At 44.6% G+C, this 141,399-nt stretch overlaps 9 protein-coding genes and 1 long non-coding RNA gene across 20 annotated transcripts in view; 6 read left to right on the forward strand and 4 right to left on the reverse strand.

The window, feature by feature from the left end:
• The window catches only part of p3h1 (prolyl 3-hydroxylase 1), a 7,979-nt gene extending 1,693 nt beyond the window's left edge, over window positions 1-6,286 (reverse strand). Inside the window, exons 1-13 of one of the 2 annotated variants that reach the window (XM_029775235.1) lie at window positions 5,816-6,286; window positions 3,926-4,078; window positions 3,404-3,593; window positions 3,176-3,307; window positions 2,908-3,047; window positions 2,629-2,718; window positions 2,443-2,495; window positions 1,826-1,947; window positions 1,563-1,690; window positions 1,224-1,319; window positions 555-705; window positions 288-405; window positions 47-122 (exon numbers count right to left, since the gene is read on the reverse strand). In XM_029775235.1, the coding sequence (XP_029631095.1) occupies window positions 47-122; window positions 288-405; window positions 555-705; window positions 1,224-1,319; window positions 1,563-1,690; window positions 1,826-1,947; window positions 2,443-2,495; window positions 2,629-2,718; window positions 2,908-3,047; window positions 3,176-3,307; window positions 3,404-3,593; window positions 3,926-4,078; window positions 5,816-6,280 (1,914 nt within the window). In that variant the 5' untranslated portion in view covers window positions 6,281-6,286. Of the gene's footprint in view, window positions 1-46; window positions 123-287; window positions 406-554; window positions 706-1,223; window positions 1,320-1,562; window positions 1,691-1,825; window positions 1,948-2,442; window positions 2,496-2,628; window positions 2,719-2,907; window positions 3,048-3,175; window positions 3,308-3,403; window positions 3,594-3,925; window positions 4,079-5,313; window positions 5,396-5,815 lie in introns of those variants that run through there. The other variant, XM_029775236.1, reaches the window with a different exon arrangement.
• Window positions 6,287-18,188: 11,902 nt separating this feature from the next.
• Window positions 18,189-22,294, forward strand: c14h1orf50 (chromosome 14 C1orf50 homolog). Its single transcript, XM_029775246.1, has 5 exons — window positions 18,189-18,364; window positions 18,955-19,070; window positions 20,631-20,717; window positions 20,835-20,966; window positions 21,525-22,294. Exons 1-5 carry the CDS (start codon window positions 18,316-18,318, stop codon window positions 21,708-21,710), a joined length of 570 nt encoding a protein of 189 aa, XP_029631106.1. The 5' UTR covers window positions 18,189-18,315; the 3' UTR covers window positions 21,711-22,294.
• A 34-nt stretch (window positions 22,295-22,328) lies between these two features.
• ap5b1 (adaptor related protein complex 5 subunit beta 1) lies at window positions 22,329-45,785 on the reverse strand. 3 transcript variants are annotated; one of them, XM_029775243.1, is made up of 4 exons: window positions 45,766-45,785; window positions 25,625-25,780; window positions 24,650-25,453; window positions 22,329-24,495 (listed from the first exon to the last, which is right to left on the reverse strand). In XM_029775243.1, exons 2-4 carry the CDS (start codon window positions 25,760-25,762, stop codon window positions 22,543-22,545), a joined length of 2,895 nt encoding a protein of 964 aa, XP_029631103.1. In that variant the 5' UTR covers window positions 25,763-25,780; window positions 45,766-45,785; the 3' UTR covers window positions 22,329-22,542. The 3 variants fall into 3 exon arrangements, with proteins under 3 accessions (XP_029631103.1, XP_029631101.1, XP_029631100.1); XM_029775241.1 differs by lacking the exon at window positions 45,766-45,785 and adding an exon at window positions 26,032-26,090; XM_029775240.1 differs by lacking the exon at window positions 45,766-45,785 and adding an exon at window positions 25,969-26,086.
• On the forward strand, window positions 32,147-44,225 carry necap2 (NECAP endocytosis associated 2). Its single transcript, XM_029775245.1, has 8 exons — window positions 32,147-32,309; window positions 39,234-39,334; window positions 41,118-41,222; window positions 41,369-41,450; window positions 41,558-41,666; window positions 41,763-41,904; window positions 42,032-42,116; window positions 43,116-44,225. The coding sequence occupies exons 1-8, from the start codon at window positions 32,209-32,211 to the stop codon at window positions 43,153-43,155; spliced, it is 765 nt and encodes a 254-aa protein (XP_029631105.1). The 5' UTR covers window positions 32,147-32,208; the 3' UTR covers window positions 43,156-44,225.
• Window positions 44,835-89,209, forward strand: LOC115207767 (rootletin). Of its 3 annotated transcripts, none has more exons than XM_029775239.1 (38): window positions 44,835-44,994; window positions 50,326-50,452; window positions 51,125-51,270; window positions 52,542-52,733; window positions 53,093-53,176; window positions 53,301-53,401; window positions 53,497-53,662; window positions 53,775-53,881; window positions 53,985-54,212; window positions 56,919-57,009; window positions 57,116-57,202; window positions 57,329-57,541; window positions 57,784-57,983; window positions 58,181-58,363; window positions 58,551-58,695; window positions 58,858-59,004; window positions 60,746-60,976; window positions 61,166-61,359; window positions 61,454-61,581; window positions 62,918-63,087; window positions 63,329-63,508; window positions 70,186-70,320; window positions 70,413-70,556; window positions 70,644-70,882; window positions 71,021-71,180; window positions 71,380-71,547; window positions 71,721-72,162; window positions 72,258-72,424; window positions 72,646-72,766; window positions 72,944-73,107; window positions 73,985-74,200; window positions 74,376-74,600; window positions 74,758-74,907; window positions 75,126-75,326; window positions 78,237-78,368; window positions 85,269-85,310; window positions 87,766-87,939; window positions 88,027-89,209. In XM_029775239.1, the coding sequence occupies exons 3-38, from the start codon at window positions 51,136-51,138 to the stop codon at window positions 88,111-88,113; spliced, it is 5,949 nt and encodes a 1,982-aa protein (XP_029631099.1). In that variant the 5' UTR covers window positions 44,835-44,994; window positions 50,326-50,452; window positions 51,125-51,135; the 3' UTR covers window positions 88,114-89,209. The 3 variants fall into 3 exon arrangements, with proteins under 3 accessions (XP_029631099.1, XP_029631097.1, XP_029631098.1); XM_029775237.1 differs by lacking the exon at window positions 44,835-44,994 and adding an exon at window positions 48,983-49,617; XM_029775238.1 differs by lacking the exons at window positions 44,835-44,994; window positions 85,269-85,310 and adding an exon at window positions 48,985-49,617.
• Window positions 89,210-89,275: 66 nt separating this feature from the next.
• On the reverse strand, window positions 89,276-94,410 carry LOC115207773 (microfibrillar-associated protein 2). Of its 3 annotated transcripts, XM_029775249.1 has the most exons (10): window positions 94,306-94,366; window positions 93,918-93,928; window positions 91,914-91,974; window positions 91,713-91,763; window positions 91,170-91,196; window positions 90,856-90,939; window positions 90,684-90,719; window positions 90,480-90,567; window positions 90,297-90,370; window positions 89,276-90,174 (listed from the first exon to the last, which is right to left on the reverse strand). In XM_029775249.1, exons 3-10 carry the CDS (start codon window positions 91,942-91,944, stop codon window positions 90,071-90,073), a joined length of 495 nt encoding a protein of 164 aa, XP_029631109.1. In that variant the 5' UTR covers window positions 91,945-91,974; window positions 93,918-93,928; window positions 94,306-94,366; the 3' UTR covers window positions 89,276-90,070. The 3 variants fall into 3 exon arrangements, with proteins under 3 accessions (XP_029631109.1, XP_029631107.1, XP_029631108.1); XM_029775247.1 differs by lacking the exon at window positions 93,918-93,928 and having other exon boundaries at window positions 94,306-94,410; XM_029775248.1 differs by lacking the exon at window positions 93,918-93,928 and having other exon boundaries at window positions 91,914-91,993; window positions 94,306-94,399.
• A 440-nt stretch (window positions 94,411-94,850) lies between these two features.
• On the reverse strand, window positions 94,851-102,219 carry LOC115207770 (succinate dehydrogenase [ubiquinone] iron-sulfur subunit, mitochondrial). The gene is made up of 8 exons (XM_029775244.1): window positions 102,090-102,219; window positions 99,261-99,394; window positions 97,207-97,292; window positions 96,434-96,570; window positions 96,194-96,310; window positions 95,961-96,062; window positions 95,699-95,821; window positions 94,851-95,574 (listed from the first exon to the last, which is right to left on the reverse strand). Exons 1-8 carry the CDS (start codon window positions 102,159-102,161, stop codon window positions 95,494-95,496), a joined length of 852 nt encoding a protein of 283 aa, XP_029631104.1. The 5' UTR covers window positions 102,162-102,219; the 3' UTR covers window positions 94,851-95,493.
• Window positions 101,659-116,733, forward strand: LOC115207774 (uncharacterized). 4 transcript variants are annotated; one of them, XR_003881056.1, is made up of 6 exons: window positions 101,659-101,837; window positions 113,159-113,190; window positions 113,646-113,715; window positions 113,907-114,074; window positions 116,407-116,480; window positions 116,682-116,733. It is a non-coding gene; the product is annotated as an uncharacterized LOC115207774 (long non-coding RNA). The 4 variants fall into 4 exon arrangements; XR_003881055.1 differs by lacking the exon at window positions 101,659-101,837 and adding an exon at window positions 102,942-102,958; XR_003881053.1 differs by lacking the exon at window positions 101,659-101,837 and having other exon boundaries at window positions 109,623-113,190.
• Window positions 116,734-134,168: 17,435 nt separating this feature from the next.
• On the forward strand, window positions 134,169-136,460 carry LOC115207776 (39S ribosomal protein L20, mitochondrial). Its single transcript, XM_029775250.1, has 4 exons — window positions 134,169-134,390; window positions 135,125-135,235; window positions 135,417-135,494; window positions 135,927-136,460. Exons 1-4 carry the CDS (start codon window positions 134,304-134,306, stop codon window positions 136,098-136,100), a joined length of 450 nt encoding a protein of 149 aa, XP_029631110.1. The 5' UTR covers window positions 134,169-134,303; the 3' UTR covers window positions 136,101-136,460.
• Window positions 136,461-137,079: 619 nt separating this feature from the next.
• The window catches only part of LOC115207777 (ATPase family AAA domain-containing protein 3), an 11,924-nt gene continuing 7,604 nt past the window's right edge, over window positions 137,080-141,399 (forward strand). The window contains exons 1-6 of the mRNA XM_029775251.1: window positions 137,080-137,370; window positions 138,597-138,673; window positions 138,791-138,892; window positions 139,236-139,295; window positions 139,412-139,481; window positions 139,611-139,776. Of these exons, the coding sequence (XP_029631111.1) occupies window positions 137,181-137,370; window positions 138,597-138,673; window positions 138,791-138,892; window positions 139,236-139,295; window positions 139,412-139,481; window positions 139,611-139,776 (665 nt within the window). The 5' untranslated portion in view covers window positions 137,080-137,180. The remainder of the gene's footprint in view (window positions 137,371-138,596; window positions 138,674-138,790; window positions 138,893-139,235; window positions 139,296-139,411; window positions 139,482-139,610; window positions 139,777-141,399) is intronic.

Consider the following 141,399-nt stretch of genomic DNA (forward strand, 5'->3'; position numbering starts at 1 on the left):
TTTTTACGCTGCATCCCTCAATCCTTCATCATTGATTGAAACTTACTGTGACAGTTTTGGCATCCAGTTCAGTGAAAATGAAATCTCCCCCTTCAAAGTCATCATTTAGATAGAGGATGGCGCTAAAACACAACATGAACAAGAGAAGGGTCTTAAAGACAGTGGTGCATGATGATACTTGCTGCTGATACCTATGTTATAAGCACATGCAGTGTGTGTGTGTGTGTGTGTGTGTGTGTGTGTGTGTGTGTGTGTGTGTGTGTGTGTGTGTGTGTGTGTGTGTGTACCTGTAGTCTCTGTGTGTGTATGCGGGTGGTTCTTTGATGCACTTGTTGAGCTCAGAGACCAGAAGGCAGTTGTCTGCATGAACCGGGTGACTCAGGTCGTCACGGTCATCCTGCTTCTCTGTACAGACAGAGGAATGGAAACATATCTTACTGTATGTCTATACACTCATACAGGCAGGTGGTTAATGTGGGGTTAAATGCCCCATCTTGGATTCGATATACACAACAACACTGTCCCATGAGGGCCGCCGTAGTGGAGTTCCTCACCGTCGATGGCGGAGCGGCAGACCAGGTGGGAGTAGGAGAAGTAGAGAGGAGAGTCCAGACGGAAGTACGACTCGAGGACCCTACGGACCTTCTCACTCATGTCGAAAAACAGACGGGCACTCTTCAGGGGCACAGTTCCCTCCTGTCCAAACTGTAGAACAGGACAATATCATCAGAAATAGGTGCTTTCTTATAGACAACTCACTGGTAACTGTACATGGATGCCATTAGGCTGAGGCTTTAGAAAGGTTGGAGATAAAGCTGAGGCTAGGAGATGAAACTAGTTGGGGGTTGGGTTTGGGTGAAGTTGACCGTCCTGGGTTAGGGTCAGTGTTGGCAGTGCTGGGTTAGGGTCAGTGTTGGCAGTGCTGGGTTAGGGTCAGTGTTGGCAGTGCTGGGTTAGGGTCAGTGTTGGCAGTGCTGGGTTAGGGTCAGTGTTGGCAGTGCTGGGTTAGGGTCAGTGTTGGCAGTGCTGGGTTAGGGTCAGTGTTGGCAGTGCTGAGTTAGGGTCAGTGTTGGCAGTGCTGGGTTAGGGTCAGTGTTGGCAGTGCTGGGTTAGGGTCAGTGTTGGCAGTGCTGGGTTAGGGTCAGTGTTGGCAGTGCTGGGCTGGTGGTGGTTGGGTTATGGTTGGGTTATCAGGGCTTTAGTGTATAGGGTCAGTGATGTACCTTAATAGCCTTGAGGACTGTGATTCCTTGGAAGCTCTCGCTGGGGGAGTGTGGGGAGGGAAGGCCTCGGTACCCATCCCCTTTCAGCGCAGCCGCCTGACAGACAAACACACACACACACACACACACACACACACACACACACACACACACACACACACACACACAGCATCAACACACACAATGACAGAAGCATGCACACAGTTTTAACACACAGACCATCAGAAGCTCAACCTCCATCAACACACAGTCAACATACACACACACACACACACACACACACCACACACACACACAATAACACACAGACAGATAGCCCTGACCATGGCTTCCACTCACATTGGAGAGGCGGGTGAGCTCTCTGCACTCGCCCTCCGAGATGAATCCATCCAGTAGAACCCTCTGAGACCCATTCAGCTGCTTAGACGACATGGTAATCTTGATGTCATCAAACAACAGAGGACCACCTGGAAGGGAGACAGGGGGAATGAATATAGAGAGTGTACAGTCAGAGTGTGCTAGACAGTCCACTGACATTCCCAAACTTCATGCTGTGACCCTCCAAAAACCTATGGACAAATAATGCTATCAGGAAATCTTACCTTCTCGTACGATCTTGGCAATATCAGTCGACTCCTTGTTCTTTTCCTCCACCAGAGTTTCAATCTCCTTCATCAGATTCCCAATCTCCTCAGTGATCCTTGCTGCAGTCTCCCTGTCTGCCCTGCAGAGGGCACCAAAGAAGAGGTTACAAGATAAAAACGTTTTTATTTATTTAACGTTTAACTAGGCAAGTCAGTTAAGAACAAATTCTTATTTTACAATGACGTCCTAACCCGGCCAAACCCTCCCCTAGCCCAGACAACGCTGGGCCAGTTGTGCGCCGCCCTATGGGATTTCCGATCACGGCCGGTTGTGATACAGCCCGGGATCAAACCAGGGTCTGTAGTGACACCTCTAGCACTGAGATGCAGTGCCTTAGACCGCTGCGCCACTCGGGAGCCCAAACATAATGGGGAGCAGATCCTAGTCTGATATTGAGAGCATGCATGTACTAGTGGAGGCTGGTGCACAGGATAATTGTAATGACTTGAATGGAATGAATGGAACAGCATGTTTGATACATTTCCATTCATTACATTCCAGCCATTAAAATGAGCCATTCTTCCAATTTCTCCCTCCAGCAGCCTCTTCTAGTCTGTACGTGTGTTTCTCTTACTTCTGCTTCTCTCTCAGTTTGAGGGGCATGATGTCTGCAGGGGTCCAGGAATCCTGCAAAGGAAGGGGCAGGATGTGAGATCACACATGCTAAAACCCACCTGACAGCGGTCCCCTATCAGGGTGATAATGTCTTGCCGGTAGAAACAGTGAGACACAAGAGAAGATAAGAGACATGTTAACCTACTGGATCAACAAAGGTGATTCCAAACACTTCAAAAGCAAAGTAGAGCAGCTCCTTCTCCAACAGGGACTGCTGAATGTGCTGTTTTACCACCTGGGAGGGAGGAGAGATGGAGAGAAGTGGGTTGGAGGCATGAGGGATAGGTAGGAAGGTGCAGGTTGTATGTGTGTGTGTGTGTGTGTGTGTGTGTGTGTGTGTGTGTGTGTGTGTGTGTGTGTGTGTGTGTGTGTGTGTGTGTGTGTGTGTGTGTGTGTGTGTGTGTGTGTGTGTGTGTGTGTGTACCTGTCTAGCAGGTATGGCTGCAGCCTTGTCCTCTCCCAGCACAGCGGAGTAGTAGGCCAGGTTCTGATTCATTACCTCCTCTTCTGGGTGGAACAGCAGGTAGGTCTTAGCACACTCTATGGCCTGCTCATACTTTTCACCTGGGGGGGGGAGAGAAAGAGAGACATCAAACAGACAGACGAGCAGAGGACACCTTGATTTGTGAAAGAAAATCATCCTGATTCTAAAAAGGCATGTAGGTGCAGAGTGAATAGGGACTGAGACTCACTGTTGTAGTAGGAGAACTGTAGGTAGTTGAAGTGGGAAGGGAGGAAATCCTCAAATGGCTTGTCCTTTCCTGCGGTGGAGGCTAGCTCCACAGAACAGCTCTGCTTGCAGTTCAGAATCTGCATGTAGTGGTCTGACAGTGACATGGGCAAACACAAGAGTACAAGGTTTAAGCTTTTATCCAAAATGTTAGCATGGGGTTCTTTTGGGATTTAGTCTGTCTTAACACCTGTCATGGACTGGAAGAGGTCAGCACTGTACTCCATGTAGTTGTATCCGTCGTAGTCGTAAGCTCCTTCGCAGAGCGCCCGGCACTCCTGGTCTGCGCTGAAGTACTCTTCCACCGCTGCCTCAAAGTGGTCGATGGCCAGACCGAACGAGTCTGAGCTGTAGTACCGCTTCCCTGCAAGGAACTCTGCCTGGGAGATAGAGTAGAGAGCAAAGCAGGGAGTCAGCAGCCCGGCCACATTCCAATTCAACCTGTTGACCCTACCCAACCTGGTGCCAATAAGGTCCCTTGCCCCTTCCCCTGTCCCATATGCTTGGCAGTTCCAAGTAGGCAAATTGGTAAGTGGTTTCAGCCTGACTATGTGCAGTTCCAACTGTTGTAAATGGTATATATCTGGTCCATTGTTCCTGGGATAACTGATACATTGTCACTAGAATAGCTGGTGCATAGTTACTGTTATAACAGGTGCATTGTCACTGGGATAATGGGTGCATTACTTGGGATTAGTGGTGTCAGTCTCACCATGTGCGGCCAGGCCTCCAGGTCTTTAAAGTCTTCCTCCTGTACTCCGGACATCATCCTGTAGTAGTCCAGGTTCTGCCTCATCTCCATGTGGTCTGGGTTGGCCAGGAAAAACGTGTTGGCCGCTGCCACAGCCTTATCCAGCTTATTGATCTACATAGGGAAGAGAGATATTTAGTGAACAAATCAATAATACAGCATACTGTATCTGTTGAATAAACCTTATACACATTGTGACTCCAAAGGCTTCCCTAAATGCTCCACTTCTCAGAAGTATTTTACAAACCCCCTGGAATGGTGTAAGAAATGTGTGAGCTGCAATCACCAACATGCTGTTTTAGGTAACTAGTCAATTTCCTATTTAATATAGTAAGTAGTCTTCAATCAGGGGTCATATGTCTCTTTTATAGTTGTTGGTTTAACTTAAAGGCCCAGTGCAGTCAAAAAATTCAAGAATTCTGGGAGTTCCCATAGAATGCCAGCAAAGAAATCCTGCATTTACATGTTGTTTATGAGTGCATTTCACACATTTACATTACATTTAAGTCATTTAGCAGACGCTCTTATCCAGAGCGACTTTACTTTTGGATTATAATTGTAAATTAAGGCTTGTATGAATGTCCTGCTTAACATAATGTTTGTGTCATCATCACAAATCAACTGCATTATACATAAAAACATAAGAGCGAACTTTGTCTTCAACCAGTAAAATGGCTCTTCGCTAGCTTTTGCTACAGCCAATGACGTTAGCAGTCTAGCTAACAATTGCTGCGTCCAAAATAGATATTTTGCAAAGATGACAACCAAATATAATCTTAGCGACTGTTCAAGCAATAACACCAACATGTAAGCGTATAAGAACGCAAAAGGTGTTTTTGTTTAGAAGTAATAATTATGTTAACCTAGGCTGTTAAATGGGGGCAGATGGGATGGCAGTCTTTCTGCATCCTTGATTTGCACACATCCGTACCTGACAAAGTCAGTAAGTGGTGTACAGAAGAAAACTCCTATAACAGCGAGACCCCACTCAGAACACTCAGTCACAATTATTCCTTGAGAAATTGCTCTTTGCTAAGAAGCTATTTTTTTTTATTTTTGTTTACCATTTTAATGGATAACATTCACAGTAAGGTATTTAATTGTTACCCAGAAATGATTTAATATTGAGTTAAAAACGACTGCATTGAAGCCATTATGTAAGCCATAAGGCCTACATCTTTTTTTCCATATCTATTGACATTCGTAAATAGGCTATGAATATGACCTTTGACATTCAGGAACATCTTATAGGCTACATGTATTTACTTAATATATAGGGCTAACTACTCTCATTACAACGTAATAACCATTTTATATACAGACTTAACACAAATAAATATATACATTACTATTCTGTCAAAAGTTAAGTAAATTCTTGAATGGCACAAGTAGCATGCCTGAGATCTACAGCGCATGTTGATGACAAGCCCCAAAATCGAGAAGAATCCAGTGTAGGACGTAAATTGTCTACACAGCTAGACTCCACCTAGAGACGTGGCACGGCCGGCTTGGCTTGGGGGGTTGGGGAAAACAGAGCACTTATAGTGAACGACTTGCTTCTTAGTGTTAGTTTAAATGAAATTGGACAAAATAAAAAGTGACATTTCTCTTATATTGACATGCAAGTGTGATTGATAAATGTGCATGTTAGACCTCTTCAAAAAGTGCAATAAGATGACGCAGGCGAATCTTATCCACAACATTGGATAGGCTACTGGCTATGTTTGTTTCAAGCCTAATGCAATGTCTGAACATTTATTATGCAAAGAACCTCTATGGTCGACTCTTTTCACTATGAAAGATATGAACATTTATTATGCATAGGACCCATTTGGTCGACTATTTTCATACCTTGAAGTATGCGACTTGGAGATAATTGTAAGGGGTTCTCTTCTTAAACTCGAGGTCCACATCTTCAGTGATTTTATGGATAGTTGCTGGTCCAATTTTATCACTTTCGCAGGTATTTACACAATCAGCCCTTTTCATAATTTTTTGAAAAAAACCAAGATCCTCCACAGAGCCAGCGCCTGGTATTGACACAACTATGTTGGATAAAGGCTCTCCGAAAGCGCTCTGGTTTGCACAAGTTATCCGACAATGCGCCTTCACCCTGCGTATCGCAGCCTTGTTCCGAAGCGCCCTCTCCATGTTCAGGATGACCGTCATCCAGTCACCCTTGTAGTATGCTTCTACCGCTGTGTCGAACAGCAGATCATACGGCTCGAGAATAACATTACTACTGAGCTGCACATCCGAAAGGCCATAAGGGATGAGGCATACGACTAAAATCGCTACCACCAACCGGCACTCCATTCTGGAAAATGGATGGTAAGCTGGAAAAGAGCACTCGTCGGTAGAGAGGGGAACTGGAAGTTTAGCCGGGGCTGCAAACTTTTGTCGGGGGGGTGGAGTTAACGCAGAGCCGCTGAGCTGAACAGCCCAGGGCGCTGTGCGCCCCTGTTCATTCTGCAGCAGCAGCTGCAAGACAACATCAAGGTCCAGTAGAAAAATTATAAATTGCTCATATCCAATTGCTTGATTTGACTATTACAGTGTGATAACATCGCAGAAGAAAAATAGGCACAAAGTCTCACAACGATTTTCGTGTAGGTCACGGTTCCCCAAAAGGCAGCCAATTATTATATATATTTTTTATTTAACTTGTATTTAACTAGGCAAGCCAGTTAAGAACACTTATTTACAATGACGGCCTACACCGGCCAAACCCGGACGACGCTGGGCCAATGTGGGCCGCCCTGTGGGACTCCCAATCACAGCCGGTTGTGATACAGCCTGTATTTGGCACAAAACATTTTCATTGTTGGATATAAAAGACTGTAAAAACACCAGGAATTCAGCTCCAAGTGATTTTAATTTTGGAAATCTGTTCCTACATATAGGCCTAATAGAGAGAGATGTGATCGTATACAAATGTAAGCAGGGTTTGAAATTATTATGTTTTATTCAAATATTATATCTCTTGTCTTTAAATGGCAGAATATCTCATGTCAAAATGAATATACTGCCATGGCTGAATTTCTGTAATTTAATGCTTCCCCTGTCTCCCCCTTCTGGCTTTTGGGATAAAATTCATAGTGCAGTTACAAAATTCATATGGCAAGGTAAGCAATCCCAGATAAAATCAACCAAAAAGTAGGAAAGAGGAAGATGAAGAAGCTGAGGAAGTTCTTCACCCTACTCTGCTGATGCTAATTTTTCTCTGCTCATACAAGAGTAATACAGGCCTAGTACACAGTGGTGGAAAAAGTACCAATTGTCATACTTGAGTAAAAGTAAAAGATATATACCTTAATAGAAAATGACTCAAGAAAAAATGAAAGTTACCTGGTAAAGTACTACTTGAGTAAAAGTCTAAAAGTATTTGGTTTTAAATATACTTAAGTATCAAAATAAAATGTAAATGAAAAATATACTTAAGTGTCAAAAGTAAAAGTAAACATAATTTCAAATTGCTTATATTTAGCAAACCAAATGGCACAATTGTATTTTATTTTTTTACTAAACTAATTTGGAGAGAAAAATAATATTAATTCTGATTTATCAGGGGGTGCACCCCTAATTCCCACAGCTATTACTATCCGTCCCAAACTTTAAATAGTATTTAAATAGCATCCTAAATTGATTTATACATGATTCTTCCACCCCCAGGCTGAGTATAGAGATAAATATGGTGTCTCCTATTGCCCTGGAAGAGGTTGTCTTCACAGATATATTTTAGAATTGGCTGTAACGTAACAAAATGTGGAAAAAGTCAAGGCGTCTGAATACTTTCCGAATGCACTGTACGCATGTATAAGCCATATACCCATTTTTTTTATCAGTGGGCATTGCATATACTCACTTCTTAATCCCTATTGATGCATATCAAAGTAGTGTAGTGTCGGTATAAGACTTATCAATTCTGTAGTACAATAGAGAAATCATGCACAAAGTAGCCTACACATTCGCAAAGCACGTGAAATATATTCACATGCGCGCCGCACACTAGTCTCAGCAGAAAATCATCTGCAGGCAGCAAGAGTGTGCAGCTCTCGAATGGTTTTGTGATGGAGCAAATAAAATCAAATGTTATTAGTCACATGTGCCGAATACAACAGGTGTAGACCTTACAGTGAAATACTTACTTATGAGCCCCTAACCAACAATGCAGTCTTAAAAAAATATGGATATGAATAAGAAATAAAAGTAACAAGTAATTAAAGAGCAGCAGTAAATTAACAATAGCAAGACTATATACAGGGGGGTACCGGTACAGAGTCAATGTGCGGGGGTACCAGTTAGTTGAGGTATATGTACATGTAGGTAGAGTTATTAAAGTGACTATGCATAGATGATAACAACAGAGAGTAGCAGCAGCGTAAAGGGGGGGGGGTTCAATGCAAATAGTCCGGGTAGCCATTTGATTAGATGTTCAGGAGTCTTATGGCTTGGGGGTAGAAGCTGTTTAGAAGCCTCTTGGACCTAGACTTGGCGCTCCGATACCACTTGCCGTGCGGTAGCAGAGAGAACAGTCTATGACTTGGGTGGCTGGAGTCTTTCACCATTTTTAGGGCCTTCCTCTGACACCGCCTGGTATAGAGGTCCTGGATGGCAGGAAGCTTGGCCCCAGTGATGTACTGGGTCGTTTGCACTACCCTTTGTAGTGCCTTGAGGTCGGAGGCCGAGCAGTTGCCATACTAGGCAGTGATGCAACCAGTCAGGATGCTCTCGATGGTGCAGCTGTAGAACCTTTTGAGGATCTGAGGACCCATGCCAAATCTTTTCAGTCTCCTGAGGGGGAATAGGTTTTGTCGTGCCCTCTTCACAACTGTCTTGGTTTGCTTGGACCATGTTAGTTTGTTGGTGATGTGGACACCAAGGAACTTGAAGCTCTCAACCTGCTCCACTGCAGCCCCGTCAATGAGAATGGAAGTGTGCTCTGTCCTCTTTTTCCTGTAGTCCACAATCATCTCCTTTGTCTTGATCACGTTGAGGGAGAGGTTGTTGTCCTGGCACCACACAGCCAGGTCTCTGACCTCCTCCCTATAGGCTGTCTCGTCATTGTTGGTGATCAGGCCTACCACTGTTGTGTCATTAGAAAACTTAATGATGGTGTTGGAGTCGTGCCTGGCCATGCAGTCATGAGTGAACAGGGAGTACAGGAGGGACTGAGCACGCACCCCTGAGGGGCCCGTGTTGAGAATCAGCATGGCGGATGTGTTGACCTACCCTTACCAACTGGGGGCGGCCCATCAGGAAGTCCAGGATCCAATTGCAGAGGGAGGTGTTTAGTCCCAGGTTCCTCAGCTTATTGATGAGCTTTGAGGGCACTATGGTGTTGAATGCTGAACTATAGTCAGTGAATAGCATTCTCACATAGGTGTTACTTTTGTCCAGGTGGGAAGGGCAGTGTGGAGTGCAATAGACATTGCATCATCTGTGGATTTGCTGGGGTGGTATGCAAATTGGAGTGGGTCTAGGGTTTCTGGTATAATGGTGTTGATGTGAGCCATGACCAGCCTTTCAAAGCACTTCATGGCTACAGACGTGAGTGCTACGGGTCGACAGTCATTTAGGCAGGTTACCTTAGTGTTCTTGGGCACAGGCACTATGGTGGTCTGCTTAAAACATGTTGGTATTACAGACTCGGACAGGGAGAGGTTAAAAATGTCAGGGAAGACACTTGCCAGTTGGTCAGCACATGCTCGCAGTACACGTCCTGGTGATCCGTCTGGCCCTGCGGCCTTGTGAATGTTGACCTGTTTAAAGGACTTACTCACATCGGCTGCGGAGAGCGTGATCACACAGTCTTCCGGAACAGCTGGTGCTCTCATGCATGTTTCAGTGTTATTTGTCTCGAAGTGAGCATAGAAGCAGTTTAGCTCGTCTGGTAGGCTCGTGCCACTGGGCAGCTCTCGGCTGTGCTTCCCTTTGTAGTCTAATGGTTTGCAAGCCGTGCATCACAGCCAGTGTTGTACGATTCAATCTTAGTCCTGTATTGACGCTTTGCCTGTTTGATGGTTCGTCGGAGGGCATAGCGGGATTTCTTATAAGCTTCTGGGTTAGAGTCCTGCTTCTTGAAACTGGCATCTCTAGCCTTTAGCTTAGTGCGGATGTTGCCTGTAATCCATGGCTTCTGGTTGGGCTACTGTCACTGTGGGGACGACGTCATCGATGCACTTATTGATGAAGCCAATGATTGATGTGATGTATTCCTCAAAGTCATCAGAGGAATCCCGGAACATATTCCAGTCTGTGCTAGCAAAACAGTCCTGTAGCTTAGCATCTGCTTCATCTGACCACTTTTATATTGATCTATTCACTGGTGCTTCCTGCTTAAATTTTTGCTTCTAAGAAGGAATCAGGAGGATAGAATTATGGTCAGATTTGCCAAATGGAGGGTGAGGGAGAGCTTTGTATGCGTCTCTGTGTATGGAGTAAACGTGTTCCAGATTTTTTTGCTTCTGGTTGCACATTTAGCATGCTGATAGCTCACAGAAGAATGACATCGGTAGCCGGTGGAACTATTACTTCCCATTGCAAAAAACATTTCACGTTTAGCACACAAAGTAACCGGTGACAGGCAACTGCCTGTAAACACACAGTCCAGTTCAAAGTGAATGATGGTAGGCCCGTATAGTAAATTGCTTGTTTGTATAAAGGGCTACTGTTGGTCTGATTGGCTATAGCACATCGGTCTGTGTAGACTCCAGTCTTGGACAAAACAGATGTTTTTATTTGGTTTTATTTACTGCAGTGTCTATTAAATTATCCAAATGGACGGCCACTTTCCCATTCTATAATGCTATAGAATTTTCACAAATGCCTTAGTATACGTAATTCCCAAACGTTCTAAGAATTTATGAAAAAGTTAAATTGACCATATCTAAGTGGTCGCTTGTCAAATCTTTTTTTTTGAATGCCAAACACATATTACCAAGGAAATTCTTTTTTTCTATATTTACAATTTATGTCAGCTATGCTGGCCCGTTGTTTCCCTTGGGAAATCCAACTACCGAACCATGCAATGATGGGATTTATAAATAAATTATCTGGGCTCCCGAAACTGATCTCTATAATATATAAACACATTTTGAAAAGCCCATTTTGAGCTAGCCATTAAGAAAATATGGTCCACAGATCTAAGTGAATCTGAATAACCCTTTAACTGCAACAGAATATGGAAAAATATGACCTTGGCATCCTGTAATCCGAACCATTAATTTAAAATGTGGTCACAGTCTGTATATAAAACCCAGCAATAGTTTTACGATGTAATTGTCCCCAACTCCTAGCTGTTCACTGTGTCCCCTAATCCTTCATATGATGTAGGAGTGCCCCACAATTAAATGCATCTGGAACAAATTAACAAAATTAATTTCGAAGTGCATAAATGTAAATATTCAATGTGTTACATCTACTATGTTACTTAATGATGACCTCTCCTTGAATCTCTCAATCAATCAGAGATGATTACTTCTGGCAGACAGCACTGCCACAAAAATGATGTTGGCTCTTAGGTGGCAAACATCCCGCTCTCTCCCACAAGTGGACATAGCCGCAGGAAGTAGGGGTGCTGAGGGTGCTGCAGCACCCCCTGATAAATCAAAAAATATAATAATAAAAAAATATATATATATACGCATACAATATACAGTTGAAGTCGGAAGTTTACATACACCTTAGCCAAATACATTTAAACTCAGTTTTTCACAATTCCTGACATTTAATCCTAGTAAAAATTACCTGTCTTTGGTCAGTTAGGATCACCACTTCATTTCAAGAATGTGAAATGTCAGAATAATAGTAGAGAGAATGATTTATTTCAGCTTTCTTCTTTCATCACATTCCCAGTTGGTTAGAAGTTTACATACACTCAATTAGTATTTGGTAGCATTGCCTTTAAATTGTTTAACTTGGGTCAAACGTTTTGGGTAGTCTTCCACAAGCTTCCCACAATAAGTTGGGTGAATTTTGGCCCATTCCTCCTGACAGAGCTGGTATAACTGAGTCAGGTTTGTAGTTCTCCTTGCTCGCACACACTTTTTCAGTTCTGCCCACAAATGTTCTATGGTATTGAGGTCTCTCTCGATGACCTTCTTCAACATCTGCTTTAGGTTCTTATTGAAGCATTCAACTAGCCCATCCGTTTGTGGATGGTACACACTGGTCCTCACCTGTTTTATTCGTAATAGATTGCAGACATCTTTCATCACACGAGACATGAATGCGGTGCCCTGGTCCATCATGATTTCCCACGGAATACACATCCGGCTAAATAAATGGAAGAGCTCCCGCGCGATACCTTTTGCTGCCACCGTGCATAACGGGATTGCCTCAGAATACCGGGTGGGATAATCCACGATTACCAGGATGTATTGGTGTCCCCTCGCGGTCTTCACCAATGGACCCACCAGATCCATTGCCACCCGCTCAAATGGCACTCCTATAATGGGCAAGGGAACCAAAGGGTTTCTATAATGTACCCTTGGAGCTGTGATCTGGCACTCCAGGCAACTACAGCAGTAGTCCTCCACGGTGCGCTTGAACCGCTTCCCGATCCGCTCCCTGGTTTTCTCCATCCCAAGGTGTGCCCCAAGCAGGTGGGTGTGGGCAAGCTGCAACACAGTCCAAACATACTGGCTGGGTATGAGTAACAAGTCTTTGTACAATACATTTTGCTTGATGGCGAAGTGGGGGTAGCGCCACTCACTTACCCCAGTTGGTAGAGCATGGTGTTTGCAACGCCAGCATGGTGTGTGCAACGCCAGGGTTGTGGGTTCGATTCCCATGGGGGGCCAGTACAAAAAATAAAAATAATAATAATAATAAAAATGCATGAAATGAAATGTATGCATTCACTACTGTAGGTCGCTCTGGATAAGAGCGTCTGCTAAATGACTAAAATGTAAATGCAAATGTAACAGCATGCCATCCACCACAATCACCTGGCCCCTAGCCTTCTGGAGATTGGGGTCTTCAAACTGGGCCGTCCTGAACTGACCCGTGAGGATTACCGTGTCGGGAGGTCCATCTGGGGCCTCCACCTCCATAAAGGGTAGCCTGAGGTCTTCCTCGCACAGTGGCTCGCTTCCTGGAGTGGGGTCGTCTCCCTCCTCCAGGTCCAACTCGGGCCCAGTGGACACCTCTCGAGGCGGGGAGTGGGTTGTGCAGGCCACCGTCCTTTTTCCTTTTCTTCCTACCTCACGTGCGCACCCCCCCAGGTCCCTCCTCCACAGTGCCTGGAAGAGAGGGCAATCTCGACCGAGGAAAATGGACATAGGCAGGTTAGGAACAGCCCCCACGTGCATCTGGCACTCCCCCCTTGGGGTGGTTATCCTCACCGGCACAGTTGGGTACCTCTTCGTGTCCCTGTGTACACAGGACACTCACCTCCTCGTCCCCCGGTTCATCCTTCCCCTCTCGTGTGAGCCACTGCGGGTGGGCCAGGGTCACCATGCTACCGGAGTCAATCAGAGCGCTGGTGTCAATGCCATTGAGTCGTACAGGAACCATCGGAGGGGTTGTCTCGGTGTGCGCCCAACAGGAGGTGACAACTCACCATCCGGGTTACCCCCGAGCTGGGGGATGCGGAGGGCATGGCCTCCTCCCGGCCGGGACAGTTCCGCACAAGGTCTTCCGGCTCACCGCACTCATAGCAGCATCTCTGATATAGGGTCAGCAGCGGTCGAACATAGTCGGTTTGGGTCATCCTCTTGCTTCACTGCCTCGGCTGGTACCGTCCGGGCCCCCTTCAGCCCCACGCCTCTCTTTGTGTTGTTCGTCCCCCTCACCCCATCCCCTCTCTCCGCACGGGCCCCTCTCAGCAGGTCCAGGGTGTTGTGGTGAGTTTCCACAGCGGTCAGCAATTCCTGCAGGCTCTGGGGGTTCTGCATGGTCAATGTCTTCTTCATCTCGTATGGCAGGGCCCGAAGGTATCGATCCAGGACGAGCTTGTCGATCATCGGGAGGGACAGTACTTCCGTCAGTAGCCAGCCCTTGGTCAGGCGCACCAGGTCACTCATCTGAGCACGGGGGAAAAGGGTGGGGTCAAAGGCCCCGTCGTGGACCAGTTGTGCACGGTGTGCGAGGATGAATCTATAACGGCTCAGGATCTCACGTTTGTGTCCTTCATAATTCGCGGCCTGGTCAGCCTAATTTTATGAACTAGGCCTTTATTACACTGGTCCAAGTAAAACTACTTTAAACTGCCACTTAAGTAGTTTTTTTGGGTATCTGTTCTTTACTATTTATATTTCTGACTACTTTTACTCCACTACATTCCTAAAGAAAATATTTACTTTTTACTCCTATGCATTTTCCTTGACACCAAAAAGTACTTGTTATATTTAATGCTCAGGCAGGACAGAATTATTGTCCAATTCACACACCTATCAATATAACTGTAATGGAAATTCTATGATTAAAGGTTTGACTAAATGATTTCACTTAGAAACCCTATAACCTGTTGAAATGTATTCGAAATAAGGCTATAATAATGGGTTAGAAACTATATTCCAATACTGTGTGTAAGTAAGACACTGTTACCACTTCAAAATGAGCAGGGCAGAGTTGATAAGATGACCTTGGGAAAGGAACCGGAGAAGAGGTCTCCCTCTTAGGGAGAGAAAGGGAGAGAAACAACGGCCTGGGAACAGCTAGGCTGGCAAAAGATAAGGAGACAGGTGGTCTGGGTACTGTGGAAAAATACAGCCGCCTAAAGCTGGGTGGAGTTCTCTACTGATGTAAGTTAGTGTGTGTGTGTGTGTGTGTGTGTGTGTGTGTGTGTGTGTGTGTGTGTGTGTGTGTGTGTGTGTGTGTGTGTGTGTGTGTGTGTGTGTGTGTGTGTGTGTGTGTGTGTGTTAATATAAAAGGCTTTGTACATTGTAAGGATTTTCAGAGCTCTCATAAATAAACGTTTTGACCCTTGTAGGCTGGTTCTCCGTCTGCTTCATTCAACCAGAATCTTACACACTCTGGGGGGGCAGACTGAGTAGTTTAATTGAAGTTCGGTTTAAGAACATTGATAACTTAATTCACGTAACAATAACGCATTGTCATTCCTACTGCCTATGATCTGGCAGATTCACTAAACACAAATACTACATGTCTAAATTATGTCTGAGTGTTGGAGTGTGCCCCAGTCTGTCTGTGAAAAAAGAATGAACATTGTGCCATCTGGTTTTGCTTAATATAAGGAATTTGATGTAAAGCATTTACTTTTACTCAAGTATGACAATTGAATACTTTTTCCAAATGTACTTAAGTACATTTAAAACAAGATAATTTTAGACTTTTACTCAAGTAGTATTTTACTGGGGGATTTTTACCTTTACTTGAGTCGTTTTCTATTAATTTAAAGGTACAGTATATTTACTTTTACTCAAGTATAACAATTGAGTACTTTTCACACCACTGCTCCAGTCGTTGTGTTTTTTTCCAACAGTATTAGTGAACTAGGCCTTTATTACTCCAGAAGACAGCACAGTCTGAGCGAAGAACCTTTCCTCAGCAGTTCCTTGAGTTTTCAAAAAGGCACTTGAAAGACTCAGAGCATAAGGCAAAATATTCTGTGGTCTGATGAGACAAAAATTGAACTCTTTGGCCTGCTTGGAAAGCGCTATGTCTGGAGAAACCAGGCACATCTCATCACCCGTCTAAAACCATCCCTACCGTGAAAAATGATGGTGGCATCATCATGCTATGTGGATGCTTTTTAGCAGCAGGGACTGGGAGACTGGTAAGGATAGAGGGAACAATGAATGGAGCCAAATACAGGCAAATCCTTGATGAGAATCCGCTTCAGAGCACAAACGACCTTATAGTGGCTTGAAGATTTAACTTCCAACAGGACAATGACTGCAAGCATACAGCCAAAGCAACACTGGAATGGCTTCGGAACAAGAATGTGAAAGTCCTTGAGTGACCCAGCCAAAGTCCAGACTTAAATCCCATTGAAAATCTGTGGAAAGACTTGAAGATTGCTGTTCACTGCCACTCCCCATCTAATTTAACAGAGCTTGAGAAAATCTGCAGGGAAGAATGGGAGAAAATCCCCAAATCAGTGCAAAGCAGATAGATATACCCAAGACGACTCAAAGCTGTAATTGCGGCCAAAGGTGCTTCTAAATAGTATTGACTCAGGGTGTGAGTCAATTAATTTGCAAACATTTCTAAAGACATGTTTTTCACTTTATCATTATAATGTATGTACATTTTGAATTCAGGCTGTAACACAAAATGTGGAATAAGTCAAGGGGTATAAATACTTTCTGAAGTCACAAGAGAGGAGGTAGGCCCACCTCTTTTTATTTCACTTTTCTTTACATAACAATTGTATTATTACAAAGTCCTGTGTGATCAATATGATAAATTCTCTGGATTTTTATGTTTTATTTGTGGCAGTCTACAGATACATGTGGTATAAACTGTAAATTGACATTAATATTGTACCTGTAACTCTAATAATATTGTACCTGACCGTGCAGTTGGATTGGAACAGTGAGGAGGCATAAGAAGATGTCTTTTTTCTTGACAAAGTTGGGCTTCTTATTAGCAGGTCTCATCTCGTCTAACAAACAAAGCAATGACAAGATTATTGTAGCAATACCCATAATGCATCACAAACCCTACCAATTACCCAATTGACAATACAACTTCAATAAAGGTATGAAAAGGTATACAAACCCATTGAGGTAATATATTCCACATGATAAATATCCCACATTATTACAATAAATAAATGTGATACTCAACCTGTAAATCATGTCTGGACATTTATAATTGCAAGTCCTTACAACAAGTGACGGAGGACATAAGGACAATCCTCAATCCCCCCCCAAAAAAAGATTTATAATTATGTTCTGGCCCGACCATCCGCTCAAGAAAAAGTCGTCCCACAGCTGGATCTAGTTAATGATCCCTGGTGTAGGTCATCAAGAGCTTTGTGGTTGAGAGGGGACATTTGCGGTCAGCTTATTGCTGTTACAAAGATTCTGGAGGTCGGAGTCAGTTACATATGATGTAGAGGGGCTTCCTCCTGACTAGGAGGTAGCTTAGTGGTTAAAGCATTGGGCCAGTAACCGTAAAGGTTGGTGGATCGAATCCCTGAGCTGGGAAGGTATAAATCTGTCGTTCTGCCCCTGTAAATAAGAATTTGTTCTTAACTGACTTGCCTAGTTAAATAAAACATCTTCTTTTCACAAAGCTGAAGCAACCAGAGGAGCATATACAACTGGGAATGTGTATATGGAAGGCCCCTCAGGTTCGACAGCAGCTCCCATCTATTTTTGTGCAGTATGACAAACCTCACCTAGACTTTTGACACTTGTTATTACCCACAACCAAAATAAATGTTGGTGTCCATGACCTGGACCCGAATCTGTCACAATACACCTATGGGTTTAAATGCATAATTTGGAATGTTTTGAGTTTGTGATAAGGTGACACCCATATTATGCCATACTCTTCTGTATGGCCATATAAAACTTTTTTTGAAGGAAAAATAATAAAAACTAGCACAACCTCGTCAAGAGGCAAAGCTCCCTTATAGCCTATAGACCTATTGTCCAAAATGACTAATAGGCCTATATGTTCAGTTAGGCTACATGTGGCCTTCCTGCAATAGGCTGCGAAATTAGGCCTGTCAGAATGTACCATCCCTAATATTTTACATTTCAATTTTAAAGTAGATTTCTACTACATGTGCATTGAAACCTAGGAGAGAAGAGGACAGCAAATATTTTTTTCCTGTCTGGGAACAGTTCACGTTTCCACGTTCTCCACACCAGTCTCAGTCATGAATCTTGACCACACTCATGTCAGGTCCTCATTCTGTGTTTTTATTGGTTGTTTACTTTGCAGGATTTCGGTCCCACACATGATAGATTTCACTGAAATTGAATTTCGTAAGATCTTTCTCCACCTTCCTTCCAAAATAGCCTATGTATGTAACAATTTTGTTACACAAGTTACACCTTCCCCTGTGTTCTAAGCCCTACAATAAAAGACTCACTTTCACTCAATAATGACAATAAACATCCGCCAGCATGGCAATTAATTATATCTAGCGTTTAATGTGATATTTAAATTATTATTATTATTATCATAATTGTTCAACAATTATACTGAAATAACGTATTGCAATAATTTTCAGACTGGCAACTAAATAGCCTACTATTGTAGGTGGGTGGAGACGCAAGACCTTAAAACAGCCCCCTGCTGGCCAGTCAAACTTTCACACAGCACAACACACTGGTTACAAAACCTATTACTGAGCTCCAGTTGCAACTGGTTATTTCTGAGAGCATTTTGCCACATTGTACACCAAATTAGCTACAGTAAAGAAAATGGACAGGACAGTTAGCCTCCCGAATCAACCAGACAAAACAACCACAGGTAAGACTTCCTGCAGTGTAGCATTGATAGCTGTTTTTAATTGTTCTCAATCAATGTCCTGTATAGGGTGTGAATGGAATGTTAACTTAAGTATAATTTGATACAATGTTGTAGTTGAACTCTTGAGTAGGCTTTTAATTTAGCTTGACTATTATTAGTTCTAACGTTACTCCAGCTGGTCACATTCAAAGGGAATTTCTAATTACCACTAACTTTTTTTACATTACAGTTTCACATTTTACAATAGGATATTCCACAGTCCTACACCTCATTCGGTGTCAGCAATTTTGCCTACGTTTTAGCAGTTGGCTTTTGCTAAACGTGAACAGAAAGTGCTTGCTTGCAGGTCAGGAAGCAAGGCACGAGTCACCCAAAGCATGAGATGTGGAGCCGGTTATGTATTATAGTCAGTCTGGCTGAGATTATTTGGGGAGGGGAGGCCAGACATTTAAGACTACAGGCCTACGTAAATGGGTGTTGCAATCAGTAAATCCATGTAGACTAGCAGAAAGCTTCACAAAAATGTCTAACTTTGTCACCTTTCCTCAGTTTGTGTTATGCAAGTTTCAAGTGTCCCTGTGTGTTTGCAGTGCAGTTGGTGGAGAGCAGCAGCAACCCCAATGGGCTGGAACTAGTCAGCTCCTACCAGACGAACAGGGTGGGAGACCCCATGGACCTGGTTGCTCTGGCAACACAAGTACAGAGGGTAATTAAATGAATGGCATTGCAATGATCCTAATGGAATAATGATAAGGATGATCATAGTAAGCAGACTGTCATGTGCAGTGGCTTGCGAAGGTATTCACCCCCTTGGCATTTTTCCTATTTTGTTGCCTTAAAATAAATGGGTTGTATCATTTGATTTACACAACATGCCTACCACTTTGAAGATGCAAAATATTTTTATTGTGTAACAATAAGACAAACAGAACTTGAGCGTGCATAACTATTCACCCCCCCCCCAAAGTCAATACTTTGTAGAGCCACCTTTGGCAGTATTTACAGCTGCAAGTCTCTTGGGGTATGTCTAAGCTTGGCACATCTAGCCACTGGGATTCTTGCCCATTCTTCAAGGCAAAACTGCTCCAACTCCAAGTTGGATGCGTTCTGCTGGTCTACAGCAATCTTTAAGTCATACCACAGATTCTCAACTGGATTGAGGTCTGGGCTTTGACTAGGCCATTCCAAGACATTTAAATGTTTCCCCTTAAACCACTCAAGTGCTGCTTTAGCAGTATGCTTAGGGTCATTGTCCTGCTGGAAGGTGAACCTCCATCCCAGTCTCAAATCTTTGGAAGACCGAAAGAGGTTTCCCTCAAGAATTTCTCTGTATTTAGCGCCATCCATCATTCCTTTAATTCTGACCAGTTTCCCAGTCCATGCTGATGGAAAAACATCCCCACAGCATGATGCTGCCACCACCATGCTTCACTTTTGGTATGATCTTCTCAGTGTGATGAGAGGTGTTGGGTTTGTGCCAGACAGTGTTTTCCTTGATGGCCAAAAAGCTCAAATTTAGTCTCATCTGACCAGAGTACTTTCTTCCATATGTTTGGGGAGTCTCCTACATGCCCTTTGGTGAACACCAAACGTGTTTGCTTATTTTTTTTTCTTTTAAGCAATTGCTTTTTTTTCTGGCCACTCTTCTGTAAAGCCCAGCCCAGATTTTTTTTTTTTAGAACCCATCCCTGATCTGTACTTCTCCACAACTTTGTCCCTGACCTGTTTGGAGAGCTCCTTGGTCTTCATGGTACTGCTAGCTTGGTGGTGTTACAGACTCTGGGGCCTTTCAGAACAGGTGTATGTGTATATATATCACTGAGATCATGTGACATCATATGACACTTAGATTGCACACAGGTCGACTTTATTTAACTAATTATGTGACTTCTGAAGGTAATTGGTTGCACTAGATCTTATTTAGGGGTTTCATAGCAAAGGGGGTGAATACCTATGACTTTTAAAAAATATATATATTTTTCACTTCACCAATTTGGACTATTTCGTGTCCATTACAAGAAATCCACATAAAAATCCATTTAAATGACAGGTTGTAATGCAACAAAATAGGAAAAATGCCAAGGTGGATGAATACTTTTGCAAGGCACTGTACAAACCCCTGGTGTTGCCAGTACCATTCCCCTGCCAACTGAGCCATTCTGAACCCTAACTTTGGTTTGATGTTGCCCCATAAAGAATGTATCATAATGATGAAGACATTCTGTTTGAGATTTACCTTGTTTGGTTACATGTGTTTGGTTCCTAGGGAGATGACTTTGTCAGAGCCAACGCCTGCAACAGACTGACAGTCATTGCTGATCAAATTAGATATCTGCAGGAACAAGCCAGAAAGGTGATGGCTTAGATTGGTTACATAAAGTCAAATATATGTAATTCATATAGGGAAAGAATTAAGTAGCATTAGTGATGCCAGTTGGTTTGATCTGAATGTTTTTGTTCTCTGGTGTAGGTTTTAGAGGATGCCAAGAAGGACGCTGAGCTGCACCACGCTGCATGTAATGTAGTCAAGAAGCCAGGGAACATGTACTACCTGTACGAGCGTCCCTCCGGACAGAAATACTTCTCTATCCTCTCGCCTCAGGTAAGCACATCACACCTGGGCGGCTTTCAGCAGGGCACAATACTTTGGAGCGTTCAGATATTGCAACACTTCTAAAATTCCAATCATAATGATATGAGTTGGGACATTTAGATGCTCAAAGTCTGCATGTGACCCTGAAGGGAGTTGATAATGTTCTCTTTAGCCGGTTAGAGGTGGCGCTGACTGACCACTTGGGTGTTTGTGTGCATGCGCATTGGCCACAGCATGGTTGTGTAAGCACAGTAGCACACACAGGAGAACATTTCATGGATATAGGAATTTTAACATAGTCGCACTTTAATTTGAATATAGGAAAGAAACGGCCCATTGGGTGTCTGCCAAACCCTTAACCCTTTTAGCAAAAGACGGTGCTAATATTTACTCTACTGGTCACTCAATGACTGGTGTAGGTCCACTACAATTTCTACTATCTCCTCAGAAAAGCCTAGTGGCGCAAGGCTGGAAGAACTTTTTTATGCTGACCCACCACCACTACACTTCTTTTTGGCTTCTTTTATCAAATTGCTTAATGGCCTCTCACCCATCTCTCATTTGAAGGACTGGGGTGCCGGCTGCCCTCACAAGCCTTGTGGTGCGTTCAAGCTTCAATACGACATGTCCTGGACCCCTATAGATGACGTGGCGAAGAAGGACGCTGAAATCGCCATCATGGACAAAATCCTGAGCCAGCAAACAGCCCTGCCTCCTTGCTTAGAGCCCAACTTTGAGAACATCTCAAAGTAGAGCTGCAACTTGGAACAGGACTGTCTTAAAGGGGCCACATTGAGTGGCATTCAATGGTCTTAATGGACATACAGGGACAGATTTAATAGCTTGAGAAACATTAGCTAACTTTGGGAAGGCAAAAATGTGTTTTGTAACTATTCATTTATCTGGTGCAAACTTTTAGGCAAGCTCAGTAAATCTGGTCCCATTAGGGATTTAATGTGAAACTTAAGTCATACAGAACTGTTTTATTGTGTGGAATCCTTCATTGTGTCAGACAGTTGAGTACAGTCTTCAAACTGCCCAAATGGGGAAATATCCCATGTACAATAGCATTAGGAACCAATTCAAGGTTCTAAATACTTTCTAGTTTTGCACCAAAGGTCTTTCAAGGAATGCATTTGATTTACTTAAATTAAAGCATATTCCTTTTCACACCATGTAAAAATCTTGTTCTGCTATTTCACTCAAATGACCATCTCTAATAATAGATGTGTCCATGTCTTAATTCTATTTTCATGGGGGAACGGGCAACCTGTCATAATTTGGAGAGAATGCATTTTCTGTTTTTGGGACCTGCAATAAAATATTTAAGTATGGAATGTTTGTGTTAAACATGAGGTTAACAAGCAGAAGTCAGTCACACATTGACTTTATTTAGAAGTTAAATTAAAATGTTTTCAAATGATCAGTTTACTGAGTGCAGCTTAGAAACATATTGTCATAAGTAAATGCATCACGCAACATTTCAAAAGCAGACAAAAGGAAGCACTGAAATCAGACAAGTGTTAAAAGGGCATTATTTCATAAAAACAAGCCATCTCTTTTATGGAGCCCACCACTTTCAGAATCAGACATCACCATTGACTTGCTGTGTGCTGTGAATCTCTTTGGTAATGTCCTCTAGATAAGAGTTAATATAAGGCAGAAGCTTCCAGTTGTCTGTAGCAATATGAACCTGGACGGCATCCTCCTCTGTGATAACCTTCAGCAGCACGTGAGACTGGGGTGGTAGGAAGAACAGCACTTTACACCTGCCTTTATCCAAGTCTGAGACCAGATATCTCTGAAAGTGCTTCTCCACCAGCTCACCCACAGCCGAATCCTCCAACTGATCACAGAACAGGCTCGTTGCAGCGTTGGTCAAATCCCCCTCAGACTGCTCTGAGCATATTTCACCCCAGATCCCCTCAAACACCCTCTGCTTCTTTTCCCTGGCCCACCCTAGGGGTGCGAGGAGGGGCAGAAACACCTCAGGGAAGGCCACATGTAGGTCTGCCAGCGGGGAGTGCCAGGAGAGGCCGTCCTCCGTGGTGAAGATGGCGCTAGCTCTCAGGGTGGTGTGGTACGGCTGCTTGGGCTTCAGCCTCAACCTCACTGTAGGGGGCTTCCTGGTCCTGAACAGGCAAGGCACACTGATGTCACTCACTTCCTCGTAGTGGCCATCCGTGAGGTCAAAGTGCAAGCGGATGCTGAAGAGCTTGTCAAAATGGGGGTCGTGAACTCCAGTGTGTGTGAGGTGGTATTGGAGGGTGATTTCAGAGGCGAAGCTGGAACTCTGGAACTGGGCTCTGTAGTCCTCTATCCCACCCTGTCCTGGGGAACTCTCAGTCTCACAGGCTGGTTCACTGTCTGGTTTATGCTCTGGTTTGCATTCATCTGGTTCATGTTTGTCCAGTTTGACCAGCCTCAGCAGCGGTCGCTCTGTCTGGTGCACGGTCAGACCGCTGGTCAGTTCCTCGGTCTCGCCCATGATGGCAGACAGCAAGCGCACTTTGGCCTGCCGCCCCCTTTCTGTTCCCCTCTGTGCCAACACCCCAGCCAGCTTCTCCTGGGAGAGAGTGGTGAGGAGGGTGTAGTACAAGCGGGCGTGGTCCTGGATGTCTGTTTCACCATAATGACAGGTGAGGTGCTGTAGGAGATCAGCCAGCGGTGTGAGAAGGGAGTCCAAGCTGGGGTGCAGGAGCAGGCGTCGACACACCCCCAGCACACCGTTCCCCAGACGCCAGTCCCCGCTCACACACAGCGCGGATGAAGAGGAAGTGATGACGCACAGCAGAAAGTTGAGAGTGGCCCTCTGGAGGACTTCCCCTTCCTCTGCCACACGGGCCAGGATCCTGAGGTGCCAGCGGAGGTCTTGCAGGGTGAGCTGGGACAGCGGGGCCTCTGTGATGGTTCTTTGCAGGGCTCTAAGCAGTGCCACAGCCCAGCCTGACTCCTCCAGCCGCTCCTGGGTCCGGTCAGCCAGGTTGATGAAGTGAGGGGCCAGCCGAGTGCGTCTGAGGTACAGGTCACACAGCTTCTGAGACAGGTCCTCAGAGTAGCGCTCCACATGGCAGAAGTGAAGGAGAAAGAGGAAGGAAGCCCTGAAGAAGGTCACCACCATCTCCCTACTGGCCTGGTTCTCCACGATACGGAGAAGGGAGGTCAGGTGATCGTACAGGTAGGCCAGGCCTCTCCCCCCCTGTCCCTCCCTGTCTTCTTCTCCTTCCTCCAGGTAGACCAGAGAGAGTAGGTTCAGTCTAGCCAGCATGCTGACACTATCATTGAACACAGTGGGCACTAGGGCCGCGGCCAGCCGAGGGGTCAAGAGCACAGGCAGGCTCTCGTCGCCACTGCTGATTGGTCGGTTCTCTGGGAAGTGCAGGATGCAGTCCATGTAGAAGAGCTTCTCAGGCGTGCTCAGTAGGGGGTGTTGGGACAGGCCGACGAGACGCTTTAGAAGGAAGGCTTCATCCTCTGCGCTGAACAGGCTGTCTGTGAAAGCAGCCTTCATCAGCAGAGTGGTATGCAGAAGACACACCTGCAACAACAAGAGATTAAACAATGCGGTCACAAATCTTAAGATTTTACAGCTAGGTTTGATAATGTTCTACCACAGCACAAGCATGGTTAGATCTGTGGATAATCTGCCATTTCTTCCATAACTCATCCTAGACAAGTCGACTGCTGCTAACCTTGCATGTGCCCAATAGACGCAGAAGCTGTGCCCTGAATATCGTCGGGGAGACGGCGGGCACCATGGCAAGCACCTCCACCAGCCGTCGCAGCAGGGCAGCCTGGGATAGGGATGTGAGCAGGTAGGACTCCTCTAGGAGGGAGGAGAGTAGCGATCTCAGCTCTTTACAGTCTAGGCCAGTCTGCAGGGAAGGAACCTTTCCCATGGGGCCCAGAGTGAGGGGCGAGAAGAGGGCCAAGTCTGCGTGTGACACAGAGTTCGGGTGTGCGGAGTCTGCACCCTCCCCCCACACAAACCCCTCGTTGCTCCCCAGTGCAGCCTTCAGGTCTCCAGCCCCAGCCCCTTTCTGCTGGGTGAGTAGATACACAGCATTCCTCAGTGCCAGGGCATGGAGCCCCGTGTAGGCCTGGTGAAGCCTGGAGTTTTCCTGCTGCCTCAGGCTGCTCAGGAGCTCCAAGCGTTGGGATAGTAGACCCGGGAGACAAGCCTCCAGCTCCCTCAGGCAGTCGCAGGCTGTTGTCCTCAGGGGGTGTAATGCAGCCCCAGCGTGCGCGTCGTTGGTGTCCTGGGCCATCTGTAAGAGAAGGTCCAGGAAGTCTTGGGAGGCGCTGGTGTGAGAGCTAACACAGCAGGAGCAGAGGAGCACAGAGGTGAGGGCCAGGAGGAGGTTGCAGCGGAGCGGGAGGGATTTGGGGGAGCACTGGGCAAACACAGACATGAGCTCCAGGGCGGTCTCCTCGCCCACAGAGACAGAGGGGCACAGCAGAGTAGGGTGCTCAAGTAGCGGGGACAACAGCAGGACCTGAGGCAGGCGGAACAGAGGACATAATGCAGTTTAGTGGTTTAACGTTTAAACACTTTAATAATGAAAGTGCCTCCCTCCATAGCAAATGCTCTGGAACTTCCTGTGGATACATAGGAAGGGACTCGGGAGGCTTCAATACAATAATTGTGCCCTGAAAACGTAATGTACCTTGATTTGGTAACTGGCCCTGTCATCTCGCAGCTCGTGCAGGACCTCAGCGAGGAAGATGTCCGATGTCGTGCTGCACAAGAACTGGGACGGGCTGCGCAAGAATGCGGAGATCCTCTCGGGCCAGTTCGCTGACATGGTTGAACCGAATATAGCCTACAGGTAAAAAAATGACTTACTTTATTGCACAACGTCTCTGTTTAGGTAAAGTTGGTAGCCTACGACCAGAGGTACCACTACAACTTTGATTACGGTCTGCGAAATCAGGCAACGTTTTTCTAGACCTGCAAAACAATGTGTTGTGATGTCTTCAAAGCGGTTGTCATCCGTATTTCACAGCATACCTTTTTATGTGCAACCACACCGACGGTTGTTATTATTATCACATAGCTAGCTTCTATACGTACTCATCTGCGTATGTTCACCTCATCGGCACAAACGATCATCACACTTTTAGAGATGTTTCACTTCCTTGTCTTAGTAGTCATGTGATCAAATATCACATGGCGCTGAGTGTGCTTCAAAATAAAGGTAGCCATTGACATGGCAGCGGCCCTTGGGCTAGATAATTCGTTTTAGCATGAACATTGAGGGCTTCATTTTAAAGTTAACTGGGTGGGGATTCCTATGGGTTGTGAGCGTTCCGCCAATGATAAGAGCGTTGTCTTCTTCAAATTGGGTTTCCTAAGGTTTGTAAATGGCTTTAAGATATATATATATATATATACACACATACATACATATACACACGTTTTATTTAACTAGGCAAGTCAGTTAAGAACAAATTCTTATTTACAATGACTGCCTGGCAAAAGGCCTCCAGTGGGGACAGGGACAGGGCCTGGGATTAAAAAAAAAAATACAATATAAATATTGGATGAGACAACACAACACTACATAAGACAACATTGCAAGGCAGCAACACATGACAACACAGCATGGTAGCAACACAACATGGCAGCAGCACAAAACATGATACAAACATCATTGGGCACAGCCAACAGCACAAAGGTCGAGAAGGTAGAGACAACAATAGAACACACAAAGCAGCCACAACTGTCAGCAAGAGTGTCCATGATTGAGTCCTTGAATGGAGGGAGATAAAACTGTCCCGCTTGAGTGTTTGTTGCAGCTCGCTCCAGTTGCAGTTGCAACAAACTGAAAAGAGGAGCGAACCAGGGATGTGTGTGCTTTGGGGACCCCCAACAGAATGTGACTGTCAGAACGGGTGTTGTACATGGAGGACGAGGGCTGCAGTAGACATCCCAGACAGGGGGAGTGAGGCCTAGGATAGAGGAAACCAAGTCTAGATTAAATCTTAGCCTGCAGCTTTGATATGTGCTGAGAGAAGGACAGTGTACTGTCTAGCCATACTCCCAAGTACTTGTATGAGGTACTTGAGGCTCAAGCTCTAAACCCTCAGAGGTAGTAATCACACCTGTGGGGAGAGCTTGCAAGTAAGCATTGCACTGTGCCGTTTACACCCTTTTGTAGGCCTCCCGAGTGGCACAGCGGTCTAAGACCCGGGTTCAATCCCGTACTGTATCACAACTGGCCGTGACGGAGAGTCACATAGTGCGGCACACAATTGGTCCAGCGTCGTCTGAGTTAGGGGAGGGTTTGGCCTGGTAGGCAGTCATTGTAAATAAGAACTTGTTCTTAACTGACTTGCCTGGTTAAATAAATTATCCTGTGCATGTGACCAATAAACTTTGATTTGAGGACTCCAGCACTGCAGGTGGCAGGAAAATCACCAATATTAGTTTTACGTTTAAATTTTTTAAATGTATTTACTCGAAGGAAGAATAAAGCCAGCTACTATAAAATGGCGATAGAGGAAAAGTGGGGGTAACATTAGCTCTACTTACTTTCTGCATACATTGTTTGTTGTAGCTTATATCCCCATGTTTCTATTCCAGGTAATTTGCTCTAAAAGTAATACATACTTGAGGAGCATAGATCTGTGCTGGGAAAGGTCTTATTATGCCCAACAGGTAAAATAGTAAACCTTGAAAGAGAATAAACAAAATGAAACTTGATTGCAAACAAAATATCATTATATGTTGCTTGTTTGTTTTTTGCTTAAGAAACTTTGAGATTTCTATTCTGAAAGTGCTATAGAAGTTCATTATTAAAATATTGTTATATTTGTTTTACTGTGAGACTTCAGCCACACCTGTTGAGTGTGGCTGGTGGCCCCACTGCCCTGAGAAAAGCCCTGACTTCTGGAGATTAGGTTTTCAGGACTGTCATGACAGCTGTCACTCTAAGTGTGTCAGCTTGTCACATGTAACTGCGTGACTGGACCCTCCTCCTGCGTAAACTTCTGGTTTATCCAGAACTCTGAGTCATACCTTGACAGTAAGTTCCCTCTTCTTCATGGAGAACTTCTTGTGATCTGTTCTGCAGAAAAAGCCCCGATGGAGTTCATGGCTTTGCATGGCCCAGAACAAGCTTGCTCTTCATGTCACCATAGAGGACATGAAGCATTGCCTTACCTCACAGGTGAGAGGAGTCTTCATTGAGAGGTGAGTCTATAGCATTTCATAATCCCAATGTAAATTGTGTGAGTATCAGTTATCAGGTGTAGTTTATTGGAAGGTGGAGGCAGTAAGACAGCTGAGAAGCAGTTAACATGATTACTTTTTTTGCATCTTCAGGTTTCAGAAATAAATCAGGGAAGACAGGGATCTCTGCATTGATGAGCTGGTAAATGGTCATAAGCTAAGTTTCTGCCTATCAGTTGAGCTTTTTAGCTGTTGAGCTCATTAGTCAAAGCCTGTTGCATTGACACATTGTGATAATAGGCTTGTCCAGGAGGGGGCTTGGGTGGAGTTGGTTTTAATTAAAATATTCTCTGATGTGATAGTGATTTTTTATTTTATTTTTACTTTGGAGTCTCTCTTGCACAGTGTTGGGAGGTGAACACTCACCTGAAGCTTCATGAGATGGAGCTGGTACAGGATGAGGTGTTTGTAGTTTGCACTGCATCACAAGGCGACAGCACATCCTCTCAGCCACTGCATGGCCTTGGAAGGTCACTATGTTCCTCCCTTTTCTCTCTTAACCTGAGTCGGTCACTTCACATGTGTTTATTAGCTGGTAATTTATACACATGAGTTCCTTTGTTCCCTATTTGTAAGCCTCTGTAGTGTTCATAGTCTCTAAATGTGTTGCCTTTATTTTCTGTCTTGCTGTAGCATAAACGCTGCAAGTAGAGCGCAGACTGTGGCTCAAAAGGAACCTTCTGGGTTTGCGACCAGAATCATGCTCCAAAGGGCCATTGAGGACATCATTAGTGATTTGACCTACCTTCCAGCCTCACGTCTACAGAGTGCATCTGAGGTAGTGGTGGAAATCGTGACCAGTCTGATTCTCAGCATTGGAGCCAACCCTGTAAACAAAGACGCCTCTGAGGGAGAGGGATCTACCAACATGGCACTGGTCGACCTGATAATGTGGGTAGTGATCTCTGTGCTGCAAGACCTTTCTGGTAGCCTGCAGATCACAGATGCGTTCAATGATATGAAGCAGCTACAGATCCTCTACTCCAGGCCTGTGGGCATCAGGATTGTGCATGCCATACTTGATTACCTGCTGAGTGTGGCTGGTGGCCCCACTGCCCTGAGAAAAGCCCTGACTGCTGGAGATTAGGTTTTCGGGACTGTCATGACAGCTGTCACTCTAAGTGTGTCAGCTTGTCACATGTGACTGGACCCTCCTGCGTAAACTTCTGGTTTATCCAAAACTCTTGAGTCGTAAGTTCCCTCTTCTTCTTGGAAAACTTCTTGTGATTGGTTCTACAACCCTGCACAGCATTGTGACCAAACTGCTAGGCAAAATATACTCTGATGCACCAAGTGAGGATGCCACACTCGTCCTTAAGGACTGGCCCTTTCTGGATGATCTGGAGAACCACCTGTCTGCTGTCCTTGGAATATCAGTGGCCAGTGAAGAAACAGAGGCCAACTTCCACTTGAAACCAGCAGCGGTGAAAGAGATTGTCTCCTCTAAGAGTCAAATGGTGTCCAGACACATCACCTGTCTGATTGTGAGAGCCATGAAGGTCTTTCCCAGTGGCTACTCTGGAAGATACCCTGTGAGATATGGTGACTGTGGAGCCACTGCAGAGTGGATGAGCACAACGCTGTGAACAACTGGACCCTAATGTCCACTGGAACTGTTCCCAATGCCCTCTTTATGCACATCATTGACACATTTGTGTATAACATCTTTGCAATTGACCTTGTCATGACAGTGAATGGTGAAGATGTGAGGAAGCACTTTTGTTGGCACGTCAACTTTGGGTTGTTACCCAAGACAAGTTCTCCAAAGCTCCAAAGAGCAAGGCTCTCCTGCGAGCCTTGAAAGAAATGACCAGATTGTGAAGAGAACATAGGCCAGGTTGACTGAGCTGGTAGATAAGCTCTATGTTGCAGCATTCCCTGCAAACCAACTTTCTATTGATGCCTTTATGGAGGACAAGGAGCTGTGCTGATGTCACCGAAATGGTTGTAGAAAAGTTGATATCACTGGACCCAATCAGTGTTCTCCGATCCCATGGTTGTTGGATCAGAGTTCATCAGTGAAAGAGTAAGCTCTCTATGAATACAATTAGTTTGTCACACAAATGCAGTGGGCTACAACTGTAGTGTTATTTGTCTGTTTACAGCATGGAGGAGCAGACATTATTGCCTCATCATGTACACTTTGTAGATCATTGACACAGGAGGACCTCTCAAGTGGGTAAACAAATCAATTGTACACCCTCTCGAAAGAGTATTGTAGATGGAGGTGTATACTAAAAATACTTCTTCCTATCTTTTAGTTTACCATAAATTTACCAATAACTGAGGGTTCCTCCACCGTGTTTGGAGGGCAGGGAAGCGAGTCACCTGTGGCTGCTGTAGATGTGATAGAGCTAGACCAAGCCTGGACTAATAAACCGTCATGTGCAAGCCCTGCCTTTTTCAAAATGCCTATGTCGGTTATTTCTTCACTAAAAACATTGTATCGATATGGCTACATTGTTTATTTATTAGACCTACTTGTCACTCATTATTTTCAGCTGTCATGTTTTGATGTGAAACTTTGATTTGATACATATTGGCACAGTGTATAGTAGACCTATGCTGCTGACAAATAAAGCAACATTTCATGAAAACAACAGATAGCTAAGTGTGTGACTATTTTCATTAGTTCTAAAAGCATCACTACACACTACACAGCATGATAGAGGATCATCAACATCATAGTCATCGGGAGCATAAAAAGTGTTGGGGTCTTAGTGGAGACAATTGAGGAAGCGGCTAATGGCCGGTGTGGCCATGAAGTGCGGGTAAGTTGGCGGACAGGAAAAAAGGGGAAAAGTGGAATATGTTTTGAGTGTTGGATCACACAGAACTTTTGTAAGAGCTATATAAGGAAATTGAAAGTGACGAGAATGAGGATGAGGATGAATTAACTGCGGTGGCAGGTGCGGTGAAGACTGCCGAGTTTGAGCCTTATCCGGATGATGACAAAGATGATTCTGGTCCACTGGGAGTGCAATTTTTGGAGAGAATGGATATTTGTCTTCTGGCAGATCCATTTGTGCTGTCAAGTTGGGTGGAGAAGAAGTGAGGAAACATTGGGTCAGTGAAAGTGACTCAATGTAGAATCGTGTAGATTTTTAGCATTTCTGCCGTCCAGAGACAGCGGGCGCTCCACACCACGCGACTGGGGTCAAGAACTGTGATTTGCTTCCCTCTCCGGAGCATGGCACTGTTAAAAGGAGTGATAACTGGAGAGTCATTAAGTGTTGAGAAGGACCAACTGAAGTTGAAGATTCCTGGTGTCTGTGACCCCCCCTGTTTGGTGCAACGCAGACCAGGTGAAGAGTGTGGTGAAACAGGTGCTGTACCATGATAGGAATAACATCTGCTTCAGTAAGGTTGTTTTTTTGGCATTCATGGCCATGGTTGTCAATTGAACTTCAGGAATGGAACGTAAATCACAGAGGATAGATGTGGTGGCAAATGCAGAGAAGCACTTGGGTGTATGAGATTTTGCTGCAGAAGTTACAAGATGTTTTGAACGATAGTGTCCCATCTTCCCAGGCTGCTGGCCTGGAGTAGGATCAGATAGGAACAAAGTAGTGGAATAGTGGTGAGGTTAATGGGTGCAGGGTTAGTTGGAAGAGCATTTTTTTTTCACAGTGTAATGACTGCATCCTGCGGAATAGTAGGCTGATATACAACCAATGCAGTAGATGGCGGCATACACCTATAACATTTGTTTGCAAACCGCCATAATACCAAAGAAGATGATATGCGTGTGTTTTTATGTACATGCAATGACATTTGGAATGTCTTTATTCTTTTGTAAGTGTAATGTTTACAGTACCTTTTTTATTGTTTATTATCTATTTCACTTGCTTTGGCAATGTAAACATATGTTTCTCATGCCAATAAACCCCTTAAATTGAGAAGGTGACTGTAGTAGTCATCCTTTCCAAGAGAGGCGCTCTTGAACTAACGTTACAGTGCAGTGGGTTCATTCTCCCCCCATAGCAGTTAGAAGTTTGGAAGTTTTTACTTGCCAAAATGGCACTGGCAGACGACAGTAGTTACGAGTCAGTGATCTGTGTAAAGCCAGAGGTTCATGTGTACAAGATCCCACCCCGTGCCACTAACCGTGGATATCGGTGAGTTTTTTTTTATGGACCCCACTTTGTTGATGAACTTTCTTCTAACTACTCGTTATTAGCTAGCTTGCTAATGCGTTAGCAAATCAACATGAACAAGTGGAAACTGGAGATGATCCAGGAAGACAAGGTTGTTGCTAGCTAATCTTCATTTGAAATTCTTCAATTATTGAATGCATAAAATGGCGAGTAGATGAATATTGTTTCAGGGATAAAGTTTTGTATTCATTTAGTTTGCTAACTAGGCAGATAGTTAACTTTCAATATGCTATGAGGTGGCACCTTTGTTTGGCTAGCTAACTTGCTAGCTTCTAAATAATGCTAGCCAGGTGAGTTAAGTTACCAACTAACGTTAACGAGTTAGTTAACTATAAACCTGTAACTAGTAGTTAAACTGATATGGTTTGCTCATAGTTAACAAGTTCAAGTAGGCAAGTCTGCTTTATTTTCGAGCTGTGTGCAATGCTAAATAAATCGACAATCCCTAAAACATGCCACTTAGGTACAAGTAACTTTTCGTAACAGGTTAGGAAAGCATTTTCGCTAACCCATACCATTAGAGTACCACAGTATGAGTCATAATACCCATAAAACCTAGCGGTCAAAAGGGGAAATGGTTCCAATCGTTTTTCAACCATTCGTTTTCCCATAGGGGATTTTAGCAACTTAAAATAAGGGCTGTGTTTTGTGTAGGCTTACCCTGGCGTGTAGTTTCGATAACTATGTAAATATCTTTAGCGTAGCACCCCGTATTATCAGCATATTCAACTGTGTTTAAGAAATATTACCTTCAGTATTATCAAGCCATCAATGTTTTGTCATTATTGGTGTCGTAATGTTAGCTAACGGGTTAGCAATTAGCATGTTTGACATTTCAGTGGAAATACTTAGCAAAAAAATTACCTCCTGTATTATCAGCATACAGTCCCCAGTTATTGGCCACCTTACTATTTTGTTCAATTACAAATAAATAACCATATACTTTTGTTAAAAAACACCAACCTCGTATCCGAAGTGTTTACTAGATATTTGACTAGTTGGCTAGCCTTCCATTTAAAAAAAACAGACTTGTCTATAAACTTTTCATTGCGTGTGCCCTCCTGTAGACTCTTAAATGGTTTTTCACCAACTTCAGTGTTGTAACCAAATAATGTCTCATTTGTTTTACAGATTAATCTTATGAGAAGGTAAATAACAGTTTACTACTAACATATAAATGAGTGAATAATTTAGGTAAAAAGTTGGATTAAAAAATGGTGTGGTCTGTCACGCAGTCAAATTTTACAATATACAGCGTGTCCCACAAAATGTGTAATAACTTTTTGGAAAACTCTCTAAATTTAACTTAAACTTCAACAACAAATTGGTGGTCAGCTAGCTAGAAGGGTGTCTTTAGTTGCAAAACATACTGGTATTTTCCAAGCCATTATAAATGTTGAGCTTGAGGTGATTTAATCCTCCAACCGAGTGTCTGAAATTAGGGGGCGTCTGATGTTGGGGGAAAATTAGCTAGGACAAGGTGACTTAACAATATATTTGCCAGTATTTACCCCCCAAAAATGAATTATCATAAAGAACTACGAATGCCAAATCAAGGCAAATATAATAATCTCTGGATTAACTATCCAATGATGGCTAAATGTAGTAATTAATTAAATGTCTTTAAATGGACAATTCTATGAACTGTCTTGTGCAAGTTTTAAATTGACACAATACCTGTTAGCAAAGGTGTCAGCTAGGGATGTGTAGAAGCTTGCAGGGATTTGTAGTGTTGCATGTTGTCTACTTTGATGTTAGTTACAAGGATGCAAACTAGTCACCTTTTGATGAAATTTGCCATTTTGAATCCAAAATAGGTGACCTACGTGATTAGTGTAGATCCGATGAGAAAAGTTTGGGCGAGGGGGGGGCCTTTGGATGATTATTGGCTGTATGCGAACAAGTGATGCGCGTTTGGACCAATACTGGCTGTATCCAAGGCTCAGCCAATCGTTCACACAACAACAGAATGCAGCACGAGACTGAAGAGAAGAGACAACCAATTTGATAGTTACATCATCAGTGCACGCTCTGGAAAGACAGCGGGGGAGTGGAAAAGAAGTTTGCCAGATAACTTACAGCAGCGCATCCCCTGAACGATAATGAAGAGGTAGGTGGACAGATGACGCGGATGCTACGCCACAGGTCTGTTTTGCTAGCACAGACTGGAATATGTTCTGGGATTCATCCAATGACATTGAGTATACCACCTCAGTCACCGGCTTCATCAATAAGTGCATCGACGACTTCGTCCCCACAGTGACCGTACGTACATTTCCCAACCAGAAGCCATGGATTACAGGCAACAGCCGCACCAAGCTAAAAGCTAGAGCTGCTGCTTTCAAGGAGCGGGACACTAATCCAGACGCTTATAAGAAATTCCGCTATGTCCTCAGACAAACAAACAGGCAAAGCGTCAATACAAGACTAAGATTGAATCCTACTACACCAGCTCTGACGCTCGTCTGATGTGGCAGGGCTTGAAAAATATTACGGACTACAAATGGAAAGCCAGCCGCGAGCTGCCCAGTGATGCGAGCCTACCAGATGGAGGTAAATGCCTTTTATGCCCGCCTCGAGGCAAGCAATGCTGAAGCATGTATGAGATCACCAGCTCTTCCGGCGACTGTGTGATCACGGTCTCCGTAGCCGATGTGAGCAAGACCTTTAAACAGGTCAACATTCACAAAGCTGCGGGGCCAGATGTATTACCAGGACATGTACTCAAAGCATGCGCAGACCAACTGGCAAGTGTCTTCACTGACATTTCAACCTCTCCCTTGCCGAGTCTGTAATACCCAATTCGCATACCGCCCCAACAGATCCACAGTCTCAATCGCACTCCACACTGCCCTTTCCCACCTGGACAAAAGGAGCACTTATGTGAGAATGCTGTTAATTGACTACAGCTCAGCGTTCAACACCATAGTGCCCACAAAGCTCATTACTAAGCTAAGGACCCAGGGACTAAACACCTCCCCCTACAACTGGATCCTGGAGTTACTGACGGGCCACCCCCGGCTGGTAAAGGTAGGCAAAAACACAGGTCAGAGACCTGGGAGTGTGGTGCCAGGACAACAACCTCTCCCTCAATTGTGAGCAAGACGAAAAGGAGCTGATCTTGGACTATAGGAAAAGGAGGGCCGAACAGGCCCCCATTAACATTTAAAGGGCTAAAGTGGTGCTATCATGGTCCAAACAACAAGACAGTTGTGAAAAGGGAACGACATCAGCTTTTCCCCCTCAGGAGACTGAAAAGATTTGGCATGGGTCCCTAGATCCTCAAGTTCTACAGCTGCACCATTGAGAGCATCCTAACTGGTTGCATCACCACCTGGTATGGCAACTGCTCGGCATCCAACCATAAGGCGCTACAGAGGGTTGTGCGTACGGCCCACCCATCATACTGTTCTCTCTGCTACCGCACGGCAAGCGGTACCGGAGCGCCATGTCTAGGACCAAAAGGCTCCTTAACCTCTATGGGATCAGTGTCCCCCCCTGTGGGATGGTTGAACTAATGTAGGCTAATGTGATTAACATGAGGTAACTAAACAAAACAAAATCCCAGGACATAGACATATCTAAAGGCTAGGGCAGAAAGATTAACAAGAATTTAAGCTAACTACATTGTCCAATTTACAGTAGCTATTACAGTAAAAGAATACCATGCTATTGTTTGAGGAGAATGCACAATTATGAACTTACATGTATTTATAAACCAATTAGGCACATTTGGGCAGTCTTGATACAACATTTTGAACAGATGTGCAATAGTTCATTGGATCAGTCTAAAACTTTGCACATAGACTTTGGCCACTAGATTGCAGCAGTGTAAGTTGCACCTGGGCTGAAATAATACATTATGGCCTTTCTCTTGCATTTCAAAGACTGTACAAAAAAAAAACTTTTTCTTATCTTTTATCAGATCTGTGTTATTCTCCTACATTAATTTCACATTTCCAAAAACTTCCGTGTTTCCTTTCAAATAATATCAAGAAGATGCATATCCTTGCTCCATGTCCTGAGCTACAGGCAGTTAGACTTGTAACAAGAAAGTTACATAATAATAGAGGCTATATACAGGTAGTACCGAGTCAATATGCAGGGGTACAGGTTAGAGGTCGACCGATTATGATTTTTTCAACGCCGATACCGATTATTGGAGGGCCAAAAAAGCCGATACCGACTAATCAGACTTTTTTTTTTTTACTTTTTTTTATTTGTAATAATGACAATTACAACAATACTGAATGAACACTTATTTTAACTTAATATAATACATCAATAAAATCAATTTAGCCTCAAATAAATAATGAAACATGTTCAATTTGATTTAAATAATGCAAAAACAAAGTGTTGGAGAAGAAAGTAAAAGTGCAATATGTGCCATGTAAAAAAAAAAGCTAACGTTTAAGTTCCTTGCTCAGAACATGAGAACATATGAAAGCTGGTGGTTCCTTAACATGAGTCTTCAATATTCCCAGGTAAGATTTTTTAGTTTGTACTTATTATAGGAATTATAGGACTATTTCTCTCTATACGATTTGTATTTCATATACCTTTGACTATTGGATGTTCTTATGGGCACTTTAGTATTGCCAGTGTAACAGTATAGCTTCCGTCCCTCTCCTCGCTCCTACCTGGGCTCGAACCAGGAACACATCGACAACAGCCACCCTCGAAGCAGCGTTACCCATGTAGAGGAAGGGGGAAAAACTACTCCAAGTCTAAGAGCGAGTGACATTTGAAACGATATTAGCGCGCACCCGGCTAACTAGCTAGCCATTTCACATCGGTTACACCAGCCTAATCTCAGGAGTTGATAGGCTTGAAGTCATAAACAGCGCAATGCCTGAAGCATTGCGTAGAGCTGCTGGCAAAACGCACGAAAGTGCAATTTTGAATGAATGCTTACGAGCCTGCTGGTGCCTACCACCGCTCAGTCAGACTGCTCTATCAAATCATAGACTTAATTATAACATAATAACACACAAACACGAGCCGTAGGTCATTAATATGGTCAAATCCGGAAACTATCATCTCGAAAACAAAACGTTATTCCTGTTACATTGCACAACCTTCAGTGTTATGTCATAATTACGTAAAATTCTGACAAATTACACAAAGTGTTGCATATACACTGACTGCGTGCAATGAACGCAAAATGACACAATTTCACCTGGTTAATATTGCCTGCTAACCTGGATTTCATTTAGCTAAATATGCAGGTTTAAAAATATATACTTCTGTGTATTGATTTTAAGAAAGGCATTGATGTTTATGGTTAGGTACAGTCGTGCAACGATTGTGCTTTTTTTCGCAAATGAGCTTTTGTTAAATCATCCCCGTTTGGCGAAGTCGGCTGTCTTTGTTAGGAAGAAATAGTCTTCACAGTTCGCAACGAGCCAGGCGGCCCAAACTGCTGCATATACCCTGACTCTGTTTGCAAGAGAACTGACACATTTTCCCTAGTTAAAATAAATTCATGTTAGGAGGCAATATTAACTAAATATGTAGGTTTAAAAATATATACTTGTGTATTGATTTTAAGAAAGGCATTGATGTTTATGGTTGGAGCAACGTGTACCTAAGCGATTACATGCAACGCAGGACAGGCTAGATAACTACACATGGTTGATGATATTACTAGTTTAACTAGTGATTATGATTGATTGTTTTTTATAAATGTAATGCTAGCTTCTTACTGCATTCGCGTAACCTCATGGAGTGAGGTGGTTAGAGAGTTGGACTAGTTAACCGTAAGGTTGCAAGATTGAAACCCTGAGCTGACAAGGTAAAAATCTGTCTTTCTGCCCCTGAACAAGGCAGTTAACCCACCGTTCCTAGGCCGTCATTGAAAATAAGAATGTGTTCTTAACTGACTTGCCTAGTTAGGTTAAGGAGTTGCCCTATTTCCCAGAGCAAATGACCAAGTTCAGCCTGCTTTGTGGTTACTCCATTGGGCAGGTGATTTTTAGATTTTCTTTTCTCCTGATAACCAATATACAAAGAATTCCAGTAGGTTAGTCATTTTGTCAGTTTTGGAAAAAGGTACCCAATTGTCATACTTGAGTAAAAGTAAAGATACTTTTACTCGAGTCATTTTCTATGAAGGTAAGTCACCCAGTAAAATACTTTTAGAACTTTACTCAAGTAGTATAAAAGTAAATGTAATTGCTCAAATATATTTAAGTATCAAAAGTACAAGTATAAATCATTTCAATTTCCTTATATTAAGCAAACCAGGCGGCCACTTTTTTTATTTTTTATTAATTAACGTATTGCCAGGGGCATGATCCAACTCTGATATCCATTTACGAACGCAGCATGTTTCGTGAGTCCGCCAGATCAGAGGCAGTAGGGATGACCAGGGATGTTGTCTTGATAAGTGTGTGAATTATACATTTTCTGTCCTGCTAAGCATTCAAAATGTAATGTACTTTTTGGTGTCAGGGAAAATGTATGGTGTAAAAAGTACATTATTTTCTTTGGGAATGTTGTGAAGTAAAAGTTGTCAAAAATAGTAGTAGTAAAGTACAGATGCCCCCAAAAACTACTTAAGTAGTACTTTACACCACTGCTTTTTGGTTTCTCCCCTGTGTGTAGGTGAAAAGGGTACTTAACATTTTCGCCCAAGTGATCATAATCGTTAAGAAACCCCAAAAATACTCCTGACTTGACCTTCATGTCAATCCCTGCATCCCATGCTCTTTAGAAAGAGCAAGCTACTGATGCTCTTTATGTAGCCTAAGACTCCCATTCTGTTGCATGGTTTGAGATTGCAATTATTGCATTACACAGTTTGATGGGTTTTAGTAAGCCCAAAAGCTCTGTAGCAAAGCAGAGTCATGACATGCAGGAATGGTGCTTCACTTTGTTTTCCAGAGCTGCTGACTGGAAGCTGGATGAGCCAGCATGGACTGGCAGGATGAAAATTATCTCCATAGGAAAGCTTGCCTATATCAAGCTAGAGGATAAAAACTCAGGTAAGGTAACTACTAGCTATCAGACTGTCATGGCTACATCTGTCAATACAGCTGTTGCGCTCATGTCTGTCACCTTGCCTGCTTCATATATACATGCATACATATATACATGCCAAATACATTTAAACTCAGTTTCACAATTTCTGACATTTAATGCTAGTAAAAATTTCCTGTTTTAGGTCAGTTAGGATCACAACTTCATTTAAAGAATGTGAAATGTCAGAAAAATAGTAGTGATTTATTTCAGCTTTTCTTTCTTGTATCACATTCCCAGTGGGTCAGAAGTTTACATACACTCAATTTGTATTTTGTAGCATTGCCTTTAAATTGTTTAACTTGGGCCAAACGTTTTGGGTAGCCTTCCACAATCTTCCCACAATAAGTTGGGTGAATTTTGGCCCATTTCTCCTGACAGAGTTGGCGTAACCGAGTCAGGTTTGTAGGCCTCCTTGCTCGCACACGCTTTTCAGTTCTGCCCACAAATGTTCTATAGGATTGAGGTCAGGGCTTTGTGATGGCCACTCCAATACCTTGACTTTGTTGTCCTTAAGCCATTTTGCCACAACTTTGGAAGTATGCTTGGGGTCATTGTCCATTTGGAAGATCCATTTGCGACCAAGCTTTAACTTCCTGACTGATGTTTTGAGATGTTGCTTCAATATATGCACATCATTTTCCTGCCTTATGATGCCATCTATTTTGTGAAGTGCACCAGTCCCTCCTGCAGCAAAGCACCCTCACAACATGATGTTGCCACCCCCGTGCTTCACGGTTGGGATGGTGTTCTTCGGCTTGCAAGCATCCCCTTTTTTCCTCCAAACATAGCGATGGTCATTATGGCCAAACAGTTCTATTTTTGTTTCATCAGACCAGAGGACATTTCTCCAAAAAATACGATATTTGTCCCCATGTGCAGTTGCAAACCATAGTCTGGCTTTTTTATGACGGTTTTGGAGCAGTGGCTTCTTCCTTGCTGAGCGGCCTTTCATATGACTCGTTTGACTGTGGATATAGATACTTTTGTACCTGTTTCCTCCAGCATCTTCACAAGGTCCTTTGCTGTTGTTCTGGAATTGATTTGCACTTTTCGCACCAAAGTACGTTCATCTCTAGGAGACAGAACACGTCTTCTTCTTGAGCAGTATGACGGCTGCGTGGTCCCATGGTGTTTATACTTGCATACTATTGTTTGTACAGATGAACATGGTACCTTCAGGCATTTGGAAATTGCTCCCAAAGATTAACCAGACTTGTGGAGGTCCACAATTTCTTTCTGAGGTCTTGGCTGATTTATTTTCATTTTCCTATGATGTCAAGCAAAGAGGCACTGAGTTTGAAGGTAAGCCTTGAAATACATCCACAGGTACACCTCCAATTGACTCAAATTATGTCAATTAGCGTAACAGAAGCTTCTAACGCCATGACATCATTTTCTGGAATTTTACAAGTTGTTTAAAGGCACAATCAACTTAATGTATGTGAACTTCTGACCCACTGGAATTGTGATACAGTAAAATAATCTGTCTGTAAACAATTGTTGGAAAAATTACTTGTGTCATGCACAAAGTAGATGTCCTAACCGACTTGTCAAAACTATAGTTTGTGGGGTGGTTGAAAAACGATTTTTAATGACTCCAACCTAAGTGTATGTAAACTTCTGACTTCAACTGTATATAGATATATATATCTCATGATTTCCATATATATATATATCTCTCATGATTTCCATATATATATCTCATGATTTCCAGATTTTAGTCTAACTGAATTCTGTATTTCTTAGGAGAGTTGTTTGCCCAAGCCCCAGTGGAGCAGTATCCTGGATGTGTGGTGGAGGCAGTCACAGATTCCAGCAGATACTTTGTGGTGCGGATAGAGGACGGCAATGGTAAGATGCCATCACAAAGACACCAGCAGAAATACGTCACCATGCAAACTGATATGCTGAAAATATATATTTTGGGCAAAAAATCTGTTGCCTATAAAGTATTCTAGCTAGTACATCTGTCTTCTCATGCACTTCTGTTTTTAAAGGACGACATGCATTTATCGGCCTGGGGTTTGCTGATCGTGGGGACTCCTTTGACTTCAATGTAGCTCTTCAAGACCACTTCAAGTGAGTCAACCTCTGTCTATCCTCTCTATTGTTTGTGCATCAACATCCATTTTGAAATTGGAACATTAAGTACAATCTAACAAATCTATCTGCCCCTTTTTCTACAGGTGGGTAAAACAAGAAGGTGAGCTGGCGAAAGAGGAAGCGTCTCAGAGCACAGCACCCAAACTGGACCTAGGCTTTAAAGACGGCCAGACTATCAAGATCAGCATTGGGGTGAGCATAGATGGTGGAATGAGGAGAAACAAAGATGGGATGAAGAAAAGATGATACAGACATGCTAAGAAGGGATAGGGATTTTATTTGTCTTAGAACATAAAGAAGAAGGATCCAGGTGCCAAGTCTAGGCCCATGGGTAGTGGTCTTCTCCTTCCTCCACCAATGGCTAAGGGCGCAGTCCTTGTATCCCCTCCTGGAGGCCAGCAATCACCTCCACCTACGCAGTCTAACACAGGTAACCTCATTAGGCTATCGAGCTCAATGACCCAATGTTCCATTAACACTGCTCAAGCACATGTTAACATGGATAACCTACCTGCCTGCATTCTAAATCGACTCTGTTTTTATCCCACCCCCTCCAGCCTCTCTTTTAGATTTTGGAGGCCCGGTCCCTGCCACCCAGCCCACTGCAGACCTGTGGGGAGACTTCACAGCAGCTGGCGCCAGGTCAGTCTTAGAGCTAATGGTTTAGACCAGAGATGGGAAACTTTGATGGTGGTGGGGGCCACACAAATCAGAACTCATCATGAGGGACTGCAGTTGCCCGCAATTCTGCATACACAAACAGCTCATTTCCTGTAATTATACACATTTTGCCATAGGGTGAAGGGAAATGTTTGCAGTTTTTAATATATCTGAGTGAGACTAACAAAATCAATGGGGTTTCCCCCGATGGTAATTCGACTATGATAACATGTTTAAATAGCTGGCTGCAAAATTCACTTAGCAATCGGACATTTTTTTTTTTAGCTGACATGGGCTAATTGACTGACTCTCAAAACAAGAGAAACTGCTGATGCACATTCAAATTTCGAAATTGCACTTTGTGTATTCTACTATTCCGTTCCTATTTTTGTATTTATTTAACTAGGCAAGTACATTAAGAACAAATTCTTATTTACAAATGACGGCCTACCCTGACCTCCCCTAACCCGGTTGATGCTGGGCCAATTGTGCGCCGGCCTATGGGACTCCCGATCATGACCGGTTGTAATACAGCCCGGAATCGAACCAAGGTCTGCAGTTACGCCTCTAGCACTTAGATCACTGCGTCACTCGGGAGCCATAAATTACTTGGCAGCCGCTATTGCTATACTCTATTGCTATACTCTATTGCTATACTCTATTGCTATACTCTATTGCTATACTCTATTGCTATACTCTATTACTCTACTCCTCTACTATTTTGTATTCTACTATTCTAACTGGCAACAGTAAGTTGAGACCCTGACTGAGGAAGTTGGCAGACCTTATGCATGGGGTTGTGGCAAGAGAAACCGACTAGAGATCACAGGGTTACTAGCTCAAATCGCTGATGAGTTTAACTCATCCCGTTGGGTGAAGCTTTTAAACAGTTTGATGGGGGGGGCCTATATCAACATTTTGTCATCCATCCATGTTGTTAACCTTCTCACATTCACACTCATCCTCTCCTCCTCTCCACAGCTCCAGTCAAGACACTGCTAAAGGATGGGTGCAGTTTTAGCTGTGAGATGGACTACACGCACACAAGCTCCTAACATTCCCTGGACAGAATGATTGTGAGAAATGAAATGTGGGGAGCTCTGTCAACTGACAGGTTGCTTGGCACAAATGATGCTCTACATTACGTACACATTGTTTGCCTACACAAATGTATAGATTCAAACTGTCACAAGTCAGTGATTGACCAGCACATCCTTTTTAGATACAAAGACAATATTACTAATTTTAGATACTTTAACTATGCAGTCAGAAGTGACCCTTCATTTTGTTGCTGATCAAGTATTTATTCCTCTTTTGCTGTCACTCTGACCACCTGAAAATTATGCATTCCATGTTAATGACACCTTGAGGTGGAGGTCTACTCATCTCTATATGTCCATCCCTCAATTTCTCTCCATTTTACACAAATCTGGATGTCAACCTTTCTCCTCTTAACCATCATCTGCCCCTTCACCTTACACTACTCCTCGCTCCAGCCCAGTACCATCATCTCTGAGTCATCCAACATGATTAGGTGTAAAGTTTAGTATTTGTATGCCTTATTTGTTGTTGAATAGGGTGAATATTTTTTGTTTTTTATGTTCAAGTATAACTTGTCACTCTTATGAAGGACAGGTGTATGTCTGTCTTTTCACAAGGTTGGACGTTGTCTACTTCAATGTTGCTTTCCAACCTCCTTCAAACTGGACTCTTGGCTTAAGAGAAAGTATAGTATCTGTTCATATCAGTCTATCTTGAGGCTTCAGTATAGCAGCCAGATCAAACCAATGTCTAGTTTGGATTTTGGTTAGTATGTGGTGGTAGGTTGGAGAAAGGCAAAATAGACCATTTTTTTATTTGTTTACATAGCATATCATGTATTTTTAGCCACCTTTCCTGTTCCTTTTTGTTGAGTGGCCTTTGTCAACCCATACTTTACCCTAGTAGTGTCTTTCAGCGAATGGGCAGTTATTGATGTTTTGGCTTTAATTTGCGACAAATATTTGCTCAAAGTGCCTTTTACGCAAATCAAAATCACCTGTATAAAATGTAAAGCAACACTTTATTGTAAATAAACCATTTGTTGTTCATTTTTTCTTTTTCTGTTTTCATTGTCAGGTTGACTTCCCACTACACAGGTAAGGACACAGTGGTAAGAGTGTTTAACAGGTAGTTATTTTGCTTTAGACTAGGAGGCCTGTCTCCTTGGTTTCGTCTCCATGACTGGTGTTTGTTTGGTGTAGTATGACTGACACAAGCCTCTCCGCAAACGTTTTGCTTCAGTGTACAAGAGAAGGAAATATGCCAGTGTATGTCATCTGACACCAGAATTCAGGATTATAGTTTTATTAAGGTGTTAAGACTCCTTGGACTAAAACTGTCACTGGTAACTTTGGAGAAGGTGTCAGGGTGAGTAGAGTGGGTATTTAAAAAAATATATATTTTGGATAGTTTAAATTTACCATATTATACGCATTTACTTTTAGATAAAGTTGGTATCCTAATGACATTTCAAGGTGGATTGAAGGCTACATGTGTCGAATACAACTGAGTACTTTGCTACAAAACATTGGGCTATCACTCTTGATCTTTGCTTGCCCATAGAAGACATTGCCCATGATTTGCTGGACTTAGACTTTCATGCTTATGGTACAGTACAGTGCCGATCTCGGGTATCAAGTCCCTCCCCGGAAAGGGTTTGGAGGAGAGCTGGAAGCAAATCGGCGTCAGCAGCATATTGCTGCAAGTTGACTGACTTGTCTAGTAAAACATTTTAAAATTCGCAACGGTTGTCCCAAGTATCCTGCTCTCGAATACGAATGGAGTTGACAACTATGCACTCAACCCGTATTCATTCTAGGTAAGGTAATGGCACTCGTTTGAATGGGCTGTGATTTTGGAAAGGAAGTGGTGAATGTCCTTCGCAGAGTATAGGCTACTCTGTTTATTACGGGAAACGAAAGGAAATACTATCTATTTTCACTGGATGTCCGCGTTTAATTGGGACCATGGTCAATAAATTATCTAATTCAGAGAAGCGTTAAATATGGCCTCCATGAAGGCAGGCAGATGCAACAGCATCGGTGATGCGATCTTAATGCACGACGTGTTTACGTACCCGTCGTGCACGCAGGGACATCACATTTGTCACTGAAATGGTGTGTTTTGCTCTGTTTTGGCAATACATGTATTCTGCAACAATGTTGCCGATTAACAAGTAATAGGCGGGTTTTGCGAATGCGATGATTGTAACATCAGTAGGCTGGCGTTACTCTGGCTGACCTAACTTCTCGCTTTGCAACATTGTTTCCAAGTTTTTGAAACGTTGATTGGGCGCGTCAGTGGTGGGCCATTGTGGTGGTTGGTCACGGAAGTCTGGGTTTCATCAAATCAAAAGTTTATTGGTCGCGTACACATATTTGCAGGTGCTGCGAAATGCTTGGGTTTTCTAGCTCCAACAGTGCAGTAATATCTACCAATACACACAATCCCATTAAATAAATATTAACGTCATAGTCAACATAGCTACAATAACTAATGCTAAAATCGTGCAGTACACTCAGCAGCAAGCAGTTTGGCAATTACACCGGCAGGCCCCAGTGACAATACATTAATAAAACCAGAAGCTTACCTTGACTTGGAAGAGTTCCAGTGTTGGATGGCCATAGCCAGCTCGCTAACATAGCATCCCTCTGTGACAAAACTGCATATTTTAGAGTGGCCTGTTATCATCCCCAGCCCAAGGTGCTCTTGTGTAATGATCATGCTGTTTAATCAGCTTCTTGATATGCCACACCCGTCAGGTGGATGGATTAACTTGGCAAAAGAGAAATTCTCACTAACAGGGATGTAAACAAATTTGTGCATGAAATGTGCTTTTAGTGCGTATAGAAAATGTATCGAATCTGTGACCAACACTTTACATGTTGCGTTTATATTTTTGTTCAGGGATATACTGCTATGTGTATAGACAGTATATTAATAGAAAAGGTGTGTACAGCAGTAGTTATAGGATGAGCCATCACTACAATATATACATATAAAGTGGGTAAAACTGTGTGTGTGTGTGTGTAAGTGTGTGTATATATATATATAATTATTTTGTTTATTTTAATTGGGTGGATCAGCTTAATATAGCGGAAAGATTGTTGCTTCCGTCAGTGTAATTGTCTGCATCATTTCCAATCCCCCATATCTTTTTTTGGTAAATATATATATACATACATACCCATGCATACGTAAACATTCATAGGTGTACACATACGTACATACACTTTTTTTTAGAATATAGCTTTATTATTCCCCACAAACCCTACCACCCTTCCCCCAATTGGAGTAAACTAATAAACAATAACACATAGGCTTCTACCTTCAGTTTATACATCTTATACACATTTTACAGACACAATCTATTTTACAATAGTTATATTTTGTTTTTAGTCCTTCCTCTATTTCTGATGTCCATCCAGTTTGATTTCTATTTGTAACTGTGCTATTTCACAAAATTTCTGAACCTATATATAAAACAGTATGTTAACATTATTGAAGTGACCAGTGTTCAATGACTATGTACATATGGCAGCGGATACTAAGGTGCAGGGTAGTGACAGCGTCAGGGCAGGGTACTGGGCATGGGTGGCTAGTGATGACTGTTTAGCAGTCTGATGGTCTGTAAATAGAAGCCGTTTAACCCATCTTTGATCCACCTGAACTGTCTCCGACTTCTAGATGGTAGTGGGGTAAACAGGCCGTGGCTCGGAAGTTTCTTCAGCTTCCTGAGGTTGAAGAGGCGCTATTGCGCCTTGTTCGCCGGTGTGGAGGGACCATTATGGGGGAAGCCTAGTCAGTTGTACAACTGAATGCCTTCAACTGAAATGTCTCTTCCGTATTTAACCCAACCCCTCTGAATCAGAGAGGCTGCCTTAATCGACATCCACGTCTTCAGCGCTTGGGGAACAGTGGGTTAACTGCCTTGCTCAGGGGCAGAACGGCAGATTTTTACCTTGTCAGCTTGGAGATTCGATTGGTTACTGGCCCAACGCTCACAACGCTCAGTGATGTGAAAGCCAAGTAACTTGAAGCTTTTGACAATACACCCTAACCGTAGCCTATAACAATGTAATATTCCCCAAAATACTATCTTAATTTATATATTCACAAAAATAATAGTTATTATTAGTCGTTTGTAATTCTGCCTGACCACGATTTATTTATCCTTTATAGCAGAACAGCTTACATTTGTAGAATGCAGACTACTCTTGCTGGCTCTAGTTTAGATACCACTGTACAGTATTACATAGACATTTCAGGGGTTACAGCAGAGAGTTTGGCTATAACTGACAAATGAATGAATCCTTGTAGCCTATACATGCTTTACCAGAGGACAGAAAACAGACCCACACCCAGATTCATTACCCAGGTTAAACCTGTCTGAGCTATAATAGGCTAGGCCTAGTTGGCTAACTTGCTTATTATTACAGTACCGGTAATTGCATGGTAATAGGATCACTTAGGGCCTGGAGTTTTTACTCTCATGACCTGACCAGGAAAAATGGTGGGCCCTTTGTTGTAGACCTTAAGATATGCTTTATGATTAACCTAAGGTTATGTTTCCAAGTTAACTTATTCACAAAGATTCAAATGCTGATCTTGCATGCTCAAAAAAGTATCTATTACCCTTGCCTCTATACAATACAGCTCTGCCAGGACACCACAAGAGGGCCCTTAACCCAAAACAAACCCTAAAAACTGAATGTTGGGATGTAATATTGTATAATATTTAACATTGTCCAAATATACAGTAGTTATTTGGCAGAATAAAATGGCTCAATATTTTATGCACACCTTTCAAAATGACAACATGCTGAAGGTTGTGGAGGTGTGGTTAAGGCTGAGCTTTGTGAATAGAGGGGTCTGTTATTGACATTCTGAGTCCCTCTCTTTTGTAGGCATGTCTGTTACCATGGTAATTCAAGCATTGAAGTGGTGTGGCAGGCACAGTGATCAAGCTGGGCCCCCAGATACTGAAAAGGGGAACACATTTGTTCTGCTTTTCCTTCCTTGTTGGTCATGTGTGTGTTAATATATTGTAACATTATAAACAGTGACCGACATGTAGTCACTGTCACCAAATTTCCCATTTACAGAGGGGTGTAGGGATCATGGATGCCCCTTAACGTGGCCCCCCTCATCATTATTCATACTGTGTAGCCTAACAACTCTTCCTTGTCTAATTCTATTCTATATGACAGAAGAAACTGCTGTATGTCACTAATAGGCCTGATGAATGGACACACAGACTTCTTAAAGGTCCAATGCAGCTGTTTTTATCTCAATACTAATCATTTCTGTGTAACAAGTATGTACCTTACTGTGATTTTGTCTTTTTGACCATTTTAATTTGAAACAAAAATAGCTTCTTCTTTAAAAATCCCAAAAAGGTTCTGAGGAGTATTTCTGTCTGGGAATAAAGCCCCTTTGTGGGGAAAGACTCATTCAGATTGGCCCAGTGGGGAGCCTGGCCCAGCCAATCAGAATTCGTTTTTTTTGTGAAGCTATTTTTGTGTCTTTTTGACCATTTTAATTGGCTTCACCCCTGCACAGTCATGTTAAATCAATAGATTAGGGTCTAATGAATTTATTTCAGTTGACTGATTTCTTTATCTGAACTGTAACTCAGTAAAATCTTTAATTGTTGCATTTATATTTTTGTACAGTATAGCTGTTCTTGGCAGAGAAGTCTCTTTCTTATTGATCTATTAACTAATTCACCCCCTGCTGATGTCACCAGGCAGGCCAAAACTTTTCAGACAGCTTTTACACTAAGGGCATTATAATCAATTTCACAGTATTATTCCAACCTCATAGTTTGGAAATATATCACGTTTTTGTCTGCACTGGGCCTTGAAAAACCTGTACCAAACACATCCTACAGGCACTGTGAAATTTGTGCGGCCTACAAATTTCCTAAATTTTTTAATCCAATAATAATTTATTTAGTTAGCCCTACACTCAACTGCAAAAAAAAAAGTTATTAAACTGCATGGGTGGCCAGGCAAAGAATGCAAACGGAAGCGATCCTCGGGAGGGAGGGGGGATTTTAAATCTGCTAATCCCCCTGTCCTCAATCTTTCCGACAGTCCTGGAGAGAAGGACCGAGCAGGGCAGTCACCTGTGGGACGTGTAAGAAATCCTGAGATTCCAGCAAACTATCACAACTTTCTGGACTGTCTGTACAGCGTACATATGCTTTTATTTTTATAGTTGCTAATGTATCGTTCATTTAGATAAGCATTTACTCGCGTGCATCCGTTAATCGCGATCTACATCGAACGGTTAATCCTATTTGATAACGCTTCCAGAGCACCGGACTGGAGCGACAAAAGTTTATTTTTCAGGCCTGAAGATATTGCTGTTGAGATATTCCTCAATGAGCGACACAGAGAATTCCAACACGGATTCCAAATTGGAATCTGTCATACAGGTGATGTCATGACCAGTGCATGATTACACTTTGATTTGTAAGTCGCTCTGGATAAGAGCGTCTGCTAAATGACGTAAATGTAAATGTAAAAATGTATCGTTCTTTTTTTTAATGGTGTATTGGTATTCTCCTGTAAATAATTGATTTACAGAAATATCAATAGGCCACCCAATATGTTATAATTATGTAGGCTAGTTGTAATTACAATAGACTTCTTCACTGGGGATGCTGATGGTTTAACACTTCGACAGAGAATCCATACATTCTGCTCTATGTTGTGTGCTGAAAATGTGTGTGTGTGTGTGTGTGTGTGTGTGTGTGTGTGTGTGTGTGTGTGTGTGCACTCTGCAGAGTGTGAGGTCAGTGTTCTATTCTGAACACAGCTCTGTGGTAGACAGGAGTGACTGCTGAGACACCACCTGTCCTCATGGCACTGTGCACTGCAGGGCCCTGAGCTTTAGTCTCTAGTCTCTGAGGACATGAACTCACAAATAAGATAAGGATTGCAGAAAGGGTAATCATATGGAAGTTGGAGATTTTATTTGTCAAAAGTGTCCACATTCAACAGGATAGATAATCAAAGTAGCCTCACACAATACTAGTAGGTGGCTGCAACAGCTGTTATCCTATCTTCAATGTACATGCTCTGCTCTCCCCCTAACTCTCCTTTCTCCAATATAAATGCTTCTGTGTCTGTCTTCCTACCAGAGGCTGGAGGAGAGTGTGTTGTCTGAAGAGAAGAGGCTGACAGTCCGAGGCGCCTCCCCTGAAGACCCTCCTACGTGTTTACCTGCACGAGTCCGAGAGATCGTCACCAAGAACCTCAACGAGAGCCGTGAGTGGATAGCGATAAAACTGCTGAACAGTTAATCAAATGGCTACCCTGACTATTTGCATTGACCCCCTTTTTATTTGCACTGACTCTCTTGCATCGGCTCTATGCACACTCACTGGACTCTACCCACACACTCACACATACTATACAGTCACAATTCAACACACACACACACACACACTACATACTCTCACACACACAAAACACACACACAGTCACATGTAGACACACTTTCACACTCTTCACATATGCTGCTGCTACTCTGTTTATTATCTATACTGATCGCCTAGTCACTTTACCCCTACCTACATGTACATATTACCTCATCTACTTTGTACCCCGGCACATTGACTCGGTACCGGTCCTCCTTGTATATGGTCTCGTTATTGTTATTGTGTTACTATTTCCAATACATTTTTTACACATTTCTCGTAATTTTTAACTTTGCATTGTTGGGAAAGGGCTCGTAAGTAAGCATTTTATGGTAAAGTCTACACTTGTTATATTCGGCGCATGTGACAAATACGATTTGAATTGAGTGTATAACCACCTGATTATTCAAAAAAATCACAGATGTTTTCAAAATAGTGTCCTGAATATTGAATGAAGCGCTGTGCTCTTCATTAACACAAGTGGTTGTCTGCGCCTCTCTCTTTCCCCTCCCCACCCCAGCACCAGGAGCCATGTCCTCAGTGATGTCAGTCCAGGAGGAGAACCGGGTGCTGCAGGTAGAGCTGGGAAGGCTGGAGGATCTGCTGGCCCATAGCAGGGCGGACCGAGATGAGCTGGCTATCAAATACAGCGCCATCAGCGAGAGGGTAAGAGACAGAGAAGAGAAGGCAGGAAAAATAGATTGATTGTGAGATGAGTGGAGGGAGAGAGACATAAGACAGGGCACAGTAAGTAAAAGATAAAATGAGATTATCCAGGAAAAGATAACAGGATTAGATGTGATGTACATAAGTAAATGGAGGTTGAGAGAGGGAGAATGAATGCATTTGTTGGCAATTAGTAAGAGTTCTCTTCTTAATTATTCATTTGGGCTGGTTGTAGTACTACACTAACCTGGTTGCTAGACGAAAATATGTGGTGGGTTTAAATTCTTGACCCACAAATGTAGTCTGAAATCTTTCCCATAGAGGACTAGTTGGAGGAGTTGCCATACACCAAACACTAAAGACAAAGTAGGCCACAGAGGGGCATTCTGTAGGGGCATTTGACAGACACATATAAGGAATACCAATGTACCCCTATCTCAATTCTCCCTTTACTATTTTCTTTGTCTGCTTGGAAGAGTTTTGTCCGTCTCCTTGGTTACGGGACTGGAATGAAGTGAAGTGGCATGTTGCTATGGCGTTCGTCACCCCTGGTGATTGTAAACAGAGGGGAGGAGGGGGGGATCAGGCCAGAGTGGGGGGGCTCAGTAGTATGGCGTTAGAATTTAGCCTAACTAAATGTGGTTGTACATGCAAGATTGTCAGCTCTAAAACAAACCGGAAATATCTCTTATGTTACCTTTGATCTTCAAATGTTCTTCAAATGGTGATTCAGATAACCTGCAGTTAAAATGACTCTTCTGACAAATGAGACTAATGTAAATGTAATGCTAAAATCCAACATCCAGGCTACTATAACATGAATCCACGTCAGTACTTTATGTCTAAATGTAGAATACAGAGAGGCTTATCTGTATAGACCCAGTTGTTGAGACCTACAGAGGTTCCTATGGAGACAGGTTTGTGTTTACTGCTAGACTGAACTGTGGTGTTCTCCATGGAGAAGCCCTGAACATTCATTACAGTGCTGCTTACAACTCCTCAATCACAGAGCCCTCGGAGAAACCATTTTGGTCAGATAGGGGTGGGTAGATGCAAATGTAACTACCTTGCACCATGCAATAATTCAGAATTTATAACATAGAATAATGGTAAAACATTTCAGCTTATTTAAATATATTTATTTTCTATAGCATACCTGGCAAACCTGAAGAAAGACAGTGGTTACATATCAGTCTGAGTTGTGGTGCTCTGAAGCATAAGGCCGCGACTCCCCCTGTGCATCATCCCCCTATGTGTTCTCATCCACATAGCTCGAGCAGGCGCTCCGCCTGGAGACAGGTGACGGGGAGCGGGATTCACCAGAGTCTCGCAGCCAGGCTCAACAGAACATGGACCTGCGCCGGCGTCTGGACGAGGAACAGGCAGCCTACAAGCGTAAACTCACAGCCTACCAGGAGGGCCAGCAAAGACAGGCTCAGCTGGTGCAGAAACTGCAGGCCAAGGTATCACACTATGATGCATCTGTTTCCATTCACCTCCCAATTATTTGGAGGTTAAAGGGTGTTTTACTAGTTCATTTATAGGCCAGTAATTGTCTGTCAACCCTCTCAGTTGTCAACAGAAGAACACACACATGAACATAAAGCAGGTGATGGCAGTGATTTCTTTTCATGGTTGTAATACGGGATGTAAGTTCATGAACCTCATAGATGTCTTCCTGTATGACATCACTGTCCTACAGACTCTCCTACTAAGAATGAAAACATTTGATGGTGACAAATGGGAACCTGATGCTGATTAGCTAGTCTATGTTATGTCACCAGTCAGAGTGCAGATCACCTCACTGTGTCCTCCCCTCCAGGTCCTGCAGTACAAGAAGAGGTGTGGAGATCTAGAGCAGACTCTAGTGGAGAAGTCCTCGGAGCTGGAGCAGCACAGACTGAGTGTTCGTACTGCTCTACACCACTATGGAGACATTCTGAATCAACTAACCATGCCATTTAGTAACAACATTGAGTTCATCTACAATTCACATCTGATGCATAGCTGTCATTCTTATTTCCCTTTAGGGTCGTTGTGATATGTCCAACAACAGCCACCATCGAGACGAGGAGGATCCATGCGGCGACCTGGAAAATGCTCTCATCCGGTTGGAGGAGGAGCAGCAAAGGTTAGTGATTGGAATCTGCCTGGGCCAATCAGCAATGAAACTAATGACGTACAGAATTCAATGCAATTGATGCAATGCCGTGTTACGCTCCACAGGAGCAGCAGTCTGTCTGCAGTGAACGCCATGCTGAGAGAGCAGTTGGAGCAGGCAGGACTGGCCAATGAGGCACTCAGCCAGGACATACGCAGACTCACTGCTGATTGGTCCAAATCCAGGGAGGAGCTGGAGCAGAGGGAGTCTGATTGGAGGAGGGAGGAGGAAGTGTGTATTATAGTTTTTGTGGATGGCTGTTTTCATTTTTCTGTTTTCATTAGAAGCACTTCTCTTATTTTCTGTCACGTGACATTGACATTTCACAATTTCTATCTCTTAGTCTTTCCACAGTTATTTCAGCAGTGAGCACAGTCGTCTGCTATCCGTATGGCGACAGGTGGTGGGCTTCCGTAGACAGGTCTGTGAGCTGAAGAGCGCCACAGAGAGGTCCGAACAACTAACTCACAACACTCTGCATAAATGCACTCCGTTATATAGTTGCATGCTTGTGTCTTTGAATTCTTTCATATTTCCCCTTTTCCCCTGCCAGGGACTTGTCAGACATGCGTAACGAGCTGGCCCGGGCCTCCCACTCTGTCCAGTCATCCTGTTCCAGCCTGTCCTCCACGCTGCGCAGCCGGGAGGGAGGGGCGACTCTGGCTCTAGAGCGGGAGGTGGCGCTGCGGGGGCAGCTGGAGCTGCAGCTCAGAGAACGGGTGGCTGAAATGATGAGCCTGCAGACCAGGACTGATGCTGAAAGGGCTGAGCTCAACGCCAGGTCAGAGAGAGAACTGAACACCAGGTCAGGGAGAGAATTGAACACCAGGTCAGAGAGAGAACTGAACACCAGGTCAGAGAGAGAACTGAACACCAGGTCAGAGAGAGAACTGAACAAGAACTGAACACCAGGTCAGGGAGAGAACTGAACACCAGGTCAGGGAGAGAACTGAACACCAGGTCAGGGAGAGAACTGAACACCAGGTCAGGGAGAGAACTGAACACCAGGTCAGGGAGAGAACTGAACACCAGGTCAGTGAGAGAACTGAACACCAGGTCAGTGAGAGAACTGAACACCAGGTCAGAGAGAGAACTGAACACCAGGTCAGAGAGAGAACTGAACAAGAACTGAACACCAGGTCAGAGAGAGAACTGAACACCAGGTCAGTGAGAGAACTGAACACCAGGTCAGGGAGAGAACTGAACACCAGGTCAGGGAGAGAACTGAACACCAGGTCAGAGAGAGAACTGAACACCAGGGGTCTCATTTATAAAGTTGCGTAGGCACAAAAGAAGGTGTACGCCACTTTCGAAGCAAACTTTGGGATTTATAAAAAACCAACTTGACGGGAGTATGTGCGGTCCTCCATGACCCATACGTACGCACATAAACTGGAGAAATGAGAAACTACGACTCTGATGGCAGAAGGATGAAACTTGAGAAACGCTTTGAAATTGATACCATTGTGTAAAATAAATCTAAAATATTACCTCTCACGTATTATATATGAAGAGTTCCCTGGAGTGCACACAAAAAAACAAAAACCCCTCAAATATGTTGTCTAGTTTAATCGGGAATCATATTTAATTGGATCTGTAATTACTAAACAATACTTGCATGTTATGAAATGTATTCTCGTAAATAATAAGGTGAACAGTAAGACAAATTACGTTTAAACTGATGCCGTTTTCGATGCCTCAGTCGGGCAGATACGAGTATACAGTTTCATATATTATTATCACATGTTGCGCAGAACTGTCAATGTGATGGCCCTGTCATTGTCAGTTACAATCAGGGTAATTACCACACCTGAAGGTGTTACGCAATTGGGTAGCTTTGACAATCAAATGGGTGGGTATAAAAAGGCATGCAATTACAATGCGTAATGACGCACAATGGCTGCTTTGGCACTGTTGGAAGATTTGGCCGTGCCTGTCCCACTTCAACTCCTTGGCAACCTCGTTAATAGCGTCGATGGTGTCTCTTTGCGTTTGCAGGACTGCATCTGTGAGGACACGGCCGCTAGAGGGTTGTGAAGCACGAGGTGCAGTGGAGACACTGGGGCTGGGCGCACTCAGCTCCTGCTCAGCTGCAGCACCACCGCCCCATAGAACACGTAGCAACTAAAAACTATAGAAAACTCACTCAGCTCCTGCTCAGCTGCAGCACCACCGCCCCATAGAACACGTAGCAACTAAAAACTATAGAAAACTCACTCAGCTCCTGCTCAGCTGCAGCACCACCGCCCCTGCTCAGCTGCAGCACCACCGCCCCATAGAACACGTAGCAACTAAAAACTATAGAAAACTCACTCAGCTCCTGCTCAGCTGCAGCACCACCGCCCCATAGAACACGTAGCAACTAAAAACTATAGAAAACTCACTCAGCTCCTGCTCAGCTGCAGCACCACCGCCCCATAGAACACGTAGCAACTAAAAACTATAGAAAATGTCACAATTGTTTGTGTAAATACATTTTTAAACACAACTTGAATGCATTTGGTTTACTCTTTTCAAACGAGGGAATACTAATTACGTATCTGGATCATCCGGTGCATCTTGCATGTCCGTGTCCCCCTCCACCTCCGTCACTACTCCACTCAGGAGGGATTCCCCGACAATACCGGCAAGTCGCTCATCAAGGGGGTTGAGCTCCGGTGTCCCCTTTCCCCCACCTGTGGCACAAACACTTTGTCTCTGTAAGGCTATGCGCCTTTTGGCCTCCACTTTTGTCAGACCACTTGTTTTTTATTTCTGAGAGGGTCTGACCTGAGCCAGCAGCATTCACAGCGTCCGCCACATGCTGCCACTAACGCCTTTTTAGCATTTGTAATGCCCACACTGTGTCCACCAACAGTATATTTGTTCTTGCTTCAACCTACAAGAACTTCCATTTCACACTGGGTGAAATTTCTTTTTTCAGCCTTTCTGTCAGGATTTGCCGTCATTGTCGTCAAATCCCAATGAAAATGAATTAGGGGCGTTTCGCTGACTATTCATAGGCAACTATGGGCGTTAAAAGGGTGGGACAAGACGCTCGCTCACGTGCGCCAAGTTTCGAGTTGATTGTGATTCATAAAGGGAAACTGGCATGGGACGTGTGCGCACTGTGTTAGAAATCAGAATATTTTTGTGCGTAAGCACTTTCTGCGTTTTGTCCGTACCCCACCTTTTGATGTGAATCCTCCGCACAGTTTTATAAATGAGGCCCCAGGTCAGAGAGAACTGAACACTGCTCAGTCACTGTCTGCGTCCAAAATGGCACCCTACATAGTACAATAGTTTTGAGCAGAGCCCTATGGGATTCAGACTCTTGTCTGTCTGTCTGTCTGTCTGTCTGTCTGTCTGTCTGTCTGTCTGTCTGTCTGTGTCTTTGTGTTTAGTAAGTGGCAGCCTGATCTGCCTGGTGGTGGTAGACAAATCAGGAGTGTAACGTGCATCGCAGAGATTCCATGGTATGCTAAGGGATCTGTGTGTTTATGGTCAGGCTGTCAGATGCAGTGCGAGAGGTGGAGAGGCTGAAGGGCCACAGTGAGGAGAGAGACAGAGACGTGGCCTCACTGACCAGGAGACTGGAGGTGAGAGACTGGCCTGTGTGAACCCAGCAGAGATACTTCCTGTAGCCATTAGCCCTCCTTAGCCTTCATACCCCTCCCTTCTCACTATTGTTCTATCCTCCTGCAGGAGCAGAGTGGCAACGATGAGACAGACATGCAGGTGATGAGGGCTCATACTGAAACACTACTGGACACACTGAGAGACATTGCCCAGGTACAGCCAACTCTCTCACACTCTCTCTCACACACACACACACACACACACACACACACACACACACACACACACACACACACACGGAAACTTTGACCAAAACCCTTTATTGAATCCTCTTCCCAGACTGTCTTATCCGATGGGGACTCGTCATCAGAAGCAGACCAGGAGAACACTGGGGCTCCTCTATTGGCTCTTCTCCGTGTCTCCTCCCCTCACCGCTCCTCATCACCATGGGGATCCACCTCTCCCAGGCGTTACTCCTCGTTGGCCACCGTCCCAGAGGCCAGCCTGTCAGCCCTGCGGTCTGCTGTCAACAGCAGACATCTCCAGCTGCAGGTACCCCCTCCACACTGTCCCTCTGCTGCAGCTGGACACATTAACACATCTACTACTATCTATATGGGTTTACTATATTTATTCGCTGGGATTGGAAATTGAGGTTGCTTTATTCCAATGTTACATTGTCAAACTTTCCTATACAAACTTTTTTCTATAAATGTTATCTTGAGTTTCTTTGTTCCTCTGTATCACTTTCAGTGTCCCACTGTCTCATCTGTCTCTGTCTCTCTGGTCCACAGGAGGTCCGTGGGCGTCTGTCCTCTGCCCAGTCATCAGTACAATTGCTGCGCAGGCAGCTAGCAGAGGCGGAGTCAGCCAAGCGGGACGCGGAACAGCGCAGTCAGACCCTGCATGGAGAGAGGGATGGAGTTCAGAGAGAGAAGGACACCACACAGAGAGAGAGAGACCGTCTGAAACAAGACAGGGACACACTGGCTAGGTAAAACCAGGAGGGCTCAGGCAGACTTCTAACACAACTTGGGAGATGGTAAACCATTTAGGACCAGGAAGTGTCTGCACTCAGTGCCCTGGTTAAAGAACACTTACTCTATGCATATTAATGGTTATATTTCAGTAGATATTTCTAATGTATCCATTGTCCTGTTGTGTTCTGTGTCTTTGTCTCTATCCTGTCAGTGAGAAGGTGGCTGTGGAGAAGGCAGCCCAGGCAGCTCTGATCAAGGCCCAGATTCTGCAGATGGACTGTGAGAAGCTGCAACAGGCCGTGACGTCGGCCCAGAGAGAGAGGGATCACGAGAGAGAGGAGAAGGTGGACGCGCTGCAGGAGAGAGACCGGGCCAAGGCAGAGACCGACAGAGTGTGAGTGAGAGTGTGAAAATAAAGGTGGAAGGGAGAGAGTGATGGGGAAAAAGAGGGAAATTATGAAATTATGAGAAAGGAGGAGACGAGGGTAGTAAATTATGAGAATTAGAAGGAGGAGATTGCAAGTATACTGTACATAACTATTCCTACCCTTGTCCTCTGTCCCTGGTACCTGTCCCCACAGTCAGAAGCAGTGGGAGCAGAGTGAGAGCCGGGCGTCTGTCCAGAGAGGGGAGCTGTCTACAGTGAGAGAGACTCACCACCAGGCAGAGGTGGAGAGGCAGCTGCTGAAAGGAGAGAAGACCCAGCTCACTGAGGCTTTGGCCCGGGTATGACACACACACAGATACAGATGTCACGATAACTCTCTGGCTCCTCTTGTGTTTGCTTGTCATACTTTTGGTCCCTTTAACTTCCTCTCTGTTCTATGTTGAAAGGTTACCTATCCTCTGTTTTACATATCCTTGTATGTTTTGTCCCCGGTCCCCCAGGCTGAGAGCAGTAATGCAGAGCTCTCTCTGCTGGTCAACAAGCTTCACTCTGAGGAGGCAGCCCTCCGAGACTCTCTGGCCAAGATGGGCAGCATGAATGAGGGCCTGGCCCAGGACAAGTCTGACCTCAACTCCATCATCAGCCAGGTGGGACCAACACCTTGATCAACATTTGACTGACACTTGTGGTGGATGTCATATACACTGCTCAAAAAAATAAAGGGAACACTTAAACAATACATTTCACATGCTGTTGTGCAAATGGAATAGACAACAGGTGGAAATTCTAGGCAATTAGCAAGACACCCCCAATAAAGGAGTGGTTCTGCAGGTGGTGACCACAGACCACTTCTCAGTTCCTATGCTTCCTGGCTGATGTTTTGGTCACTTTTGAATGCTGGCGGTGCTTTCACTCTAGTGGTAGCATGAGACGGAGTCTACAACCCATACAAGTGGCTCAGGTAGTGCAGCTCACCCAGGATGGCACATCAATGCGAGCTGTGGCAAGAAGGTTTGCTGTGTCTGTCAGTGTAGTGTCCAGAGCATGGAGGCGCTACCAGGAGACAGGCCAGTACATCAGGAGACGTGGAGGAGGCCGTAGGAGGGCAACAACCCAGCAGCAGGACCGCTACCTCCGCCTTTGTGCAAGGAGGAGCAGGAGAAGCACTGCCAAAGCCCTGCAAAATGACCTCCAGCAGGCCACAAATGTGCATGTGTCTGCTCAAACAGTCAGAAACATACTCCATGAGGGTGGTATGAGGGCCCGACGTCCACAGGTGGGGGTTGTGCTTACAGCCCAACACCGTGCAGGACGTTTGGCATTTGCCAGAGAACACCAAGATTGGCAAATTCGCCACTGGCGCCCTGTGCTCTTCACAGATGAAAGCAGGTTCACACTGAGCACGTGACAGACGTGACAGAGTCTGGGGACGCCGTGGAGAACGTTCTGCTGCCTGCAACATCCTCCAGCATGACCGGTTTGGCGGTGGGTCAGTCATGGTGTGGGGTGGCATTTCTTTGGGGGGGCCGCACAGCCCTCCATGTGCTCGCCAGAGGTAGCCTGACTGCCATTAGGTACCGAGATGAGATCCTCAGACCCCTTGTGAGACCATATGCTGGTACGGTTGGCCCTGGGTTCCTCCTAATGCAAGACAATGCTAGACCTCATGTGGCTGGAGTGTGTCAGCAGTTCCTGCAAGAGGAAGGCATTGATGCTATGGACTGGCCCGCCTGTTCCCCAGACCTGAATCCAATTGAGCACATCTGGGACATCATGTCTCGCTCCATCCACCAACGCCACGTTGCACCACAGACTGTCCAGGAGTTGGCGGATGCTTTAGTCCAGGTCTGGGAGGAGATCCCTCAGGAGACCATCCGCCACCTCATCAGGAGCATGCCCAGGCATTGTAGGGAGGTCATACAGGCACGTGGAGGCCACACACACTACTGAGCCTCATTTTGACTAGTTTTAAGGACATTACATCAAAGTTGGATCAGCCTGTAGTGTGGTTTTCCACTTTAATTTTGAGTGTGACTCCAAATCCAGACCTCCATGGGTTGATAAATTGGATTTCCATTGATAATTTTTGTTTGATTTTGTTGTCAGCACATTCAACTATGTAAAGAAAAAAGTATTTAATAAGATTATTTCATTCATTCAGATCTAGGATGTGATATTTTAGTGTTCCCTTTATTTATTTGATCAGTGTAGAACTGATGCAAGAGTAACCATGTCATCTTCATCAAAACAAAGCATTGACCTTGCTAATATGTTTTCTGTAAGCCATGGTATCATGGTATGCCTATTGCCTATCAGGATCGCTTGTAGTTTTTAATGTAAGCCTTGCACACCCGTCCTGTCTCTCATATGTGTCTATGTTTCTCTCAGCTTGAAGAGGAGAAGGCCCACCTGCAGGCCCAGAAACATGAAGCGGAGCAGGAGAAGATGACTATCAGAGATGAGCTCGTCCGATTGGAGCAGGACAGGCTAGAGTTGGACTCCGCCCGCCTCGCCCTCCACCAATCCTTGCAGGAGTCTGAGCTGAGCAGGGTGGGGATGGAGGCAGAGCTTCAGAGCCTCAGGGCTGATAGAGTGAAGCTGCAGGACAAAGTCACTCAGGTAAACGATGAGGGTCCTCTCCACTCTGAATGGGAATGTGGCAAGAAAGAGCGTCTGTCACTCTGGACTAATCAGTAATTAACAGTGCATGAAAATCGCTGGGTTCTGAAACCTTGTTGTTCCAGTGAACCTTTGTCTGTAAATGTGTACAGTTTTACTGCATGTACCTGTGTATCTCTCTGCTGACAGCTGTGTGGCGAGGTGAGCTCTCTGGGGGCGGAATTGGGCATGGCCCGCGGTGAGGAACAGAGACAGGGCGTGGCTCTGGAGGAAGTAGGGCGGGGCCGGGCGGAGCTGGTCAGGGAGAGGGCGGGGCTGGTGGTCCAGCTGACTGCATCGGAGAGAGAGAACGCCACACTAACAGAGGAGTTGGCCTCATTCAGGTGAGAGATCTGTGTGTGTCTGACCGACGGTGTGTGTATTTCTGTGTGTGTGTTGACGAATTGGTCCCTAATATTAGTGTCCATGCCCCTGCAGGTCGGAACGGGAGGCCTTGGAGACCAGCCTGTTTGAGGTGCAGCAGCAGCTGGTTCAGCTAGAGTTTCGCAGAGAGCAGCTAGAAGCAGAGAACCAGAGCCTGCGGCTACTCCGGGAGACCACCACCGGTGAGAGATGGAGAGAGACAGAGAGGAGGATGAGAAATAAATGAAATAAATGGGTGAGAAGAGGAGAAGAGGTAGGAGAGAGAGAAAGTCTGTGAGAGTAAGAAAGGAAGAGGGGAGGATGGATATGTTGGAATGGAAGAAATGGTTAAGGAACATTGAGGGAGAGAGCCATAGATCAGGAAATAGAAACCTGTGTTTAACCCCTTACACTCGTGGAAATTGGGCTATATGGATATGGCCAAATTGAAAAGGTTCTAACAGAACTATAAAAAGCATATGCATGACCAGGGTAACAATTGAAAGAAAACACTTTGGAGATTATGGGGAAAGGACACAACAGTTCACCTGACACAAGACTGAATCCAAACATTATACTGTTGATTTTATGTGCATTTTACATTTACTGGACTTTTCACAGCATTTGTTAATAATGAAATCTGAAAATACATTCAGTAACATAATAAGAATATTCATTGACATTTTGGAATAGGTGCAAAATAAGACAAAACACAATCCCAAAATGTTCCATTATACTGTAAATCCCAATCTGGGGCAGTTGGGCATGATTTGAAAGCTTATTCTATTGCCAACATGGCTAGCTAAGTTATAAAATACGATCTTACAGTGTTAGGCTTTCCAAGGCCACTTCCTACAAACAGATTGTAATTTTGTTGCACATAGAATGGAGTCATGAGTGCATTCAAGTGCTTGTTCTGTGGCAAATGTTCAACACAATGCGACAAACAGGCTCATTCTGTTCAGGACAACCCGGGGTGTAGCACATGCCATAGCGATCATAAACGATGATACTGTAAATTACATGAGTTTTCTAATACGGAAATGTGAAGTAAACGTTTGGACTCACGGGTGTGTGGTTTGCTTGTATGACATCAAAGCGGTATTTATTATAATTCTCAACGTCTCATCTTTCAAAACACATAGACTCCTCTCAATTTTCAGCATTTCCCTCACTCGGACAACAACAAATGTGCAAAAGTAGCCGATTAGTCGGAGGGATGGGCCTCTTCAAGTCGCGCACAGTGCTCAAGTTTATAAAGGCTGTCAGCCAAAACCCATTCAGCTCTGTGAAGTGGAGAACCAGGGCTCTGGTGTCATGTATAGCATGTTACTCTACAGCCACTGTGATCCAAATGAGGTGTTTACAATGACAAAATCTGCCATTTTCAACCCATATATGAACGGGGCTGTGAGTGAAGAGGGTTACAACCCTTAGTAGAAAACTGTTGCTGCGTTTGATGGTGTATCTGCTGTATGACTGAGACTGTATGAACAAAGGTGTAAAACTGGTCATCGTGTCTGATATTGTCCTGTGTAGCGGAGCTGAGGCGGGTGCGTGCGGATGGGGAGAATGTGCTGGCGCAGAGTGAGAGGGAGAGAGAGGCTTTGAGCCAGGCCCTGACAACCACCCAGCAGGAGTACCAGCAGGCCCTCCACACTGCCATCACTGACCACCAGGAGGAGGCAGAGAGACTGACCGCTGAGAAGGTGAGGAGGGCTTAGGCTGGACTGTGTTTGTCTGTCTAGTCCTGTTTGGAGAGGTGTTTGTGTTAGCAGTAAGAGCACTATTTGGATGGTTTTACTGTAAAGAAATTTGTTCTTGTTTTTTATTGCTTTGCCCAAGGTGTCTCACTGTAGGTCTTGACTCTACTCAGTTGTTCATGTTCTTTATTTGGGCTGGTTTAACCCATACAATGAACATGAACAACTGAGTGTGTTTGTTCTCCAGGAGGCCCTGTGTCGCAGTCTGGAGTTTGAACAGGAGGGGGCACTGCGACAGGTCAGACAGGAGGCAGAGGAGCAGCTCCTCAGAGCCGAGAGAGACCGGGAGGACCTGAAAGATGAAGTGAGGAGTCTGCAGCACGACAGAGACCAGAGTCTGCTACAGGCAGAGACAGAGAAACAACAGGTCAGGCACATCTGAGAGACCATACAAACACAATGCGGGCTTTATTTTCAGCTAGCGCTAAGGTCTGAGGGGCAAGTGTCATGTAAAACCTGTGCACTGGCATTTTCCAGCCCTAACGCCGGGGTTGGCAATTAACCTGTCTTACATCAACTCGTTTGCACTGAGGTGGGAGGGATGGCAATATTTGAGGTGTGTCCTTAAAAACAAGCACAAAAGTGACCATTTTATGCAGCGCTAATGGGAAGTTGTAAGACCCACAAAAAGCAGTCCATAATCCATCCACCTGACAGGTGTGGCATATCAAGAAGCTGATTAAACCGCATGATCATTACACAGGACATACCTTCTGCTGGGAACAATAAATGGCCACTCTAAAATGTGCAGTTTTGTCACACAACACAATGCCACAGATGTCTCAAGTTTTGAGGGAGTGTGCAATTGGCATGCTGACTGCAGGAATGTCCACCAGAGCTGTTGCCAGATAACATCATTTTTATTTCTCTACCATAAGCCGCCTCCAACATCGTTTTAGAGAATTTGGCAGTGCGTCCATCTGGCCTCACAGCCACAGACCACGTGTAACCACACCAGCCCAGGACCTCCACATCCAGCTTCTTAAACTGTGGGATCATCTGAGACCAGCCACCCGGAAAGCTGATGAAACTGTTGGTTTACACAATAATTTCTGCACAAACTGTCAGAAACCATCTCAAAAAGCTCATCTGCGTGCTCGTCGTCCTCACCAGGGTCTTGACCCGACTGCAGTTAGGCGTCGTAACCGAGTTCAGTGGGCAAATGCTCACCTTTGATGGCCACTGGCATGCTGGGGAAGTGTGCTTTTCACAGATGAATCCTGGTTTAAACAGTACCGGGCAGATGGCAGACAGCGTGTATGGCATCGTGTGGGCGAGTTGCTGATGTCAACGTTGAGAACATAGTGCCCCATGCTGGCGGTGGGGTTATGGTATCGGCCGACATAAGCTATGGACAACAAACACAATTGCATTTTATCGATGGCAATTTGAATGCACAGAGATACTGTGAGAAGATCCTGAGGCCCATTGTCGTGCCATTCATCCGCTGCCATCACCTCATGTTTCAGCATGATTATGCACGGCACCATGTCGCAAGGATCTGTACACAATTCCTGGAAGCTGAAAATGTCCCAGTTCTTCCATGGCCTGCATACTCTCCAGACATGTCACCCATTGAGCATGTTTGGGATGCTCTGGATCGACTTGTACCACAGCGTGTTCCAGTTCCCACCAATATCCAGCAACTTCGCACAGCCATTGAAGAGGAGGGACAACATTCCACAGGCCACAATCAACAGCCTGATCAACTCTATGCGAAGGAGAGGTGTCGTGCTGCATGAGGCAAATGGTGGTCACACCAGATACTGACTGGATTTCTGATTCACGTCCCTACCTTTTTTTAAAGTATCTGTGACCAACCGATGCATCTGTATGTATCTATAAGTCGTGAAATTCATAGATTAGGGCTTAATTAATTTATTTCAATTGATTGATTGATTTCCTAATATGAACTGTAAAATCGTATAAATTGTTGCATGTTGCGTTTTTAATATTTTTGTTCAGTGTAGAAACATAAAACATAATTGGTTTCCATCCCGTTTAAATGGATTAAAAACCAAGCATTGCCTACCTTCCCCTTAATCAAGGCTGGTTTAGAAGCACACATACAGTGGGGAGAACAAGTATTTGATACACTGCCGATTTTGCAGGTTTTCCTACTTAGAAAGCATGTAGAGGTCTGTGAGAGCCAAACTAACAGGTCTGTGAGAGCCAGAATTCTTACTGGTTGGTAGGTGATCAAATACTTATGTCATGCAATAAAATGCAAATTAATTACTTAAAAATCATACAATGTGATTTTATGGATTTTTTAGATTCCGTCTCTCACAGTTGAAGTGTACCTATGATAAAAATTACAGACCTCTACATGCTTTGTAAGTAGGAAAACCTGCAAAATCGGCAGTGTATCAAATACTTGTTCTCCCCACTGTATGTGCATATTGTTATCCTAGCCATTAGCCAAGTATATAAATAAATAAATTAGGTTTTAAATGGTCTACTGAAATATTGTAGTAAAATATGCAAATGAGGCAATAACTCATTAAATATGCACATATTTGTAAATCCATTTTTCTGGACACTGGATTAAGTCACCCTAAATATTTTGGTTTCATTTTATTAAGACACTCCAGGACAGGACTGACTCAGAGCAGATTGTGGATACATTTTTTTTTCATATTTCTAGCTGTAAAATACTAAAGCCATGTTTATAAAATGCATTTTATATTATGTATTATCGAGAGATTATTATTTATTTTTTACAACATATCAACAATTCCCTCTGAGCAAGTCTCGAGAATATATCTAAGTATTACCACACACAATTTGGTGAAAGCAGATGCTACTGAAGCTGAGGAAAAGGAGTTGGCATGTGGGAAGAGTCTGACTCTCAGTAAATGGCAGTTAAAGACAAGTACACTGAATTTAGACTACCAACACCTTTTTAGATCCAATCACCATCTCTTCAAACTAAGTTACTATATATATTTTCCAATTTGTTACATTCTCTATGAAAAGGGCTTTTAACTTAAGTGTAATTAAAAATAGTGAGTTTTGAAATGATGGATGTATGACCATTTTAAAGTGGTTAAGATTCATGAAACTTTGATGGTAAGATAAATAAAAGAAAATATACATTTTCATCAAGATTTTGATCGTTTTATGTGTTTAAATACTAATATTAGTGAGCCAAAATACCAACAAATCTCAAAATGTATAGGTATTTGCAAAAATGTAATTTCAGCCTGTAGTGCTGGCCTTAAATCTATTCGTCAGAGTGTCTTGATTTGAAAATATACAGTACTGCACATCCTTAAACATACACACATATGCCTACCTGCATACATCATTTTGCTTGTTCAAGTATCCATCCCCATCTTCAAAGAGCGCCTCTCATCCGGTTACCAAAGACGGAAAAGTGCGATATGTAAAGACAAGGCTAGCTTTTTCAAACAGAAATTTGCTTCCTGCAACTCAAACTCTAAAAAGTTCTGGGACACTGTAAAGTCCATGGAGAATAAGAACACCTCCTCCCAACTGCCCACTGCACTGAGGATAGGAAACTCTGTCACCACCGATAAGCCCACTATAATTGAGAATTTCAATAAGCATTTTTCTACGGCTGGCCATGCTTTCCACCTGGCTACCCCTACTGCATTCAACAGCACTGCACCCCCCACAGCTACTCGCCCAAGCCTCCCCCATTTCTCCTTCTTCCAAATCCATTCAGCTGATGTTCTGAAAGAGCTGCAAAATCTGGACCCCTACAAATCAGCTGGGCTTGACAATCTGGACCCTTTCTTATTAAAATTATCTGCCGAAATTATTGCAACCCCTATTACTAGCCTGTTCAACCTCTCTTTTGTGTCATCTGAGATTCCCATAGATTGGAAAGCAGCTGCTGTCATCCCCCTCTTCAAAGGAGGTGACACTCTTGACCCAAATTGCTACAGACCTATATCCATCCTACCCTGCCTTTCTAAGGTCTTTGAAAGCCAAGTCAACAAATAGATTACCGACCATTTCGAATCCCACCGCACCCTCTCCGCTATGCAATCTGGTTTCAGAGCTGGTCATGGGTGCACCTCAGCCACGCTCAAGGTCCTAAACGACATCGTAACCGCCATCGATAAGAAACAATACTGTGCTGCCGTATTCATTGACCTGGCCAAAGCTTTTGACTCTGTTAATCACCACATCCTCATCGGCATACTCAGTAGCCTTGGTTTCTCAAACGATTGCGTCGCCTGGTTCACCAACTACTTCTCTGATAGAGTTCAGTGTGTCAAATCGGAGGGCCTGCTGTCCGGACCTCTGGCAGTCTCTATGGGGGTACCACAGGGTTCAATTCTTGGGCCAACTCTTTTCTCTGTATACATCAATGATGTCGCTCTTGCTGCTGGTGAATCTCTGATCCACCTCTACGCAGACGACACCATTCTGTATACTTCTGGCCCTTCTTTGGACACTGTGTTAACAACCCTCCAGACGAGCTTCAATGCCATACAACTCTCCTTCCGTGGTCTCCAACTGCTCCTAAATACAAGTAAAACTAAATGCATGCTCTTCAACCGATCGCTGCCTGCATCTGCCCGCCTGTCCAGCATCACTTCTCTGGACGGTTCTGACTTAGAATTTGTGGACAACTACAAATACCTAGGTGTCTGGTTAGACTGTAAACTCTCCTTCCAGACTCACATCAATCATCTCCAATCCAAAGTTAAATCTAGAATTGGCTTCCTATTTCGCAACAAAGCATCCTTCACTCATGCTGCCAAACATACCCTCGTAAAACTGACCATCCTACCAATCCTCGACTTCGGCGATGTCATTTACAAAATAGCCTCCAATACCCTACTCAACAAGCTGGATGCAGTCTATCACAGTGCCATCTGTTTTGTCACCAAAGCCCCATATACTACCCACCACTGCGACCTGTACGCTCTCGTTGGCTGGCCTTCGCTTCATAATCGTCGCCAAACACATTGGCTCCAGGTCATCTACAAGACCCTGCTAGGTAAAGTCCCCCCTTATCTCCGCTCACTGGTCACCATAGCAGCACCCACCTGTAGCACGCGCTCCAGCAGGTATATCTCTCTGGTCACCCCTAAAGCCAACTCCTCCTTTGGTCGTCTCTCCTTTCAGTTCTCTGCTGCCAATGACTGGAACGAACTACAAAAATCTCTGAAACTGGAAACACTTATCTCCCTCACTTGCTTTAAGCACCAGCTGTCAGAGCAGCTCCCAGATCACTGCACCTGTACATAGGCCATCTATAATTTAGCCCAAACTACTACCTCTTCCCCTACTGTATTTATTTATTTTATTTATTATTTTGCTCCTTTGCACCATATTATTTATATTTTAACTTTGAACTTTCTTCAAATAACAAATCTACCATTCCAGTGTTTTACTTGCTATACTGTATTTACTCTGCCACCATGGCCTTTTTTGCCTTTACCTCCCTTATCTCACATCATTTGCTCACATTGTATATAGTCCTATTTTTGTCTACTGTATCATTGATTGTATGTTGTTTTACTCCATGTGTAACTCTGTGTTTTTGTATGTTGTCGAACTGCTTTGCTTTATCTTGGCCAGGTCGCAATTGTAAATGAGAACTTGTTCTCAACTTGCCTACCTGGTTAAATAAAGGTGAAATAAAATTTAAAAAATGTAGGCTAGGCTAAGCTCGTTGATGCCGAACAGGGCATTAAGCAAACAACGTGTTGCTATTAGCCTACACGTTACTGTAGCGTATGCTATTTAATAAACTGTAGTATATCAATACACAATGGACCAGGATGAAAATAATCCATGCCCCAAGCCTAATTGAAGTTGGGGGCAATGCAAATACCATCAGTAACCTACAGAACTTGAGACAAGCACATGCAGTATTAAGCCATGGAATGTGTTGATTAAAACCTCTAAGTCTAAGCCATTGGGGAATGCTAAAATATGTCATTGTTTTAAGATGGTCATACCAGCTTAAATTGGTGGATTTTTAAAATTATGTTACATAGATTGACGCACGGGTGCATCAATTTGGAATTTTAGGACCCTTTAGGTATCAACAATTATATAAAAAATAGAAACACTTTGAATAATACATTCATAAATGGCCAAAAAAAGACAGTAAAAGGCTTTGAAGTGTCTGTCCTATATCTAGGAGATTTAAGAAAGCTCAGGAATATATATATTTTTTTGGACACATATTTAACCCCTTATTTTTGTTGGAACAAACTACCTCCATACATCCATTCATTTGCATGGACAACTTTTTGGGGGGTTGTAGAGCAAAATGGAGAACACTATCGTGAGAGTCTCATTAGTTTGTATGCCAAATCGTTCCGACACTTTCATGAGAAGACAGATTTTCGGGATGTCTCATGGTCTGACAAACACCGTTGTAGCTCAGCCACCTTCCACTGCAGATGCGGAAAGCCAACATGTGGTGGATTGAGACGTAGACGATGCAACAAAAAAAAAAAATCTTTAGCTTAAATTGGTGGATTTTTAAAATTATGTTACATAGATTGACGCACGGGTGCATCAATAGATTCTTAGGGATTTTAACCAGAGAATGGCCAAGCCCTTTTTTAATTTTACCTTTATTTAACTAGGCAAGTCAGTTAAGAACAACTTCTTATTTTCAATGACGGCCTAGGAACACTGGGTTAACTGCCTTGTTCAGAGGCAGAATGACAGATTTTTACCTTGTCAGCTCGGGGATTCGATCTTGCAACCTTTTGGTTACTAGTCCAATGCTCTAACCACTAGGCTACCTGCCGCCCCTACCTGCTGCCAAGCCGTTCTCACACCTACAACTTGTTTATTTATCAAAACCTTGCCATTTTGAGCCACCTGCAGTTATTGCACTCTTAATTCCGGCTGTGAAAATAACAAAAATATTTCTTACACTCCTGGACCTATAGCACTACCGCCAGTGCTTAGATTTACCATTGCATTACATTTGTCTGTAATGAAGTGCAGAGCAAATGTGACTAAGAGATGACTACTCTCATGAGGTTGTGATCCATATCCCCAGTTCTAGAGGCCCTTTCTATTTTCTCCCTCTCTCAGATGCTGTCCCAGAAGGAGGCAGAGAAGGCGGTGCTGTCTGAGAGAGTGTCCATCCTGCAGGCAGAGCTGGGTACTGCAACCCTGGAGCTGGACAGACTGGCCAGAGAGGCAGCGCATTACAAAGAACAGGAGAGGGTAATTATAGACCGTTTTAAAACTCTGTTCCCATTCTGTACTACCATGAACTTTTTTTAAAGACATTAAAGTTTCCCTGACTTTGTCGGCAGGCCACAGTGGGGGCTTTGACCAGTGAGTTAATGGAGCTTCGCTCTCAGCTGGAGGAGGCTGGCAGTGTTCATGAGCGGGAGCTGCACCGGTTGCAGGAGAACAGCTCTGACCTGCAGACACACACTGATGCTGCCCTCAAAGAGGTAAGAGGCGGTTAGAGTCAGGGATGGAGCCGGTGACCATTTCTGGTTCAACATTTCTTCACCACTCTCCCTAACTTCCTCTTCCAGTTGGAGGAGTGCAGAGCTTCTCTCTCAGCCAGTGAGGAGAGCCGAGACCAGGTGAGGCGGGACATGCTGGAGATGGACAGGCGCCTCAACCAAACCCGTGACACCGGGGAGGGGTACAGAAGGGATGGGGTAGAGCTACGGCGCACCCTCACTGATGTCACCAAGGAGAGAGACACTCTCAGCCTATCAAATGCCCAGCTGAGGGAGACTCTGAGAAGTGCAGATACTGAGAGAATCAGGTAGTACTTAGCTGCATACCTCTGACTCTGATTGTCACCTTTCAAAAGTTAATATACTAGTATCACTCTCTGTTAGGTAGTAAAAATTCTACAGAACGCATGTACTGTATATAAAAGGAGGAAATATGTGTGTGTCAGTGTGAAGCGTCAGTGTGAGGAGAAGGAGCAGCGGCTGGCTGTTCTGGAGGAGAGCCTGTCATCTGCACAGAGAGAGGTGACGGAGCTCCGCAGCTGTCTGAGAGAGGTGGAGAGGTCACGGCTGGAGGCCCGGAGAGAGCTGCAGGAGCTACGCAGACAGGTCAGTCACACATACCCTCACATCTCTGAAACACTTTGTTTATTCTTTTACACTTATTGGTTTACCTTACCTGCTGTAGAGAACTCAAACTTGACTAGGGCATTGAGTTCTTGCTATCCACTGGATCTTACCAGGAAAAACTCCAGGCCTGGGCTTAGACATATTGTAGAACTTGTCCTCCGTTCGATCACTCCATCAGGTGAAGGTGCTGGATGGCGAGAAGGAACAGAAAGGGAGGGAGGTGGCTGAGTTGCAGACACGTCTCTCCCTGGAGGAGCAGAGAGAGGAGGAGAGAGGGCGGGAGATCTTCTCTCTCAAACAGAAGCTGGCCGAGGCTGACACAGCCAGGACTTCCATCAAGAAAGAGGTGAGGAGGGAGAGAGAGAGCTTTGGGTGTAGTAGAGTGAGAGGTTAGATTGTATTTATGCTCGGTTAAACATAAAACTTAGTCAACTGCTCTCTACACATCCCTCTCTACTGTACTTCTCTTCCCATCTCTATCCTCCCCCCTCCTCCTCTTCCCTCCCTCCCTCCCTCCAGCTGTCCATCCTCCAGAGGCGTCTGACAGAGTCAGAGTCAGGCTGGCGGGGCTGTGAGAGGGAGCTGACGGCCCAGCTGCAGGATGCCCGGGGCTGTGAGAAGAAGCTCCAGGATGAGGCCAGGAACCTGTCCCTGCGGGCCCAGACAGCCCAGGACTCCCTCACCCAATCCAGCCTGCATCTCAGCGAGGCCCAGGGCCGCCTGGCTGCCACCGAGCTAGAGCTGTCCCGGGCCGAGGCCGGACGCAGGGAGCTGGAGTTCCGCCTGGGCAGCTTGCAGTCGGCACTGACCCGTACGCTGGGCATTGGGGCGGGGGGCCGGAGAAGTGCCAGCGGGGGCAGGGGCAGGAGCCCCAGAGGGAGTCCCCCAGCAACATCCTACAGCAGCATTACACGTCCCCGCAGCCTCTCGCCCCTACGCTGCTCACTTTCACCCCCAAAAGGTGAGGGTGAAATGCTCACATATCACAAAACATGTCAATGTGAAAGTGGGACATAAATTGCGAGGAGTTATACTGTATATAATCTTTTCTTCCAGATTTTGGAGGCTCGACCCCTGACAACACATTGGGCTGCTCCAGGCCGATCTCCCCAGAGCAGGGGGACACCCCCCTCCCCATGCCCCTGCCTGAGCTGGACCCTGAGACGCTGCGCTGCGGCCTCAGAGACTTCCTCCAGGAGCTCCGAGAAGCTCAGAGAGACCGGGTACTACATGGGCAGAGCAGTACACATATTTAGATTTTATACACATTCTCCTATTCTAACAGATTGAAGTCCCTTTTCACTCTTTACTTTTAGATAAATTATCTCAACATTGTGCTGTAAACATCTCTGCAGCACTGATATGTGACTGTAGGAAATGCAAAAAGTCTGTCAGATTGTCTGAAGGCATGTTGTTGAAATGTGTTCCTGATGTTGGTTTTCAGGACGAGGCTCGCTGCCAGTTGGGGGCGCTACAGAGAGAGTTGGAGGAGGTGACAGGGGAGAGAGACTCCGCCCAGAACCGCCTCTCTCAGCTACACAACACACTGCAGGAGTGCCAGGAGGGTGAGACACATACACACGTCGCACGCACGCAAACCATAAGAAGGCCAAGGCCAAGAGAATCATTTACACAGTGAAGTCATTGACAGACATACAAAGACCCGGGGAGAGCATACATTAGCATAAAGACCTTGTCTGTGAATGCTTCAGTGTTGTGACTGTCTGTGTGTTTCCGTCCAGGTAAGCGTGGCGTTGACGGGCGTCTGAGCTCGACTCAGGCCATGCTCCAGCAGCAGGAGGAGACTGTGAGGAGGGGAGAGAGGGAGAGGAGAAGCCTCACTGACAGAGTCAAGGAGCTGGAGAGAGCCCTGCAGACTGCCGAGACGGAGAAAAAACACACACAGGTAGACATACATGCACACGAACACATACTTACTGTAGAATATCTTCCCTGACAAGGATTCTAGTGTCTTCTAACACACAGAGCTGACCACTGACCTGCCAACACTGCCATATGGTGACCCTGCAGGAAGCACTAGGTGGAAGCAGAAGTCATAACAACAGATGCCACAGAATAATGAGTCATTAAACAAAACTCCATGTCATATTTCTGGGCAAAGCAACTGTCCATATGTCCAGTCCTCTAAGTCCAACCCTCACACCACCCTAGAAAACACTACCCATAGCCGACAACAGAGGGAGCATGGGGAAAGAGGGAGAGAGAAATGGACTGGCTGAGTGTGAAGGAAATAGAGAGATTGAGAGGGTTAGTGGGATAAAGTGCAATGGAAAAGACGAATGAAGGGAAAGGAGGGTAGGTATTTATGATTATAGAGATTATAGTTAGGAGCCACAGAATCAAATAGTAGATAATTTAATAGACTGTATTCCTGGGAAAAGACTCAAATGATTTATGTTGCTGGAAAGAGATGGGAGGAAGTTCGGGAGCAAGGGGGGGATTTCAGCATTATGGAGAGTTGAGAGAAGGAAGAAGGGATGTGGCCATCTGTGGATCAACTGTCTATCTGTGTGTTTATGTCTATCTGGCCTGGCCTCTCTGAGAGTGGGTTTGTGGAGTGTCTCTGTTTTCCCCTCGTGTCTAGTTCTATATCTCTACAGAGCAGCTGTATGGACTGGCTGGCTGGCTTTGAAATGTGACTGCCAGTCTGCCAGTTTCATCTCTTTTAGCTCTCTCCTTCTCTTTCTGTCACTCTCTCATTCTCTACCTCTGTCTCCCTTTCTCTCACCTCACTCTCCCCTCCTCCCCCTCCCTACCTGTAGGATCAGTTGAGTAAGCAGCGTGCGGGCGAGGTGCGTCTGGAGGCTGAGCGGAGGCGTCTGCGGGAGGCCCTGGAGGCTGCCGAGGCCCGGGGGACCAGGGTGGAGCTGGGGAGACGCAGCCTGGAAGGGGAGCTGCAGAGACTCAAACTGAGCCTGGGGGACAGGGAGGCCGAGAACCAGGCCACCCAGGAGCGCCATGATGCACTAGTCAAACAGGTAGCACACTGAATGAACACTCAATCAATCAACTATAGAGGAACAAGTACACCCTCGATAGAGGCACGTCATGCTGAGATTTAACCAGATTTAAACGGAAACACACTTGCACAATATACACACTAAGACACACTGACTTAAACCACTCACACACTGTGTTGTTCATCTGTCCCAGGTGGCAGAGGGGGAGAGCTGTGTGACGTCGCTCCAGAGAGAGTTGGACAGGCTGAGCCAGGCTTTGTCTAAAGCCCAGGAGGGAGAGGTCTGTCTCAGAGAGAAGAACCAGAGCCTTTCCCAGAGCCTCCAGGAGGCCACCGTTGCCCACAGCGCCACCCAGGGGCGCCTTGTCGCACTGCAGAAGACCCTGGGGCTGGCCGAGCAGGACCGCAGGCATCTACAGGTAGGTGGAGGAGGAATCATTGATAGGACAGTGGGCTGAAATTCAAGTGTTTGTTTTTGTCAAGGTTCATCCTTGTAATTTAAATAGGATTAGAGCAAATTGTAATGAGTAGTCTAGGTTGAACCCATGAAACTGAATGTAGTGTTGCTGTTTTCAGGAGCGAGTGGATGGAGCGCGGGCGTCCCTGACGGACGGGAAGAGAGGCATGACGGCCCTCACTGAGCGCGTCCAGAGCCTACAGACTGAGCTGACTCAGAGCGACCTGAGACGAGGAGAGCTGGAGGCAGAGCTGGCTCACACACAGGAGGTGAGAGGGAGGGAGAGAAAGAACGAGAATGACAGAGAGAGACTTTTACTCATTTCCTCAACACTAACCTTATACACACACACAGGAGGAGAGAGGTAAGGACATAGCCGGGGGGCATGTGAAGAATTTACATTTAAAAAAATGTAACGAAAAAGAGCGGGAGACATAGGCCTGTATCTCATATGTATAGCTGTTCCCTCACCCTGTCTCTCCTTTAGGCCCTGCATCAGCGGTCTGACAGTCTAACAGAAGCCCAGCGCAGTGCCCAGTCTGCCCAGACAGAGAGGGTGTCTGCAGAGGAGAGGCTGCGGGGGCTGCAGAGGGCCGTGGCCATGCTGGAGACAGAGAAGAAGGACGCAGAGAGACAGGCCGTCCGCCTGGAGAAGGACAAAAACGCACTGAGAAATACACTGGACAAGGTGAGACCGGAGTGAGAGAAAAATGAACCACACACAGAACATTAGGAATATCAAATCAAATTTTATTAGTAACATGCGCCAAATACAACAGATGTAGACCTTACATTGAAATGCTTACTTACAAGCCCCTATGATGAATATGACTGTCGAAAAAAGTTGGGAGTATTGATTTTCAAACAGTTCAATTCAGGAAGTGAATTTAAATGCAGTTCATGAATGAAAAAAATCCTCTGAAAATAATGGCCGGTTTTCAAACTTCCTCAATTAACTGGATTAAACATGGAAATCAAATCAAAGTTTATTTGTCAAGCAGTTCAAGAAATAGAGTTAAGAAAATATTTACTAAATAAACTAAAGTAAAAAATACAATTTGGGTGACTGGAGTCTTTGACCATTTTTTGGGCCTTCCTCTGACACCGCCTAGTATATAGGGCCTGGATGGCAGGAAGCTTGGCCCCAGTGATGTACTGGGCCATTCACACTACCCTCTGTAGCGCCTTACGGTCTGATGCTGAGCAGTTGCCATACCAGGCAGTGATGCAACCGGTCAGGATGCTGAGGGGGAAAAGGTGTTGTTGTGCCCTCTACACGACTGTCTTGGTGTGTTTGGACCATGATAGTTTGTTGATGATGTGGTCACCAAGGAACTTGAAACTCTCGGCCCGTTCCACTACAGCCCAATTGATGTTATAGTCCACAATCAGCTCCTTTGTCTTGCTCACATTGAGGGAGAGGTTGTTGTCCTGGCACCACACTGCCAAGTTTCTGACCTCCGCCCTATAGGCTGTTTCATCGTTGTCGGTGATCAACCCAACCACTGTTGTTTCGTCAGCAAACTTAGTGATGGTGTTGGAGTCGTGCTAGGCCACGCAGTCGTGGGTGAACAGGGAGTACAGGAGGGGACTAAGCATGCACCCCTGAGGAGACCCCATTGTTGAGGATCAGCGTGGCAGATGTGTTTGTGCCTACCCTTACAACCATCAGGAAGTCCAGGATCCAGTTGCAGATGGAGGTGTTTAGTCCCAGGGTCCTTAGCTTAGTGATGAGCTTTGTGGGCACTATGGTGTTGATCGCTGAACTGTAGTCAATGAACAGCATTCTCACATAGGTGTTCCTTTTGTCCAGGTGGGAAAGGGCAGTGTGGAGTGCAGTTGAGATTGTGTCATCTGTGGATCTGTTTAGGCGGTAGGCGAATTGGAGTGGGTCAAGGGTTTCCAGGATGATGGTGTTGATGTTTTTATTTCATTTTTTAAAAAGTAATCTTTATTTAACTAGGCAAGTCAGTTAAGGACAAATTCTTATTTACAATGACAGCCTAGGAACAGTGGGTTAACTGCCTTGTTCAGGGGCAGAATGGCAGATTTTTTAACCTTGTCAGCTCAGGGATTTGATCTTTCGGTTACTGGCCCAACGCTCTAACCACTAGGCTACCTGCCGTCGTGAGCCATGACCAGCCTTTCAAAGCACTTCATGGCTACCAATTTGAGTGCTATGGGGCAGTAGTCATTTTACCTTCACTTTCTTTGGCACATGGACTATGGTGGTCTGCTTGACATGTAGGTATTACAGACTCGTGCAGGGAGAGGTTGAACATGTCAGTGAAGACACTTGCCAGTTGGTTCGTGCATACTTTGAGTACAGCTGGTGCTCTCATGCATGCTTCAGTGTTGCTTGCCTCGAAGCGAGCATAAAAGGCATTTAACTTGTCTGGTATACTCGCGTCACTGGGCAGCTCACGGCTGGGTTTCCCTTTGTAGTCCTCAATGCCATCCTGGAACATATTCCAGTCTGTGCTAGCAAAACAGTCCTGTAGCATCCGCGTCATCTGACCACTTCCGTATTGAGCGAGTCATTGGTACTTCCTGCTTTAGTTTTTGCTTGTAAGCAGGAATCAGGAGGATAGATTTATGGACAGATTTGCCAAATGGAGGGCGAGGGAGAGCTTTGTATGCGCCTCTGTGTGTGGCGTAAAAGGTGGTCTAGAGTTTTTTCCCCCTCTGGTTGCACATGTGACATGCTGGTAGAAATTTAAGTTTGCCTGCATTAAAGTCCCCGGCCACTGGAAGCGCCGATTCTGGATGAGCATTTTCTTGTTTGCTTATGGACTTATACAGCTCGTTGAGTGCGGCCTTAGTGCCAGCATCGGTTTGTGATGGTAAATAGACGGCTACGAATAATATGAATGACAACTCTCTCGGTAGTTAATGTGGTCTACAGTTTATCATTGGGTACTCTACCTCAGGCGAGCAATACCTTGAGACTGTTATTGACAAATAGACACACACCCCTGCCCCTTGTCTTACCAGACGTATATATGCGCTGTCCTGCCGATGCATGGAAACCCCAGCCAGCTCTATATTATCCGTGTCGTCGTTCAGCCACGACACGGTGAAACATAAACTATTACAGTTTTTATGTCCGGTTGCTAGGATAGTCTTGAACGTAGATCATCCAGTTTTTTCCCAGTGATTTCACATTGGCCAATAGGACGGATGGTAGTGTGTGTTTACCCACTTGCCGACGAATTCTCACAAGGCACCACCAACTCTGCCCCCGGTACCTCCGTCTTTTTTTCATGCGAATGACATGGATTTGGGCCTGGTCTCAGGGAAGCAGTATATCCTTTGCGTCGGACTCATTAAAGAAAAGATCTTTGTCTTGTTTGAGGTGAGTAATCTCTTCTGATGTCTAGAAGCTATTTTCGGTCATAAGAGACAGTAGCAGCAGCATTATGTGCAAAATAAGTTAAAAACGATGTGAAAAAACAAACTAAATAGCAGAGGTGGTTAGGAGCCCGTAAAACGTCAGCCATCCCTGCCGGCGCCATTGGGGAAGGCTGCTGTTTTGACCCCAATATCTACTGTTGAATGATATTGAGGTGATTCTGACCATGTATGACTGTTTCTCCAGGTGGAGCGTCAGAAGCTAAAGACAGAGGAGGGCAGCATGCGTCTGTCTGCAGAGAAAGGCCGTCTGGATCGCTCCCTCACCACCGCAGAGCAGGAACTGCAGGACGCACAGAGACAGATAGCACTGCTACAGGTAGGCAGGAGGGAGACACAGAGACACATAGCACTGCTACAGGTAGACAGAGATACAGAGACAGATAGCACTGTTACAGAGATACAGAGACACATAGCACTGATACAGGTAGACAGAGATACAGAGACACATAGCACTGCTACAGGTAGGCAGAGATACAGAGACAGATAGCACTGCTACAGGTAGACAGAGAGACATAGCACTGTTACAGGTCGGCAGGAGACACAGAGACACATAGCACTGCTACAGGTAGACAGAGATACAGAGACACATAGCACTGCTACAGGTAGGCAGAGATACAGAGACACATAGCACTGTTACAGGTAGACAGAGAGATGCTTAGAGACATAGCACTGCTACAGGTAGACAGAGAGATACAGAGACACATAGCACTGCTACAGGTAGACAGATGCAGAGAGACATAGCACTGCTACAGGTAGACAGAGAGATGCAGAGACACATAGCACTGCTACAGGTAGGCAGAGAGATGCTGAGAGACATAGCACTGCTACAGGTAGACAGAGAGATGCAGAGACACATAGCACTGCTACAGGTAGACAGAGATACAGAGAGACATAGCACCTCTACAGGTAGACAGAGATACAGAGATACATAGCACCTCTACAGGTAGACAGAGATACAGAGATACATAGCACTGCTACAGGTAGACAGAGATACAGAGACACATAGCACTGCTACAGGTAGACAGAGATACAGAGAGACATAGCACTGCTACATGTAGACAGAGAGAGATACAGAGACACATAGCACTGCTACAGGTAGGCAGAGAGACATAGCACTGCTACAGGTAGACAGAGAGACATAGCACTGCAACGTGTAGACAGAGAGATACAGAGACACATAGCACTGCTACAGGTAGACAGAGAGATACAGAGATACATAGCACTGCTACAGGTAGACAGAGAAATGCAGAGACACATAGCACTGCTACAGGTAGACAGAGATACATAGCACTGCTACAGGTAGACAGAGATACAGAGACACATAGCACTGATACAGAGATACAGAGACACATAGCACTGCTACAGGTAGACAGAGAGATACAGAGATACATAGCACTGCTACAGGTAGACAGAGATACATAGCACTGCTACAGGTAGACAGAGATACAGAGAGATATAGCACTGCTACATGTAGACAGAGATACAGAGACACATAGCACTGCTACAGGTAGACAGAGAGATACAGAGATACATAGCACTGCTACAGGTAGACAGAGAAATGCAGAGACACATAGCACTGCTACAGGTAGACAGAGATACATAGCACTGCTACAGGTAGACAGAGATACAGAGACACATAGCACTGATACAGAGATACAGAGACACATAGCACTGCTACAGGTAGACAGAGAGATACAGAGATACATAGCACTGCTACAGGTAGACAGAGATACATAGCACTGCTACAGGTAGACAGAGATACAGAGAGATATAGCACTGCTACATGTAGACAGAGATACAGAGACACATAGCACTGCTACAGGTAGACAGAGATACAGAGACACATAGCACTGCTACATGTAGACAGAGATACAGAGACACATAGCACTGCTACAGGTAGACAGAGATACAGAGACACATAGCACTGCTACAGGTAGACAGAGAGATACATAACACTGCTACAGGTAGACAGAGAGATACAGAGACACATAGCACTGCTACAGGTAGACAGAGAGATACAGAGATACATAACACTGCTACAGGTAGACAGAGAGATACAGAGACACATAGCACTGCTACAGGTAGACAGAGAGATACAGAGATACATAACACTGCCACAGGTAGACAGAGAGATACAGAGACACATAGCACTGCTACAGGTAGACAGAGAGATACAGAGATACATAACACTGGTACAGGTAGCCAGAGAGATACAGAGACACATAGCACTGCTACAGGTAGACAGAGAGATACAGAGATACATAGCACTGCTACAGGTAGACAGAGATACAGAGACAAATAGCATTGCTACAGGTAGACAGAGATACAGAGACACATAGCACTGCTACAGGTAGACAGAGATACAGAGACACATAGCACTGCTACAGGTAGACAGAGATACAGAGACAGATAGCACTGTTACAGAGACACATAGCACTGATACAGGTAGACAGAGATACAGAGACACATAGCACTGCTACAGGTAGACAGAGATACAGAGACACATAGCACTGCTACATGTAGACAGAGATACAGAGACACATAGCACTGCTACAGGTAGACAGAGAGATACAGAGGCACATAGCACTGCTACATGTAGACAGAGAGATACAGAGATACATAGCACTGCTACAGGTTGACAAAGAGATGCAGAGACACATAGCACTGCTACAGGTAGACAGAGATACAGAGACACATAGCACTGCTACAGGTAGACAGACACATAGCACTGATACAGAGATACAGAGACACATAGCACTGCTACAGGTAGACAGAGAGATACAGAGACACATAGCACTGCTACAGGTAGACAGAGATACAGAGACACATAGCACTGCTACAGGTAGACAGAGATACAGAGACACATAGCACTGATACAGAGATACAGAGACACAGCACTGCTACAGGTAGACAGAGAGATACAGAGACACATAGCACTGCTACATGTAGACAGAGAGATACAGAGACACATAGCACTGCTACAGGTAGACAGAGATACAGAGACAGATAGCACTGTTACAGAGATACAGAGACACATAGCACTGATACAGGTAGACAGAGATACAGAGACACATAGCACTGCTACAGGTAGACAGAGATACAGAGACACATACCACTGATACATGTAGACAGAGAGATACAGAGACACATAGCACTGCTACATGTAGACAGAGATACAGAGATACATAGCACTGATACAGGTAGACAGAGAGACATAGCACTGCTACATGTAGACAGAGAGATACAGAGACACATAGCACAGCTACATGTAGACAGAGAGATACAGAGACACATAGCACTGCTACAGGTAGACAGAGATACAGAGATACATAGCACTGCTACATGTAGACAGAGAGATGCAGAGACACATAGCACTGCTACAGGTAGACAGAGAGACATAGCACTGCTACAGGTAGACAGAGATACAGAGACACATAGCACTGCTACAGGTAGACAGAGACACATAGCACTGCTACAGGTAGACAGAGAGATACAGAGACACATAGCACTGCTAGAGGTAGACAGAGATACAGAGACACATAGCACTGCTACAGGTAGACAGAGATACAGAGACACATAGCACTGATACAGAGATACAGAGACACAGCACTGCTACAGGTAGACAGAGAGATACAGAGACACATAGCACTGCTACAGGTAGACAGAGATACAGAGACACATAGCACTGCTACAGGTAGACAGAGATACAGAGACACATAGCACTGATACAGAGATACAGAGACACAGCACTGCTACAGGTAGACAGAGATACAGAGACACATAGCACTGATACAGAGATACAGAGACATAGCACTGCTACAGGTAGACAGAGATACAGAGACACATAGCACTGTTACAGAGATACAGAGACACATAGCACTGATACAGGTAGACAGAGATACAGAGACACATAGCACTGCTACAGGTAGACAGAGATACAGAGACAGACAGCACTGCTACAGGTAGACAGAGATACAGAGACACATAGCATTGATACATGTAGACAGAGAGATACAGAGACACATAGCACTGATACAGGTAGACAGAGAGACATAGCACTGCTACATGTAGACAGAGAGATACAGAGACACATAGCACTGCTACATGTAGACAGAGAGATACAGAGACACATAGCACTGCTACAGGTAGACAGAGATACAGCACTGCTACATGTAGACAGAGAGATACAGAGATACATAGCACTGCTACAGGTTGACAGAGAGATGCAGAGACACATAGCACTGCTACAGGTAGACAGAGAGACATAGCACTGCTACAGGTAGACAGAGATACAGTGACACATAGCACTGATACAGAGATACAGAGACACAGCACTGCTACAGGTAGACAGAGAGATACAGAGACACATAGCACTGCTACAGGTAGACAGAGACACAGAGACACATAGCACTGATACAGAGATACAGAGATATAGCACTGCTACAGGTAGACAGAGAGATACAGAGACACATAGCACTGCTACAGGTAGACAGAGATACAGAGACACATAGCACTGATACAGGTAGACAGAGATACAGAGACACATAGCACTGCTACAGGTAGACAGAGAGATACAGAGGCACATAGCACTGCTACAGGTAGACAGAGAGATACAGAGACACATAGCACTGCTGCAGGTAGACAGAGATACAGAGACACATAGCACTGATACAGAGATACAGAGACACATAGCACTGCTACAGGTAGACAGAAATACAGAGACACATAGCACTGCTACAGGTAGACAGAGATACAGAGACACATAGCACTGCTACAGGTAGACAGAGATACAGAGACACATAGCACTGCTACAGGTAGACAGAGATACAGAGACACATAGCACTGTTACAGGTAGGCAGAGATACAGAGACACATAGCACTGATACAGGTAGACAGAGATACAGGTAGGCAGAGCGATACAGGCATTGGAGAAACACTGAGACTCCCTAACCTACAGCAAGTGGGACAACCCCAACTGTTAAGACTTGGAAACTTTTATGTGAAGACCATTGGGTCAGACAAAGGAAGGCTAACTTTAAGATAATAGTGAGGTGACATTGACCATGTTGAGCACTACCAGTGAGTGTATTTCCTCAGCTGCTGTTGATTTCACGCTTGTCTGAAAGGTGACAGGAGAGAAAATGTGGATTCAGTTTAGAGCTAGGTGGTATATCATAAATACCGTTATTGATCCACATACCGGTATGGATTCTATAACAATATTTGTATACATTGATAAATTAAATGACACGTTGCACTACTCATAAAACATATTTAGAACTTGTAAACTCAGCAAAAAAAGAAACGTCCTCTCACTGTCAACTGTGTTTATTTTCAGCAAACTTAACATGTGGAAATATTTGTATGAACATAAGATTCAACAACTGAGACAAACTGAACAAGTTCCACAGACATGTTACTAACAGAAATTGAATAATGTGTCCCTGAACAAAGGGGGGGTCAAAATCAAAAGTAACAGTCAGTATCTGGTGTGGCCACCAGCTGCATTAAGTCCTGCGTGCATCTCCTTCTCATGGACTGCACCAGATTTGCCAATTCTTGCTGTGAGATGTTACCCTACTCTTCCACCAAGGCACCTGCAAGTTCCCGGACATTTCTGGGGGATTGGCCCTAGCCTTCACCCTCCGATCCAACAGGTCCCAGACGTGCTCAATGGGATTGAGATCCAGGCTCTTTGCTGACCATGGCAGAACGCTGACATTCCTGTCTTGCAGGAAATTACGCACAAAACGAGCAGAATGGCTGGTGGCATTGTCATGCTGGAGGTTATGTCAGGATGAGCCTGCAGGAAGTGTACCACATGAGGGAGGAGGATGTCTTCCCTGTAACGCACAGCGTTGAGATGGCCTGCAAAGACAACAAACTCAGTCCGATGATGCTGTGACACACCGCCCCAGACCATGACGGACCCTCCACCTCCAAATTGATCCCCCTCCAGAGTACAGGCCTCGGTGTAACGCTCATTCCTTCGACGATAAACGTGAATCTGACCATCACCCCTGGTGAGACAAAACCACGACTCGCCAGTGAAGAGCACTTTTTGCCAGTTCTGTCTGGTCCAGTGAAAGTGGGTTTGTGCCCATAGACAACATTGTTGTCGGTGATGCCTGGTGAGGACCTGCCTTACAACAGGCCTACAAGCCCTCAGTCCAGCCTCTCTCAGCCTTTTGCAGACAGTCTGAGCACTGATGGAGGGATTGTGCATTCCTGGTGTAATTCAGGCAGTTGTTGTTGCCATCCTGTACCTGTCCCGCAGGTGTGACGTTCGGATGTACCGATCCTGTGCAGGTGTTGTTACACATGGTCTGCCACTGCGAGGATGATTAGCTGTCCGTCCTGTCTCTCTGTTGTGCTGTCTTAGGCGTCTCACAGTACAGACATTGCAATTTATTGCCCTGGCCACATCTGCAGTCCTCATGCCTCCTTGCAGCATGCCTAAGGCACGTTCACGCAGATGAGCAGGGACCCTAGGCATCTTTATTTTGGTGTTTTTCAGAGTCAGTAGAAAGGCCTCTTTAGTGTCCTAAGTTTTCATAACTGTGACCTTAATTGCCTACATCTGTAAGCTGTTAGTGTCTTAACGACCGTTCCACAGGTGCATGTTCATTAATTGTTTGTGGTTCATTGAACAAGCATGGGAAACAGTGTTTAAACCCTTTACAATGAAGATCTGTGAAGTTATTTGGATTTTTACAAATTATCTTTGAAAGACAGGGTGCTGAAAAAGGGACATTTCTTTTTTTGCTGATTTTATTATTCATAAACATCATATACCTCCATACCATCACCCAGCCCTAGTTCAGTTTCAGCATTTGAGTTTGTCATTCTGCTTATTTCCCCTTTGGCAGAATTATCAAAGGAGTCAAGATTGAGTTATTCATTCAGCCTTTAGTTAATTGTGTCAGTCAGTTGGTTTTCTGTGTGGGTCAGTATCATAACAAATTCAGTTTGAGACCAAAAAGGCCATGAACTGTATCTGGAATATGGTAATGAGATACTCATTATTTATATTACCATTTTCCCTAGTCACCCGCCAGTCTTTTTCTGGGGTCAAACTCAGAATCAAAGTCAGGTCCAATAGACTTAACCTCTCCCCCACTTATCTCATAGTCAAACCACAATAACAAACCTCATTTACTGACGTGATTGGCTGATGTTGGAGGTGTTTATTCTTTATTTGGCTGCTTTGTGGAAGGAGGAGTTGGTGGATGTAAGAAAGAAGATCACTTTTTCTATGGTGAGTGTCTATTTCTCCAGTGATTGTTATACAGTCAGTGCACTCCTCTTTGAGTGATCAAATCCATGCAGAACAATTTGAACACTATAAGCAGTTGATCACCATAACTTCTATCACTATAAGCAGAATGTCCTGTAATGGAAGACGAGGCTAGTGTGTTCTTCTTGGTAGTTTTTACTCTGAAATTCTCAGTTCAGGTAAGTGAGGGGTTAGTCAGGCGAGACAGTGCTTTTGTTGCAGATTATTGTACATTCTTTTTCATTAGTTTAACCCTCCCACAGCGCCTTTCTGTTGTTCCCTGAGCTCCCTTTAAAGGCAGCCAAATGAAACCTCATGCAGGCTTAAGTGAGTTGGGATCAGTACAAAATGGCTGTAGACCCGGGCCCTCTGGCTCTGAATGCATCTGCTGCTAGTTAGACACCTAATGTTGAGCAGAATTGTTTGGCTTGTTTGTTCTTGATCTGGACCCCTATGGTTTCTGTTACAGATGAAGTTAAGAAAGTTTTACAAGAACGTGCACAACTTGTTGAAAATAAATTTAGTATGAAAACGACATGATATAGAGTAGCTAGGAGGGCACTGTTGAATAGTGTTCTGTGGGTTTTCATTTGCTTTTGATTTCATTTTTAAGAGGCTACTATTCAGCATACGATGCCTTTGGAAAGTATTCAGACCCATTTACTTTTTCCACATTTTGGTAGGTTACAGCCTTATTCTAAAACGGATTAAATCGTTTTTTTCCCTCATCGGTTTACACACAATACCCCATAATGACAAAGCAAAAACATGATTTGAGAAATGTTTGCTTATTTTTTCCAAATAAAAAACGGATACATACATTTACATAAGTATTCAGACCCTTAACTCAGTTGAAGCACCTTTGACAGTGATTACAGCCTCGAGTCTTCTTGGGTATGATGCTACAAGCTTGGCACACCTGTATTTGGGGAGTTTCTCCCATTCTTCTCTGCAGATCCTCTCAAAGTATGTCAGGTTGGAAGGGGAGCGTTGCTGCACAGCTATTTTCAGGTCTCTCCAGAGATGTTTTATCGGGTTCAAGTCCGGTTGGGCCACTCAAGGACATTGAGATTTGTCCCAAAGCTACTCCTGTGTTGTCTTGGCTGTGTGCTTAGGGTGGTTGTCCTGTTAGAAGGTGAACCTTCACCCCAGTCTGAGGTCCTGAGCGCTCTGGAGCAGGCTTTCATCAAGGATCTCTCTGTACTTTATCCGTTCATCTTTGCCTCGATCCTGACTAGTCTCCCAGTCCCTTCTGCTGAAAAACATCCCCATAGCAGGATGCTGCCACCACCATGCTTCACCGTAGGGATGGTGCCAGGTTTTCTCCAGAAGTGACGCTTGGCATTCAGGTCAAAGAGTTCCATCCTGGTTTCATCGGACCAGAGAATCTTGTTTCTCATGGTCTGAGAGTCTTTAGGTGCCTTTCGGGAAACTCCAAGTTGGCTGTCATGTGCCTTTTACTGAGGAGTGGCTTCCGTCTGGCCACTCTACTATAAAGGCCTGATTGGTGGAGTGCTGCAGAGATGGTTGTCCTTCTGGAAGGTCCTCCCATCTCCACAGAGGAACTCTAGAGCTCTGTCAGAGTGACCATCGGGTTCTTGGTCACCTCCCTGACCAAGGCCCTTCTCCCCAGATTTCTCAGTTTGGCCAGGCGGCCAGCTCTAGGAAGAGTCTTGGTGGTTCCAATCGTCTTGCATTTAAGAATGATGGAGGCGACTGTGTTCTTGGGGACCTTCAATGCTGTAGACATTTTTTGGTACCCTTCCCCAGATCTGTACCTGGATGATCAATGGAAACAGGAAGCACCTGAGCTCAATTTTGAGTCTCATAGCAAAGGGTCTGATTACTTATGTAAATAATGTATTTTTGTTTTTTATTTTCAAATACATTTGCAAAAATGTCTAAAAACCTGTTTTTGCTTTGTCATTATGGGGTATTGTGTGTCGATTGCTGAGGATTTTTTAAAATCCATTTTAGAATAAGACTAACGTAACAAAATGTGGAAAAAGTCTTAGGGTTTGAATACTTTCCGAAGGCACTGTATATTACTGATTAGTCAATTTTAGATTCTCTTTCAATCCTTCGTCAACAGATTTATCAAGGTCATGCATGTGAACCATGAGAATAGCTTTTCCTTTCATTGTGTCAGCCAATCAAGAAGCAGACGTCAAGTGACCACCACAGAGGGGCTATTAACCATTTGTCGTCAGACATCTCCCAGCCCCACCAGCTGTGTGTTTATGGTATCCCATGTAGTGTTGACATACCTCTTGTTAGCATCTAGAAAACAACCCCAACCCTGTGTTGTTAACACTGAGACATGTCTCTGTCTGGGATTTGAGTTTGTCAGTGTGAAACCATGTCACTAACACTGTGACTTGCTGTGGCTTAGTGACTAACACTTTATCTGTGTATATTTATTTCTCTGTATATCCAGGCCCAGCTGGCTGAGATGGAGCAGTCCCACAATGTGAGTGAGAGCTCTGTGAGGCAGCGTGACGAGGTGATGCGTGAGGCGGAGAGGCTGAGGGTCGCCCAGAGGGAGGCAGAGAGGACCCTGGCCGCCCGGGAGAGGGCCCACCGCCACCGGGTCAAAGGGCTGGAGGAGCAGGTAGATACAGCCATGAGGTCAAAGGGCAAGAAGACATACCCTTAATGTCTGTCCCTGACCTCGTCTGTCTGTTTGTCCGTCCCACAGGTATCCACTCTGAAGGAGCAGCTGCAGCAGGAGATGAGGCGGAGGCAGCCATCTCTACCCACCTCCCTGATGTCTGGGGGGAACTGAGCACTGAGCAGTTCACCTGTGTCCCTCCATGGGTACTAAAGCCCACTAACAGCTCCAAGAACCAATATCCAATCATCATCTCCTATGATTTGACACACGCCTCTCCTACTCAGGGAGAAAGTCAGCGATACCACGGGAGGAGACTGTGGATGATAGAAGTGTAATCCAGTACAACAGAGGAGGAATGAGATCCTCAGCTGCCAGTATACAGTTGGCCTGGATTCCCTCCCACACATACACACACCAGCAGAACAGAATACAAAGGGAGAACTGAGTCTGAGTCACTGTTTGAGCACTAGGCAACAAATTGATCGGCCATATGAAGGAACTACTGTACTGTCCATCTTGCTAGTATTTGGTTGAGATTGAACCAACTATTTTGTCTGGACAAATAGACACTATTATATGTAGAGCAAATGATGTGACATGTATGTATATCAGTTTGTGATATACAAACACACAGGATCTATCATGGTCCACACACACCAAGTCGTGAAGAGGGCACGACGACGCGTCTTCCCCTCAGGAGGCTGAAAAAATGTGGCTTGGGCCCTCGGATCCTCAGAAAGTTGTACAGCTGAGCCATTGAGAGCATCTTGACTGGCTGCATCACCACTTGGTATGGCAACTGCTTGGCATCTGACCGCAAGGCGCTACACAGAGCAGTGTGGATCGCCCAGTAAATCACTGGGGCCGAGCTCCCTGCTATCTAGGACCTCTCTACCAGGCGGTGTCAGAGGAAGGCCCCAAAAAATTGTCAAACAATTCAGCCAGCCAAGTCATAAACGGTTCTCTCTGCTACCACATGGCAAGCAGTACCGATGCACAAAGTCTGGAACCAACAGGACCCTGAACAGATTCTACTCCCAAGCCATAAGACTGTTAAATAGTTATGCATGTATATCAGTTTGTGAATTTAGATTGATATACTTGTAACTAACTAGGAATAGCACATAGAGGTACATTTATGATAACTATCAGGATGATGTTTAGAGGATGGAAGCACATGCATCAATCATGTTTGTAAGGGAACTGAAATGAGAGAACAGTTGTGTATCTGTAAGAAATTAATGTTGATAAAGAATCTTTGACTACACTGCTTGTTTGTTTGATCCACATAAAGCACAAACAATCCAACTCATCAGAATTAGTCACACCAAGGTAAGGTTGTAGTAAAAAAAACATTTATTTTTTTCTCCAGTATAATGAAAGGGTTTTACAAAGCAGTAGTACAGTAACAATTTGTGAGCAGCCTTTTCAAAGCACTTCTTGCCACTGAGATGTGAACCTATGCAAGGTCACCAGCCAATGTAGCTCTAGTCACGTTGACCATGTTACACAATAACACTCGAGAGGTCAGGGGTCAGCACCCGTCTCTTCAAGTCTGATTGTCGCTGCTTGCCACCCAGTCAGTGCCAAGGCAGTGGGATGGTTATGGATGACTGAGTTTTGCTAATGCCTCTGTTGTTGAGGTCAGTAAGCAGTAGCTGTCACTCTGGCTGTCCCCTCATTACTATGACTGCTTTTCAACACAGGTAGAGTAAACAACAACAAACATCACACAATGATTTAGAATATAGGATAAAATTAGGCAGAAAAAACAAGATACAAATGTTGCTTTTTTATGTGCCTCTCTGATTGCTGATTTCCATTCCTTAGCACCAGTGTGGTAGTGATTTTATAGCACCAGTGACGTTATACAGTCATCAATGTTCTGTTGAGTATAAAAGAATATATATATTTATCCATACACACGTTCTACTGATCCCACTTCTCATTATGTATGTAATTCTGAAAGGGAGGAGAGACGAGAAGAAACATGGGAGTTCTTTGGTACCAAAAAGTATGTGGAATACAGTCAAAGATTAAACAGAAATTGGGATGGGAAGGAGGTGGGATGTGGACCCTAGAGATGTGGCAGTATTTGGGCTGGTGTTCTCTGATGTGCCCCATGTTCTCAACACCCTCCACAGCTCTTCCCACAGCTGCTCCCCAGTGACCCACACTGGCCACTCACCGCAGCTACACCACAACGAGAGAACTGGTCACGGCACATGTCAGCTACAGAGAGAGAGAAGTGTCACAGGTTTTGTCCTTCACAGAGGTGAATACAAAACTGAACGGGTGTGTGTGTTTCTTTAGTGGGGACAGCTGGTTGTGCATCGTATACAAGAACACCTCACCTCTTAGCAGCTCTTCATGCGCACACACAGTCCTGACACACACCTCCTTGTTGATCACATACACCCTTCGCAAGCTGAGGAGAGAGGAACGGTGTTACAGTGTGATGTTGAACACTTTATAATCCATGTTCAATGCTATCATGATAACAAGATAAGTTAAGGGTTAGGTGTGCAATATCAGACCTGTAGAAGCAGAGGCTATTCAGACACTGTTTGCATGGTTTGTGAACAGAGTAGAGTCTGGTGCAGGGGTACTGCTCCTCTCGACAATCTACACAACAGAAAACATATGAGCCATCCAACACAATCATCTACACACAGCATAATAGTCCAAGTCAGTCATCCATCAACAACTATACACACAGACCCTCCCTCTCTGTTATTTACCTAGGGGGCCAGGTTCTGTGGGCTCTGTCTCTTGCGCTGAAACAAATCAGAAACTCACATTTTAATGGAATAACCCTGCTAATACGACAGAAGAACAGGACAGCGGATATAGATGTTGAACATACCAGTTGATAATAAATGTTGAATAGTAGATAATGAAAGGTGTGAGTACCAAACAGACCAGGACGTTCGGGACCAGGGAACGTTTGGGGAACCTGTAACAGAGCCTGCTGCTGGCCATCCGTGTCAGGATTATCTGATAGGGAGGGGTGAAGAGAGAAGAAGAGGGAGAAAAAGAGAGCAAGAAGAAGAGGGAGAGATAGATGGAGAGCGACAGGGGAATTGCTGAATTCTCTCAAGGAAAATGAGGTACTGAGCGGGACTTTCAGTACATCACCAATGGGCAAAGAAGCTCTCTACACCAGTCTATCAAAACTAATGATACTACAGGAGTAGAATAGGTAACAAGATCACACAGTATCTTACCTGGGAAATAATCAGGGCCATAGTCCTCTGTGAAGCAAAATTAAAGGCACAGTATGAGATATTCCGTTGTTACATTGACTGATAAATGCTGATAAATACATTGTGATAAATGTACAGCAGGCAGGCTGACAGACAGGCAAGCAACCCTTTATGTGTGACAGATGAATAACAGATCTTCTCAAGCACAGCGGGGATTTCACATAAAATGTTGCAAGTCTTGCAAGAATATAACATTGACCACCTGCTTTTAAAATTGGGAGGAAATGTACGGTAGATTGTCTTTGTGCATGACTTCATATTCAAGATGTTAGCAAATGCTGACATAGTAAGTGGTCATTGAAGTATTTACAATAGACAAATTACAATACACAGGACATTCAATGTTTCCATCTACCGGGTAAAATGGTAAATTTGACATGGAATACTCTTGGGGTGGGTAGGCAAAAGACATGAAATAATGACCACGTGAAGAGACACAGTACTGAGTCACGGTGTGTTTGTACACGTGGACAAACAGTGTAATAATGACATGGATGAACTCACCCAGGAAAGGAAATGGTTCTTGGTAGAGGGGGGGCTGAGCTAGCAGGAGGACTGTTGAGGCAAAGTTGCCTAAATGTTTAGGCAAAGGTGCTGGACAAGTGTTTTGTTGTATAGAATGTTTATTGGGTTAGTCTACTGTTTTGTGTACATTCGAGTGTTGTGTATATTATGCAGTGTTCAGTGTGACTGTGCTGGACTCACCTGGCATGGAGAGCAGTAGGAGGACTCTCATGATCGCTGTCTGTGTGGAGGTAGACTGACACTGAGGAGGAGAGAGAAGACTGTATACATTTTCAAAGGGTTACTGATTCCAAGTGATAAAGAAACACACATCTGTTACATAGTCTACGCAGTGTCATAGATGTATTTCTGTGTCGTTTTTCAGACTCACAACTGTGACAGTCTTTTACCCATGGGCCTCGTCACAGTCTTTTACCCATGGGCCTCGTCACAGTCTTTTACCCATGGGCCTCGTCACAGTCTTTTACCCATGGGCCTCGTCACAGTCTTTTACCCATGGGCCTCGTCACAGTCTTTTACCCATGGGCCTCGTCACAGTCTTTTACCCATGGGCCTCGTCACAGTCTTTTACCCATGGGCCTCGTCACAGTCTTTTACCCATGGGCCTCGTCAGTCTTTTACCCATGGGCCTCGTCACAGTCTTTTACCCATGGGCCTCGTCACAGTCTTTTACCCATGGGCCTCGTCACAGTCTTTTACCCATGGGCCTCGTCAGTCTTTTACCCATGGGCCTCGTCAGTCTTTTACCCATGGGCCTCTTGTCTTTTCCCTTCCATCTCTCTGCTATCCTGCATTCTGACCTCACCTCTTCCCTCTCTTTTTTACCCTCCACTCTGCCCTCCTCTGGCCCCAAACAGTCAGGGGAAAAAAGGAAAACTTTGACAGCAAGAATGTGGCACGTCTGTCTTTCTTAACAATCCCTCTGTTTTTCTCCTTTTCTCCATTCCACTACGAAACACTCTAAAGCAGACAGACCAGGGGCTAAATTCCAGGAAAAGAACCACTGAGCCCCTCCACCCCACCCCTCCTTCTCTCCCCATCTTCCATATTCCTCTCTCCACGTCTCTCATTTCCTCTATGTCGCCCTCTCTTGTCATTTCCCTGAACCCCTCCCCCTCTCTACTCCTCTCTCTCTCTCAAGCAGAGAGCTGGCCAGGTTGAGTTCGTACAGTATGACCACTGTATGCCACGCCAAAAAGACAAGAGTGAGAGAGAGTGAGGAAGGGGGCATTAGTGAAGAGAGAGAGAGGACTGTATTCTCAGAGGATAGCAGTACTCTGCTGCAATAAGACCCCCCTCCAATGCTTATTACAGTTTTCAAGTACATGACAATGGCACGGTAAAGTTCATAAACCATTTATAAACGGCAACAACTCACATTCAGTTGGGAACAATTGGCACAGAGAACAGTTTTTCTAACTAGACTGCTTATAAGTAACTGTGCAGACCACAATATTAGGCTACTTTCCTTGTGGAATGAACAAATACTTCTCCCCTTCTGTACTGCACACAATCAGACAGTCTAGCTTGTGTGTTTTTTGTGCACTGAGTGTGCCATCATGTGATCATCAGTGTGTGTATGTGTGAGTATCATCACATTTAATGTTTCATACTATGAGGTCTGGCTGTAGTGTTTCAGAGTGTACATGTATGTATGAAGGTATATGTCACCAAAGTGTGTGTGTGTTCAGATATTCCTCTTGTGCATCCCAGTGGCTATCGGAAACCATATGTTTTCACAGCACACATCTGGGAGCTATTACACCCTCCTCCTCAACCCCATTTTGCCCCCCCCCCCCCCTCCCCAGCCCTAACTGACCCCCTCCCCCAAAGCATGGGGACTTGGGAACAATGCAAACATGAAGAGGGAGAGCTCCCTCTCTTCATGCCTCCTCCTACTAAACACAGTTTGTGTTTTCAAGCACTATGTAAAAACATATGATTTCTCTCTCCATCTCTTCCCCTCTCCTCTTAACAACCCCCCATTAGTCCGCATTCTTTTTCTCCCTTGTCCTCTCATTTTATTTATGTTGGCCAGCCCCTCTCCATTGTATTGTCATTGCCCCCAGCTATAACCCCACCCCCTGGATTGCAGATTGCCCCATTCTCCACAACAGTGTAAACAGACAACAGACAACCTCATGTGAACCTATAACAATCTGAATAAATGAAAGATTTAAGTACCTGTTGAATAACTACATATGAGGCCCAATCATGTCGTGAATTGTAAAAAAAAAAAAAAAGACAATCAGTTTAGTTGACAGGTCACCACTGCTTGCATGCTATTATTGAACTTGTAGACTTTGCATTTTATAGTTTTCTTTAGGCAGGCCTATAACTCGATACTGATGATGGATACAAATATGCATATTTCAAATAATTGATAAGTGATCAAAAATCCACACCACCCTGACACATGGTAAAAGTTAAGAAATGTAGCCCAACTTCTTGGTCTTTGATTAATGGTCAAAATTCAAAGTAATCAAAATAAGCAGACATGCTTACAAATACATGTGAATACTGCAATTATTTTTTTTTAAATATATTCATTTAAACAACTTGCAGTTCTTACCTCTATTTGAATTTAGCTCCGGCGATCCGCAAGTCTCATGCGTCCGTCTTCAGCAACTTCTGACCGAACGCCACATTGTAGCGCCCCGCCTTCAAGCCCCCTCTCCCGCCTCTGTCGGTCACCTCGCCGACCCCCACCAACCAGACAGGAGACCATGGCACTGACTGCACATAAACCCCCTAACCCTCAAGGATGGATAAATAGGGATGTTTGAAAGCAGTAGACCGTAGACACACATAATTGATCTCAAGGCATATCATTTTTCGTGTATGATTTTGATTGTCCACGTCATTGTTCATGATAGGGGACAATCAATTAGCAGGGCAGTACCGTGTGACAACTTATGACATAAAAATAGTAGATACATTCATGATTCTAGTTTATTGATTAATTTTCCATGGTGCATTTATGGCATGCCCAACAATAGGCTTCGGGAGACTCGCCAAATTGTGTACACTGAAGGGGCTTTTTTGGACAGCGTCCTTATTTGTTCTCCCTTTTCACTCAACTCGTTAAGTATGTGAAAGACTGACACCTAGAGGATATAGATTGAAATTACGGCGCTACCCACCGTAGCACACGTTCAGTATTTTTATTTTTATTTTGAGTATTTAGCTGATCCTAAAAACCCATCACCATTCAAATGCTGTACAAAGAAACCCACCACTCAATGAAGGTGCTGATAAAGCCGAGAGGTGATAACTATTACTAAAGAAATAAAGTGAGAGATCTGTTCAGAAGCAGGCGTAACAACAAGGGAAACAGTGACAAGCATTAAAGCATTAGATTTATTACAAGCAGACTCCTGATAGATATAGGTATGACGGAAGAGCTGCAGATCATATACATATTTAATATCTGTGAATCCATCACACTCTGAACTCGAACTCACCCACACACACACACGAGACCAAACAATGGGTATATGAACTAAGGAATGCACCATTTTAAGTCAGTGGGTCAAGTCTCACATACAGTATGCACCCATGCATTTTCTCTTACACACAAACACACGCTACAGTGTACACACACACACCAATCCTGTGTGGACCATGCACCCATTGCCCTTGGAGTCCAGTGTCAGTCAGTAGTGCTAGAGTGTGGAGGTGTTGAAGTTAACAGGTGTGCAGGCCCAGTAGAACCCACTGGTAGAGAATCTTAATTATAGTATAATTTATAAGGGGGGGTTCAAGCAGCAGCTGATTTCTTCTCCTTGTAAGTGGCCATCATCTTCTTAATCTCTGCAATCGCCTTCCCTGGGTTAAGGCCCTGTAAGGGTAGGAGAGAGGTGGTGCATTTGAGTACAATGAGAAAGAAGAAGTGTGCTAGTAAGCATTGAAGTTTACCGTTAGCCCTTGGAAGGGAGTAGTGCTGTTTATTAGACTGAAGTTACCTTGGGGCAGGTCTTAGTGCAGTTCATGATGGTGTGACAGCGGTAGAGGGAGAAAGGATCCTGCAGCTTGGACAGACGCTCCTCTGTGAACTCGTCTCGCGAGTCGATCATCCAGCGGTAGGCCTGGAGGGAGGACGGCAGTGTGAGCTCACAAACAGGCCAAGGTGCATACACACATTCACCCATCAGTGTCCCGTTGATCAAAACACAACTCTAAACAAAAAAAGTTCCCTCAGACTAGTCTAAACTCAAATACACAGACCTGCATGAGGACAGCAGGTCCCAAGTACTTGTCTCCATTCCACCAGTAGCTGGGACAGCTGGTGCTGCAGCACGCACACAGGATACATTCATACAGCCCGTCCTGGGAGGGACAGAAACATCAAGTCATGAGGAGGAACGGGAGAAGAGTGCAGAATGGACACAATAGCAGCCCTCAGTTCATACGTCTAAATTATGCTCAATGCTAATTGAACAAAGGTCATTTGGGTGTACCAGTTTTTGTCTGTCCTCCACAGTCTGATGGTATTGTTCCTTTCCCTCATTTGTCTCATCTTTCTTCTTCAGGTAGGGCTCGATCGACTTGTACTGAGCATAGAAATTACTCATATCCTGCAACCAAAACAGAACTCCATCACAAAACTCACTCCAATTTTTACCATTGAAAGCCATAATGGTGGATAAAGGAATCCAGACGGTTTGTGAAGAGCTTGTATGGAATGTCATGATACTCACAGGCACCAGATCCTTGACCACATACATGTGTGGCAGAGGGTAGATCTTGGTAGCCTTGCCGGTGTTGGTGTCAATCTTGTTGAGGCAGGCCAGTGTGTTGCCTCCATTGATGTTCATTGCACAGGATCCGCAGATACCTGATCCATAGCAAACCCACATACACACTGTATTACTCACCTTGGACATTATATGAATTTGTAGAAGGAACTGGCACGTGTTGGGTTTCCTAGGCTACAGCATATCCATCTGAGGATAGTCACTAGAACTAAGCTGCCCTAGTATCATCCCTGGACATCCTGTTCTTAGATAATTCCATCCTGGACACACGTTCCAACCTCAGTAGCCTTGGTGTGTGTGAGCCAGAACGGCTCAGAGGAGCAGGAGCCCATCTCCTGTTTCTGTAGCATGAGGCAACTTGATGTACAAGTTACACCCTCTGGAGAGGACGCTAGTCTATCGCAGGGTCTTACCCCCAATCCATCTCCCTAATGCCGAGTGCCAAGCAGAGACACATCGGGTCCCATTTTTACAGTCTTTGGTATGACTCGCCCAGGGATCAAACTCCCAACCTCTTCTCCAATCTTTTTCCAACCTTGATGCTACCTAAAATCCCCTCACATAACAGAAATACAGTAAGTCAACCTTTAAGAAGACTAATCCCAGCTCTTCTCTCACTGCACAGAACATTTAGTGATTCATTACTAGAATCATTCCAACAATTTCATCTATTCATCAGTGTCCCAAACTAACCCCACTTCCCTTCCCACACTGACCCTCTCTGCAGGAGCGACGGAAAGTCAGAGTGCCGTCCATCTCATTCTTGATCTTGATGAGGGCGTCTAATACCATGGGGCCACAGCTGTGGAAAGGAGGGAAGCAGACAGTCAACTTATTGTTTCCTAAGACACACAGGACCCATCAGGGTCCACACACACACAGGACCCATCAGGGTCCACACACACACAGGACCCATCAGGGTCCACACACACACAGGACCCATCAGGGTCCACACACACACACACACACACACACACACACAAGACCCATCAGGACCCACACACAGGACCCACACACACACAGGACCCATCAGGGTCCACACACACACCAACAGTCGTCAGGAGGTTGAAAAATAAAAAAATGTGGCTTGGGCCCTCAGATCCTCAGAAAGTTGTACAACTGAGCCATTGAGAGCATCTTGACTGGCTGCATCACCGCTTGGTATAGCAACTGCTTGGCATCTGACCGCAAGACACTAGTAATGCAGATCGCCCAGTAAATCACTGGGGCAGAGCTCCCTGCCATCCAGGACCTCAATACCAGGCGGTGTCAGAGGAAGGCCCCCCCAAAAAATTGTCAAACAATCCAGCCACCCTGTTCTCTCTGCCCCATGTATATAGCCAAGTTATCGTTACTCTTTGTATATTTATTATTACTTTTCTATTATTTCTCTATTTTCTTTCTCCCTACATGTTGGCATGGGCCTGTAAGAAAGCATTTCACTGTTAGTCTACACCAGTTTATGAAGCATGTGAAAAATAAATTTAGATTTGACAGCTGTACACTGAAGAAATATGACAACAGGATTGACACATACTATACATATCCATGCTGTGATCTTGTGATAGTACACCAAGGTATTTTTGTCACGATGCCTCATTGCCAGAGGTGAGCCAATCAGGCTGGACAGATAAACAGGAGGAGGACTGGGAACCTGTCCAGAGTATCAGCGTTATCTTCCTTAATTCCATATGAAGGGTGCCCATGATTCTCTCTAACAGTGTCATCATCTGAGTTAACACGTAATGCCCTGAACGCCACTGCAACATGATCTTCTGTTTCTGAGAACTACATCCAGATATATAGTTGGCCGCCTTGAGACATGTGAAGTCTGTAACTCCCAAGTCGCAAACTCCTAAATGAAAGAGGATGAACGTCAACAGAACATGCCACTGCCCAGGACCAGTCAAGAACAGCCAGTCTAATCTAGAGGAGGGGTAGTCTTCCATCACCACCATATACAAGGGGAGCTCGGTACTGAACAGATCTAGCACAGTAGCTAGGTTTCCATCCAATTTGCGACAGATTCTCATGCAAATATGATAGAATGTGCATTTAATTTTTTTTTGCATTTCCACACCAGAGGTGTGTCAGACTGACTTTGTTAGGCATAAAAGGCTGTGAGTAGTGAAGTTAAGCACATAAAATAAAACCACTTTCGCTCTTAAGTTTTCATGTACCGAATAAATAAAATAGGAGTTAAATGGGTTTCCATTGCATTTTTTGCTCTACCGATAGAGTTGTCAGACAAACGGCAAACCTGACCAATCTGGTTTTCGTGCATGCTCTCGAGACAACAGTTCGCTGATAAAGTGGGCACTGGACAGGTTAGGTTATATGATGACATGGATAAGAGCAAGATCATTTTGGTTTCTTAATTGGCAGCTTAAGCATCGGTCATCATGTCACTAGCATACAAATTAAGACCCACGATTTTATTGGAAAGGAGCATCAAGTTCACCACCCTGTAGCCTAAACTGTGCATACTTTTCCAAGAAACTGCACAATAAATAATTTCCACCTCAATTCGTTGCATAATTAATTTTACTGACAAAAATATCCCACCACGTCGAATTAACAAAATTGTCTGTCGACATTAATTAAAATTCTACCAACACTTCCTGTTTCCATCATACTTTTATACGGCATGACTTTACTCACATAAAGTGTGGATGGAAACGTGGTTTGTGATAACGTTCAATAAAATGACAAAGTCCTTGTTCCAACAACCTAATGGAAGTGTGCAGCTGATAAGGCGGGCTGTACTTACGTGTTGAGGTCAATCTCAAAGGTCTGCATGCGGGGCTTGTCCCCAACTGTGTCTGGGTCCCAGCGGTACACCTGGAACTTCTTGATTCTAGGCTGTGGGGCTGTGGCCGCTGCTGTCTGGGCATACCGAACCGCCTAACAGTAAGACAGGTGAGTGAGGACTGCTTCTACCATGCGTGTCATAACAAACCATATGAATGACGACACAATGTTCCTGGTATGAGGATTGTAGAAACAGTGTTGAGTGAATAGTTTAACATTAGTCCATCACAGAGAGTAGGTGTATAGAAGGTATTTGAGGGAGTTGGGTGAAGTTGCCCCACCTAGACAATGATCTGAGGTCAGGATATGGGGAAGGGTAAGCTGATGCTACATCAGAGGAAACGTAATACCCGGTGGAGCAAGGTCAGACATTGTGCCATTCCCATACCGTCCCCCTACAGATCACATAACTACATTACATCAAGTTACAGGATCATCTAACCTTACACCACTAACCCAACTCATTACGCACATAATGTATTTACTTCATTTTAAACATGTGAACAATACCCCTATCTCCAATGGACACAATATGAAGTATTGACAAAAAACAGATGAAGCAAGATCAAACAATAGTCCTTTTAAAGGCACTTTTGCACTAAGCAAATTCAGCCATCCTGTTAACATTACCGTGCTATTTTGGCAGCGGCTGCTAAAACATCCACAAGTCTTTGCTTACTGTCAGCTCTGACACTAGCCGATTAAACTTAACGATTTACGATGGAGTTGACCAGTGACTGGTGTGTACCAGTGACTGGTGTGTACCAGTGACTGGTGTGTACCAGTGACTGGTGTGTACCAGTGACTGGTGTGTACCAGTGACTGGTGTGTGAGGACTGGAGCTCAGTCGTTTGTTTTAATCAAAACTACAGATTTTTGCATCCAAAGAATCGCCGGCAATTGCACGCAATTACACACAGCTTTGCACACATGGCATTCTCTCAACCAACTTCACCTGGAATGCTTTTCCAACAGTCTTGAAGGAGTTTCCACATATGCTGAGCACTTGTTGGCTGCTTTTCCTTCACTCTGCGGTCCAACTCATCCCAAACCATCTCAATTGGGTTGAGGTCAGTGGATTGTGGAGGCCATCGTCTTGTTGAAAAACAAATGATAGTCCCACTAAGTGCAAACCAGATGGGATGGTGTATCGCTGCAGAATGCTGTGGTAGCCTTCCTGGTTAAGTGTGCCATGAATTCTAAATAAATCACTAAGTGTCACCAGCAAAGCACCCCCACACCACCACCTCCACGCTTCACTGTGGGAACCACACGTGGACATCATCCGTTCACCTACTCTGCGTTTCACAAAGACACGGTGGTTGGAACCAAAAATCTAAAACTTGGAATCAGACTAATGTCCATTGCTCATGTTTCTTGGCCCAAGCAAGTCTCTTCTTCTTACGGTTGTCCTTTAGTAGTGGTTTGTTTGTTTGCAGCAATTCGACCATGAAGGCCTGATTCACGCAGTCTCCTCTGAACAGCTGATGTTGAAATGTGTCTATTACTTGAACTCTGAAGCATTTATTTGGGATGCAATTTCTGAGGCTGGTAACTAATGAACGTATCCTCTGCAGCAGAGGTAACTCTGGGTCTTCCTTTCCTGTGACGGTCCTCATGAGCCAGTTTCATCATAGCGCTTGATGTTTTTGCGACTGTACTTGAAGAAACGTTCAAAGTTCTTGAAATGTTCCATATTGACTGACCTTCATTTCTTAAAAGTAATGATGGACTGTTGTTTCTCTTTACTTATTTGAGCTGTTCTTGCCATAATATGGACTTAGTCCTATTTGGTAAAATACCATCTTCTGTATACCACCCCTACCTTGTCACAATACAGCTGATTGGCTCAAACGCATTAAGGAAAGAAATTCCACAAATTAACTTAAGGCACACCTGTTAATTGAAATGCATTCCAGGTGACTACCTCATGAAGCTGGTTGAGAGAATGCCAAGAGTGTGCAAAGCTGTCATTAAGGCAAAGGGTGGCTACTTTGAAAAATCTCAAATATAAAATACATTTTGATTTATTTAACACTTTTTTGGTTACTACATGATTCCATGTGTTACTTCAGAGTTTTTATATCTTCACTATTATTCTACAATGTAGAATAGTATTTTTTTTTTTTTAACTGGAATGAGTAGGTGTGTCAACTTTCGACTGGTACCGTATCTACGCTGCATTCCATTTTGTGCTATGATGCTGTAGGTGTGATCAACCCTTGATTAACTAAATCTAAACTATTCGGTTTCACAAAAATATCGTTTCCAGTCAGAGGCATATTCAACAGGAACAACACTTACGATTCAATGTGTCCTTCGCTATCAAATAAGCGTTTAAAACACGTTATCACGGGTCTCCCATTTTCCGGCTGTAGAAGTGGGAGATTTTGTTGTAGTTTACTCTCGCGTGACTACGTGGTCTAAAATGGACTACAATGACAGCCCACCCCACCACAGGCGGCAAATGGGACACTCTGGATAAAAGCGTGTTTAAAACGCTTATTTGATAGCGAATGACACGTTCCACACAATCGTACGTTTTGTTCCTGGAGATACTGAATATGCCCGTTGACTGGAAACGTTATATTGGTGAAACCGAATAGTTTAGATTTGGTTGATCAAGTACGCCAGGCTACGGCAGCTTCCGCAACGAGCGGTCAGTAAACAATAGTTCGTTGAGGGACGAAGCAAGCAGCTAGATAACTAGCTGACAAACGTATGTCGTTCGAAACGATCAACATAGCACATTCAGTTTAGGTAATCGTTAAAATGAACACAGCCTTACCACCATTCCGGCGGAAGAACGGAATGCCACGGCGCTACAGCGACCCAAGGACGAGAGACAAACGACCGACATCTTGAGGATTCTGACGTTCCTCTGACCTCTCGCTGTATATGATATACCAGAATGCACCGCGGTATTTCCTTTACGCCTCGATCACACGGACAGTGTATTTGCATATTGGTACACAAGAAGGCCATATGGCGCTAATAGTTAAAGAGTTTCAGGTTGGATTTTCGACGGATATTCGCGCTTTCAAACCACTTGAGCCAGACTCCAAATAAGTGCCATGATGTTGGAAAGGTTGCGCACAACATTGCACAGGTCTTATTTTCACGATTTGGACATTAATTCGCTTTGCAAAGCTAATAAACGTGGAAACACGTGGAAATGTATCAAGATGGCGCAAAAGAACATGGCTAACGTTTTACCTTCTCCCAACCAATTGTGCTATTTTGTTCGTTTTTTTGCTTTTTGTTTAACTGTTTTTTTTTTTTTACTTATTGTGTACATAATGTTTTTGCTTCTGTTTCTTATGACCAAAAATAACTTCTGGACATCAGAACTGCGATTACTCATCGAGGACTGGAAGAAACATTTTCCTTTAACGAGTCCGACGAGAAGGATATCCTGCTTTCACTGGAACAGGCCCATATCCACATCTTTTGCGTGACGAAAGACACCGGAAAAGGGGCCTCAGATCGGGCAGCCTTCTGAGAATCTTGAATAATCTAGGATTAAGATTATCCTACCAACGGGACATCAAAAACTGTAACATTTTATGTTTCACGAAACGTGGCTGAACGACGATACGGACAATATAGAGCTAGCAGGATTTTCCATGCACCGGCAGAACAGAGATGCTGCCTCTGGTAAAACGAGGGGTGGGGGTGTGTGTCTATTTGTCAATAACAGCTGGTGCGCGATGTCTAATATTAAAGAAGTCTCGAGGTATTGCCCGCCTGAGGTTGAGTACCTTATGATAAGTTGTAGACCACACTATCTACCAAGATATCATCCCAACCAGAAGCCATGGATTACAGGCAACATCAGAATCGAGCTAAAGGCTAGAGCTGTCGCTTTCAAGGAGCGGGAGACTAATCCGGACGCTTATAAGAAATCCCGCTATGCCCTCAGACAAACCATCAAACAATCAAAGCGTCAATACAGGATTAAGATTTTTTATTTGATTTATTTTTATTTCACCTTTATTTAACCAGGTAGGCAAGTTGAGAACAAGTTCTCATTTACAATTGCGACCTGGCCAAGATAAAGCAAAGCAGTTTGACACATACAACAACACATGGAGTAAAACAAACATACAGTCAATAATACAGTAGAAAAATAAGTCTATATACAATGTGAGCAAATAAGGTGAGATAAGGGGGGTAAAGGCAAAAAAGGCAATGGTGGCAAAGTAAATACAATATAGCAAGTAAAACACTGGAATGGTAGATTTGTAGTGGAAGAAAGTGCAAAGTAGAAATATAAATAATGGGGTGCAAAGGAGCAAAATAAATAAATACAGTAGGGGAAGAGGTATATGTATGGGCTAAATTATAGATGGGCTATGTACAGGTGCAGTGATCTGTGAGCTGCTCTGACAGCTGGTGCTTAAAGCTAGTGAGGGAGATAAGTGTTTCCAGTTTTAGAGATTTTTGTAGTTCGTTCCAGTCATTGGCAGCAGAGATTTGGAAGGAGACGGCCAAAGGAGGAATTGGCTTTGGGGGTGACCAGAGAGATATACCTGCTGGAGCGCGTGCTACAGGTGGGTGCTTCTATGGTGACCAGTGATCAGAGATAAGGGTGGACTTTACCTAGCAGGGACTTGTAGATGACCTGGAGCCAGTGGGTTTGGCGACGAGTATGAAGCGAGGGCCAGCCAACGAGAGCGTACAGGTCGCAGTGGTGGGTAGTATATGGGGCTTTGGTGACAAAACGGATGGCACTGTGATAGACTGCGTCCAATTTATTGAGTAGGGTATTGGAGGCTATTTTGTAAATGACATCGCCGAAGACAAGGATCGGTAGGATGGTCAGTTTTATGAGGGTATGTTTGGCAGCATGAGTGAAGGATGCTTTGTTGCGAAATAGGAATCTAATTCTAGATTTAACTTTGGATTGGAGATGTTTGATGTGAGTCTGGAAGGAGAGCTTACAGTCTAACCAGACACCTAGGTATTTGTAGTTGTCCACATATTCTAAGTCAGAACCGTCCAGAGTAGTGATGCTGGACGGGCGGGCAGGTGCAGGCAGCGATCGGTTGAAGAGCATGCATTTAGTTTTACTTGTATTTAAGAGCAGTTGGAGGCCACGGAAGGAGGGTTGTATGGCATTGAAGCTCGTCTGGACGGTTGTTAACACAGTGTCCAAAGAAGGGCCAGAAGTATACAGAATGGTGTCGTCTGCATAGAGGTGGATCAGAGACTCACCAGCAGCAAGAGCGACATCATTGATGTATACAGAGAAAAGACTTGGCCCAAGAATTGAACCCTGTGGCACCCCCATAGAGACTACCAGAGGCCCGGACAACAGGCCATCCGATTTGACACATTGAACTCTATCAGAGAAGTAGTTGGTGAACCAGGGGAGGCAATCATTTGAGAAACCAAAACTATCGAGTCTGTCGATGAGGATGTGGTGATTGGCGGAGTCGAAAGCCTTGGCCAGGTCAATGAATACGGCAGCACAGTATTGTTTCTTATCGATGGCGGTTACGATATCGTTTAGGACCTTGAGCGTGGCTGAGGTACACCCATGACAAGCTCTGAAACCAGATTGCATAGCGGAGAAGGTGCGGTGGGATTCGAAATGGTCGGTAATCTGTTTGTTGACTCGGCTTTCGAAGACCTTAGAAAGGCAGGGTAGTATAGATACAGGTCTGTAGCAGTTTGGGTCAAGAGTGTCCCCTCCTTTTGAAGAGGGGGATGACAGCAGCTGCTTTCCAATCTTTTGGAATCTCAGACGGCACGAAAGAGAGGTTGAACAGGCTAGTAATAGGGGTTGCAACAATTTCGGCAGATAATTTTAGAAAGAAAGGGTCCAGATTGTCTAGCCCGGCTGATTTGTAGGGGTCCAGATTTTGCAGCTCTTTCAGAACATCAGCTGATTGGATTTGGGAGAAGGAAAAATTGGGGAAGGCTTGGGCGAGCAGCTGTGGGGGGGTGCAGTGCTGTTGACCGCGGTAGGGGTAGCCAGGTGGAAAGCATGGCCAGCCGTAGAAAAATGCTTATTGAAATTCTCAATTATAGTGGATTTATCCAAGGTGACAGAGTTTCATATCCTCAGTGCAGTGGGCAGCTGGGAGGAGGTGTTCTTGTTCTCCATGGACTTTACAGTGTCCCAGAACTTTTTTGAGTTTGTGTTGCAGGAAGCAAATTTCTGCTTGAAAAAGCTAGCGTTGGCTTTTCTAACTGCCTGTGTATATTGGTTTCTAACTTAGCATGGGGGATGTTCGATGCTAATGCAGAACGCCACAGGATGTTTTTGTGTTGGTTAAGGGCAGTCAGGTCTGGAGAGAATCAAGGGCTATATCTGTTCCTGGTTCTAAATTTCTTGAATGGGGCATGCTTATTTAAGATGGTGAGGAAGGCATTTTTTTTAAATAACCAGACATCCTCTACTGACGGGATGAGGTCAATATCCTTCCAGGCTACCCGGGCCAGGTCGATTAGAAAGGCTTGCTCACTGAAATGTTTCAGGGAGCGTTTGACAGTGATTGAATCCTACTACGTGGCTCTGACGCTCGTCGGATGTGGCAGGGCTTGAAAACTATTATGGAATACAAAGGGAAACCCAGACGCGAGCTGCCCAGTGACGCGAGCCTACCAGACGAGCTAAATGCCATTTATGCTCGCTTCAAGGCAAGCAACACTGAAGCATGCACAAGAGCACCAGTTGTTCTGGATGACTGTGTGATAACGCTCTTGGTAGCCGACTTGAACAAAACCTTTGAACAGGTCAACATTCACAAAGCCGCTGGGCCAGACAGATTACCAGGACGTGTACTCAAAGCATGTGCGGACCAACGGTCAAGTGTCTTCACTGACATTTTCAAACTCTCCCTGACCGAGTCTGTAATACCTACATGTTTCAAGCAGACCACCATAGTCTCTGTGCCCAAGGAAGCGAAGGTAACCTGCCTAAATTATTACCGCCCTGTGGCACTCACGTCGGTAGCCATGAAGTGCTTGGAAAGGCTAGTCATGGCATCAACAGCATCCTCCCGGACACCCTAGACCCACTCCAATTTGCATACCGCCCCAACAGATCCACTGAGGATGCAATCTCAATCACACTCCACACTGCCTTTTCTCACCTGCACAAAAGGAACACCTATGTGAGAATGCTGTTCATTGACTACAGCTCAGCGTTCAACACCATAGTTCTGACGAAGCTCATCACTAAGCTAAGGACTCTGGGACTAAACACCTCCCTCTGCAACTGGATCCTGGACTTCCTGATGGGCCGCCCCCAGGTGGTAAGAGTAGGCAACAACACGTCTGCCACGCTGATCCTTAACACTGGGGCCCCTTAGGGGTGTGTACCTATTCCCCTCCTGTATTCCCTGTTCACCCACTACTGCATGGCCAAACACGACTCCAACACCATCATTAAGTTTGCTGATGCCAAAACAGCGGTAGGCCTGATCACCGACAATGATGAGACGGCCTATAGGGAGGAGGTCAGAGAACTGGCAGTGTGGTGCCAGGACAACAACCTCTCCTTCAATGTGAGCAAGACAAAGGAGCGGATCGTGGACTACAGGAAAAGGCGGGCCGAACAGCTCCCCATTAACATCCATGGGGCTCTGTGGAGCGGGTCGAGAGTTTCAAGTTCTTTGTGTCCACATCAACAAACTATCATGGTCCAAACATAGAGGAGGCACGACAAAACCTTTTCCCCCTCAGGAGACTGAAAAGATTTGGCATGCGTCCCCAGATCCTCAAAAGGTTCTACAGCTGCACCATCGAGAGCATCCTGACCGGTTGCATCACCGCCTGGTGAGGCAACTGCTCGGCATCTGACCGTAAGGTGCTACAGAGAGTAGTGCGAACGGCCCAGTACATCACTGGGGCCAAGCTCCCTGCCATCCAGAACCTATACAATAGGCGGTGTCAGAGGACAGCCCATAAAATTGTCAGAGACTGGGTCACCCAAATTCTTTTCTCTGCTACCGCACGGCAAGCGGTACCGGAGCGCCAAGTCTAGGACCAAAAGGCTCCTCAACAGCTTCTACCCCCAAGCCATAAGAATGCTGAACAATTACCCTGTGCTTTGACCTCTTTCTCCCCTCTCTCTCCAGATGAAATCTCGCGTCTCGTGACGGCCGGCCGCCCAACAACCTGCCCACTTGACCCTATCCCCTCCTCTCTTCTCCAGACCATTTCCGGAGACCTTCTCCCCTACCTCACCTCGCTCATCAACTCATCCTTGACCGCTGGCTACGTCCCTTCCGTCTTCAAGAGAGCGAGAGTTGCACCCCTTCTGAAAAAACCTACACTCGATCCCTCCGATATCAACAACTACAGACCAGTATCCCTTCTTTCTTTTCTCTCCAAAACTCTTGAACGTGCCGTCCTTGGCCAGCTCTCCTGCTATCTCTCTCAGAATGACCTTCTTGATCCTAATCAGTCAGGTTTCAAGACTGGGCATTCAACTGAGACTGCTCTTCTCTGTGTCACAGAGGCTCTCCGCACTGCTAAAGCTAACTCTTTCTCCTCTGCTCTCATCCTTCTAGACCTATCTGCTGCCTTTGATACTGTGAACCATCAGATCCTCCTCTCCACCCTCTCCGAGCTGGGCATCTCCGGCGCGGCCCACGCTTGGATTGCGTCCTACCTGACAGGTCGCTCCTACCAGGTAGCGTGGCGAGAATCTGTCTCCGCACCACGTGCTCTCACCACTGGTGTCCCCCAGGGCTCTGTTCTAGGCCCTCTCCTATTCTCACTATACACCAAGTCACTTGGCTCGGTCATATCCTCACATGGTCTCTCCTATCATTGCTACGCAGACGACACACAATTAATCTTCTCCTTTCCCCCTTCTGATAACCAGGTGGCGAATCGCATCTTTGCATGTCTGGCAGACATATCAGTGTGGATGACGGCTCACCACCTCAAGCTGAACCTCGGCAAGACGGAGCTGCTCTTCCTCCCGGGGAAGGACTGCCCGTTTCATGATCTCACCATCACGGTTAACAACTCCCTTGTGTCCTCCTCCCAGAGTGCTAAGAACCTTGGCGTGACCCTGGACAACACCCTGTCGTTCTCCACTAACATCAAGGCGGTGACCCGATCCTGTAGGTTCATGCTCTACAACATTCGCAGAGTACGACCCTGCCTCACACAGGAAGCGGCGCAGGTCCTAGTCCAGGCACTTGTCATCTCCCGTCTGGATTACTGCAACTCGCTGTTGGCTGGGCTCCCTGCCTGTGCCATTAAACCCCTACAACTCATCCAGAACGCCGCAGCCCGTCTGGTGTTCAACCTTCCCAAGTTCTCTCACGTCACCCCGCTCCTCCGCTCTCTCCACTGGCTTCCAGTTGAAGCTCGCATCCTCTACAAGACCATGGTGCTTGCCAACGGAGCTGTGAGGGGAACGGCACCTCCGTACCTTCAGGCTCTGATCAGGCCCTACACCCAAACAAGGGCACTGCGTTCATCCACCTCTGGCCTGCTCGCCTCCCTACCTCTGAGGAAGCACAGTTCCCGCTCAGCCCAGTCAAAACTGTTCGCTGCTCTGGCACCCCAATGGTGGAACAAGCTCCCTCACGACGCCAGGACAGCGGAGTCAATCACCACCTTCCGGAGACACCTGAAACCCCACCTCTTTAAGGAATACCTGGGATAGGATAAAGTAATCCTTCTAACCCCCCCCCCCCCCCCCAAAAGATTTAGATGCACTATTGTAAAGTTGTTGTTCCACTGGATATCATAGGGTGAATGCACCTATTTGTAAGTCGCTCTGGATAAGAGCGTCTGCTAAATGACTTAAATGTAAATGTAATTAATAAAATCGCCACCGGACAATTTACATTGACCCCCCCTTTTGTACACTGCTGCTACTCACTGTTTATTATCTATGCATAGTCACTTCACCCCCACCTACATGTACAAATTACCTCAACTAACTGCACACTGACTTGGTAGCGGTGCCCCCTGTATATAGCCTTGTTATTGTTATTCTTATTGTGTTACTTTTTATTGTTACTTTTTATTTTAGTCTGCTTGGTAAATATTTTCTTAACTCTTCTTGAACTGTACTGTTGGTTAAGGGCTTGTAAGTAAGCATTTCACGGTAAAGTCTACCCTTGTTGTATTTGGCGCATGTGACAAAGTTTGATTTGATTTGAAATGTGAGCAGCATTTTGTATTTCTAGTTGAATTAGTTAGGGAGCGTAAACAAAGTACACACTTTTTTTGCATTCGAATTTCAATAGCTCCTTGATCATGTGACCTACTGACTTCAAACGAGGTTCAGAATGTACACTCAGTGGGCCTTCACATTGCACACCCTTTAATTTGTCAATTTTCATCTCACGCAATTTTACATACATTTTCAATGTTTCTCATTTCAATAGCTCCTTGGTAATGTGACCTCCTGACCTCAAACTACTTTCAGAATGCCCACGGACTTGCGGAGACGGGCGCCGCGAGGCTTTCAGTGCAGTAACGTGACCGATCCTTGAGAAGCTGGCGGGAGCCCCGGGGAGAGTTCTCTTTTCTTTGTGAAGGGCAGGGCGCCCTGGAATGGGTTCGCCCTGAGAGAGGGGCCCAAGCCCTGGAAAGCGGTGCAGTTTCGGCGGTGTCCAGTGAGCTCTCCCTGGCCCTTGAAAATCCGGGGGAGAGGGTGTAAATCTCACTCCGGGCTGTACCCATATCCAGAGCAGGTCTCCAAGGTGAACAGCCTCTGTCATCTTATAGCAGTGTAGGTAAGGGAAGTTGGCAAAAAAGATCCCTAACTTTGGGATAAGGATTGGCTCTAAGAGCTGGGTCGGTCGGACTGGGGTGCGAAGCGGGGCTGGGCTCGAGCCGCTGCTGGGGGAGCAGTCGCTCCGTCGCCCTCCTCTTGCCACCATTGGAAGTTCATTGTGTGGCCCATCTCATGGTCTTGCAAGGGGCTGCGTGCGAGGGTTTGTTGGGTTGGTGTCCATCGGCGGGCCGAAGGCGGACCAGTGGGGGGTTGGGTCCGGCAGTTGGCGGCGGAAACTCTGGACGCGCGCCGGGCCCTTCTCGCGGATCTCCTCAGCTACAGCGCTCGCCGGCCCCACACATTGTTGGTGGGGAGGTCTCCTCTACACTCACTAGACTTGAGGCAGAGACTTAACCTATTGGCCCCGCAGTGATAGGGCATTGCATGGATCTGGCTCATGCCCTACGACGTGGGGAGAGGTGTCTCCAGCTTGTCTGGGTAGGGAGGCCTACATCTGATGTGGGTAGTACCATCCACGCCCATTGATTTGCTGCGGAACCATAAAATGGACGGAAGAAGCCTAGGTTCCTACTGGGCACGGATCACTGAATGTCAACTTGTTGAAATTCAAAGGAGCATACCCACTTGTCGCTATCGCACTCAAATCACCCGTGGGGTGACTTTGACCCCTCATTTCAAAGTGAGGAATATCAATGAAGCGCTGGTAAAGGTGGTTTCTATGGCTCTGTCCCGGAGGGCTGTCTGGGCAAGCAAATGATTGAAAGACGATTATTCTTTTCTGCTGCTGTTGCTTCTTCTGACACCCGGTCGATGGTGCCGCTAGATACTGCGATGGGTATTTGGTTCTCAAGTCTATAAGTATTGCGCTGGCACTTGATGTCGATTGGGTGTAAAAACCCAGTTAAAGTCCGCTGAAGGTTAGTAGCGGCAACTGATGTCCAGTTTGTAAGACAGAAAAGCCTCTGACAATACCACCGGGCGTGACTCGAATGGATGTCAATTTGATGATATCTGACCGTAGCATGCTACCCTTAGCAGTCGTACTCAAACCATCTTCGGGGTGGCTGTTACACCCACATGTCAAAGTAGGGAAATTCGATGAAGCGGGGTTAAACGGCGGGACTTAATTAAGAGTCTCTTGAGGTAGCCAAATTCCTTGTCATCTAATTAATGACGCGCATAAATGAAGGAAAGTGATTCCCACTGTCCCTACCTACTATCTAGCGAAACCACAGCCCAGGGAACGGGCTTGGCGGAATCAGCGGGGAAAGAAAGACTGGGGCGGTCCACCTGTCAAACGGTCAGAAACTTCCCGTGGAGCAGATGGGAAAAAGCTTGCTTGATCTTGATTTTTAGTATGAATACAGACCGTGAAGCAGGGCCTCACAATCCTTCTGAATTTTTGGCTTTTAAGCAGGAGGTGTTAGAAAAGTTACCACAACGATAACTGGCTTGTAGCGGCCAAGCGTTCATAGCGACATCGCTTTTTGATCCTTCGCTGTCCGTTCTTCCTATCACTGTGAAGCAGAATTCACCAAGCGTTGGATCGTTCACCCACTAATAGGGAACGTGAGCTGGGTTTAGACCGTCGTGAGACCGGTTAGTTTTACCCTATTGATGATGTGTTGTTGCAATAGTAATCCTGCTCAGTACGAGAGGAACCGCAGGTTCAGACATTTGGTGTATTTGCTTGGCTGAGGAGCCAATGGTGCGAAGCTACCATCTGTGGGATTATGACTGAATGCCTCTAAGTCAGAATCCCCCTAAACATAACGATACCGTAGCGCTGCAGATCTTCGGTTGGCCCAGGATAGCCTGCATCTTTTGGCAGGTGAGTAGAGCCGTTCGTGACAGGGTTGGGGTGCGGCCAGATGGGTTGCCGCCCCTCTCCTGATGCGCACCGTTTATGTTTGTGGGGAACCTTGTGCTAAATCACTCGTAGACGACCTGATTCTGGGTCATGGTTTCGTACGTAGCAGAGCAGCTCACTCGCTGCGATCTATTGAAAGTCAGCCCTCGATCCAAGCTTTTGTCGGGGACGGAAGGCATCTTCCTCCACCATCCTCCTCCTTTACTTACGGGTTACCAGGTGCACGGAGAAGGACCAGAGGCCAGACACAGAATGTGAGGGAGCCCAGGCAGGTGGGTAGAAGGCGTAAGACATTGACATTGGGCTCTGGATAGCTATGGGGCTAGATGGTGGTTGTCCATCTGCCTGGGCCTATCCTTTGGGTTACCAGGTGCACAGAGCCTGTTTCGGGTTACCAGGTGCACGTCGTTCATGACAGCAGGACTATAGACATCTTAGCAATTCCAAGGAGTAAGCTAAACTCTAAAGCCAAGGTAGAGGGGTGTTGAGGGGTTAGGGAGAGTAGGTGTGGAGGTCTGTAGTTTCAGGGAGTAAGCTATACACTCTCTGGCCCAGGGAGAGGGCAGGCAGGCGAGCAGGGAGTGTAGGGCTTGAGGCAATGTGCAATGTGTAGGCCCACTGAGTGTACATTCTGAACATTGTTTGAAGTCAGTAGGTCACATGACCAAGGAGCTATTGAATTTCAAACATTTAAATAAACAATTTAAAATGGAGTGAGATGTAAATCGACCAAAGAAAGTGTGTGCAATGTGTGTCTATGCCATTTGGTTAGCTAGAACTAGTTTTGAAAGTTTTAGGAGTAATGGTTAAAGAGCTATTGAAATTTGAAAAATATGATTTGTCACTGTGGTGACGGTCCCTAACTGCTGTTGGTGGACGTAAGGAAAACTACAGGCGAATATCTGTGGAAAATCCAACCTGAAACTGGCTTTACCTCGGTTAAATTGACCTACTCTTGGTGCGCTAGCACACACTTTTCTGCCGTGATACATTTGATTTCTGCACTATTTGTATTAGTTAGTTAGTCAGTCAGTCAAACATGTGTCTCTGCACACTCTCTCTGACAAATGCAGTTAAAAAAGGAGAGCTGTGAAATCTCCTCACCAGAGTTCTGTTAGGCTGTAATGCACTTCACTTTATTGCTGAGTGACAACTGTAATAGCTAGCTAGTGATATTATTGTCATACCAGTGGCATTACTGTAAACAGTTATAGTTTTTACAATATATGTTGCCATGCCAAGGCTCATTTTTTCTTTTTTTTCACAGACCAGCATGGTGTTGGTGGGCTTTTACACAAGGTATGTCATGTAACAGTTGGGTCTTTGCATAGCTGATGTTAAAACATAAAATACATTTGAAGAATTTTCATTCCAAAATACTATATATCCACTGGGGGGGGGTCTTTAACTTTCAGGATGATCCGATACGTATATAGATACATGTTTATACATGGGGGGAAAAACTATTGAATTTGGTTATCTTTCACTGACAAGCTCTAAACTTTGCCATTATACTTGTTTGATTATGGGGGGGCCTAAGCATTTAATTGGCTTTTATAAACAGCCTTAGACTGCTCTGGAGAGAACCTCTCAGGCTCAGGGGTTTGTTTGTCCATGCAGAAGATGGTAATTATTTCATGCTGTATAGTGCATTCTGGTTAAGGGCCCATTTATGTCTGTTTTAACTTTTAACTGTCTACATTGATGTATGTTATTGTGTGTCACTCACTATCAATACACTGTGTTGTTACCAGATGGAAAAAGACTGCTCCCTGACTTTTGAGGTCCATGCGCTGGGGAAGGCTGGTGTTCAGGGACACCGTGGTAAGCAAGGCTGCATTCAACATGTGTTCCCCCTGCATTGATGATTGTCAACTGCAACTCTTTTCCATTCATCAGAAGAGTTACATAATTGTGTCTCTTTCTGCTGGGCTAGTGTTTGAGGTGCTGGCCCCACGCTTCTCCATCTTTGATGTCTAATGATCACGACCCTCATGTCCTTTCCCCTTTCATAGCTACTGTAGTTCATGCTGGGAGGGCTGCAGAAACAACCTGGACAGTAGCATAGTGCGTGTGAGGGGCGTGGTGGTGGTGGAGTGTGTCTGCTCCTGCATGCACATCAATGTAGTCAAGCTCAAATGTGGGGTACAGTATGGAGCTGACCCAGACTCAAAGCTGGATAGGTAAGAGATAGCATTATCATAATCAAATTCATAACACTCTGTAATACCTCTTCTTATACACTATTAACATGTTGTCTGTGAGACTGAAGTTTTAGATTTAATTTAAATCACGACAACTTAATGAATATTCCCACGGACAGTTAAGAAGGCATGGTATAGAGCTCGCCAGCTTGAATTCGTAAAATACAGAAATGCGTTACCAGAAAATAAAGTCTGAAGTTAACACAGGCTTAGGAGATCTTATACGTTTTGTTCTATGTATTAATATCAGTCAGTTAACATGACCTTTATGAATTATGAAGCCTTTATGTTATTTGTATGATTACATAAATGCTTCAAAATGTACAGAAAGTCACATTTTCTGATGATGATTATCTCATAGATCAAAACATACAAGATCTCCTAAGCCTGTGTTTACCACAGACCTTATTTTCTGCATGTACAGAAAGGATGCACATAACTCTGCAATGTTGGGTTGGGTTGTATTGGAGAGAGTCTCAGTCTTAAATCATTTTCCACACACAGTCTGTGCCTGTATTTAGTTTTCATGCTAGTGAGGGCCGAGAATCCACTCTCACATACACCTTAGCCAAATACATTTAAACTCAGTTTTTCACAATTCCTGACATTTAATCCGAGTAAAAATTCCCTGTCTTAGGTCAGTTAGGATCACCACTTTATTTTAAGAATGTGAAATGTCAGAATAATAGTAGAGGGAATGATTTATTTCAGCTTTAATTTCTTTCATCACATTTCCAGTGGGTCAGAAGTTTACATACACTCAATTAGCATTTGGTAACATTGCCTTTACATTGTTTTACTTGGGTCAAACGTTTCGGGTAGCCTTCCAGAAGCTTCCCACAATAAGTTGGGTGAATTCTGGCCCATTCCTCCTGACAGAGCTGGTGTAACTGAGTCAGGTTTGTAGGCCTCCTTGCTCGCACACGCTTTTTCAGTTTTGCCCACAAATTTTCTATAGATTGAGGTCAGGGCTTTTTGATGGCCACTCCAATACCTTGACTTTGTTGTCCTTAAGCCATTTTGCCACAACTTTGGAAGTATGCTTGGGGTCATTGTCCATTTGGAAGACCCATTTGCAACCAGCTTTAACTTCCTGACTGATGTCTTGAGATGTTGCTTCAATATATCCACATCATTTTCCTTCCTCACGATGCCATCTATTTTGTGAAGTACACCAGTCCCTCCTGCAGCAAAGCAACCCCACAACATAATGCTGCCACCCTCGTGCTTCACAGTTGGGATGGTGTTCTTCGGCTTGCAAGCCTCCGCCTTTTTCCTCCAAACATAACAATGGTCATTATGGCCAAACAGTTCTATTTTTGTTTCATCAGACCAGAGAGATTTCTCCAAAAAGTATGATCTTTGTCCCCATATGCAGTTGCAAACCATAGTCTGGCTTTTTTATGGCGGGTTTGGAGTAGTGGCTTCTTCCTTGCTGAACGGACTTTCAGCTTATGTCGATATAGGACTCGTTTTACTGTGGCTATAGATACTTTTGTACCTGTTTCCTCCAGCATCTTCACAAGGTCCTTTGCTGTTGTACATGGATTGATTTGCACTTTTCGCACCAAAGGAAGTTCATCTCTAGGAGACAGAACGCGTCTTCTTCCTGAGCGCTATGACGGCTGCGTGGTCCCATGGTGTTTATACTTGCGTACTATTGTTTGTACAGAACGTGGTACCTTCAGGCATTAGGAAATTGCTCCCAAGGATGAACCAGACTTGTGGAGGTCTACAATATTTTTTCTGAGGTCTTGGCTGATTTCTTTTGATTTTCCCATGATGTCAAGCAAAGACGCACAGAGTTTGAAGGTAGGCCTTGAAATACATCCACAGGTACACCTCCAATTGACTCAAATTATGTCAATTAACCTATCAGAAGCTTCTAACACCATTACATCATTTTTTTTTATTTTCCAAGCTGTTTAAAGGCACAATCAACTTCATGTATGTAAACGTCTGACCCACTGGAATTGTGATACAGCGAATTATAAGTGAAATAATCTGTCTGTGGACAATTGGTGGAAAAATTACTTGTGTCATGCAGAGAGTAGATGTCCTAACCGACTTGCCAAAACTATAGTTTGTTAACAAGAAATTTGTGGAGTGGTTGAAAAACTAGTTTAATGACTCCAACCTAAGTGTATGTAAACTTCCGACTTCAACTGTATCTAAAAACCCTACCTGTATGCTTTGTCCAACGGACCATTGCGGAGTCAGTGTCTACAAAAAGACGGCATTTCTATTTCTCTTTATAGTAGTGTTGTATTAACTAAGCTTTATGTCGCTGTCCTGTGTGTGTATGAACCAGTGATGATTTGCTCACCCCCTACTGACCAGGAGATGAGTCAAGACTTCCTGCCTTGCTACCCCCAAGACTGGAGGGTAAGCTACAGTATATTGGTCTCTCCATGGGTGGGAGATGGATGTTTAAGCTTATCAATGCTTAAATCCCTTGACGTATTTTATTTATTTTTTCTATAAAAATGCACTGGATTGGTTGAAAAGTGATACTAAACTTACACTGAGGTTACAAAACATTAAGAACACCTTCCTAATATTGGGTTGCATCCTTTTTGCCCTCAGAACAGCCTCAATTCATCACTGCATGGACTCTACAAGGTGTCGAAAGCGTTCCACAGGGCCCATGTAGACTCTAATGCTTCCCACGGTTGTGTCAAGTTGGTTGGATGTCCTTTGGGTGGTGGACCATTTTTGATACACACAGAAAAGTGTTGTGTGAAAAACCCAACAGTGTTGCAGTTCTTGACACAAACCGGTACGCGTGGCACCTACTACCATACCCCGGTCAAAGGCTCTTCAACCTGTGTCCTCCCCTTCATCTATACTGATTGAAGTGGATTTAACAAGTTACATCCATAAGGGATCATAGCTGGATTCACCTGGTCAGTCTCTCATGTAAAGAGCAGGTGTACCTAACATTTTGTACACTAAGTGTATATCCTGTACCATGCACAATTTTGACAAGGTGGAAGATACATACTGAATTTATACTGTTTTTGATACTAAGATGGACCAAGATATGTGTTTCTTTTTCACATACTTGTTCATTGGTTTTTGCAAGAGTTGGTTGATTGGTCGGTTCCTTGGATTTCCAATATGTTGATGCCATTGATTAAAAGAGAAAGAATAGGATGCAATGTCCAACCCAAAATATAAGCTTGTTTTACTTCATTGTTTATAAATATAATTGTTCAAATAAATTCTGTTGGTTGCATAAATAATGATGATTACTAAAAGTTACATGAACTGTAAAAATGAACCATCAAAACCAAATGGAAACCCCTTTTGTTAATATGTATTGGCAATAATAATGGTGAGGCATGGAATAATTAAACATGTATCTTTTGGATGTTTGTTTGAAATATGAGTAGGATGTTTGAAATATGAGTAGGATGTTTGAAATATGAGTAGGATGTTTGAAATATGAGTAGGATGTTTGAAATATGAGTAGGATGTTTGAAATACAGCATGAGTAGGTGATTTGAGTCATGCTTCTTCAGTAGTGGAATAAAGACATTTAGCACTTGAATGTTGTCACTAAATACTCTGTGTAAGTACTGCAGTGATGTATGATTGTTAATAAAATTGTTCGTAGACCAATTTTTGATACTGTGTCTCTGTATGCAAGTACGTTGAAAGTGACCTGAAAAATACATATTTTCACTTTCAACCAAAAGCGAACGTAGACGGACGTCTTTGTATAGTTATCTTTTAAACGACATAAAATATGTATTTTCAACAACATGTAAAAGACGTCTTTTCAACTTTCAACATCAACCGAACGTAGATTCGACGTCGGGCATAGTCGTCTTTTCAACTACATTTTGCTAGGTGGGACTCCTTGCTCCAGCCAAACGCTAAGCCAAGCCAACAGACGTTAATTTCTTCCAAAGTATGTAACAAACAGAGTAACGGAAGAATTACGTTTCGGTAGGCAAGATACAGTAGTTACAGTAATATCATATTTCACAAATTATTGTCTGTCGGTTTAAATCTATTCTTCTGTATATACACATGCACGTACTGTGCACATGATATTCCTCATGTAGTGGTGAAGGTAGGCAACAACACCTCCACCATGCTGACCCACAAAACAGGGGCCCCCATTGTGATCCGTGCTCAGCCACCTCCTGTACTCACTTTTCACCCATGAATGAGTGGCCAAGCACGTCTCCAACTCAATCATCAAGTTTGCTGAGGACAACAGTGGTAGGCCTGACTTTAGAGACAGCACACCCCCATCCACATCAACGACAAGGCTGCAGTGGAGAGGGTCAAAAGCTTCAAGTTCCTTGGCATGGACATCACTGACAACCTGAAATGGTCCCTTCATACAGACAGCATGGTGAAGAAGGTGCAACAGCGCCTCTTCAACCTCAGGAGGCTAAGAAATTTGGCTTGGCCCCTAAGATCCTCACAAACTTCTACAGATGCACCATTGAGAGCATCTTGTCAGGCTGTATCCCCGCCTGGTAAGGCAATTGCACCGCCCTCAACCACAGGGCTCTCCAGAGCGTGGTGCGGACAGCCCAACGCACATTGCCTGCCCTCCAGGACATCTACTGCACCAATTGTCACAGGAAGTCCAAGAAAATCATCATCAATCAAGGACCTCAGCCACCTGAACCACGGCCTGTTCAACCCACTACCATCTGTCAGAGACAGGACAGGTGCATCAAAGCTGGGACCGAGACAGTGGCGTGTATTCATGGATGCCAAGGGAAGCCAGGCTTCCCCAAATATTTGACTAGCATTTAGCCTCCCTTGATAAAATAAATAATAATTAGCCAATCAGTGTTGAGCTGAGCTCAACTGTGGGTGGTCCTGTTGCAGCATCATGGATCATGGACAGCCACATGATATTTAGAACATTGATTAGACTAAATTGTTTTTGGTATCTTAAAGTTTGTTTTAAGTGTATTAAACTAAGCATATACAGTGGGGCAAAAAAGTATTTAGTCAGCCACCAATTGTGCAAGTTCTCCCACTTAATTTTCATCATAGGTACACTTCAACTATGACAGACAAAATGAGAAAAAAAAATCCAGAAAATCACATTGTAGGATTTTTTATGAATTTTTGCAAATTATGGTGGAAAATAAGTATTTGGTCAATAACAAAAGTTTCTCAATACTTTGTTATATACCCTTTGTTGGCAATGACACAGGTCAAACGTTTTCTGTAAGTCTTCACAAGGTTTTCACACACTGTTGCTGGTATTTTGGCCCATTCCTCCATGCAGATCTCCTTTACAGCAGTGATGTTTTGGGGCTGTCGCTGGGCAACACGGACTTTCAACTCCCTCCAAAGATTTTCTATGGGGTTGAGATCTGGAGACTGGCTAGGCCACTCCTGGACCTTGAAATGCTTCTTACGAAGCCACTCCTTCGTTGCCTGGGCGGTGTGTTTGGGATCATTGTCATGCTGAAAGACCCAGCCACGTTTCATCTTCAATGCCCTTGCTGATGGAAGGAGGTTTTCACTCAAAATCTCACGATACATGGCCCCATTCATTCTTTCCTTTACACGGATCAGTCGTCCTGGTCCCTTTGCAGAAAAACAGCCCCAAAGCATGATGTTTCCACCCCCATGCTTCACAGTGGGTATGATGTTCTTTGGATGCAACTCAGCATTCTTTGTCCTCCAAACACGACGAGTTGAGTTTTTACCAAAAAGTTATTTTTTGGTTTCATCTGACCATATGACATTCTCCCAATCCTCTTCTGGGTCATCCAAATGCTCTCTAGCAAACTTCAGACGGGCCTGGACATGTACTGGCTTAAGCAGGGGGACACGTCTGGCACTGCAGGATTTGAGTCCCTGGCGGCGTAGTGTGTTACTGGTGGTAGGCTTTGTTACTTTGGTCCCAGCTCTCTGCAGGTCATTCACTAGGTCCCCCCGTGTGGGTCTGGGATTTTTGCTCACCGTTCTTGTGATCATTTTGACCCCACGGGGTGAGATCTTGCGTGGAGCCCCAGATCGAGGGAGATTATCAGTGGTCTTGTATGTCTTCCATTTCCTAATAATTGCTCCCACAGTTGATTTCTTCAAACCAAGCTGCTTACCTATTGCAGATTCAGTCTTCCCAGCCTGGTGCAGGTCTACCATTTTGTTTCTGGTGTCTTTTGACAGCTCTTTGGTCTTGGCCATAGTGGAGTTTGGAGTGTGACTGTTTGAGGTTGTGGACAGGTGTCTTTTATACTGATAACAAGTTCAAACAGGTGCCAGTAATACAGGTAACGAGTGGAGGACAGAGGAGCCTCTTAAAGAAGAAGTTACAGGTCTGTGAGAGCCAGAAATCTTGCTTGTTTGTAGGTGACCAAATACTTATTTTCCACCATAATTTGCAAATAAATTCATAAAAAATCCTACAATGTGATTTTCTGGATTTTTTTCTCCAAATTTTGTCTGTCATAGTTGACGTGCACCTATGATGAAAATTACAGGCCTCTCTCATCTTTTTAAGTGGGAGAACTTGCACAATTGGTGGCTAACTAAATACTTTTTTGCCCCACTGTATAGCCTTGTTGATTTGATGATGTTTAAGTTGAAATGGTGCTGGAATAGCAGAAGCAGTTCTCCTGTTGTCTTTGTGCTGACTTGCGGTAACTCTGTGGTTCTAAATTGGTAGATGTTCAGTAAACTGTCCAAAACATTAACTATGCACAGACATCCCTTTAGTGGTGTGGGGGCTGTGCTTAGGAAATTGGTTGGGGTTATATCCTGCCAGGTTGGCACTGTCCGGGGGTATCGTTGGACGGGACCACAGTGTCTCCAGACCCCTCCTGTCTCAGCCTCCAGTATTTATGCTGCAATAGTTTATGTGTCGGCTGGCTAGGATCAGTCTGTTATATCTGGAGTTTTTCGCCTGTCTTATCCAGTGTCCTGTGTGAATTTAAGTATGCTCTCTCTCTCTCTCTCTCTCTCTCTCTCTCTCTTCTCTCTTTTCTCTCTTCTCTCAGAGGACCTGATCCCTAGGACCATGCCTCAGGACTAGCTGGCCTGATGACTCCTTGCTGTCCCCAGTCCACTGGTTGTGTTACCTGCGGCTATGGAACCCTGACCTGTTCAATGGACGTGCTACCTTGTCCCGGACCTGCTGTTTTCGACTCTCTCTCTCTCTTTCTACCGCACCTGCTGTCTCTAACTCTGAGTGATCGGCTATGAAAAGCCAACTGACATTTACTCCTGAGGTGCTGACCTGTTGCACCCTCTACAACCACTGTGATTATTATTATTTGACCCTGCTGGTCGTCTATGAATATTTGAACATCTTGGCCATGTTCTGTTGTAATCTCCACCCGGCACAGCCAGAAGAGGACTGGCCACCCCTCAGAGCCTGGTTCCTCTCTAGGTTTCTTCCTAGGTTCCTTCTTTTTTAGGGAGTTTTTCCTAGCCACCGTGCTTCTATATCTGCATTACTTGCTGTTTGGGGTTTTAGGCTGGGTTACTGTACAGCACTTTGTGACATCGGTTGATGTAAAAAGGGCTTCATAAATAAATTTGATTGATTGAAATACATTTGATTGATATAACTGTTTGTTACATGCAATATTTGCTTTGTGGACTTCACCAGACAGATGTTGCTCTCTGGTTTTGTGATGAAACTAATGTGTGTGTAGTTTAATTTATTCCGCCACTGTGTGACTTGTCTTTTTGTTGTCACAGCCTTATATCACGGTGGCATATGAATAAATGGGTTTTACAGCAAACGCCGCAATTATCACAACTATCACAACATAGGTTGAAATATGGCTTTTTTGCTGGCTTGGCTTGACTTCCTTAGTGATTTTACCCAAGCACCGCTACTGGACTGGGAGGCTGAGAAACAGCTTCTATCTCCAGGCCATCAGACTGTTAAACAGTCACTACTAGCCGGCCTCTGTCCAGTACCCTGCCCTGCACCTTAGACTGCTGCCATATGTACATAGTCATTGAACACTGGTCACTTTAATAATGTTAACACACTGTTTTACCCACTTTATGTATATATATATACTGTATATATATATACTGTATTCTAGTCATGGCTCATCCTATATAACTATTGCTGTACACACCTTTTCAATTTATATACTGTCCATACACACTGTCAGGGGCTCAACTTTCACTGGGGATGGGGGGTGGGGGGATATGTCCCCCACATTCTGAAATTGCATTTTTGTCACCCCGCAGTTTTATCATTGGAATGTGATACAAAACGAGGCAACAATGTGCTTTGGGACCATGCGGACGCCTCCTAGCAGTTGGGTAGGCAGTTTGGAGTGTTTATCCGACTGGATAAAAAAAAAAATATTATGTCCCCCCCACTTCTAAAACCAAAGTTGCGCCCCTACATACCATTATATGTATATATATATATTTATTCCGGTCTCTGACATGGCTAGTTCTGATATTTCTTGTATTTTTTTATGTTCTGTATTATGTGTATTGCTTTTTTATTTAATTGCTTGGTAATATTGCACTGTTGAAGCTAGGAAGACAAGCATTTCGCTGCACCTGCGATAACATCTGCAAATCTGTGTATGCAATCAATAAACTTTGATTTGGTGAAAGAGTTTATGTAACACAGTTGCTAACAGAGTTTTACTTTATTTGTTGCTCAAATAAATGTGGGACCACTACTTGCGTGTGTAGTCAGTGAAGCTTTCACCAGATGCTCATTGCATCAACAACAGATTGGGTGCGTTTGAGTGGTAAGCCGAAAGTAGCCGACTGTAGACGGAAGTGGACGAGTAAAGTCGGGGAAGGTACATATGCACAGACAGCAAGTCGGACAACATGGAATTCACCTTTGTTAATGCCGATAAAGTGGATGCTGTCGAAATCCCACTTCTCCTACACAAAGATCAACATGATCAACATGGTCCAAGGAATGAATATTCTGATGATAAGGAAATTAGATATCAGCCCAAGTTCTTTCTAACATTCACAAGACTTGTTTTGTATTTTTGTGATGGTTTTCTCAAAATATAACCAGCTAGTGAGTGCATAGGCTACTAGAATGAGAACATATAGGTGTTTTTTTGCAGCATATGGGATATGCTCTGTTGTTTGCCATTACTTCATGCCCTTGTACCTTCTTCATTATTGTTTGTGATTGTGCAACATTGAATTGTAACAGATGTGATTAAATGAGTCCACACAGATTCTTACTGTATGGTAATTGTTTGCATGTCAGCATCACTACAGTCTGGAGTGTATTTCTTAATTTCTCAACCTTTATGTTGCTTTTGTCAGTCAGCATGTAAAGAATATAATTTGATTCAGTCACATTAATTAAGGACAAAACACTATTATTATATGTATTACATTTTATTCACACTTAATAGACTCAACAACAACAATAATACAGATGAGACAAATTGTAGGCTATAACATGGGACACAACATTACAACATTACAGTAACATTGAGATAAATACATTAGCTATATTGTCGCAAATAGGATATTTCATTTATTTATGTTAGAAATGTGGAGCGGGAACTGTGCTTCCGCAGAGGTAGGGAGGCGAGCAGGCCAGAGGTGGATGAACGCAGTGCCCTTCTTTGGGTGTAGGGACTGATCAGAGCCGGAAGGTACGGAGGTGCCATTCCCCTCACAGCTCCGTAGGCAAGCACCATGGTCTTGTAGCAGATGCGACATTCAACTGGAAGCCAGTGGAGTGTGCGGAGGAGCGGGGTGACGTGAGAGAACTTAGGAAGGTTGAACACCAGACTGCGGCGTTCTGGATGAGTTGTAGGGGTTTGATGGCACAGGCAGGGAGCCCCGCCAACAGCGAGTTGCAGTAATCCAGATGGGAGATGACAAGTGCCTGGATCAGGACCTGCGCCGCTTCCTGTGTGAGGCAGGGTCGTACTCTGCAAATGTTGTAGAGCATGAACCTACAGGATCGGGTCACCGCCTTGATGTTAGAGGAGAACAACAGGGTGTTGTCCAGGGTCACGCCAAGGCTCTTAGCACTCTGGGAGGAGGACACAATGGAGTTGTCAACCGTGATGGCGAGATCATGGAACGGGCAGTCCTTCCCCGGGAGGAAGAGCAGCTCCGTCTTGCCGAGGTTCAGCTTGAGGTGGTGATCCGTCATCCACACTGATATGTCTGCCAGACATGCAGAGATGCGATTTGCCACCTGGTTATCAGAAGGGGGAAAGGAGAAGATGAATTGTGTGTCGTCTGCGTAGCAATGATAGGAGAGACCATGTGAGGATATGACAGAGCCAAGTGACTTGGTGTATAGCGAGAATAGGAGAGGGCCTAGAACTGAGCCCTGGGGGACACCAGTGGTGAGAGCACGTGGTGCGGAGACGGATTCTCGCCATGCCACCTGGTAGGAGCGACCTGTCAAGTAGGACGCAATCCAAGAGTGAGCCGCGCCGGAGATGCCCAACTCAGAGAGGGTGGAGAGGAGGATCTGATGGTTCACAGTATCAAAGGCAGCAGATAGGTCTAGAAGGATGAGAGCAGAGGAGAGAGAGTTAGCTTTAGCAGTGCGGAGAGCCTCCGTGACACAGAGAAGAGCAGTCTCAGTTGAATGACCAATCTTGAAACCTGACTGATTTGGATCAAGAAGGTCATTCTGAGAGAGATAGCAAGAGAGCTGGTCAAGGACGGCACGCTCAAGAGTTTTAGAGAGGAAATAAAGAAGGGATACTGGTCTGTAGTTGTTGACATCGGAGGGATCGAGTGTAGGTTTTTTGAGAAGGGGTGCAACTCTCGCTTTCTTGAAGACGGAAGGGACGTAGCCAGCGGTCAAGGATGAGTTGATGAGCGAGGTGAGAAGGTCTCCGGAAATGGTCTGGAGAAGAGAGGAGGGGATCGGGTCAAGCGGGCAGGTTGTTGGGCGGCCGGCCATCACAAGTCGCAAGATTTCATCTGGAGAGAGAGGGGAGAAAGAGGTCAAAGCATAGGGTAGGGCAATGTGAGCAGGACCAGCGGTGTCGTTTGACTGAACAAACAAGGATTGGATGTCGTCAACCTTCTTTTCAAAATGGTTGACAAAGTCGTCCGCAGAGAGGGAGGAGGGGGGGGAGGGAGAGGAGGATTCAGGAGGGAGGAGAAGGTGGCAAAGACCTTCCTAGGGTTAGAGGCAGATGCTTGGAATTTAGAGTGGTAGAAAGTGGCTTTAGCAGCAGAAACAGAGGAAGAAAATGTGGAGAGGAGGGAGTGAAAAGATGCCAGGTCCGCAGGGAGGCTAGTTTTCCTCCATTTCCGCTCGGCTGCCCGGAGCCCTGTTCTGTGAGCTCGCAATGAGTCGTCAAGCCACGGAGCAGGAGGGGAGGACCGAGCCGGCCGGGAGGATAGGGGACATAGAGAGTCAAAGGATGCAGAAAGGGAGGAGAGGAGGGTTGAGGAGGCAGAATCAGGAGATTGGTTGGAGAAGGATTGAGCAGAGGGAAGAGATGATAGGATGGAAGAGGAGAGAGTAGCGGGAGAGAGAGAGCGAAGGTTGCGACGGCGCAATACCATCTGAGTAGGGGCAGAGTGAGTAGTGTTGGAGGAGAGCGAGAGGGACAAGGATACAAGGTAGTGGTCGGAGACTTGGAGGGGAGTTGCAGTGAGATTGGTAGAAGAACAGCATCTAGTAAAAATGAGGTCAAGCGTATTGCCCGCCTTGTGAGTAGAGGGGGACGGTGAGAGGGTGAGGCCAAAAGAGGAGAGGAGTGGAAAGAAGGAGGCAGAGAGAAATGAGTCAAAGTTAGACGTAGGGAGGTTAAAGTCACCCAGAATTGTGAGGGGTGAGCCATCCTCAGGAAAGGAACTTATCAAGGCGTCAAGCTCATTGATGAAATCTCCAAGGGAACCTGGAGGGCGATAAATGATAAGGATGTTAAGCTTGAATGGGCTAGTGATTGTGACAGCATGGAATTCAAAGGAGGAGATACACAGATGGGTCAGGGGAGAAAGAGAGAATGTCCACTTGGGAGAGATGAGGATTCCAGTCCCGCCACCCCGCTGACCAGATGCTCTCGGGTTATGCGAGAACACGTGGTCAGACGAGGAGAGAGCAGTAGGAGTAGCAGTGTTTTCTGTGGTAATCCATGTTTCCGTCAGCGCCAAGAAGTCGAGTGACTGGAGGGTAGCATAGGCTGAGATTAACTCTGCCTTGTTGGCCGCAGACGGCAGTTCCAGAGGCTTCCGGAGACCTGGAACTCCACGTGGGTCGTGCGCGCTGGGACCACCAGGTTAGAGTGGCAGCGGCCATGCGGTGTGAAGCGTTTGTGTGGCCTGTGCAGAGAGGAGAGAACAGGGATAGACAGACACATAGTTGACAGGCTACAGGAGAGGCTACGCTAATGCAAAGGAGATTAGAAAGAAAATGTACTTAACAACTGGGGAAGCGAGAGAGCAGGGCCTCCCTCACTAACCATTCGCTGAAACACTCAAATATAACTATTCCAACTTCCACTTAGAAATTATAATTGATGTAAACTATGCTTTGGTTATCCACCTAAAACATTAAACATGAATTGTTAATAACCAATGATAGGTGGCGACATCAACCATTTGTGAGCATGTAGTGCCTTTTGCTTCCAAGAAAAAATAAGGTTGTCTCCCACAATGCTTTGGTTCGGACTTCAAGTTACAGTTGGTGAGGAGAAACTACAGAAACTTCCAGTCAACTGCAGTGGAAAGTTCATAACCTTTGATCACATGGTTGTTGTAAAGGTCATGCAATCAACGTGTCATCCCAAGTCTGACAATTTTCTTAACCAAAATGCAACACACTTTGAATGGTGGTGATCAACGTCTTGACAAAAGTGATCTGCTGGAACGCTCCCATTGACACAGATAAAACGATGTTTCAGATGTTTCACCGGTTGTATGAATCTGATGCATCTGGTTGGCGTTTCCACTCACCACCAATATGCCTAGCGGCAGTGGGAGAAGATGGTGCGAGATGGATTTTTACTGATATTCTTTACATTTTCTAATAGATTAAACATTTGAACTCAATACTGTGTTCTGTTTCCAACACTTAAATCTGTTATGAACAGACTGGACTAAGATCTGTAGACTTTACTCTTTGCCAAAGTTTTAAAATATGTAGAAGGAGTGCAAGGGCGAAAGGATTTATTGCACCGGCGCACTTCAAATAGTAGTATTTCCCCTAACGGAAATATGCAAATACATGCTAATAGGATCTCGCTGACTCGTGCATGGCTCTGACCACCTCCTTGCTTATTCTGCCCGCTATGAGTCGTTTGGTCCCGTTGGAAAAGACAGGCGGTGGTCTATCTTGGGTTAGTTATAAAAAATCTTTGACAATACCGCTCTCCTAGCAGCAGGATATTATGCTGGCAGCACGATCTCGGATTTCTTTCTTCAAAACAAGAGTCCACCTGCAAAGACATGCTAATTAAACATCTGGAAAATCTAAATGTTTTGCACTCTAGTGCAGTACAACTGTTTTTCACAGCACTGCTACCACTTTTTTTTTTTTGGGGGGGGGGGGTCTAATATATATATATATATATACAAAATTATATGATGAAACATTGAATTTGGCCTTACTGCTATTAGCCCACAGAAACACATTGAATAACAGCATAATGCATAGATAAACAGATATATTTTTTTACTATCTAAAGGAAGTTTGTTCTGAATTGTCTGTCCTATATCTGAGACAGATCAGGAAACTATATACAGTACCAGTCAAAAGTGTGGACACACCTACTCATTCAAGGGTTTTTCTTTATTATTACTATTTTCTACTTTGTAGAATAATAGTGAAGACATCAAAACTATGAAATAACACATATGGAATCATGTAGTAAGCAAAAAAGTCTTTAAAAAAATCTAAATATGTATTTTAGATTTTAGATTCTTCAAAGTAGAATAGTGACAAAATTATAAATTCTGTTTTGCACGTCATTTGTATAAGCTTTAAACCTGTACATTTCCACTGTCTGTTTCTCTCATGTAAGAAGAAGCCAGTGTTGTTCCTCTCTTGTTTTGAGTAACTTAGTCATCCTGTTCTTTTCGTATCTTTCAATGGTACTGCTGTGTGGCGATATGAAGAGAACAGAGGCTAGCTTGAGCAGCAGCGACAATTCTATCAGCAGAAAGGAGTAACAAAACTGGTGTTATCACTTGTTTGTACGCAATGCTCCCACCATGATCTCACACACCTGCTAAACTGTCACATAGACAAAAGAGGTTGTATTTTCCTATAAAGGCTGAGGCCCAACTCTTGTTTGTTGGCCTCTTGACTGTTGCACCTGTTGTGCGATTGTTAACCAGCTCCATTTTTGCAAATCTTATAATAAAATAAGTTGTTTTGAGGAATCTACAGTCTCTCTCTTCTTTTCTGGTTAGCATTTCCATGACAATAGCCACCCTTCACCTTGATGACAGCTTTGCACACTCTTGGCATGTTCATAACCAGCTTCATGTGGTGGTCACCTGGATTGCATTTCTATTAACTGGTGTGCCTTGTTAAAAGTTAATTTGTGGAATTTCTTTCCTTCTTAATGCGTTTGAGCCAATCAGTTGTATTGTGACAAGGTAGGGGTGGTATACAGAAGATAGCCCTATTTGGTAAAAGACCAAGTCCATATTATAGCAAGAACAGCTCAAATAAGCAAAGAGAAATGACAGTCCATCATTACTTTAAGACATGAAGGTCAGTCAATCTGGAAAATGTCAAGAACTTTGAAAGTTTCAAAGTGCAGTCGCAAAAACCATCAAGCGCTATGATGAAACTGGCTGTTGTGAGGACCGCCACAGGAAAGGAAGACCCAGAGTTACCTCTGCTGCAGATGATACGTTCATTAGAGTTACCAGCCAAAATAAATGCTTCACAGAGTTCAAGTAACAGACACATCTCAACATTAACTTTTTAGAGGAGTGCGTGAATCAGGCTTTCATGGTCGAATTGCTGCAAACAAACCACTACCAAAGGACACCAATAAGAAGAAGAGACTTGGTTGGGCCAAGAAACACGAGCAATGGACATTAGACCGGTGGAAAATAATCCTTTGTTCTGATGAGTCCAAATTTGAGATATTTCGTTCCAACCGCTGTGTCTTTGTGAGACGCAGAGTAGGTGAACGGATGATCTCCGCATGTGTGGTTCCCACCGTGAAGCATGGAGGAGGAGTTGTAGAAAGGCCCATGGAGTTGGTGGAATCGTTCTTTAATTCATGGCTACTTGCTCAGCTGGGCCAGCTTCCCTGAGGAGCTAAAAGCTCTGAAAGCCGGTAGGAAAGTGGCTAAGGACAGCCGTATTCTCTCTCTTGCCCCAGATTACGACCAAATCCTCGGATTGATCAGATTCGGAGGGAGGCTGCGCCAAGCAGAAGTCTTGGATCCCAATGCTATCCACCAAATTATCCTTGACTCCAGACACCTTCTCACCAGCCTCCTCATCAAGAGTTATGATGAGAGGCTTCTCCACCCAGGGCCAGAGAGCGTCTATGGGAAGATGAGGCGGAAGTACTGGATACTTGGAGGACGAGGAGCCATTTGTAAGCACCAATACGACTGCATGCAATGTCAGAGATGGCGGGCCGAAGCAACTGTGCCCAAAATGGCAGATTTGCCCCCTGCTCGCTTTTGCGCTCTCAAACTCCCCTTCGGATCAACAGGAGTAGATTGCTTTGGCCCCTTTACAATCAAGCTAGGTCGTCAAGTGGAGAAGCGCTGGGGCATTCTGTTCAAGTGTTTGACAACTAGATGTGTCCACCTGGACCTACAGGAGAGTTTGGATACTGAAGCCTTCCTCATGGCCCTACGGAGAATTATCTCCCGAGTGGGGAAACCCTACGAGATTCTGGCTGACGGGCACAAACTTCAAGGCAGGAGAAGCCAGGTTGAAGGAAGCCTTTCAAGCAATGGAACCAAGCCTCCAGGATGAACTGATGGACCAACAAATCTCCTTCAAATTTAACCCTCTAGGAGCTCCTCATTTTGGAGCAACATGGGAGCGAAAGATCAAATCTGTGAAGCCAGCCTTATGAGTTGTCCTGGGGGACCAAACTGTCACTGAAACTGTCTTGTGGACCGTCCTGATAGAGGTGGAAGGGATACTGAACTCCAAACCCTTGGAATATCTCTCTGCAGACATCGCTGACCCAGATCCGGTTACACCAAATCTGCTCCTGATGAAGCGCCGAGATGCGTCACTTCCTCAAGCCTTGTATGCTGATACCAACCTTGTTGGCAGACGCCGGTGGCAACACAGTCAGATCTTGGCTGACCATTTCTGGACACGATTAATTCGGGATTACCTACCAAGCCTACAGCACAGAGGGAAATGGCAGAAAGAAAAGTAGTACTGGTAGTGGACCCTCAAGTGCCTCGAGCCTACTGGCTGGTGGGTCATATCACCAAGACCATGCCTGGGACCGACGGTTGTGTTAGATCAGTGGAGATCCAGGTAAAGAACCGGACATATATCCGATCAGTTGCCCAACTAATTCCTCTCCCTGAGATGACAGAGGACGTGGAGCGATGAGCCTTTTGAGGAGTGTGGAATTTAACAAATTCCCGGAATGGCTGTAGAAAGGCCAACGGAGTTGGTGGAATCATCCTTTAATTCATGGCCACTTGCTCAGCTGGGCCAGGGGCGCTTTAATTAGGTCAGGTGGAAATGTCCGACAGATCTCAACTCATTAAAAGGACGAAAAGGCCTCCTGCGGGGACGGGGGCTGGGATTAAAAATAAAAATAAATGTAATAAAAATATATGACAAAACACACATCACGACAAGAGAGACAACATAACACTACATAAAGAGAGACCTAAGACAACAACATAGCATGGCAGCAACACATGACAACACAGCATGGTAGCAACACAACAAGACAACAACATGGTAGCAACACAACATAGCAGCTGCACAACATGGTAGCAGCACAAAACATGGTACAAACAGTCTAGGGCACAGACAAGAGCACAAAGGGCAAGAAGGTAGAGACAACAATACATAGCTCAAAGCAGCCATAACTGTCAGTAAGTGTCCATGATTGAGTCTGTGAATGAAGAGATTGAGATAAAACTGTCCAGTTTGAGTGTTTGTTGCAGCTCGTTCCAGTCGTTAGCTGCAGTGAACTGAAAAGAGGAGCGATCCAGGGATGTGTGTGCTTTGGGGATCTTTAACAGAATGTGACTGGCAGAACGGGTGTTGTATGTGGAGGATGAGGGCTGCAGTAGATATCTTAGATGGGGGGAGTGAGGCCTAAGAGGGTTTTATAAATAAGTATCAACCAGTGGGTCTTGAGACGGGTATACAGAGATGACCAGTTTACAGAAGAGTATAGAGTGCAGTGATGTGTCCTTTTAGGAGCATTGGTGGCAAATCTGATGGCCGAACGGTAAAGAACATCTAGCCGCTCGAGAGCACCCTTACCTGCCGATCTATAAATTACGTCTCTGTAATCTAGCATGGGTAGGATGGTCATCTGAATCAGGGTTAGTTTAGCAGCTGGGGTGAAAGAGGAGCAATTACGATAGAGGAAACCAAGTCTAGATTTAACTTTAGCCTGCAGCTTTGATATGTGCTGAAAGAAGGACAGTGTACCGTCTAGCCATACTCCCAAGTACTTGTATGAGGTGACTACCTCAAGCTGTTAACCCTCAGAGGTAGTAATCACACCTGTGGGGAGAGGGGCATTCTTCTTACCAAACCACATGACCTTTGTTTTGGAGGTGTTCAGAACAAGGTTAAGGGCAGAGAAAGCTTTTTGGACACTAAGAAAGCTTTGTTGTAGAGTGTTTAACACAAAATCCGGGGAGGGGCCAGCTGAGTATAAGACTATCATCTGCATATAAATGGATGAGAGAGCTTCCTACTGCCTTAGCTATGTTGTTGATGTAAATTGAGAAGAGCGTGGGGCCTAGGATCGAGCCCTGGGGTACACCCTTGGTTACAGGCAGTGGCTGAGACAGCAGATGTTCTGGTTTGATACACTGCACTCTTTGAGAGAGGTAGTTAGCAAACCAGGCCAAACCAGGCCTCAGAGACACCAATACTCCTTAGATGGCCCACAAGAATGGAATGGTCTACCGTATAAAAAGCTTCGGCCAATTCAATAAAAATAGCAGCACAATATTGCTTAGAATCAAGGGCAATGGCGACATCATTGAGGACCTTTAAGGTTGCAGTGACACATCCATAACCTGAATGGAAAACAGATTGCATGCCAGAGAGAATATTATAGACATCAAGAAAGCCAGTCAGTTGATTATTGACAAGTTTTTCCAACACTTGATAAACAAGGCAAAATAGAAATAGACCTATAACAGTTAGGAACAGCTTGATCTCCCCCTTTAAATATAGGATGAACAGTGGCTTCCTTCCAAGCAATGGGAACCTCCCCAGAGAAGAGAGACTGGTTAAAAAGGTCAGAGATAGGCTTGGCGATTATAGGGGCAGCAACCTTAAAGAAGAAAGGGTCTAAACCATCTGACCCAGATGTTTTTTTGGGGTCAAGTTTAAGGAGATCCTTTAGCACCTCGGACTCATTGACCACCTGCAGGGAGATACTTTGTAGCGGGGCATGGGAAAAAGAGGGAGGAGCATTGGGGCTTGTTGCATTAGAAGGGGTGGGAGATGAGGAAATGTTTGACAGGCAAAGAGGCATGGCTGAGTCAAATAGGAATCCTGACTTAATGAAGTAGTGATTAAAAAGCTCAGCCATGTGCTTCTTGTCAGTACCAACATCAACTTTAAGGGACATGGGCAGCTGTGAGGAGGAGGGTTTGTTCTCCAGGTCTTTAACTGTTTCCCAGAACGTCTTGTGGTTTGACCCACAGAGAGAGAACTGCTTCTTAAAGTAACTAACTTTGGCCTTCCGGATAGCCTGAGTGTGCTTATTTCTCATTTGCCTGAACAAGAGTATGCGTATGCCGAGCCTTTCACCAAATGCAATTCTTGAGGTGTAGTAACTCTGCAAGATCACGGTCAAACCAGGGGCTGAATCTTTTTTTAATTCTCATTTTCTTTCATTCTTTCATTTTCATTGAAAATACAAAAAAATAAGGTCCAAGCGTATTTGACAGAGGGAATCAAGCTGATTCTATACCAATTAAAGCACTCCTGGCCCAGCTGAGCAAGTGGCCATGAATTAAAGGACGATTCCACCAACTCCATGGGCATTTCTACAGGAGGTGTGATGGTGTGGGGATGTTTGCTGGTGACACTGTGAGGGATTTATTAGAATTCAAGGCACACAACCAGCATGTCTAGCACAGCATTCTGCAGCGATACGCCATCCCATCTGGTTTGCGCTTAGTGGGACTATTTATTTATTTATTTTAGTCATTTAGCAGACGCTCTTATCCAGAGCGACTTACAGTCGTGAATGCATACATTTCATACATTTTTTTTCTCCGTACTGGTCCCCCATGGACAATGTTTTTCAACAGGACAATGACCCAACACACCTCCAGGCTGTGTAAGGGCTATTTGACAAAGGCCTCCACAATCACCTGACCTCAACCCAATTGAGATGGTTTGGGAAGAGTTGGACCGCAGAGTGAAGGAAAAACAGCCAACAAGTGCTCAGCATATGTGGGAACTCCTTCAAGACTGTTGGAAAAGCCTTCCATGTGAAGCTGGTTGAGAGAATGCCAAGAGTGTGTAAAGCTGTCATCAAGGCAAAGGGTGGCTACTTTGAAGAATCTCAAATATAAAATATATTTTGATTTGTTTAACACTTTTTTTGGTTACTACATGATTCCAAGTGTTACTTCATAGTTTTGATGTCTTCAGTATTATTCTACAATGTAGAAAATAGTATAAATATAGAAAAACCCTGGAATGTGTAGGTGTGTCCAAACTTTGACTGGTACTGTATATATATATATATATATATATATATATATATATATATATATATATATATATATATATATATAAAATATATTTTTTATTATTATTACTTTTTGTATTTTGTTATTGGCATAACAAAAGTGGCAATTGATTAAAATGCATTATCTTTTTAATTAGTTATCCACATTGTGCTGTTTTGAAATGCGGGATTTTATTTAGAAGGTTTCCTCTTTACCATACCAATTTGACATCATAATTTATGCTGTCGGCATAATACTAGCTGGTCAAGAACACTGCGAAAGGCAGCGTACACATGTGATCTCCCGTGCTGCATAAAGGTCATCTAATCCATTGAGGTTAATAAAGGGAAAACTACAGGATCGTAACAAAATCTTTACGATAGAAAGATGGTGTTTTTAACTTTATCTTGCTGGATCCGCAATCGTGGACCTGATCGATATTGGAAGGTTCAAGAAGTTCTCAGTAATGCACGGGTAAGTTAGCACTGTAGCTACTAGCTAGCCAGCCATTGACTGACAGTTAGCTAGCTATTCTATTTAATTGACATTACAGATTTTAGCTGCTTTGTATGCAACCTTTACTCACCGTAGTGACAGTTTTACACTGCAGGTGACTCATCTATTAACGTTATATAGCTAGCTAGTTATGAAGCTAGGGTAAGCTAGAAATTACATACGAAGCATTTCAGCTAGTTTCCCAAATAGCTGTCTGGTACTCATTTCAGGGCTAGTCTCATTCCAAAGAGAGGAGGACTGTGCCAATTGTAGGCCTGTTGTAGCTAAATGTAGCTAGTTCAACTCACCTCTTGCACATGTCATGCAGATACAGTGTACGTGTGTGGTAACGTTATAACTAGTCGTCTTATTTAGTTAGCAACCTAGCTAGGTGGTTAAGAAACGAAGATGTTTCAAAATTTTACCTGAGTAACTTTACTAGAGGTCATCATCTGCCAATTAACGTCAATGAAGTAAAAACCAATCTACCTTTCCATGTGGGTTCAATTAAATTCCATTTTATCCTGGGGATGAATTAAAATTGTGTAATGTTATTTACATGGACTTTTCAAATCATTAATTTCAATTCACTTCCTGTATTGTCAGAGTTAAAATGAACTTGGCCCCAAAGAACCCTCATACCCTTGTAGTGTGTCACCCTTTTTGCCCATTCCCATCATCTGTATTTCTCTTCCCCTATCTGTGTCCATCAGCACTTCAGAGGTAGAAAGAACAGATGCTACAGCCTGGCAGTGAGGGCAGTACGAAGGGCCTTTGTATATGCAACTAAGGCTCGCAAAATAAAACGACGTAACATGCGTACGGTAAGCGCATGTTCAGAATTATAGCCATGTCATTGATACATCTGATGTTCTAGCTATGCTATACCCTAGATCTATATGTGCACCCTAACATGTCATCCAGATCTCTCCTCTCATCCTTATGATAATCAGCTACATGTAGATGACTGCTATTGTGTGATCCTAAAACAATGTCTTTCATCAGTTGTGGATCTCGCGCATCGCGGCAGCATCACGGGAGCACGGCATGAAGTACCCCGCCCTTATACACAACCTGGTGAAGGTCAGTACAGTATGTCTTAACCTAGTTACCACTCTGTCTCTGTTCCAGCTAGTGAGAATTCAGTACACCGCTGTATGGCATTTTTGTTCCCAAGGTCTGATTTACAATGATGCAGCGGCTCTATTAGGAGGGCAACCACATGTAATCAGAGCACAGAAGATACTTAGAAAAGAAAAACATTAGCTGGAGGGGATTCACTGAAAATGTTATATATTAATAACAAATAGGGATGAATGGCACAAATAGAATGTTGTTACATGATTGATTGTACTTTACTGTAAAAACCCTCTGCACTACTCTCTTATTCCACTCCTTAGTCCTTAATGTTGTAACTCAAATCCTCTCTCATCCTTTCCTAAGATCTCCTTAGATTTTTGTTAGTTCAAGGTGTATATTTATTTACACTTCCATCCCTTTTCTCTCCTGTTACAGAGTAGTGTTGAGGTGAATCGACGTGTTCTGAGCGACCTTGCCATCACAGAACCTAAGTCATTCCTGTCTCTTGCAAAGCTGGCCAGGGCGAGGCAACAGGAGGGATTCGGTGCAGCGCTGGGCGACGGCAAAGAGCCTCCTGGTGTCTTCTCGCGCGTCGTCACGCTACAGTGATCTAGCCACCTCCTCCACAGGCAATTGCAATGGACACCATACCACCTCTTTGCAAGCGACCCACCCATCCAATAACCCATTTTCCTTACCTGCAATACGACCAACACAGTTCTGCCCTGCAACCATTTAATCCCTCTTTGAATCATGGCTACTGAATGGATACAGACAGAATCCAGCTCCAAACCACACTTAATGTGATGGTATTCTTAGATGGTTGAGTTGTGGTCGGGGGCCAGAGTTAGAGAAAATACTTGACCTTCATTTTGTAATGCCTTGTGTCTATGTATATATGTGTGATTGTGTATTTGTCAATACATGTGGAAAATGATTGTCTAGTAAATAAAACATTTTATCTATTCAGTGTGCTGCTATTGTTGTTGCTAATGTTACACAAATATGACAATGAAACATTATGTACTTTCTCCTAATGAGTGGTGGTCTCAATTTAGGGTTTCCAAGACAGACTACTAAATGAGGTTATGTAAAGCACTTTCCATAACTAATTTTTAAATTAGTGCTGTGCAACTTGTCCAAAGTAATTGTTACATAGAATGTTCCTAGTTATTCAGTAACTGTCAATTAATTTGTTCAAAAATTAAATTCACGTTAACCTGTTGGGGCTAGGGGGCAGGTTAAAATGCTACTGCAATGTATTACGTAGATATCCAAACAGCATATAAAATGTTAGCTAATAAATTCCAATGAAAAACTGCTTTCTGTTGCACGAAGTCCAACAAAAACTCCGCGTATGATGCAACTATCAATTAATTTTGTGAAATGGCCTTCCAGTGAAGTTATTCAGGTTAATTATAAGACCTTCCTGTTTTGGGCCATTGCGGGTACCATACCCTCTTATGGGTGTGACTACATGTTTGACCTCTGCAAAGGACAACCAATGAGGGGAATATATTTTTCTTCGTAACCAATCAGCATGGTTGTCTTTCAGGGAAAATTTGGCCTCTCCTGCACTTGCGCAAAGACGGCAGCGTGACACGCGTGTGGAGGAAGTGTAGCGACTGACACCAAAACCTGATCACCTTTACCGGCCTGGGCTGCAGCTTATTCTCCGTTTACCGAAACATGTCCTGGCTGTTCGGCCTGAATAAGGGGCAGCCCGAGGCTCCCCCGGAATTCCCGGTTCCACCGCCACCCCCTCCACCGGCTGGCGGCTCCGGAGGTGGCGGAGATAAACCCAAGGACAAATGGAGCAACTTCGACCCAACCGGGCTGGAGCGAGCGGCCCAAGCGGCGAAGGAGCTCGACAAGTCTCGTAAGTGTCTTGCATGATAACTTTATTATATATAGTACTGTAGAGCTAGTAGCTAGCTTGAAACATTTTGTTTATATCCCCAGAAAGACCGATGCATCCGCAGCATGCTTTACAGCCTAAGCAGTGATGCTGATGCAACACGGGCCGGTGTCTGACATATATTCTCCTAGTTCCTACGGGTATCTAGTCAAGTAAACTATCAAATCCTGATGACAGCTGTCAGTAGAACATAACACTGTAGTATACGAGAATCACAGGTTTCACTGCTTGGTTTGAACGTTGTGCTGCACATTTTCATTCATGTTGGAAGTTAGTGTATTCAAGGTGAACGGTGCAAAGGTCATTCTTTCACACCGTTTGCCAAATAGCTTTAGTCAGTATATAGTTAATCTTTGCTCTAGTCAAACATGCAAGCATTACACTTAGAATTTCGAAGTATACTGAACAAAAATATAAATGCAACAATTAAAGATTTTACTGAGTTACAGTTCATAAAGAAATCAGTCAATTGAAATTAATTAGCCCTTAATCTATGGATTTCACATGACTGGGCAGGGGTGCAGTCATGGCTGGGCCTGGGAGGGCAAAGGCCCACCCTCTTGGGACCCAGGCTTACTTACAGGGGAGCCAGGCCCAGCCAATCAGAACAAGTTTTTCCCCACAAAAGGGCTTTATTACAGACCAAAATACTCCTCAGTTTCATCCGCTGTCTGGATGGCTGGTCTCCGACGATGGCGCAGGTGAGGAAGTCTGATGTGGAGGTCCTGGGCTGACGTGGTTACACATGGTCTGTGAGGCTGGTTGGACGTACTGCCAAATTCTCTTAAACAGCATTGGAGGCAGCTTCTGGTAGAGAAATGAACATAAAATTCTCTGGCATTTGTGCAATCAGCATGCTAACCCTAACCCACCTGTGTAATGACCATGCCGTTTAATCAGCTTCTTGATATGCCATACCTGTCAAGTGGATGGATTATCTTGGCAAAGGATAAAATGCTCACTAACAGGGATGTAAACAAATTTGGGAAATAAACATTTTTGAAAAATAAGCGTTTTGCGCTTATGGAACATTTCTGGGATCTTTTATTTCAACTCATAAAACATGGGACCAACACTTTACATGTTGCGTTTTATATTTTTGTTTAGTGTAGTTGGAATATAGCTACTGTCATTAAATGAAACCTATATCTGGATGACTAATGTCCTTTCCCTTGTCTTAATTTCAGGTCATGCCAAAGAGGCCCTGGATCTGGCTCGCATGCAGGAGCAGTCTGTTCAGATGGAACACCAGACCAAAATCAAGGTACAGTTGCACTAAACAAGGCACATGCAGAGTAATGTGTAGGACACCAAAAAACAGTACTATCAATCTTAAATCTGATCATGCTAATTGCTCCCTTTGTGTGTGTGATGGTGTAAGGAGTACGAGGCAGCAGTGGAGCAGCTGAAGGGGGATCAGCTGCGTATTCAAGGGGAGGAGAGGAGGAAAACTGTCGGAGAGGAGACCAAGCAGCATCAATCGGTGAGAGGAGAGCAGAGGAAGGGTTTAGTGGTACTGCAGAGGGGGTGATTGTGCAACAGTATTCAATGTACTACATAGTATGTGGTCAATGATGGGCTAACAGCATGGGTCATCATGTATGGGTAAACTGTAGGAAGCATTTTCCCTGTAGTAGTTAAGAGATCTGGAGGAGTTTGTATAGAGTAGAATTTTGTCTGTAAGCTTGAAATTGTTTGCATAATTAGCTTTAATGCTGTTGAAACAGAGGCTACAATGAGCGCGAGTGGAAAAAGGGATTACCTATCTGTCCAGCAGAGGGCGCCATACATGTGTTACTATGGTTACCTTCTCTATCCCTTCACAGAGAGCACAGTTCCAAGACAGACTTGCCAGACAGAGGTATGAGGATCAACTCAAGCAACAGGTAAGATCAACTGCCATTAGCTGCAATATCAATTCAGTCCTGTTTAGGCTATAAAGAAGTACAGTGAAAATGCCATGTCCAACTGACTGAGTGTGGCCTCTCCTCGGTGTCCTCAGCAAGCCCTGAATGAGGACAACCTTCGGAAACAGGAGGACTCTGTGCTTAAACAGGAAGCCATGAGGAAAGGTACTGACCCCATATAGTATTCTCACGCAGCCTCCAGGAATATGGTTCTGCTTCTATATTCACTGGTCAATATAGCCATATGGGGTCTGGCAATCACAAAATGTCCACTAATGTATCCTCTCCACACAGCAACAATTGAGCACGAGATGCAGCTGAGGCACAAGAATGAGCTGCTGCGCGTAGAGGCGGAGTCTAAAGCGCGGGCACGTGTTGAGCGGGAAAATGCAGACATCATCCGTGAGCAGATCCGCCTGAAGGCAGCAGAGCACAGACAGACTGTACTAGAGACTATACGGTGAGACAAGGACATACTGTACTAGAGACTATACGCTGAGACAAGGACATACTGTACTAGAGACTATACGCTGAGACAAGGACATACTGTACTAGAGACTATACGCTGAGACAAGGACATACTGTACTAGAGACTATACGCTGAGACAAGGACATACTGTACTAGAGACTATACGCTGAGACAAGGACATACTGTACTAGAGACTATACGGTGAGACAAGGACAGACTGTACTAGAGACTATACGCTGAGACAAGGACATACTGTACTAGAGACTATACGCTGAGACAAGGACATACTGTACTAGAGACTATACGCTGAGACAAGGACATACTGTACTAGAGACTATACGCTGAGACAAGGACATACTGTACTAGAGACTATACGCTGAGACAAGGACAGACTGTACTAGAGACTATACGGTGAGACAAGAACATACTGTACTAGAGACTATACGGTGAGACAAAGACGTACTGTACTAGAGACTATACGCTGAGACAAGGACAGACTGTACTAGAGACTGTACGCTGAGACAAGGACATACTGTACTAGAGACTGTACGCTGAGACAAGGACATACTGTACTAGAGACTGTACGGTGAGACAAAGACATACTGTACTAGAGACTATACGCTGAGACAAGGACATACTGTACTAGAGACTATACGCTGAGACAAGGACATACTGTACTAGAGACTATACGCTGAGACAAGGACAGACTGTACTAGAGACTATACGCTGAGACAAGGACAGACTGTACTAGAGACTATACGCTGAGACAAGGACAGACTGTACTAGAGACTATACGCTGAGACAAGGACAGACTGTACTAGAGACTATACGCTGAGACAAGGACAGACTGTACTAGAGACTATACGCTGAGACAAGGACAGACTGTACTAGAGACTATACGCTGAGACAAGGACAGACTGTACTAGAGACTATACGCTGAGACAAGGACATACTGTACTAGAGACTATACGCTGAGACAAGGACATACTGTACTAGAGACTATACGCTGAGACAAGGACATACTGTACTAGAGACTATACGCTGAGACAAGGACATACTGTACTAGAGACTATACGGTGAGACAAGGACAGACTGTACTAGAGACTATACGCTGAGACAAGGACAGACTGTACTAGAGACTATACGCTGAGACAAGGACAGACTGTACTAGAGACTATACGCTGAGACAAGGACATACTGTACTAGAGACTATACGCTGAGACAAGGACATACTGTACTAGAGACTATACGCTGAGACAAGGACATACTGTACTAGAGACTATACGCTGAGACAAGAACATACTGTACTAGAGACTATACGGTGAGACAAGGACATACTGTGCTAGAGACTATACGCTGAGACAAGAACATACTGTGCTAGAGACTATACGGTGAGACAAGGACATACTGTGCTAGAGACTATACGCTGAGACAAGGACAGACTGTACTAGAGACTGTACGCTGAGACAAGGACAGACTGTACTAGAGACTGTACGCTGAGACAAGGACATACTGTACTAGAGACTGTACGCTGAGACAAGGACATACTGTACTAGAGACTATACGCTGAGACAAGGACATGCTGAGACAAGGACATGCTGGACTAGAGACTAT

Source organism: Salmo trutta, chromosome 14 (assembly GCF_901001165.1).
Source record: "Salmo trutta chromosome 14, fSalTru1.1, whole genome shotgun sequence".
Classification (NCBI taxonomy): domain Eukaryota; kingdom Metazoa; phylum Chordata; class Actinopteri; order Salmoniformes; family Salmonidae; genus Salmo; species Salmo trutta.

What these genes read in the sequence shown, in the direction of transcription:
- c14h1orf50 (XM_029775246.1), top strand. Translation starts at nt 18,316, where the DNA reads ATGGACAGGACAGTTAGCCTCCCGAATCAACCAGACAAAACAACCACA. An exon ending in TGCAGGAACAAGCCAGAAAG is followed by an intron (nt 20,718 to 20,834) that starts GTGATGGCTTAG and finishes TCTCTGGTGTAG; the next exon opens with GTTTTAGAGGATGCCAAGAA. An exon ending in TCTCTATCCTCTCGCCTCAG is followed by an intron (nt 20,967 to 21,524) that starts GTAAGCACATCA and finishes TCTCATTTGAAG; the next exon opens with GACTGGGGTGCCGGCTGCCC.
- ap5b1 (XM_029775243.1), bottom strand. Translation starts at nt 25,762, where the DNA reads ATGTCAGCGAACTGGCCCGAGAGGATCTCCGCATTCTTGCGCAGCCCG. An exon ending in GGGCCAGTTACCAAATCAAG is followed by an intron (nt 25,454 to 25,624) that starts GTACATTACGTT and finishes CGCCTGCCTCAG; the next exon opens with GTCCTGCTGTTGTCCCCGCT. An exon ending in GTCTATTGGGCACATGCAAG is followed by an intron (nt 24,496 to 24,649) that starts GTTAGCAGCAGT and finishes TTGTTGTTGCAG; the next exon opens with GTGTGTCTTCTGCATACCAC.
- necap2 (XM_029775245.1), top strand. Translation starts at nt 32,209, where the DNA reads ATGGCACTGGCAGACGACAGTAGTTACGAGTCAGTGATCTGTGTAAAG. An exon ending in GCTAGAGGATAAAAACTCAG is followed by an intron (nt 39,335 to 41,117) that starts GTAAGGTAACTA and finishes TGTATTTCTTAG; the next exon opens with GAGAGTTGTTTGCCCAAGCC. An exon ending in GCTCTTCAAGACCACTTCAA is followed by an intron (nt 41,451 to 41,557) that starts GTGAGTCAACCT and finishes CTTTTTCTACAG; the next exon opens with GTGGGTAAAACAAGAAGGTG.
- LOC115207767 (XM_029775237.1), top strand. Translation starts at nt 49,564, where the DNA reads ATGAGCGACACAGAGAATTCCAACACGGATTCCAAATTGGAATCTGTC. An exon ending in CTCACTTTCACCCCCAAAAG is followed by an intron (nt 72,163 to 72,257) that starts GTGAGGGTGAAA and finishes CTTTTCTTCCAG; the next exon opens with ATTTTGGAGGCTCGACCCCT. An exon ending in ATGATGCACTAGTCAAACAG is followed by an intron (nt 74,201 to 74,375) that starts GTAGCACACTGA and finishes CATCTGTCCCAG; the next exon opens with GTGGCAGAGGGGGAGAGCTG.
- LOC115207773 (XM_029775247.1), bottom strand. Translation starts at nt 91,944, where the DNA reads ATGAGAGTCCTCCTACTGCTCTCCATGCCAG. An exon ending in AGAACCATTTCCTTTCCTGG is followed by an intron (nt 91,197 to 91,712) that starts GTGAGTTCATCC and finishes TTTGCTTCACAG; the next exon opens with AGGACTATGGCCCTGATTAT. An exon ending in GCATGAAGAGCTGCTAAGAG is followed by an intron (nt 90,175 to 90,296) that starts GTGAGGTGTTCT and finishes CTCTCTCTGTAG; the next exon opens with CTGACATGTGCCGTGACCAG.
- LOC115207770 (XM_029775244.1), bottom strand. Translation starts at nt 102,161, where the DNA reads ATGTCGGTCGTTTGTCTCTCGTCCTTGGGTCGCTGTAGCGCCGTGGCA. An exon ending in CCGTCGCTCCTGCAGAGAGG is followed by an intron (nt 96,571 to 97,206) that starts GTCAGTGTGGGA and finishes GCTATGGATCAG; the next exon opens with GTATCTGCGGATCCTGTGCA. An exon ending in GACCTGCTGTCCTCATGCAG is followed by an intron (nt 95,822 to 95,960) that starts GTCTGTGTATTT and finishes TCCTCCCTCCAG; the next exon opens with GCCTACCGCTGGATGATCGA.
- LOC115207776 (XM_029775250.1), top strand. Translation starts at nt 134,304, where the DNA reads ATGGTGTTTTTAACTTTATCTTGCTGGATCCGCAATCGTGGACCTGAT. An exon ending in AAGTTCTCAGTAATGCACGG is followed by an intron (nt 134,391 to 135,124) that starts GTAAGTTAGCAC and finishes TGTGTCCATCAG; the next exon opens with CACTTCAGAGGTAGAAAGAA. An exon ending in TTATACACAACCTGGTGAAG is followed by an intron (nt 135,495 to 135,926) that starts GTCAGTACAGTA and finishes CTCCTGTTACAG; the next exon opens with AGTAGTGTTGAGGTGAATCG.